This window comes from Vombatus ursinus, unplaced genomic scaffold (genome assembly GCF_900497805.2).
Source record: "Vombatus ursinus unplaced genomic scaffold, bare-nosed wombat genome assembly UNPS02014832.1, whole genome shotgun sequence".
Lineage (NCBI taxonomy): Eukaryota > Metazoa > Chordata > Mammalia > Diprotodontia > Vombatidae > Vombatus > Vombatus ursinus.
The window spans coordinates 16,863,025-17,007,203 of NW_020954610.1; the positions used below are offsets into that span (position 1 = coordinate 16,863,025).

The window sequence follows — 144,179 nt, forward strand, 5'->3', positions numbered from 1 at the left end:
CGGACCTTAAATTGTATTATAAAGCAGTGATCATCAAAATTACTTGGTACTGGCTAAGAAATAGAGTAGTGGTCAGTGGAATAGGTTAGGTATGCAAGACACAACAGTCAATGACTACTGTAATCTACTATTTGATAAATCCAAAGACTCCAGCTTCTGGGATAAGAACTCACTATTTAACAAAAACTGCTTGAGAAAACTAGAAAATAGTGTGACAGAAACTAGGCACAGATGAACATCTTATACCACAAACCAAAATAAAGTCAAAATAGGTACATGATTTAGATATAAAGACTGATACTATAAGCTAAGTAGGAGAGGAAGGAATAGTTTACCTGTCAGATTTATGGTGAAGAGAAGAATTTATGACCAAACATTAGAGAACATTATGAAATGCAAAATGGATGACTTTGATTACATTAAGTTAAAAAGATTTTGCACGAACAAAACCAATGCAACCAAGATTAGAAGGGAGGAAGAAAGCTGGGAAACAATTTTTTATAGCCAGTGTCTCTGATAAAGGCCTCATTTCTAAAATATATAGAGAATTGAGTTGAATGTATAGGAATACAAGTCATTCCCCAATTGATAAATGGTCAAAGGATATGAATTGGCTAACATAACAAAACAGGAAAATGATAAATGTTAGAGAAGATGTGGAAAAATTGAAACACTAATGCATGTGTTGGTAGAGTCATGAACTGATCCAACCATTCTGGAGAGCAATTTGGAACTATGCCCAAAGGGCTATAAAACTGTGCATACACTTTGACTCAGCAGTACTACTTCTAGAGCTGTATCCCAAAGAGATTATAAAAATGGGAAAAGGACTCACATGTACAAAAATATTTATAGCCACTCTTTTTGTGGTGGCCAAGAATTGGAAATTGAGGGGATGCCCATCAATTGGGGAATGGCTGAACAAGCTGTGGCGTGAATATAATGGAATATTATTGTGCTATAAGAAATGATGAGCAGGGGGGTTTCAAAAAAACCTGGAAAGTTCTACTCATTTTTGATACTGGTAATTTCTTTCCTTTTTTAATCAGATTAACCAAAGGTTCATCTATTTTATTGTTTTTTTTCTCTTTCATGAAACCATCTCTTAGTTTTATTTATTAGTTCAATAGTTCTCTTAATTTCAATTTTGTTAATCTCTTCTTTGGTTTTCAGAATTTCTAATTTGGTATTTAATTTGGGGATTTTTAATTTGTTCTTTTTTAACTTTTTTACTTGCATGCCCAATTCATTGATCTCCTCTTTCTCTATTTTACTCCAGTAAGCATTTCGAAATATAAAATTTCCCCTAAGACCCACTTTCGATGAATCCTGTAAGTTTTGGTATGTTTTGTCATTATTGTCATTCTCTTGGATGAAGTTATTTATTGTTTCTATGATTTGTTGTTTAGCCCACTCATTCTTTAGGATTAGATTATTTAGTTTCCAATTAATTTTTAATTTATCATTCCATGGCCCTTTTTGACACATAATTTTTATTTCATCATGACCTGAAAAGGATGAATTTAATATTTCTGCCTTTCTCTATTAGATTGTGAGGTTTTTATGCTCTCATGGTTAATTTTTGTGTAGGTGCCATTTACCACAGAGAAAAGGTATATTCCTTTCTCTCCCCAGTCAGTTCTCTCCAGAGTTTTCTCCCCCACTAGTATAGTTTTGTTGTCTATTTCTTTTTTTTTAAACTTTATTTATTTGTTTTTAGTTTTCAACATTAACTTCTATAAGATTTTGAGTTCTAAACTTTCTCCCTGTCCCTTTGTTTCTCCTTCCCATGACAGCATACAATATGATAGAGGCTATGCATGTACAATCATATTAAACATATTCTCACACTAGTTATGTTGTAAAGAATAATTTTGCTGTCTATTTCTTCCTGTAACTCACTTAACTTCTCCTTTCAGAATCGGGATGCTACACCACTTGGTGCATATATGTTTAGTATTGATCTTACTTCATTGTCTATGGTACCTTTTAGGAAGATGTAATTTCCATCGTTATGTCCTTTAATTAGATCTATTTTTGCTTTTGCTTTTTCTGAGATCAATTTTTCTACCCCTGCTTTTTTTTTTTACTCCAGCTGAAGCATAATATATTTTGCTTCAGTCTTTCACTTTTTCTCTGTGTGTATCTCTGCTTCACAAGTGTTTCTTGTAAACAATGTATTGTAGGATTATGGTTTTTAATCCACTTGGCTATCCACTTCTGTTTTATGGAGCAGTTCATCCCATTCACATTTACAGTTGTGATTACTAACTATGATTGTCTCCCCTCCATCTTTTAAGAATCAATTATATTCCTTCAAAATACTACATATACTTCAATTTCCATATTTCAGTGACTAATCACTGTAATGTGTCAGAGATAGCTATTAGGTTGAATTTTCTCCCTTGGATTAAGATCATCAGTTCTTTTAAGTCACAGATTTGTGTAACAGTATACCTTAAAAGGTCCTCTGAGACACTGGCCTGGCTATATCTGAATATAAATATGCAAGGACCTTGTTTAGGCAGGTAGGTAGATGAGACAGTAAACTTGTCCCCTGGACTTGTCTCTCTGTCTTCTCCAACCACTCTTCTACATGGAAGAAAAGAAGAGACAGAGTTTGAAAGCTGGAGAACCTTAAATCCCAGAGTTGTTTGGAAGTTGTTAGGCAAATAACTATTTATAGTTTAGCCTTCAGAGATTAAAATTTGGCATGCATGTGAAATGCTCACCATAAGCTAGGATGAAGTTCCTGATAGAGGCTCTCCAGATTCCCTGGAATAAGAAGGAGATTTCAAAGAAAACACCATAGATGAAGGCATTAGTTACCTGGCCCTGATCTTTGCCCTAAACAGCTTGGCATCTTGACCTGAGAATCTCCTGTTAGGTAGATGACAGGCTTCAACAGGCAAGATTCTGAAGGAACAAGACAGATCAGAAGGGAGGTGAGGTAGGGACTTTTTGTTGGTCCTAGGCAAAGGTTTATACCTTTTTTTCAAAAGAGCTAGAAAAAAACCTATGGGCTTTAAGTTGCAAGATCAGGGTGGTACCCATTCTTCCTTTGAAGAGATAGCTAAGGATTTTAGCTGAGCACAAAGTGGGAGATTCTAGGTCTAGCCAAGCATCATCTGGCAGGGCAGGGGTTATATCTCCTTCTGAGCAATGTCCAGTAGAATAGTGAATACAGGCCAATATAATTCAGCAGAGACTATGGGACCAGCATGGAGCAGGCCTGGTATGAGTTGTGTGTGGATGTTACTTGAAGACATAAGAAGCCCTGAAGCATCAGAGGTATGAGTGACCTTTTTCTGAATGTTCCCTGATCTCATGTGTTCCTATATGTATGCTTCTCCATGTTAGCTCCTTGACTGTATGTGTTTCTTGTCTATGCAACTATCCAGGTGTGTTCCCTCCATGTGTATACTCTTCCCATTGATATAATACTGATTTATGGGAGAGTGTACTCCAACTTCTTGGAAGATATATTTTGTTGCTGCTTTTCTTACTATGCCATTTCATTAAATACCTTTGTTTTGAATAAACTATGTTCTCAAACTGATTCTTAAAAGTGAATATGGGGGCGGCTAGGTGGCACAGTGGATAGAGCACTGGCCCTGGAGCCAGGAGGACCTGAGTTCAATTACCTCACCAAAAAAAAAAAAGTGAATATAAAAAGAAAAAAAAGTAAATGCATTGACGGAAACTTGTGAACTATAGTTTTAGGGAATGTGGACCCACAGAGCATAATAAATCTGGGAATAGCCATTCCCTGGGTGTCCTGAGTGCTCCTGAGCACTATATTGGCATATGGGAACTCCATATGAGGGTTGTGAGTTTTATTGCTGCTCTTCTTCTTGCCTCCTATGAATCACAAGTTCTCCCCCCTATATTCTTCTTTCTATATCATACCTTCTGTTTCTTTCTCAAATGTGTTTTTGCTATTTGCTCTTCTGATAATATGTAACAATCACTTTATCATTGAACTATTACTCCTTTCCTGGATATGTAGTCAGCTTTCTTCCCTCTTCTTCAGTCCACGTTTTTAAGCCTATCCTCCATAAACCCTCAGCATTTCATCTGTACTATTGCAATAACTTCTTGTCAGACTTCACTACTTCCAGGCTCCCCCCACTCAGAAGCATCTAACATTCTGCTGCCACACTAATTTTTTCTTAGTTTATCAACTTTCATCATATCCCTTACTCAAATCCTTCAGTGATTCCCAGTTTTTTGTTAGGGCAAATCCAAGCTTCCCTGCTTGGCTTTCAAGGCCTCTATTATCTTGCCCCACTCAATTAATTCACATGTATTTCATACTGTAAGCCTTCTGCTTTGGCCAAGCTGGTCTCCATACTGTTCCATAAATTTATTTTGTATATTTGGTCATGATATCCTTTTCTGCTTGCCCTGTTCAAATTTCACATTTGAATTGATGTATTCAGTTCTGGTTTCCACAGTCTAGGAATAACACTGATGACTTGAAGAACTATTCAAAGAAAGGAGAAAAATATGATGGGGACATTTAAATTTGTTTCACTCTGCACAAAAGAGATGTAACGGTGGAGTAACAAGAGGAAATTGAACAGAGGCAGATTCCAGTTCAACATAAAGAAAAATTTCCTAAAAGTTAAAGATATGCAAAGGTAGAAATGTCCAACACCAGCAGCAGCAGCAACCATTTTAAAGTTTACAAAACACTTTACAAATATTATCTCATTTGATTCTCACAGCAATCCTGGGAGGTAGGTGCTATTATTATCCCCACTTTGTAGATGCAGAAACTGAGACAGAGAAAGGTTAAGGAACTTGAGGAAGTAGGTTCCCTTTCCCTGGAGGTCTTTAAACAGAAACTGAAGGACCACTTTTAGGGAGTTGGAGAGGTATCCATCTTTCTGGTGTGATTTGGGTCGTGTAGTCTCTTCCAGTCCTAAGATTCCTCTACATCTACCCATTCTTTCAGGCTCAGCTCAAGTCCCAATTCTACATTAATTCAACTGCCATCCGTTAAGTTCCTAATGAGCAAGAATCTTGGACTCATCAAAAAATTGCTTCAATACTCCCAGACCAGAGTGATCTCTCCACTTTCCTAGTTCCTTCAGGACTTAGAATCTTTCTTGTTCTTGAAAGTTCAACTCAAATGCTGCCTCCTTCAGGATACCTTCCCTGTTCTCTCACTCAGAACTGTCCCTACTCTCAACCCTCATAGAGCACTTTTTTGCATTAGGTGTTGGTGCTACAAAGACAAAAATCAAAGAATCCTTGACTACTATCTTACATTGGTTGTACATATATAAGTGTAATATGAAGAAAATCAAGGAGGGAGAAATCATAACAATCAGGGTATCAGAAAAAAGTTTCACAGAGTAGGTGGTACTTCAGCTGAGTACTGAAAGAAGACAAGGATTCTAAAGGGCAGAGATGAAGAGGAAGCACATTCCAGGCATGAGGAATGGTTTGTGCTAACCATGGACATGAAGAAGGAATTCAAGTTCAAGGAATAGTTTGTAATCCAGTTTGGTTAAAACAGAGTTTTATGAAAGGGGATACATAGTATGAAATAGGGCTAAAAAGGCAGGTAGGAACCAGATTTTGGAGCATCTTAAATAATAGGTAGAGGCAGAGTAGCATAATATATAGAGAGCTGTCCCCAGAGTTACGAGGACTGAAATAAAGCCACTAGTTTAAGATTTAGCTGTTACAAAATTATTAATCTTTGTGAGATTTGGTTCAGTATAGTGGTGGGATCAGAAGCCAAATTTCAATACATTGAGAAGTAAATGAGTAGGAGTCTGATAGCGAAGGGGAAGAAAGATATTAGACAATAACTTGAAGGAGTGGTAGGTTTTTTAAAAGAATGGGATATTGCTGACCATTTTTGTAGATATCAGAAGAAAGAGTAAGATTGGGAAAGACAAAAGATGAAGGAGAGGGGGAATGATTGATAGTATGAGTTCCAGGAGGAGATAAGAGGTTTTAGAATGAGGTCACAAATATGGCAGTGGTTGGTCTTGGTGAGTTGAATGGCCATATCTTCCTTAAAAACTAGAGTAAAAAGAAGAGAAATGAGCAAATCCAGAATGGTTTTGAGGTATAATGTAGGAAATAATCTAACTCTATCACAGCATTTTACATACAACATCTGCTGGGAGATATGTGATATAGAGGATTAAGCATTATATGTGAAGTCAGGAAGACCTGAGTTCAAATTCTGTCTCTGACTCTTTCTTGCTCTTGGATTTTTAGCTCTTTCTTGTCCTTGGTAAGTCATTTAATCTTTCTCAGCTTTGGTTTCCCTATTTGTAAAATGGGGATAGTAATATTACCTACCTCATAATGTTATGAGAATCAAATGAGCTAATATATCCAAAGCACATCAATGTGCTACATCAATGCTAACTATTACTATTAATTAATTATAATTAATAATAAAAATATATTATTAATTAATAATTAACTAATATAATTAATTGACTACTATACTTTTAACACTCGAATATATACTATCCTATGTTATTTTTTTCAAATGTTTGGTTTGTTGATTTGCTGTTGTTATTGTTTCCTGGATGAGTAATTTCAAAACTATGTGAACTTCTGGTGAGAAAGCTCCCTCTACCATACAAATCAGCAACTATTCTGCAACTTAGAACTCTTAAAGTATTATTTATAGAAGTGAGAGGTTAAGTGATTTGCCTAAAGTCACATTGTCAGTATACATCAGAGATGGGACTTGAATTTCACATATAGAATGGTATTGGGACTGTCAAAGTTGACTGATGTTTAGTTTTGCTGAACTCTTCTCTCTTCCCCAATTCCCTTCTTTTGTCTTTTTTTCTTCATTATAAGGAATAGCTTACTGGGTAGAAAATTAGGAAGTAGACATTTGGAAATGAAGGTGGTATAAAGCAAAAGATATCAGTTACTTTTAAAAAATGAAATGTAGGGACAGCTAGGTGGCACAGTGGATAGAGCACTGGCCCTGGAGTCAGGAGGACCTGAGTTCAAATTTGGCCTCAGACACATAACACTTACTAGCTGTGTGACCCTGGGCAAGTTACTTAATCCCATTGCCTAGCCCCCCAAAAAAAAGAAATGTAAAGAAAAAAGAATGGTGAGGGTAATGTGGAATGAAGCTCTCTTTAATTCATTGGGGTGATATTTTCCTTATCTGTTGTTGCCATTGTCTGTCCTTTATTTTCTAAGAGGACCAATGACATCATGAGGTGCTGTCTTGACTTGCTCATGAATTGGATGTAAGTGAGGCAGAGTTGAACAAAGTCATAAGCCTCACTCTGTCTTCCAAAGTCATTGAAGTCCAGGGGCAAGACAAAAGTCAGGACAATTGGTAATGGCCCAGGATACAGCGGATGAATGTCTGACCATGCCCTAAACACTTTAGTTGCTTTCAAGACCAATGGAACAAATTGTTCTTATCCTCCCTTTCTTTGCATGCTTGGGGTAGATATCCCCCTAACTCACTGATGGGTTTGAGGCCAGCTGGTTACTCTCAACATAGTTTAGTTCTTCTGCTGAGATGGTTTTACTGAGGTGTGTCCTCTGTGCATGCTACAGCTTCTTGCAGTCACAGGTTGAATGCCAGGTGGCCACCAAAAGTGGAAAGGGCTGTGAAAAGGGCTTAGCAAGCCCTCACACCAGAGGTGCTAGTCCTCCCTGTACACCCCATATACCCCTTCCTTATCTGTATACCAGAAAATAGTAGATACACTGAAATCAGCTTTAATTGCCTTATGACCAAGCAAACTGTGAGCTGTCCATTTTGGCTTTTGCTTTAATAAAGATTTCCAGAAAACTGAAAAAAAATGTAAAATTCCAGAAAATTTTTAAAAAGTGTTGTGAAGCTTTTCAGACAATATCATAAATGGAAATCAATTGATGCCACCCACAGACTTATGGAGTACCCTTCTACAAACAATTTATCTCCTCCAACACACTGGAATGTAATAGATCTTGGTGGGTGGCTTTGGTTTCAACTGTCAGGAAGCAGCATTGTAGAAAGGAATGTTGGATCTGAAATCAGAGGAAGTGGGTTTAAATCCTGCTTTTGCTATTTACTACCTGTGTGACTTTGGATAAGTCACCTCATCTTTCTGGGCCTCAGTTCATTTTCTATAAAATGAGGGGTATGATAGGATTAATATTTAGCTGTATTTCTCTGACTCAACGTCTTTCCCTTGTAACATGGGGAAGCCCAGGCTTCTCCTGTTCCTCTAAATGTTCAGGAATTAGCTTTCTCTAAAAGAAGACAAAGCTGTCCAGGGCCTGATTGGCCCTGACTTCCCTGATACAATTCTTTGTGACTTAAACGCATAAAATCTTCCAACCACCAGCCAATTGAAGCCTCTCAAACTTGATGGACTTCTGAAGACCACAGAAAACACTATATATCCTGTGCTGATGACCAGATGAATTTCTATATGGAGACTAGGGTGAGGACTGTAGCCAGAAAAGCTAAGAGCCACTGTATCCTTGTTACATATCCTTGCTGTGTTAGGGAAAAGTAACCCCCTTTTGTTGGTCACAGCTAGGTGGCTCAGGGGATAGAGTGCTAGGCTGGGAGCCTCAAACACTTACTAGCTGTATGACCCTGGACAAGTCATTTAACATCTGTTTGCCTTAATCCACTGGAGAAGGAAATGGCAAACCACTGCAGTATATTTGCCAGGAAAACCACATGGACAACATTGTATGCTATGGTCCACAGGTCATAAAGAGTCAGACACAACTAAACAACAACAAAACCCCCTTTTGTTAACTGTTCAATGACTTTAAATGCCACATTTTATTCCAACATAGAACCTGAACTAAGAGTCTTGGTGTTAGATCTGCCTCCAATTAGGAGGTTGGACTATGTAGTCTCTGAGGTTTCTTCTAGTTCTAAATCTGTAATTCTATAGTTTTTGGGATACTGCTGCCTGTGCTATGGCTTATGGAAGGGTTTATTAAGGCATAAATCTCCTTTGATGAGTAGATACATTTTATTATTTAAACATTTTATTAAATTAGACTCTCCTGACTATTCTCTCCATATGTTGTAGATCCCAGTTGTTAATCAGTAATCCCTTCTTCACAAAAGTATCTTGATTCATAGAATCATAGAAGCTCAGATTTAGAAGGAACCTTAGAAATCATTTATCCAGCCTGTATATAAAGAGAAATCCCCTCTGGAACATCTTCAACAAGGTATCATTTAGGCTGTACTTATGGAATTGTATCACCACTGGAGGCAATCCATTTCACTTTCTGGCAAAGCTGTTAGGCAGTTTTTCCTTGTACTGAGCCCAATTTTCTTCACAACTTCCTCTCACTGATTGAAGATTATTCTCTTGGAGCCAAGCAAAACAAAATCTAATTCTTCTTCCTTATGACAGCCCTTCAAATTCTTGAAGCCAGCTATCATGGGTCCCACTCAAGTTATCTTCAGACTGGCCCATACAAGCCTCTCCCAATGCATGGGAACAATAAGCACCACAGTGGGACATATCTAAGCTAGAACCTCAATAAAGGGCTTTAGGAGAATCAGTTTGAGTCCTACAAAGAGTCAGTTAGAAGACATTACCTATAGCTTGCTCTCAAATTCAATGCTGAACTCCCTGGCTTGAATGTTCTCTGTTGTATCCAGTTTCCTTATTTTTTTTTTTTCATTTTCTGAAGAAACCCTCATTCTGACCTATCTACACTTCTGCTTTTCACTCACTTGGATCTTGATTTGGACATTATCTCTCTCTTTTTCAGGCGAATGATGCCTCCATTTCCTCCAAATGATCTAATGACTGACATATGATAACCTCCCCTATGGTCAATGCTACAGTATTACATAAGGAGTTTGTCTGAGGAGTGGCCTTAAACAAATTACTTGTTGCTGAAAGCACTGCAATTCACCAGCAGGGTTCCAGGGATGACAGAGAAAGAAGCTACTGAAAATTCTTAAGTAAGAGAGTGCCATTGTCATACTTATATCTCAAAAATATTAATTTGGCAACTGTGTGAAGAATGGATTGGAGAGGGGAAAGATGGAAAGCAGGGAGCCAATTAGAAGGGAATTATAATAGTTTGGGTAATAGCACATGAGGAGTTGATTAGGGTAAGGCCTATGTGAGTGGAGAGGTAATAGATATGAGAGATGTTTTAGAGGTAAAATTGCCAAGACTTGGTAAATGGCTAAATGTGGCAGAAGTAAGGGAGTGAGGTTTTTTTGTGAGGTTTGCTTATGATCCCAGTCAATTACTTGAGTTATATACTCTTTGTTAAGGTAGGAGTCTATTTCCAGTGTGGAGAATGTACTGTCCCAAGCTTCAGGGGTTTTGTGCACCTGTTTTCAGAGATACTTCTAGGGACCTGTAAATTTTCAGTTCTTCCAAGGTGCTGTGATCAAGGGCGAGGTGTTTACTCCTTTCCTGGCCTGTGCTCTGGTCTATGAGTACTCTTTTCTGTCTTGGTACTGTGAGGAGGTTTTCCTCTCCACAACCACTACAAGCTCCACCACACCAGCACTCCTCTTTGCCACAGGACCGCCACCCAGAACTCTGACCCAGATCCAAGCACAGGCAAAGCAAGAGATTCCTGACTCAGCACAGGCAAAGAGATCCCTGCAATCCCCCTCTGATCAGCCACTCAATTCCCACTCAGTCTGTGGGCCAGAAGCTCAGGAGGCTGAGACCTAGCTTCCCTCTAACCACGGTCACAGACTTTTCCCACTGACCTTCCAAGTTGTCTTTGGCATTTGTGGGTTGAGAAGTCTGGAAACTGCCACAGCTGCCTGCAATTCAGTCCTCTGAGGCCTGCTCCAGGTTTGCTGAGGCCTGCATGCCCATGTTGAACTTTGTTCCTCTCCCTGCCCAATGTGATATACCTTTCTGATCAACCATCCAAGATGTCTTTGGCTGGAAATGTGTTTCACTCTGTCTTTTTGTGGTTCTGCTGCTTTAGAATTTGTTTAGAGCCATTTTTTTATAGGTATTTGGAGGAGTTTGGGGGAGATCTCAAGCAAGTCACTGCTTTTACTCCGCCATCTTGGCTCTGTTCCCCCCCCCCCCCACCCTGGACAGTATGTTCTCCACACTGGAAGCAGACCCCTACCTTAACAAAGAGTTTTTAACTCAAGTAATTGACTGGGATCATAAGCAAACCTCACAAAAAAAGTCGGACCATAGAATCTTACTTTGGTGACAAAGAAGATCAAAACATACAACCAGAAGAAGACCACAAAGCCAAAGCTCCTACATCCAAAGCCTCCAAGAAAAATATGAATTGGTCCCAGGCCATGGAAGAGCTCAAAAAGGATTTTAAGAAGCAAGTAACAGAAGTAGAAGAAAAACTGAGAGTGATGCTAAAGGAGACCCAAAACAACACTGAAGAAAATAATACCTTAAAAAATAGCCTAACCCACATGGCAAAAGAGGTCCAAAAAAAGCCAATGAGGAGAAGAATGCCCTAAAAAGCAAAATTGGCCAAATGGAAAAGGAAGTCCAAAAGCTTACTGAAGAAAATACTTCCTTAAAAACTAGAATGGAGAAATTGGAAGCTAGTGACAATTTGAGAAATCAAGGCACTGTAACACTAATCAAAAGGAATGAAAAAACAGAAGAGAATGTGAAATATCTCATTGGAAAAACAACTGACCTGGAAAATAGATCCAGGAGAGAGAACTTAAAAATTATTGGACTATCTGAAAGCCATAATTAAAAAAAAAGAGCCTAGAGATCATCTTTCAAGAAATGATCAAGGAAAACTGCCCTGATATTTTAGAACCAGAGGGCAAAATAAAAATGGAAAGAATCCACCAATCACCTCCTGAAAGAGATCCCCAAAGGAAAACTCCTAGGAATATTGTAGCCAAATTCCAGAATCCCCAGGTCAAGGAGAAAATATTGCAAGTAGCCAGAAAGAAACAATTCAAGTATTGTGGATAACACAGGATAACACAAGATTTAGCAACTTTTACATTAAGGGAGCATAGGGCTTGGAATATAATATTCTGGAGGGCAAAGGAGATAGGATTACAACCAAGAGTCACCTACCCAGCAAAACTGAGTATAATCCTTCAGGGGGAAAATGGCCATTCAGCGAAATAGAGGACTTGCAAGCACTCTTGATGAAAAGACCAGAGCTGAAGAGAAAATTTGACTTTCAAATACAAGACTCAAGAGAAACATGAAGAGGTAAACAGGAAAGAGAAATCATAAGTGACTTATTAAGGTTGAACTGTTTACATTCCTGCAGGGAAAGATGATATTTGTAACTCATGAGACCTTTGTCAGTATTAGGGTAGTTGGAGGGAAAAAATTGTACATAGAGATAGATAGATAGATAAATAGAGGGCACAGTTGAAGATGAAGGGGGTGATATCTGGAGAATAAAATTAAGGGGTGAGAGAGAATTATACTGGGAGAAGGAGAAAGGGAGAGGTAGAATGGGGTAAATTATCTCATATAAAACAGACAAGAAAAGGCTTTTAGAGTGTAGGGGAAATGGGGGGAGGTGAGAGGGAATGAGTGAATCTTATTCTCATCAGATTTGGCTTAAGGAGGGAATAACACTCAATTGGGTATGGAAATCTATCGTACCCTACAGGAAAATATGGGGAGAACAGGAGAAGAGCACAGGGAGATGATAGAGGGAAGGGCAGACTGGGGGAAGGGGTAATCAGAAATAAACATTTATGAGGAGGGACAGGGTCAAAAGAGAGAATAGAATAAATGGGGGGGCGGGATAGGATGAACGGAAATATACTTAGTTTTTCATAACATGACTACTGTGGAAGTGTTTTGTATGACTACACATATATAACCTGTATCACTTTGCTTACCTCCTCAATGAAGGTGGGTGGGGAGGGAGGAAGGGAGAAAATGTAGAACCCAAAGTTTTAAAAACAAATGTTAAAAAAATTGTTTTCACATGCAACTGGGAAATAAGATATATAGGAAATGGGGTACAGAAATCTATACCGCCCTACAAGAAAATTGAAGGGGAAGGGGATAAGAGAAGGGTGGGAGATATAGAAGGGAGGGCAGATTCGGGGAAGGGGTATTCAGAATGCATGCTATCTTGGGGTGGGGAGAGGGACAAGATGGGCAGAAAATTTGGAACTCAAAATCTCGTGGAAGTGAATGTTGAAAACAAAAAATAAAGAAATTAATAAAAAAGAAAAGAAAAGAAAAGAAAAGAAAGAGGTCAGTGGGCTAAATAAGTTTGGGAACCTCTGCTCTAGCCTGTAAGAGTTTAAATGACAGAAAAAATTATTAATTCATTTACCCATTCATGAAATTAAGCATATAATAATAACAGTCACTTGAGAATCTTTCATTCAATCTGATCCAGTTCAAGAAAGAAATATCAAGTGGCTACTGTGTGCAAGGCCCTAAGGTAGAGGATATGAAGACAAAATAGGAAATGGTCCCTGCCCTGAACATTCTACTGTGGGTTTGTAATACATGCACATATAAGTAAATACAAAGTATATATAAATGATATAAAGTAATAATAGGCATAAAATGATAGTAAAGGGGAGAAACAATCAGGAAAATTTTCTTGTAGGAGATGGTACTTCATTGAGTTCTATTTTGAAGGGAACTAGGAATTCTACAAGGTAGAGGAGGGAGTATACTCCATTTGGGGAATGGACTCCTTGAACAAAGACAAGATGGCAAAAGATAGAATGTCATATATGGGGAAAGCAAGTTGAACAGTTTGCCTGGAATGGATAGTATGAAAAGGGGATTAACATAAGGTAATAGAGTAGACGGAAGCCAAACTGCGGGGCATAGCTTGTGACCCTTGGTAATTTACTTCTCAACTTCAGGCTCTTCATCTCTAAAATGTGTGTATATTAGTACCTACCTCTTAAGGTTGTAGTGAGGACCAAATGAGATATGTAAAACACTTTGCAAACCTTAAAGCAGTACCAAAATATGAGCTATTGGTCCCCCATAGCAGTACCAATGCTAAGGAAACAGGCTCAGAGTAGCTGAGTTGCCTTACTTAGTCACCTCAAAGGGTTACATAGCTAGTAAATATAGACTTGGTATTTAAAACAAGCACCTTCTTTCTCCATTTTGCCATACTACTAATTCAGAGCTAGACAAATAAGTACTTAGCACCTCAGATTCTTTTTGAGTTTGGATATTACCTGTTTAGATAAATGTTACAACATTTTTGAGGGAGAGGTCACCTCTGAGGAATAAAAATGCTTCACTTTTTAGAAGAGAACTATAATCTAAAAACAAAGCAAAAAACTTCTACCTGTCAGCATATTTGCTGCTGTATTTTATGCTGTTCAATTTATCTAACACAGGGGGGAGTATTTTCTACAATATTCACCATCTAAAGGGGAAGGTTGTTGTTCAATATACTTTATTTGTGCTTGAAAGTCTCCAAGTCTAAATATTTCTCTACTGTTACTCTTTGATTACATAGCATTTATTTTGAACACCCTGGATTTTTTTTTTCCCACACAGAGAAATGACTGAAATTCTTTGACATCCCCTCCCCCTCTCCTCAATGTGATTATTTTCCCTCTATGGTCCAGACAAGAACCTATTTGCCACTAGAATGTTCAGTAGATAAGTCAAAAAAGAGAGAAGGCAGAACAAGGTGTTCTAGATTCTTTTAAAAGGGAGTTTTGATAAGGATTTGTTTTGGACCATGACAATAATCTACTATAAAAAAATTTAAGGTTTTATGAGTCTGAGTCTGGTTAAGGAAACAATGATCTTGTCTTTGTATGCGGAAAGTAGAAGAGGCAGTAATGGGACAGAGCACAGAGGAAGAGATTTTAATTAAATTGTAGAAAGTAAAATTCTGAAGGAACAACAGATATTAGGCAAGGTCATTTTCATAAATGACGGGTTTTGCTCTGGTGTTCTAAAATGACAACTCAAACAACTGAGACTCAGAGCATAAGTTGTCCTTTGATTCTATTGCTTCTGATTTTAAATAACTTTAAATTTTCATAGATTCACTTTATATTTTCAAGGCTGAAGAAACAAACTTGAAAAGGAAAAAAAAAACCAATAACTGTAATTGATTTTAAAAAGAATCTTAATACTGGGTTGTTGGCGGGGGGCAGGGAATTTAAAGAGAAACCACATGGATTTCAACAGTATTTTCTTGTTTTTCTTTTGTTATTGTTTAGTCATTTTTTCAATCATGTCCAACTCTTTGTGACCCCATTTGGGGCTTTCTTGGCAGAGATACTAGAGTGGTTTGCCATTTCTTTCTCTAGCTCATTTTTACAGATGAGGAGACTGAGGCAAACATGGTTAAGTGACTTGCCGGGGGTCACACAGCTAATGTATCTAAGGCCAAATTTAAACTCAGGTCTTCCTAACTCTAGCCCTGGAGCTCTCTCTATCAGGTATCACCTACCTGCCCTTGAATTTCTTTACAATAGAGAAAAATGTGATAAGAAAAAAAATCTTCCTTTTCATTTTCTCAACTTAGTCTATTCTCGATGAATAGTTTTCATGTAGTGTCTCATTTCATGGGATTTCACTGAAATGAAGTAAAATAAGTGATGCAAAGCCAAGCATGAGCAAGATATTTTGGTTAAACGTGGCTATTTCTTAGCAACACAGAAAAAAAAAGTAATCAAAGAAATGATGCCTTTCTGTTTAATATAAATTTTGGCGTCAATCACTCAACATGTATTAAGCACCTATTATATGCCAGGCACTATGCTAACTACTGGAGATATAAAAAGAGGCAAAAGACAGGTCCTGCCCTTATGGATCTTACAATCTATGGGGGAGATAACATGTAAACAAATATATACAAAGCAAGCTATATACAGAATAAATAAGAATTTTTTTTTTTTTGCCCCATGGGAAAAGAAACTGAGACAGAATACTGTTTATATAACTTTCAATACTGATGTTAATTTGTTCAATAAGGACAACCAAACAACAATTCCAGCCAAAAATCCTTTTGGAGTTCTGAATTTTGCTGACCTATCTATAATAGATTCATCAAATTAATAAAATATGTACCATACCCTTATCTGAGCTTCCACTATGATAGAAGATAGTAAAGAGTCAGTCAAAAAGTATTTATTAAGCACTTACTATGTGCCAGGCACTGTGCTAAGCCCTTGGGATAACAAATATAAGCAAAAAGAAAGCTAATCCCTGACCTCAAGAATCTTACATTTTACTGAGGGTAAGAGAGCAAATGAAAAGAAGCTGACAAGTAGGGGAAGGGGAAGTAGTACAGACAGGCAGAAGCAGAGATGACAGAGAAATAAAAGATGATTGGCCCAGGTACTTCCTCAAAATGAAAGTGTCAGGAGGAACTTGCCAGTGGGATAAGAGACCTACAGGGACTAAAGGATGTTCCAGGGTGAGAAGGAAAAACTTTCTAATAAATAGAATGGAATGAACTGGGCAGTGAGGTTGTGGGTTCCCCCTTCTTGTAGGTCTTCATGGAAGGCAGAGTATGTTATAATTAGGATTCCTTTGATCTAAGGGTTGGATAACATGGCTACTGAGATTCCTTCCGACTCTTAAATTCTATGATCCTGTGACTCTGTGATTGCAAGTTGAATACTCTTACTACCAGATGTGACCTCTCTGGGCCTTAATTCCTTCATCTGTAAAATTAAAGGATTAGACTAAATGATCTACCTTTCAATTCTAAATTCCTTTGAACTTATATGAACACAGTTAAGTGACTTCTATTTTTCTTTTAGTGACTCATTTTAGTGGAAAATAACATCATGATTGAAGCATGATTAACAGGCCTTAAAAGTAGCAGAAGATGGTTTAAATTACATAAAAATATTCAGAAAATTTGGAATTATGCAAATGAAGTGGCTAAAATGTCTATACCTTCTTACCCTGAGATTCTACTGCTAGACTTATACTCCAATGAGACCATTGATAAGAAGAAAGTCCCTATATTTATGAAAATAAATTAGGAACAAAGCAAATGTCCATTGATTGAGGAATAGCTAAGAAAAAATATGGGGGTATATAAATGCAATGGAGTATTATTGTGCTATAAGAAATGACAAATATGATGAATACAGAGAAGCATGGAAAGATCTCAGTGAAGTGATTCAGAATGAAGTAGCCAGAGTCAAGAAAACAATATACACAATGACTACAATAATGTAAACAGAATGAACCCTCCTCCCCCAAATAAAACAAGAATGCAGCAAAATTACAAAGAACAAAAATAACTCCAAAGAAGAGGTATGAGAAGATAAGGCCCACCGCTAGGCACACCAGGAGAGGTCCAAGAGCATGGTGCACTGAACATGTTTTTAGACTTTTTCAATATAGTGGCTAATTTTCAATCAGTCAATCAATCAAACAGTTATTAAGCACCTACCCTGTGTGAGGCATTGTGCTAAATGCTAGGGATATAAAAAGAGGCAAAAAAAAATGCCCTGCCCTTGAGGAGCTTACAGTCAAATGGAAAAGACAACACACAAACCAATACATACAAAGCAAGGAATGTGCAGGGCAAATAGAAAATAACAGAGAGAATGCTGATTTTCCCCCCTTTTTATGTCTTTGAAAAATATTATTTGTGATGGCTGTGTGGGAGGAGGAGGATACTGGGATTAATCATGATGATTAAAAAAAAACAAAAGGCATCAATGAAAACATATTTTAAAAATACTCAGCAGGGGCAGCTAGGTAGTGCAATGAATACAGCACAGGCCCTGAAGTCAGGAGGACCTAAGTTCAAATTCAGCCTCAGACAAACACTTGACACTTACTAGCTGTGTGACCCTGGGCAAGTCACTTAACCCCAGTTGACTAAAAATAATAATAAAAAAAAACTCACCAAAAGAAATTTCAGAAAGAATTTAAAAGAGATAGAAAGGAATTTACATAAGACGTATTTTCAAGTCTTTTCCCAACTGAACTTCCTTTAAGAAAGCTGGTGCTTCATCATAGCAAAATCCAGAATATCTAAAATAAGTTACAGGTCACACATGAAACATGAAAAATGAGCAATGTGTTAGAGCACAGAGTGAATAATTTGAAAATGAGTTAACAAAACACCTGTGAATAATATGAACTCTAGTGATCTATAGCATTTCCCTTTACCACACCCACACAAACACACACGAAACTATCCAGTAAGTTATCATCAGTCATTGAAATGGCAATTTACGAAGAGCTATTTCATCATCTCAACAAAAAGTCATTGTAAGAGAATATCTTAGTAAGATCACAGTAGTATCTTAGTATCTGAAAGCTTTAGTCTTTTACAAAGTTACCTTCTGACAAAGCAACAAAGACAGTGTTATTTGTTGCAAATAGATTCATCATTCATTCTTTTGCCTGCGCTAAACAGTACCTTTAACTCTGGGAGAAATAATCAAATCAATAATCAGTGCCACCAATTACATATGAAAAGCATGCTTCAGACCAGCTTTTATATACTTTCTTTTAAGAATTTATATCCACTCAGTGCATTTTTGACCAATCTTGGGATATTTTTTGTTTGATTTCCTATAATACAGAAAAATAATCATCAATCTATCTTAAAAATAACTTAATAGAATCATAATAATACTTGAACATGAAAATAAAAATGAAACAATATCTGCCCTAGAATACTCATGGAGATCTGTATTGGGATTTCTTAGCATATTCAGAAAATCTTTAACAGTAACAATAATAACAATAATTTAAAAAAAAATAAGTGTCCAGTCATTCATATATCCCTTCTGCATTTTAAGAGAGCAGGCATTCATTAACTTAAAAAAAAATTTAAGCTGTCAATTATGTTATGGATCTACTGTCAGTACCTTATCTGATTTTAATTAGTCTCACATTAGTAGCCCTGAGGTATATCACTCTCCTTTGCTGATTCCCCCTTGTGACCAATGATGCTTCGGCAGTATGATACCAAGGAGTTCACTGCAGGGGAGGTAGTGACTATAGGTTCCTATGCTAAAAGAAAAAATTCAAACTAATGTGTCCAGTCTACATAAGCAAGGGGAATTTGAAAGTTGAATACTTTTCTAGTTAATAGACTATCAGATTTATTCAGCCCTCCACAAAACAATTTTTCTATCAGTAATGTAACTTAAACTTGAATTTTAAAAAAGTTACTCACCTGACCTCTTTGTTTCTTCCCCCCCTTCTTGAAGAATTCTATTTTCAAAAAATTCTTAACAACAAAGCACAAAATAAAATACAAAATTTTTAGTGAATGTATTTCCAACATAAAATACCAAATACTTTCACTCTAAAACAATTGAATCTGTTAAGGTGTCAAGTTGCCAAAGTTTAATTAAATTGCTTCTCTGTGGTAACTCATGCAGCTGTTTCCTCAGTCTCATGCTTACTTTTCCTTTCCTAACTCTATGACAAGGAAATTAAACCAATAAATTTTCCATTTGTTTCAGTTCAGGTTCAGCCATAACTAAATTTTTATGGTTCAATTTTGATTTGACCCAATATGTTCTATGTCTTTGGTCTGAGCTCCAATACAGGAAGAATATTATCTGTCTGTCTATCTATCTATCTATCTATCTATCTATCTATCTATCTATCTATCTATCTATCTATCTATCCATCTATCTATCAACTATCTATCATTTGACAAAAGAAAAGCAGTTAAGCATTGTTATGATTGTTTTCTATTTTGAGAGTGGAAGAGGGGAATAATCAGAGAAGTAGAAACTTAAAGCAAGCACTCTTGCATGTGTATGTGTGTGACAGCACAGTAACTAGAGAGCATAGTGAATAGAGAGATGACTTTGGAATCAAGAAGACCTGTGTTCAAGTCTTGTCTCTATTACATACTGGCTGTTGGGCCTGGACGAGTCACTTAGTTTCTCAGTGGCCAAGGCAATTCTCTAAAAATATAACTTGCAGAACTTTATTTATAAGGGAAGTTTCCTCACCAGATCCTCCCTATACCAATAGCATCAGAGGTTTAGTCTCTAAACCTCTGCACACACACACACACACACACAGATGTATATTGGTAAGGTTTAACAAAGCCTAAAAAATAAATAAATGAGTTTCAATAATTCAGAAACAAAATAACTGAACTCTTAAATAACCTTAGAGATCTAGTACAACCCTCTCATCCTGTAGAATAGGAAACTGAGGACCAGTGAAGTTAGATGATTCTTTTAAGGTCTCACAGCTAGTTAGTGATAGAATAGGAACTAGAACCTAGGTCTCTTGACTTCCACTCTAGCTCTTTCTTCCTCTACTATACCAAATTTCTTCCTATCTATTTTCAATGGTTTAATTGTATTTAGTTGCTCTCATAGTGTTTTTGCCTTAAAACAAAATGTATACTTCAGCACATAAAGATGTGGTTTTTATCATCTTGGACATCTCCTTATATTTGTGAATGTTTTTCATGAGTTGTTTTTGCCCCCTAAAGATCATTACTTGACCAACCCACTATCAATAATTCTTTGCACATACAAAGCTAAAATGGTCCTGGTTAGTCTTCCTAGAACAGGCTTGCATCCTTTCCAGATTAGTAAGATCTGCCAGAGCTTTTGTTCCGTTAATGCAATCTTTGAAAACCACCAGTCACTTTCAAGCCACAAAATGACTTTGGAGTGTGATTCTAGTGGGAAGAAGAAGGGAAAGAAATAAGCAAATATCTCATTTGTCCCCTAAAACAACCCTGTGAGATAGGCAATATTATCCTCATTTTACATTTGAGGAAACTGAGGCAAACAGAGATTAAGTGACTTGTTCAGAGTCACATAGTTAGTAAATGTCTGAGCCTGGATTTGACCTTCAGTCTTGCTGATTCCAGGTCCAGTCCTCTATCTACTGCACCATCAGCAGTATATAGGGGAAGAATCAATGAACAAAATTTACTTTTTTCCAGTAATAACTTTAGTTGAAGTATTTTATCACTCCATAGTATACACATAGAAGAATGGTTTCTAATCTTTTCTTGAATTGTACTATTTTTAGTTTTCTTTCTTAATCTTTCTCCTGACCAAAGTGCTAGTTGAAATAGGGATAGGAACTGGACCCATTATTTCATTGATATAGGGGAACTTAGAGTTGCCTAGAAAGGTTAAGTGACTTGATCAGCTAGTATGTGTCAGATGCAGAATTTGAACGCAAGGCTACACTTGAACGTAGGTCTTCTTGTTTTCAAGACCAGCTCTCCATTCATTCACTACAGCCTCTATTGGTTGGCATGTATGTTTATAAAGATATGTATATATCACACACATGTATAGCACATATTATATATATATGCATATTTAAATTTTTGATATCTTTATCATACCCCTTGAGATCATTTGGGATACTCCTTCTTCCCATCCCCACCTATGGTTAAATTTCTAATAAAAATATATCTTTTTGATATAAATATTAACTGATGGCTTCTTATATTCTAAAAGTGATTATATTTCATTAGCAAAGTGATATCACACAATCTGAATTTAGTATTATATTAAACTTATCACTAAGTAATTGTTACTTTAACTTTCTCCAAAACAATAGTTCCCATGACAATACCACTCTAATTTTAAAGACAGAGCCCATTTGGTCACATAGTTAGTTGGATTGAGAATAGAATTTAGGGTCTTAATTCTTAGTATTTTATTATATTTTTGGCACATTTTATTTATTCATATTGCCAAATTCCTTGGGTAACATTTACTGTAGTAGGTACTATAGAAATATTTGGGCATTCTTCTAGATGGTCATTATGTCTTCAGTTGTTAGCATTCTCTTCTTCAAATTATCTTGTATTTGCTTATCTGTTTACATGTTGTATCCTCCAGTAGGTTTTTTTTTTGTTTGTATATTCCTAGAATCCAGCAAATCTTTAATAGAAATGCTTATTGGGTTAAAGTGTTTTATTAAAATCACATGGCACCATTTATTGACAGGTCATTGGTTCAAAACAAATCAAGGTGTATTTTTTTTTAGTGAGGCGATTGGGGTTAAGTGATTTGCCCAGAGTCACACAGCTCAGTATTATGTGTCTGAGGCTGGATTTGAACTCAGGTGCTCTTGACTCCAGGGCCAGTACTCTGTTCACTGCACCACCCAGCTGCCCCCAAGGTGTATTTTGATAAGTTACAGTCATTTGAAACACTATAAGATGTGAAGCAATGGTCAAAGATTTCCTAGAATTGAGAAAGTCTCCCCATAAAAACTGCTTAGAATAGCAGGAGAAACCCTTGATAGTAACCTCTGTGAGTACAACAGGTCTTAAAATTGTTTCTGAGTGCGTCACACACACACACACACAGGTTTATGTGCGTGTACAGACACACACACACACACACACACACACACACACACACAGAGTTTTAAACCTGCCACCAGGTTTAAAATGATTTAGAAAGCATTCTATAAGTTTACATCTGAAAGCTCTTCTCCCCATCCCTCCCCCCCGAAAAACCAAAACAAAAAAACTGACCAAATCCTGGCCTTCTGGAGATGGATACCTCCAACTGCTACAGCCCGTGGTTTCTGATAAACCCAGACTTTGAGAAATATCTTCCCTAAAGTCAGTTTTTCAGTCATAAGTCTTTAGCAACACCCCTCTGCTCTATTAGAGAAACACTTTCCCCTCAAATCCCAAGATGCCATTTCCCCTGGTAGATTTCCTTACACCTGGCCTAGTCTGTGCCCAATACCCCATCCTCAGGTGCTTCAGTAAATTCAAGGTAAGAAGAAGAGGGAAAGAAGAGCATTATATCTTGCAGAAAACCAGTTTAGGTGATATGTTAATAGAATAACAGGATCTTAGATTTAAACTTATGATCTAATTGAGAGATGTAAGAGCTCTCTGAACCCTTCATTTTACAATTGTGGAAACTAAGGCTCAGAAAGGTCAAGTGACTTGCCCAGGGTTGGATATACCTAATAAGTGTCTTAGGTGGGATTTGAACTCAAGTTTTCCTGACTCCTAGTACAGAACTCTTTTTTACTACTATGTGGAAATGCTTTACAACTCTTCTACCTTCAATAAATCAAGCAAGCATTTATTATGTACCTACTATGTGCCAGGCCCTGTGCTAAGTGTGGGACATACAGTGAAAAGCAAAAGACAAGACCTCGCTCTCAAGGTGCTCACAAGTCAAATGGGGGAGACAACATGAAAACACTCATGTTCAAAGATGATATACATATATATTTACATATGTGAATACACACATATGTGCATATCACCACATATATGTATATGCACAGTGCATATCTCCACTCATAGGTATATATGTATATACATATTCACAATATGCATGCATCTTCACACATATGTATAGATCTTCACATATATATGTGTGTGGAGATAGATGATATCTAGCTAGTCAGTTAAATATAAAGGATAAATTGGAAATAATCAACAAAGGAAAGGCACTAGCATCCAGGAGGATGCAGGAAATGCTTTCTGTGGAAGGTAGGATTTTAGCTGGGATTTGAAGGAAGCTAGGGAAGCCAGGAGGCAGAGGAAGGAGAGTTCCTTCAGAAAATATGCAATAATATGTCTAGTTTCTCTTTTTTTTCCTAAATGGTCTCATTCATCGCTCCACACCCCGCCTACCTTTTTGTGGAGGAGGAATAAAAAGAGAGAGAAATTTTTTTTTTAATCGTCTCTTCTTTTCGGGAGGGGGGAGATACCGCGGCTCTGCCCTCCCTTCCTCGGGCTAGCTGGCCGGCGAGCATCCCAGAGCAAAAGCGACCTCAGTCTGGCCCCGGGGCTCCAGCCTCGGGGGAGGGGCGGCCTCGGGGCGTTGGCACCGCCCCCTTTCGGCGGTGACGGGTGACGTCACGCGGTCGGGTGGCAGGAGTGGGGGCTGTCGGGGCGGCGCCGGGGAGGGCCTGCGATGCGGGGTTGGGCAAGAGCGGGAGAGGGAGGTGAGAAGGGAGTAGGAGGAGGCGGGGCGCCCCGGGTTCTCTGCGGCGCGAGCTGACGCTTTCGGTTAGTGTGCGAAGCGACTGAGGGGAAGCCGGGAGAGGTTCCGCGTAACGCTGAATTGGGCGGCAGATAACCGGAGGAGGAGGAAGAGGAGGCAGGAGAAGGAGAAGAAGCCGGAGCCGAGCGCGCAGCCTTTAGCTGGGGGCGGGGTGGGAACGAAAAGGCCCGAGACGTCCGCGCAGCCGCTCCGGCTCCAGCCGCGGCGCCGGGGCTGGAGGCATCCCGAGCTCGCTGAGCGGCGCGCAGGCTCCCTGCCCCTGGCCGCCTGACCGCCAGCGCTCGGCTGGCTCCCTCGGCCGGGCCGGCCCCGGCCCCCTCCCCCCCCCGCCCCCCATCCTTCCCCCCCTCCCCTCCCGGACCAAGCTCCTCCCCCGCGCCCCCAGCGCGCGCTAGCCGGGCTCGGGGCTGCGCGAGCCGCCGTCCGAGGCTGTGGCTGCGGCGGCGGCTGCGGCGACGACGACGACGAAGACGACGACGCGGGGAGAAGGGGAGTCGGCGGGCGCCGGAACGGTGGCCCGTGCCGGGCGGTCCCGGTGATGGCGGTGCTGGACCTGGCCCAAGAGGGAATGGCCGTTTTTGGGTTCACCCTCTTCGTGGTGCTGTGGCTCATGCATTTCATGTCCATTATCTACACGTGAGTCGAGGCTACCGGCGAGAGGTGGGGGGTGGGGAGGGAGGGTCGCCGGGGGCTGTGACGGAGGCCTGGATCCAGCCTGAGCTGTCGGTGGAGGTGGGGAGGGGGCGGGGAGGTGCGGCGTGCCCTGGAGACCCTCAGCAGAGGGGACCTAGAGGGAGGAACTGCTGTATGGGGTGGGGGCTCTCGGGCCTGGGGAGCTGTTGTCTCTGCGGCCTACTGGTGGCACTGATTGGGGAGTACTCCCCTAAAGGGGCCAGAGGATGGTGGTTTTGAGAAGCAGCGGGAACTATGGGGGAAATAGTATGTGAGTGGGGGTGGGGAAGTAGATCGAGGTTTTATTTATTTAATTTTTGGTGTGTGTGTATGTATGTAAGAATGATTAGTGGGGTAAGGAGGTTTGTCTTTGTGTGGATGCTGGACTGCAACGGCAGTTGAGTGCAGAGCAGAAGGGTGCCTGCTAACCATGGCTGGGGAAGTCCAAGGGTGACTGCCATTAGGGATAAGGAAAGGGAGAATGTGGCTTGCTTTATTATGTAGGTGGCTGTCAGAATCAACTAGGGTAAATTGTGAGTTAGGGATTGGGTGCTCTTTGGAACAAAAATTGTTGTATGGTGGATTTTTTTTTTCACTTGGCATTGTTCACATTTCTTTTGAGGGGATGATCGTTTCCTCTGGGAGTTGCATACAGCCACCTGCTGGTCACCCTATTGATTTCTCTCTTCCTGTAAGAGTAATCTGTTTACCTAGGTGTAGCCCCTGTCTACCTTGAAAAATGCCCAGCACAGGTTTTCTGAGCTGTCTAGGATATGTCAAGTCAACTGAGAGTTTTCTTCTTTTTCTTGAGTTCAGTTGACCCAATGTGGAAGTAATTTAAAACCCTGGTGAGAATAATTCTTTTCTCAAAAATCAAACCTCTCCTCTCCTCTTAAAAAGTAGACTTAGTTTAGAGAGATTAAAATTTTTTTTTATATAGTTGTTGTCTTATTATAAGGATAGGAAATATGAGCAAAATTTTGTGTCTAATTTGGAAGTCTTGTTTTCATCTTTCTCTATAGTTGCTGTTCAGTCCTTTCAGTCCTGTCCAACTATTTATGACCCCTTCTGGGTTTTTCTTGGCAAAGATACTGAAGTGGTTTCCTGTTTCCTTCGCCAGCTCATTTTACAAATTAGGAGACTGAGGCAAACAGGGTTAAGTGACTTGCCTAGGGTCACACAGCTAGTAAGTGTCTAAGGCTGATTTGAACTGGATTTGAAAAAATGAGTTTTCCTGACCCCAGACAGGGCACTCTATCCTCTGTGCCACTTAGCTGCCTATATATAGTAAAATATAGTTCTGTGGAGAAAAGAAAGATGCTTAAGGATTTTTTTTTTTCAATTCCTCCTTTCTATGGAGGAGGAAAAAAACCCACTTTCTACTAGGTGCCTAGGACTGCCACCACAATCCTGTGTTGTTACTAGTAGTTACTGCTGTCTACCCATGCTTAGGTAAGAAAAAAGCTTATTCAATTTCAGGTTTTTCTTTTACTTTTTGCCCCCACTCCAATAAAATCAGACTTGTCCCCTGTCCATTGTTAGTGTATTGCAACATTTGTTAGTACTAAAGAAAGGTGATGCAATTCCTGATACTTTCTAAAACATAAAGGAACATATTCCACACCAGTAGCAGTGGTGATTTTCCTGAATCAGTGAAGGAACTTGAGGGTCAGTCTTCTAGGTTTTTGAGTTAGTGGTTAGTTGAATTGCAGATAACATGAATTTAGTTGCTCCTTGATAAATAAACTTAAAAGTAGTATTGCTAACAAATCGTAGCTCAGTTCTGTTAATAATAATAATGATAACATGTATTGTGTCCTAATTTTTCCACATGAAGGCATTTTTTTATGAGCCTTAAAACTGTGAGTTTAAACACTGACAGGATTAAAATTGATTTAGCTGTGGTTTTAAGTATTATCAAACTGCATTTGCTTAATGATTCCCCATTAGGCTACATCAAACAAGCTAGTATTTGTTAAATGCCTATTAAATGCCAAGTATTGTGCTAGATAGACAAAGAAAAAAAATGAAAGTCTTTGTTCTCAAGGAGCTTACAGTCTAACAGGAGAAACATGTACAGAAATAGGTATATACTAGAAATGCTTTTTTAAATTTTGAAAAAAAAAGTACTTAACTGAGAAACTTTAAAATAGAGCCTCCTTCCCCATTAAGTTTATGAATTTGGCTTTTTGTACTGGTATACTTGTATATATGATAGGTATGTTTTTGAAAAGTTATATTTCTAATGTTAAATCAAGGTATATTTAGAAGCATAATAGGAAATTGATAAATCATCATGAATACTTTTTTGGGGGGGTGGGAGGGAAGAATTCTTTTGTAAAGCAAATAACCACTACCTAAATTTAAGCTTTGTTTAAATTCTTAAAATACAAGGGCAATATTTTACACTGGCTTCACTTTTGTGTTTGTGATTCCTTTTTCACTGAAATAGAAAGTTCTTGAATGTTTGAGACATGCCCTTAAGCAGGGAGCTTCTCTTCCTTTTTTTTTTTTAAACTGTAGTTGATGTTTAAATGGTTTTATTTAATTGTCAGAATTTTCACAAGGAAAGATATGTATAAAAATGTAGTTAAAGCAATAGCAGATAGTTTAAACTAAAGTTTTGTATTAAAACAGTATACTAATTTGTAATTACATGATTTCTTATTTAATAATGAAGTGTCATTTCATATAGTGTAGTCTAGAACTCTGGACTGGGATTCGAAAGCCTTCCTTTTTCCTCCTCTTTGCAATCCTGAGTCTACCTCTTATCAGAGTTGGGCCTTTTTTTTTTAATTGATAATATATTGATAATTGATAAGATCTGAGGATTGGACAAAATGCTTTCTAAGTCCTTTGTATTTCTAATATTTTCTTAATCTTTGAATATGCTGCTTTACATTCATAATGTTAGAGCATTTCATTATCTGAGAGGTTTTTATCTTGTTTGCATTTTTTAAACTTTGTTATTAGCTTAAATGTAATAAATCAAAAGCATATGTTCACTGAAAGTATTCATGGGACTGACAAAATTAAGATCTGTTCTTTGAGAAAAATTTTAAATCTCTATTCAAATGTCTGACTTTTCATATTCTATAACATAAATGACATTTTCTGATTACCCAGTCTTAAAATTCTTTTTAATATTTTGAGGGTGAAAAGTTCAAAAACTGCATAAAATTGTGAAAAGATTAAGGATTTCTTCCCTTTAAAACAACTAATCACTTTTCATTAATAAATTTTAAACAAGGAGTTTGTAATGGCTCAGTAATTTAAGTAACTTTGCTAAAATCTTTTAGATACAGACAGAAAAATAGGGGCTGGAATTTTGTCTATAATATGAAAAAAAGAGATGATTTAGATCATTATGGCCCATGAAACCATGTCTTTTTTTCCTCTGATATTGGGTATGATATTTGTGATCTGATGAGACATTGACAAAATGTTAGCACACTTATAGGGCTATATAAAATGCTTCCACCTTTCATCCTAGCTTTTTTTTTTTTAGCATGCTAACTTAGAGACTAGTTTGAATGCATGTCGTCCCTCTGATTTTATCAGAAAGTTAAAAAGAAATACTAATAAATGTATTTGTGTGTTGGTTATTAGTGTTACGGTTGAAAAAGTTTTCTCAATAATCATTACCCATCTCTACATAGTTCTGCCTCATTACCTTAACAGTTGTGCCTTTGGCTGTGCCTTTGGGAGGTTCTACTAAGCTGGAAAGGTTTTGAGTGTGATCTTGGAAATAGATGATGTCTCCAATTCTAAAGCCTAGCTGAGCTTATCACAAGCATATTTGCCAGTAGGTGATGAATGAATTCTTTGACCATCATGAATCATGGAAAAAATTAAACTTAAAATGATCCTCAGTATTCTGTGACCCCTTTACATTTCTCCAATGATAGTTGCACAGTCATAAAAAGAGGGGGGGAGGAAAGAAAGTAAGAATTACATTGTTTTTAGGTTGCTTAAAAACATTAACTTAACGGTATATGTGAAATTTGTTCAATGACCTCTAAGCTGAAATGTTACTGAGGAACTGACCCAAATCTGTAGAAATGCTTCATAGGTACATAACCAGAAGACATAGTGAAGTTGCAGCTAAATGTAAGGATGACCAGCAGGAAAGAAGTTGGTGCAGTTGTTTTTCTCATACACCCAGAGACCACAGAAAATAGTTTGTGGAACACTTGGTCATTTCACCTTGGCAGTCAGTACTCATGATGCCTGTAAGCAAACAGAGCAATGTGAAGGTAACTGCAGTTAATGCCAACAGCTATTTCAGAACCTCATTTGTAAAACATTTATGGAGGAGGTGAAAGATTATGAGTAGTTTCATCTCAGAAACGATAGACAAACTTTGGATAGGAAAGTGAATCTATAGAAATCTTGGCATTAGAGTCTTTGGCTTACCCTGGGAGACTTTTTAGATGAAAATGGAAGGAGGACAACAAGAAGTTAAATTCTATGTAGAACCTGACAAATAACCACTGATGTGAAGAAGGTAAAAGAACCCTAGAACTATCTCAGTTTGATCTCCTTGTCTACTAGAGTGATATGACAGCCAAGGGCAAACACTAATTTAGAATGCAACCCAAATCTGTGATCCTATGAACCTATTTGTAAAACACTTACGGAGGAGGTGAAAGATTATGAGTAGTTTCATCTCAGAAAAGATAATAAAGCTGTGGACAGGAAAGTGAATCTATAGACATCTTGGCATCAAATCTTTTAATCTAGCTTATCCTGAAAGACTTTTTAGATGAAACTGGAACAGGACAACAAATAGACATGAAATGGAACAGATTTTCAAGATTTCTATAGAGATCCATTTTCATCATCAGTGACAGTAGAACTGCAGCATTTGGGCTCTACATATAATCAGTAAGAAAGTGGAAATGGCACTCAAGATAGGAAGAAAAATTCTTATACCTGATCAAATACACACCGGACAAATCTGTGCCAAAGATGACACATTTTTAAAGCATTCAGGGATCCATTTTCAGAATATCTCAGAGGATAGAATAAAAAAAAAGTAGAATGGATCATGGACAGTATTACAGATAAAAAAAGGAGAGGAAATGAACAACTTTCAACTAATATATAATATAATGTAATAATAAGTATGTAATCAAATATAACAATATCACAATACTTTTCCCCCATCTCTACAAAAACTTTATGAAAATTGCCTCTATTGATGAAAACATGAAACTATAATAAACTTTCACAAATGATTTTCTTTTGAAGAAAATTTTTTCATAGTAAATTAAACTGAGAGGTTTATGCCTTTGCATTGGAACAAAATTATCATTAAAGGTTCTCTTCATCCAAGATGTAACTTATGTTTATTAAGATCATGTATTTTACAAGATAAATATGAACTTTATACAACCATCCTCTTGATTGTCAGGATAAAAAAAAAACAACATTAAGCCAGGCTTGCCAAAGATGTTGGTCTACATTATGGATAAAGTTTTCCGTAAAGTTTAAACACGAGATGGCTTTTTTATATACAGTGAAGTTTTTCAGAAATTCCTGTTTGTGAATATCATTGTGCTGATTATTAAGATCTAAAACACTATAACACTTCCTAAATTAAATCTATGACAACTCAATATATTGGCCTAGCAATTTACAGAGGAAAATCCAAGTGGATGAGAGTACACAATGCCTGGATTATGGGTGTATGCCCATTAAGATAGTCTGTCATCTATCTTGAACATGTAACTGTCAAATATTTTATTTGATCCGCCCCCGCCAAAAAAAGAGCAAACAAACTTCAAAACTTATAGTTAGGGGAGTAATGGTTAGAAAATAATTTGTCTGAAAAAGATCTGAACATTATGGTAGTTAGCAGGCTCAATGTAAGTGTGATAGAGCAGCTGGAAATGGTAATGTGCACTTGGGCTGCACATAGAGAGGCATCTCTTCCAAGAAATAAGGAGGTAATAGTTTGTAATCTGTTCTAGTCAGATGACATCTAGAATGTTGTGTTCAACTTTGGACACCACAATTTAAGAAGGATGTTGATAAACTAGAGAGCATCCAGAGGAGGGCAAGTAGAGTTATGAAAGGCTTGAGTCCCTGTTGAAAGAACTGGGAATGTTGCTAGAGAAAATAGAGAAAAAAGCTAAGGTCACAGGAAAGAGGGAGAAACTTGTTCTGTTTGATCCAGAGGGCAGAACAGCAGAAACAGTGAAAGGAAGTTGCAAAGAAGCAAATTTAGGCTTGATATGAGGGGGATAAACAAACAAATTTCCTAATAATGAGACCTGTGCAAAAGTGGAATGGGATACCTCAAGAAGTGAAGGGATTAAAAAAAAAAATCTGATAGGTTTTCCCTCATTGGAGATCTTCAGGCAGAGTATGAATGACCACTTATCAGGTATATTACTGTGAAAATTTTATTCCTGGTATGGGTTGGACTGGAGGTTCAGGTGCCTTCTAATTCTAGTTTCTATGAATCTGTGACAGGGACAAAGATACACAGTGAAATGGGCTAAGAATTGAATAGGAAGAGATTGGGTTGGGTTTTATTGGGGAAATTGTGTAGCACTTTCAATGATGCAAAGCTACTCCCTGCTACAAAAATGTGTCTCTGTTCTTCTTGCTCCTCCTCCTTCTACTTTTTCTCCTTCCCCTCCCCCTCTTCCCCACCATATATTATAGAGTTGTGTGCCATGGAAAAGCCACATGATCTCAAAATGGTCAGAATTTGAGGTGACTTAAAGAGTGTTAGATAACACATGGGATAATAGCATATCACTAAAAATGACTTGAACATAAGCAAAATAAAAACATCAGGGAACATATGCATGGAATTTTGGCTGAGATACCTTACTTCTCTGATGGTCACTTTTCTCTTCTGCAAAAGAAAGGAATCTGAACTAATGACCTCTAAAGTCCTTTTGATCTCTCAATATTGTGATGCCATGTGTAACTAGAAAACAATGTAACCTGGTCAACTATTGAGATTGAGAGATAGGAGATGAACAGTATGAGTGTCACACTGATAGCTACAAAATATTTTAAAGATAGATTTTGAAATTTACTTCTTTTGTTTTTACATAACTTAACACTTCCCCTTTTATCCCTCCACCTCCCCCTGCCAGAGAGCCTTATAAAAACATTTTTTTAACAGAGAAAATAGTTGGGAAAAAATCAGTAAAATCTCCACAAAATATTAAAAGAAAGTCTCCATCATGTTGGAGAGGACTTTACAAGTATTATTAAAGAATAAAGACAAGAACCACATTAGAGGAATAGTCTAGTATTAGAGTCACTATAATGAATGGAATACTGTAGTAGTGAAATCCTTAACTTATCAAAGAATTGTACGGTTGCGAGTCAAAAAAGTGTCCTTTACATATCTCATGACACATCTGTAGGATGAAGATAAAGGATGTCTGTCTCCCATGTGAGAAATGTAATCTTCTCTTCACCTCGCTTCTTTCAGCCATGGCTTCCTTCAAAGCTCAGTACAAGTGCAACTACATACATAAGGCCTTTCCTAGTGTTCTTCAGCTGATACTGTTTCCCTCAAAAAAAAAACCAAACAAACAAACCAACAACTCATATTTACTTTGTATGTACTTATATGTGTAAATCTCCCTTTCCTATCCCACTCCCATAAAAAGTAATCTCAACACTAGATAACAATGTTTGTCTTTGTATCATCAGGACCTAGCACTGTGGCTTGGCCTGTAGTAGATACATGTTAGTTGATTGTTGATTAAGTGCTACTTGTGACAGCCTTTGAATACTGATAATCAATTTTCATGAATGAATTTTATTTATCTAAAATAGTACTTCGCACATTCCTTTTTTTTTTTCTTGGCTAGGCTAGTGACTTGCCCAGGTCACACAGCTAGTAAGTGTCAAGCGTCCTGAGCGGATTTGAACTCAGGTCCTCCTAACTCCAGGGCCTAACTCTATCCACTGTGCCACCTCACTGCCCTGGTAACATTCCTTTTTTTTATGAGTAAGTTTTGAAACACTCAAGCCACACAGGTCATCACTGTTTATTGTTGTGTTCACCAAGAGCCTATAACTGGTGGAAAGAGTTCTGAATTTGGAGTCAGAAGACCACTCTGCTACTTACTAACCTATGTGACCATAGTTAACTTCCTTCACCTCTCTGAACCTCGATTTTCTCTTTTGTGAAGTAAAGCATGTTGAGTGTTAGATTAAATGCTTTCTTTGGGCTCTTCCAGTTCTAATTTGTACTTCTCTGAAGTTTGGTAAAATTTAAATGATCAAGATGGAAATATGCAGACAAACTGGTATTAGGTTAAAGCAAATATTTCCAATGATAAAATGTTTGCAGGTTTTTTTTTTTAATGCAAAAGTTACCATTTCCTTTGGACAATTTGTCTGGAGAACTTTTTATGCAATATTTTTAATCCTGCTAAAAAGAAATATAAGGATTAAGTTTTACTCGGTTGTTTGATATTTTTTGAATCACAAAATAGATCTAAAACTAGTGTAACTCCAGAATTTTAAGACCAGGTTGCAACAAACAGCAGTGATGCTATGACAATCAAAAGTTAGTGAAAAGGAGTGAATCTTTATTACATTTTGTTACATTAGGACAATTGTTAGAACTTGATTTCTTCCCAGAAGGGATTGTACTAATCTGCTATCCTTCTGTTTCTCATATTCAAGACCATTTTAGTGAGAGAATAGAATTTCAAAGAATACTCTGTCTTTTCTCCTTTTCTAGTATTGAAACCCCTCTGCTCTATAGTCTGACCTTATGCTTAATGCTAGTTTTAATCACTTAGGTTTTTTTTTTGCTTGCCAATTGTAACTTTTGTAACTGTATTACCTTATGTTTTCTATTAGAATTCTTAACTATGAGTTAAGTAGTTAAGTATCATTTATCTTAGATGAGGAAGCTGAAGCTCTGAGTGACTTATCCAAGATGACTTGCTTATAAGAAGCAAAGCCGGAATTAAAACCCAATTAGTAGATACAAATTCTGTATTTTTTCTCTTATATAGTATTTTTTCTTTCTTTCCTGGTATTAAAAAACAAAGAAACAACTATGCCTTTTATTTTTATTTTCAACTTTTTTTATTATAGCAATTTTTTAAAACCCAACTGATTCAACATTTGAATTTTAAAACCTGTGTCTCATCTTATGTGGAACTTAATGTCGTGGATGGTTATAATAGAACCCATGTAGAAAAGTCATGAGTAGTTGTGAATTTTGGTAATTAGAAAATTACTTTGTAAAAATTGCTTGAAATTCTACTTACAGGATTCAAAATATATTTTATTTGTGAGTCTTATAAGTTCAACTGAGAACATATTTTCTTAAATAAAAAAAAAAAATCACCCAAAGCACAACCCTTGGATACTATTAGATTAGATCTCAAGGGAATAAAGAGCACTGGAACTTTTTAAATGTTGCATTTTCGGCATTTAGGAGTACCTTTTAATGAAGTCTTTCAGTATTTCAGATATATACCCTCAGATGAAATACATGATCAACATAACTTATGGCATATTTAACTTTAGTAAATAGGGTTAAAGTGAGGAGCAACTAAGTGTTACAGTTTAGGAACGCTAAGAATTATAAAGTGGGGTGGGATTTTTTTGGTTGTTTTTTTTTTTTTGGTACAGATCCTAATATTTAGAGATAACTTTATTGACATTTTTTGTGACTTTCTCCCCCATCCCCAAAATTCAGTTACCAAGCCCTGCCGGTTCTGCTTCCCTAGGGTTTTTTGCATCTGTCTCATCTTCCATATAGCTGTAAAGCTTTTCACATAGCTGTGAAAACAATCTTCCTAACACATAATGATTATATTACTCTCTCCTTTCAATAGTTTCCTTTGCTCAAAGGATAAATACAGCCTGGAAGTTAAGTCACGTTATGCGGTAGCTTCAGTCTACCTTTAGTTTTATTTCATTCTACATGAAGTATCATGGGGCAGGAGCAAGATTTTTAGACTTCTAGTCAGGCATGCTCTGAGTTTGAATCCTGTTCTGACACTAGGTCAACTATGAGCAAGTAATTTAATCTCAATTTCCTTATCTGTAAAAGGATATACTAATATCTTTAGTATCTACCTCAAAGCATTGTTTTAGGGACCAAATGAGATCCAATAAAGTTCTTTAAAACATAAAGAACTATATAAATGCAATTTGTTGCTACTATTATTATTCACATTATATTTTAGCCAGACTGTGCTACCAGCTTTCCCCTGATTTGGCCCTGCCCTACTTTGAGAATATCCCATATCTAGAATGTACTCTTTCCACATCTCTCTCTGTGGACATTCTTTTCTTTCTTTAAGGAAATCTTTCCTGACTCCCCCAGATAAAAGTGGTTTTTCTCCCTTCTCATATTTCTTATAACACTTTGTCTTTCACATTCTGCTTTGTATGTAGTAGGTAAATACTAATAGTAAGTTAGTTGAACTTTTCTTTGATCATCCCTTCTTGTTTGGATTTTCACTAACCATCCAGAAATCAAATTTTCAAGGTCACTGACCTGTGATTTCAGACTCTACCTTCTGCCCTGTTTTTGGAAACTGGGACATTTTTCAATCCTGTAACAGCTCTTCCATTCTCCCTGATTTTTCAAAGATAACCTACAGTACTGTAGCCATCACATATGCCAGTTCTTTGACTACCCTAGAATGATTTTCTTTTGGTCCTGGTAGCTTGAACTCATCAAGAGTAACTAGGTGCTTTCTTATTATCTCCCTACTTATCTTGAGTTTTACCAGATCATTAACTATTTTTTGTTGCATCCTTTTCAGTTCATAGATCCTTCTCCTTGGCAAAGAAGACAGAAGCACAATGGAGTTGAACAACTGGGATTTCTCTCATCCATTATTGTAGTCCAGTCTATGATATAGTCCAGTCCTGACTCTTATTCATCCTTTTGCCCAGTCAAAGTTAATACAAAACAACTCCTCAGACCCATTTTTTTTTTATATTCCTTGCCAGCCTTAACTGATTTTGATATCTGTCAGTAAGCATTTATTAAATGACTACAATATGCCAAACCCTGTGCCTGGTGGTACAGATACAAAATTAGGCAGTCCCTCCCCCAAGGACTTACTTTTCTGAGGGTGCAGCAGTTCTGCAGATAGTACATAAAGGATATATACAACCTACCCAGTGATCTGTGGTGGGGGAGGGCACTACAAATTGGGAGAATCAGAAGAGGTCTCTTAGAGGAAGTGGTAATTGGGCTGACTCTTGAAGGGAGCTAGAGGTTTCAAGATTTTGAGGTAGGGAGAACATTCCAGCAGTGGGGGGGGGGGGAAGAGAAGAAGGGATATTCTGTGCAGAGATAGGAGATGGAATGGCTTCTATAAGGAACAGCAAGTATGGCTAAAGTGAATGAGGAGCTAAGTATGATCAGTTTGAAGAGAGAGAGAGACAGAGAGAGAGGGGCCTACAACCATATTGTGAAAAATTTTAAATGCTAAAACACAGAGATGTTTGTCTTTTATCCTAAAGCAGACCTGCACAAGTTGGTAGTAGGTAGCGGCCAAAATTAAAATAGGACTAATAATAAACTTCTTCGGGCTGCAGATAGGTTTTTAGCAGCTCACTTTCCAAGTAAAGGCATAGTTAATGATTAATCTATTTTGCAAATAAACCATGTTTTAAAAAAGAAATTTCAATTAATATCAATTAATTACACTTATTACTTAAAATTTTTATCATGAAATCCCATTAATGTTAAAAATTACTTTGCTAAGCAGTACAAGTTTTAATACTTTTTTCAGGTTTTTTTTTAATTAATTTATTTTTAGTTTACAACAATCACTTCCATACGCTTTTGAGTTTTAAATTTTTCTCCCCTTCCTTCCCCTGCCTCCCTCCTCAAGACAATTTGCAATCTGATATAAGTGCTACATAGACATTCTTATTAAACATATTTTCACATTAGTCATGTTGTAAGGAAGAATTAGAACCAATGGAACCACAAGAAAGAGGAAACAAAACAAAATGGAAGGAAAAAAAAGAGCAAATAGTGTGCTTCAATTTGCATTCAAACTGCACAGTTCTTTCTTTGGATGTGGATAGCATTTTCCATCACACCACCTCTGGAGATGTCTTAGATCCTTGTATTGCCAGGAAGGGTTAAGTTTATCAATATGAGTCATCACACAATGTGGCTGTTACTGTGTACAACATTCTTCTGGTTCTACTCACTTCACTCAGCATCATTCCATACAAGACTTTCCAGGTTTTTCTGAAGTCCACCTGCTCATCATTTCTTATAGCATAATAGTACTGTTGCATTCATATACCACAACTTGTGCAGTTCCCCAATTGATGGGCATGTCAGGTTTTCTTACTGTTTATATTTAATAATGACCAAAAATACAGAGAAAAGATACAACTCTCACTCCTCTCAGACTAGAGACAAACTGGCATTAGTTAGTTGCCGCAGATCACGTAACAAACAGGAGAGAGTTTGCAGTGGCAACCCACCCTCCAAGTTACATGGTGTGCACAATAGTGACTAGTGGAAGGTGGGTTAAGCCAGGCACAGACAAAGCCACTCATTATATCTTTACTCTCTTTAACATCCCCTACATTTTTCGCGGCTACCTGAAATCCTTTGGCTGGCTGCAAGCGGTCCATAGGCTGTATGTTGTGCAACCCTGTCCTAAGGGCAATGAAGAACCATTGAAGCTTCTTGAGCAGGGTAGTAATATTCAGAGCTATGCTTTAGGAATATCAATTTGGCAGCTGTTTGGAGCATGGATTGGGGAAAAGAGAATTTGGATATAGAGAGAACAATAGAGGTGACAAAAGCCTGGACTAGGGTGATTGCTGTGAGTTAGAAGGGGATGGACGTGAGAAATGTTTGTAGGATCATGGGATAATAAATGTAGAGCTGGAAGAGACCTCAGAATCCATCTAATCAAACCCAGTAGCCTTAAAGAAGAGGAAACTGAGGCTTCAGAGGGGTTAAGTGACTTGGCTGACGTCATAGAGGTAGTAAATATGTTGAGATGGAGTAAAAGAAAACAAAACAATAACTTAGCAATTGGTTATAGGGTGAGAATACAAAGAATTAAAAACATGGATTCCTAGGAGAATGGTAGTGTTATCAAAAGAAATAGGAAAGTTAGGAAGGAGGGTTCAGGGCCAAAGATGATGGATTTTATTTTGAACATGTTGAATTTGAGATGAGCTTGGGACATCTAGGTGGAGCAGTCAAGCATGAAGTTGGAGAGGTACCTGGAGCTTAAGTGAGAAATGAGAGGGACGTAAATATGAAGGTAGCTCTTAGAGATATGAAAGCACTCTGGAGGAAAAAAAAGGAACCTAACTTTTTAAAGTTTTCAGTGTTTGTGCCATAGAATAATTGCTACCAATATTTGACATAGAAAACAATTAACTTTTGACATGCCATTGGACTTAAGTCATAGTAGTTGAAAAATTCTATTGTTGATGTAAGGTAAATTCACTTTTAATTAGGAGATTAACTTTTTTGGCTTGTGCCTGTCCAAATAATTTTTGAATTGGAGATGTACAGTATATATACCTGTTGATTTTTAAAAAATAAATTTTTATTGATGTCTTCTGTTTTTAAGTCACAGTTATCCTCAGTATCCTTTCTCCTTCCCCTACCAAAGAGTCATCCCATATAGGAAATACTATTTTTTTAAAAAGGAAAAAAGAACAACATAACTGATCAATAAAAAGTCTAGCATATGCAATGTGAATTGCATGAATGCAATGTTCACACCTGTGAACTTACTACTTCCACAGAAGTGTGAGTTGGGGGTGTCTCCTCATATCTCTTCATTAAAATCAAGTTTGATATAAATTTGTTATCTTCACTTTTGATTTTTTGAGTGTGGTTCTTTTCATTTACATTGTTACAGTTATTGTGTATTTTGTTTTCTTGGCTCTGCTTACTTCATTGTGCAACAGTTGTAGATCTTTCCATACTTTTCTGTATTCATCATATATATCATTTCTTAAATCACAGTAATATTCCATTACATTTATATACCACAGTTTGTTTAGCCATTCCTCAATCAGTGGATGTTCTTGTTTCCAATTCTTATCTATCACAAAAAGTACTTCTCTAAATATTTTGGTATATATGGGAACTTTTCTTCTTATCTGTAGACAATTGTGAGGTGGAACCTCAGAGTTGGTTTGATTGCTTTTAGTGATTTTGAGCATTCTTTCATGTGATTGTGAATACTTTGCAGTTGTTTGTTTGTTTGTTTTTGAGGACTGTTTGTTTTTATCCTTTGACCACTTATATATTGGGGAATATCTATTAGTTTTAAATATTTGTTCATTGCTTATATATCTTGAATACCAAACCCTTATCAGAGAAATTTGATTTTTTTCCCATTTGATCACTTCCTTTCTTATTGTAGGTGCATTAATTTTTTTCTGTATAGAAGACTTTTCAGTTTCATGTCATCAAAGTTATCTGTTTTATCATTTGTAATTGCCTCTATGTTTTGTTTGGTTAAGAATACATTTCCTGTCCATGGCTATGGAATATATATGATCTGCTTCTCTTCTAATTTTTTATAGCATTATTTTTAATATTAAAGATGTTTATGTATATTTAGATGCTTGTAGAATTTTAAAGACAACAATGAGACTGAATCTGATTTTTTTCTAGTAGTTTATATTTCATAGATACTGCAGTTACCAAAGTACTTTCATATGTGCTTTCACCTTGAGTGGAGCAGAGATTTACTATTACCTTTTACAAGTGAGAAAACTGAGGCCTAGATAAATTATGTGGCCAAGGGCTAACAGCTAACAAGTAGCAGAAGCAGGATTAGAATCCAGGTCTTTGAACTTTAGTGCCATACACTTTCCCTACCCTGGTAAAGCTACCAGAGAGTGGAAGAAGCCTAGTAGAAAGCTACTTATAGAAGGAAATTACAATTTATTTGTGAGGGGGATACCCTAAAGAATGTTAATTGTCTCTATTATAGGTTATAATGAAAGTAGATTGGGGCCAGAACATTTTTTTTTCATATTATTCTACTCCTAATTTAGAGATTGATCTGGACCTTACATCCTGTGAGAGAGACAGCATGGTGGATATTGGTTAGAGAAGCAGCCGCAGAGTCAGTAAGACCTAGATATAAATTCAATATCTGACACTTTGGCTGTGTAACCTTGGGGAATTTGCTTAACTTTGTAGTGCCCTAAGCAACTCTCCAAGGAGACACAGGTCTGTGTGTATACACACACACACACACACACACACACTCTCTCTCTCTCTCTCTCTTTCTGTCTTATTTATTTGCAGAACAGTTTCCAGTTTGCCTCAGTAGAGGGACTTTGTTTACTAAGAATTCTGCCTGCCAATGAAATCATAGGTTTAGAGATTAACAGGTTAAGTGGTATTACTTGACAAAGCCCTTATTAAAGCCCTACTCTTATTCCTTGTCATGGAATAAAGGTAATTCTCAATTCTTAAAGGACATCCCAGTAGAATTTAAACAGTTAGGTTTTACCAAACTGGAAAGGCTTTGAGTATGCCCAAAGATAAGCCTAACTAAATTCATGCAAGTGCATCACCACCACTTTGGCCACCAGATTTTATACACACAATATAGAAATAGCTATCTATGAAATTCTATATGAATTTTACTAAAGTATAGAGGGGATGGCATCTGTTTTAGTGGAAGTAACACTCACACCAATGAAATAATAGTCTCTGGAATAGTAAAATACTTATTAGAAAAGTTGGTGTAAATGTTGAAAAGTCACATAATTGACTTCAGGTAGCATCAGGTAAAGACTAAATGATTTCTGAAGTGCTGTGACTTGGGTCATTTGCCTGTGGTTTGCACTTTTGGAGTTTCTCATGCTACCAAGGCAGTGTGGCATAGTCTAAAAAAAAACAAAGTTGATTTGGGCTTAAAAAACCTGGATTCAAATTTTAGTTCTTTCAGTTTTTATCTGTGTGACTTTGGGCAAGTCAACCTCTTAGGAACATGTCTCATCTGTAAAATAAGGGAGTTGGATTTGATGACCTTTGAGGTTCTTCTAGTTCTAAATCTGTGATCCTATAAAGGAAGGAAGGAAACAAACACACTATTGCTAAGTACTTTACAGATACTCTCATTAGAGCCTCACGATAATCCTTGAAGGTAAGTGCTATTATCCCTATTTTGCGAATGAGGAAACTGAGGTAGACAAAGGTTAAATGATTTGCCTAGATATTAATAAGTGTCGGAGGCTGGATTTGAACTCAGTTCTTCCTCACTCCAGGCCCAGCACTCTATTGTACCATTTAGCTTGCTTATGATCTTGGAATCAGGAGCTGTAAAGTGATAAGAAGAAAGTAGTGATAAATATAGATGTGAAAAAAAAGAACAGAGATGAAAAGTGCTCATACAGTGAACATCACCATGTTACTCCTCCTTCTTTTTCCTTCCCCAGCACCTAGCATCCCTTCTTTTTTTTTTCCTTTTTTTGGCTAGGCAATGGGGGTAAGTGACTTGCCCGGGGTCACACAACTAGTAAGTGTTATGTGTCTGAGGCCAGGTTTGAACTCAGGTCCTCCTGACTCCAGGGCCAGTGCTCTATCCACTGCATCATCTAGCTGCCCTGTGGCATCCTTTCTTATGTTCATCACAGAGTTGACTTTTTCTGGATCCCATTAGTCTACTTTTTCCAGTATCTTTGAGTCTTCTCTACTGGACACAGGAATGAAGGAAGGGAATTCTGTTTTTGATATGCCAATTATCACCTTTTCCAGTATTTAGCTTCTGCAAACTCTTTTCCAGGTATCCTTAAACTCTCTTCATTGCATTTCTCTCATTTCCTTCTAGTATTTCTGGCTTGCTTAAATGATGATTTCATCCTTCAAAATGTGGAACCAATGAAGTTCAATTTTGTAAGTTGCATTTTAAGAAGAACATTTATAAACTGAAGGAGTACAAAGTACAAAGAAGTACAAAGAAGGGCAACCAGAGTAATGAAGGGACTTGAGTTCATGCCATATGTGAATCAGTAGAAGAAATGAAATGTTTATTGTGTAGAAGAGAAGACTTGGGGACATGATAGCTGTCTTCAAGTATTTGAAGGCTTTTGGCACCTACCTGTTCAGGGTGGATGGGATGATAATGACAGAGAAGGTAAGGTTAGTCAACTTTTATTTTGCTTCTGTTTTCAGTGCCAAGGAGAAAACTTTTGTACTAGCAGGGACACGACAGGAATGGCTAATAGTGAATTGAAACTCAAGATAATTGTAAAAGAGCACCCAGTTACACTTGATTGAGTTCAAGTCACCAGACTCGAAGTACATATAAGGATACTAAAAGAACAAATGGATGTGGTCCCTGAGTCAGGGATCTTTGAAAATAATAGGGGAGGGGGTGTAGAATAAGAGAGGTATGTTACATATCTGGAGAAGGGAAAAGTGTTGTCCTAATTTTTTTTTAAAAAGGGAAGAACGTATAGTTCCCAAAATGTAGGTCAGTGAGCTTGACAACAATTCCTGGCAAAATTGTAGAACATGTTTATTACTAATTCTTTCAGTAATACCTGGAAAAGGACGGAAAGCCATGTTAGACTAATAGTCCTCCCTTATTCTTCCCCTTTTTTGTAACAAGGTCACTAGACTGATGGACCAGAGAGCTTCTATAAATGAAGTTTACCAAGATTTTAACAAAACATTTAATAAAGTTTCTTGGTATGCTTTTGTAAAAGGTAGACTTATGTAAAATGCTAATAATATAGTTAGGTATATTCAGAACTGGTCAAATGGCCAGATCCACAGAGTAATCATTAATAATTTCATATCAGTTTAGAAGAAAGTCAATAGTGGAATGTCTCAGGAATCTGTGCCTTTCATTTATTTAAGAGTAGGGCTAAAAGAACTCTGATTGTAAAGTATGCATGTGAATATCATTTTTAGGAATTCTAAATGTTTTGGTTTAGGAGTTCTTAATGTTTAGATTGGAGGAGGTGCTAGCTGTCCTGTGGAAGAGTCATTGGAATTTTCTTTTGGTGGGCTGGGGTAAGAAAACAGTGCATGGAAGTTGCAAAGGTGAAATTGGGTTCAATATGAGGAAAAACTTCCTAACTAATTATTCTATCCATAAAGTGGTATGAACTGGGTATGATGAAGGAACAAATTGGTAAACAATTTTGTTCTATTTATATACATGGTATCATGGATACAAAGCAATGAGACTATTCATGGGATTCACTTGGAATTATAACCATATGACCCAGCCCTAATCCATATTTTATATCTCTGTCTGTTTGGCCTATTAAATACTTGCAGTAGATGACCATTTCATAGAATCAGAGAGACTTAAAAATACTGGAATGAACAATTCAAGAAATAAGTATTTTACTTGGCAAGGTCTCTTGTCCACTTAAAATTTGTGAGTGTCATCTATTGTATGGAACATGATTTAAAAATTGTTGTAATAAAGACAACCCCATTTTAAAAGAGGTAAGGAAAGGGGTGAGAAATATATAATTTAATTGATAGGGCACCCCCAGATAAGGAAATTCTCCCTACCCTTGCAGGTCATCACCTTCTCTGCGTTTTATAGTCTTAAGAGAGTTTTCTGGGGGCACTAAGATGTTAATTGACTTACTCAGGTCACAAAGTCACTATATTTTAGAGGTATGACTGAGGTCTTTCTGACTGATTTTGATCTCTCTGTCCACTACACCAGGTGCCTCTCCATAGTTCTAGCTTCATTTTAAAGATATAATCATCCTGTATTGTTATTATTTACAGTAACAGCTCTTATTTACTAGAAATTCTAATAATGCCATTGGTGAAGCTATTAAAGTGAGTCGATGGCACATCCATTTACAGTTTGAGAATACTGTCCCTAGAATTTCAATCATAAGAAATGGTGAAAAGAGCACTTGGGAAAAGAGCAGGAGATTTGGGGTCTGTATCCTTACTTTGCCACACCTGTGTGACCTCAGACAAGTTGCTTAGCTTCTCTGGGGCCTTGGTTTCCTTACATACAAAAATGGAAACTTTTTAGCTATGATCTATGATTCTGTGATATATATACATATATACATGTGCATGTGTTTTTATTTTATACACACACACAGGCAGAGAGGCTAATGGCCTGCTCATTCCAATGTTTTGGTTTTTTTTTTGGATAGTGGCATCAAGGAAATTTTTCTAAGAAATTATGGTTTCTCTATGAATCGTAGAATCAGAACTTAAAAGTAATTATAAAAGCCTTCAAGTTAATTATCCCATCAAATTTAGGAAACTCTTTTCTGAAACATCCCTGACACGACTGAGAAATAACTGAACAACAATAAATGGCATGACTTATTCTTAGTGACCCCATTCTAATCCCTGCCGATTTCTTTTCTAAGCACTTACAAGCTGTTTAATAAATCATTACAGAGTTTTGATGGAGATTTACAATATCAGTACTGCTGTTATTTCCTTTTTCTTTTTTTTGAAAACTAAGAACATGTACTTGTATCTAATCTTTTGATATCTTTGTTTTCCGCAATTCCTTAAGTTATGGACAACAATTATTGAAAGATACCATCAAATTCTTCATACTATTTGAGATAATTTATCTGGTCCTGGCTTCTTGACCTTATTTAAAGCAATGAAATTATTTTATTATTCTTACTTATATTAGTGTTTAATTCCATAATCTTAACCAATGAATTTTATAGGTTTATTGGCTAGCATAGAACAGCAGAGTATCCTCCCCTCTCCTCCCCCCAATATGCAATAAAGCTATCTTTTTCAAGCTTTTTTTTTTTTTCCTTACTGTTGCCCCTTATTTCCAGAATTCTCTGATTTGGTGACCAAGGCTATATTCACTCTATCCACACTTAGTGACTTAAGGTACTTTTATCATTGACTTTTTAGATTAAGGAGTCTTTTTTAAATAAAGAAGTTTCTTTTCATGTACAAGATCCTCCTTTCCTTTGTTCATTTTAGTTACTTTTCTTTGATCCTTTTCTCTCCTGTAATGTTTTTCTTGAGGTCTGGTGGCTGAACTGCAAAGTTACCCTGCTTGATAGTAGCCAGCATTTTGTTGGGGTATTTTGACCTTTGTACAATAGACTGATTATTTTCAGTGAATAGTCCCCAGGAACTGATAGTTAAAATTAATAGCTAGCCATTTATATGGCACTTTAAGATTTGCAAAATACTTTACATATGTTATCTTCATCTGATTCTCACAACAACCTTGTGAGAAAAGAGCTTTTTTCATCCCCATTTTACAAATGAGGAAACTGAGGTTTTATTACTTGGCTAGGTTCATCTAGTGATTGAGTGCCTGAGGCAGGATTCAAACCTAAGTCTTCCTGATTTCAAGTCCAATGCTATACACTGAACCAGATCTTTCATGAGTTGTAAATGAACCCCAGAACCTATTAGTTTCTGAGTATAGTTTGATTAAATTTTTCCCAATTCCATTACTTTGAATTTGCCCAATTTGAAGCTCATCAGCTACTCTTAAAATTTCTCAGTCTTGTGAAAATTTCCTGCGGCTTATCTCTTTGGCTTTGCATCTTATTATCAATAAGAACTTAGGTAGAACTTGGAATCTTCAGACTTGAAAATTTAAGTCTACACTATTGTTCAGTCATTTTTCAGTGTCCTACTCTTCTTGACCCTATTTGGAGTTTTCTTGGCAAAGAACTGAACATAACACTCCAGATAATGGCATGTCCATAGTGGAGGGCAACAGAACTATCTCCTCCTTAGAGGAGATATTTATCAATCTTTTTTTTGTTTGTTTTTTTAATTAATAAATTTATTTATTTTTAGATTTCAACATTTATTTCCACAAGATTTTGAGTTCCAAATTTTCATCCCATCTTGCCCCTCCCCCCACCCCAAGATAGCATGCATTCTAATACCCCTTCCCCTTCAATTTTCCTGTAGGGCAGGATAGATTTCTGTACCCCATTTCCTGTATTTCTTATTTCTCAGTTGCATGTGAAAACATTTTTTTTAAACATGTGTTTTTAAAACTTTGGGTTCCAAATTTTCTGCCTTCCTCCCTCCCTACCCACCCTCATTGAAAAGGCAAGCAACTCAATATAGGTTATACATGTGCAGGTATGCAAAAACACTTCCATAGTAGACATGCTGTGAAAAAGTATTTAACTTAATCCTATCCTGCCCCCCCATTTATTCTATTCTTTCTTTTGACCTTGTCCCTCCTCAGAAGTATTTGTTTCTGATTACCCGCTTTCACAATTTGCCCTCCTCTCTATCATCCCCCTACTCTCTTGTCCCCTTCCTGTAGGGTAAGACAGATTTCCATACCCAATTGAGTGTGTATGTTATTCCCTCCTTAAGTCAAATGCTATGAGAATAAGATTCACTCATTCCCTCTCACCTTCCCCCATGTCCCCTCCACTGTAAGAGCCTTTTCTTTTTTGTTTTTTGTGAGATAATTTACCCCATTCTACCTCTCCCTTTCTCCTTCTCCTAGTATAATCCTCTCTCACCTCTTAATTTTATTCTCCAGATATGACCCCTTCATCTTCAACTCACCCTGTGCCCTCTATCTATCTATCTATATCTATCTTTCTATCTATCTATCTATATATACATACATATAATTTTTTCCCTCCAACTAACCTAATACTGACAAAGGTCTCATGAGTTACAAGTATCATCTTTCCATGCAGGAATGTAAACAGTTCAACCTTACTAAGTCTCTTATGATTTCTCTTTCCTATTTACCTCTTCAGGTTCCACTTGAGTCTTGTATTTCAAAGTCAGATTTTCTATTCAGCTCTGGTCTTTTCAACAAGAATGTTTGAAAGTCCTCTATTTCACTGAATGACCATTTTTTCCCCTGAAGGATTATACTCAATTTTGCTAGGTAGGTGATTCTTGGTTGTAATCCTATCTCTTTTGCCCTCTGGAATATTATATTTCTTACCCTGTGGTCCCTTAATGTAGAAACTGCTAAATCTTATGTTATCCTAATTGTGTTTCTACAATACTTGAATTGTTTCTTTCTGGCTGCTTGGATTATTTTCTCTTTGACCTGGGAACTCTGGAATTTGTCTACAATATTCTTAGGAGTTTTCCTTTGGAGATCTCTTTCAGGAGGTGGTTGGTGGATTCTTTCAATTTCTATTTTGCCCTCTGGTTCTAAAATATCAGGGCAGTTTTCCTTGATCATTTCTTGAAAGATGATGTCTAGGCTCTTTTTTTGATCATGGCTTTCAGATAGTCCAATAATTTTTAAATTCTCTCCCCTGGATCTATTTTCCAGGTCAGTTGTTTTTCCAATGAGATATTTCACATTTGTTTTCTAATTTTTCATTCTTTTGGATTTGTTTTACAGTGTCTTGATTTCTCATAAAATCCCTCGCTTCCAATTGCTCTATTCTAATTTTTAAGGAAGTATTTTCTTCAGCAATCTTTTGGACTTCCTTTTCCATTTGGCCAGTTTTGCTTTTTTAGGGCATTCTTCTCATTGGCTTTTTGGACCTCTTTTGCCATTTGGGTTAGGCTATTTTTTAAGGTGTTATTTTCTTCAGTATCTTTTTGGGTCTCCTTTAGCAAGGTGTTGACTTGTTTTTCATGATTTTCTTGCATCACTTTCATTTCTCTTGCCAGTTTTTCCTCTATTTCTTTTACTTGCTTCTCAAAATCCCTTTTGAGCTCTTCCAAGGCCTGGGACTGATTCATATTTGTCTTGGAGGCTTTGGATGTAGGAGCTTTGACTTTGTGGTCTTCTTGTGGTTGTTTATTTTAATCTTCTTTGTCACCAAAGTAAGATAATGTAGTCTGACTCTTTTTGCACTGCTTACTTATGATCCGGGCCAATTACTTGAGTTTTAAACTCTGTTAAGGTAAGAGTTCTGCTTCCAATGTAGAGAATGTACTATCTCAAGCTTCGGGGGTTTGTACAGCTGTTTTCAGAGATACTTCTAGGGACCTGTAAATTTTCAGTTCTTCCAAGGTGGTATGATAAGGGCAAGATGTTTCTGCTCCACCACACCAGCACTTCTCCTCACCCCAGGACCCTGCTGGGGGTCTGTGACCCAAATCCAAGCACAAGCAAAGCAAGAGATTCCTATCTCAGCACTGGCAAAGAGATCCCTGCAATCCCCCTCTGATCAGCCCCTTGATTCCTCATCAGTCTGTGGGCCGGAAGCTCAGGAGGCAGCCGCCACCCCGGGGCCGCACTCGGGCCTTGTGACTGAGACCTACCTTCTCTCTCACCATGGTCACAGACTTTTCCCACCGACCTTCCAAGTTGTCTTTGGCATTCATGGGTTGAAAAGTCTGGAAACCACCACAGCTGCCTGTGATTCAGCCCTCTGAGGCCTGCTCCAGGTCGCTGCGGCTTGCATGCCCATGCCAAACGGCGCTCTTCTCCCTGCCCAGCGCCATATACCTTTCTGATCAACCATCCAGGTTGTCTGGGGCTGGAAATTTCTTTCATTTTGTCTTTTTTTGGGTTCTGCTGCTTTAGAATTTGTTTAGAGCCATTTTTTTTTACAGATATTTGGAGGGGTTTGGGGGAGAGCTCAAGCAAGTCACTGCTTTCACTCCACCATCTTGGCTCCACCGCGATTTATCGATCTTTTAATGTCATGTAAGATCATTTTAATTATTTTTATATTTTACTGTTGACAAATACTGAGTGTGGATTTAGGGATTCTAAATCCACTAAAATCCCTGGGCCATTTTTCAGATAAGTTGTTTTCTAGCCATCTTTTACTTGTGGGAGGCCTTACATTTATTTATCCCTATTACATTCCTTTGTAGATTTGACAATATTCCAGGCTATCAAGATCTTTCTGTTTTTTGCCTATCATTTAATATTTAACCTGCCTTTTCTAGTTTTGGTTATCTGCAAATTTAATAAAGATGCCAACTTATATTTAACCCATTCTTTGATAAAAATATGTTTAAAAGCACATGGCAAAACACTCCACCGTTGGCCTTCGAATTGACGTTGAACACTTAGTGACTATTCTTTGGGCCTGGCCTTTCAGTCAGTTTTGAATTCACCTGGCCTTCATCTTTACTTGTTTTTGACAAGCATATCATAAAAGATTTTGTTACATACTCAGCTAAAATCTAGGTAAACCTAGGTAAACTATCTACTGTGATTCTCTTGATCTACCAATTCGGCATGACCTGTTCTTATTAAAGCCATGTTGGCTTTTTCTGCTTATTGCTTTCTTTTCTATCTATTTTGTTAGCTATGCCATTAATACTGTATCCCCAAATTTTTCCAGGAATCAAAGTCTGCCTTATGCCCTGTAAAGTCCAGACTCATTTTTTGAAAATTGGGAAATCATCTGCCCTTCTTTAATCCTATGGTATCTCTGTCAGAGATAATTGAAGGCCTCACTAGTGATAGTTGCAAGTTTCTTTAGCACCCTAGGGTGTAATTTATCTAGACTTGGTGACTTAAACTCATCCAAAGGTTGAAATCTAGACTCTTTCCACTTTGCCATTAATTGGCCCTATGACCTTGGGCCAATGATTTAACCTCTGCTCCTTAGTTTCTTCACTAATAAAATGAAGAGATTGGGCTAGAATTTGTGTTTTCCAACCAATAGTTCATGGCAAATTTTTATTGGGGTATAAAATATTTACTAACAAATGTCCTGAAAACCTATGAACTTTCAAAACTTACTTTTTTTCCCTTTTTCTGTGACTCTGCCTCCTTGCTTTAACTTGGCTCCTACCCCTGGACCTGATATCTTGAGCTACCATGAAAACCAAATTATAGATAACAGAGCTGTCTGAAGTAGAGAATTTGGCTGTTATCTAGGGTTTGAGTTGGGAATCACTGTTTTTCTCCCAAGTTTTTTCTCGAAGTTAAAATTTTTCTCCAATATCTATTTGTAGGCTAAAAGTCTATGAGAAGCCCTTAGCCTCACAGTAGGAACTATACTGCTGACTGATAGAGGGCACTTCATCCTGTTTATGTTTTCTACTGCTTGTGGTTCTATATTAATCTGGAACTAGCAAGGCATATAATGCATAGCAATCAATCCTATTCACATATTAGAAAGTGATGACTTATATTTTGTGCAACCACAGCCAAGTGTAATACCAAAATCAGTTCAAAAATCAAGTATCTGAATTTTTATCAAGCATCAGCAAGATGCTTAATGGTCAAGAAAACATTTGTTGAAATGTTTAAATCTCTTATTCTAAACCCTAGAGGGATGGTGACATGATTGACCAGGCTGACAAACGTGAAACAGCTAAGTGCTGCAGAATGCCAAAGGCCTTTTGACATCCACTGTGTTTTAAGGGATTTTATGGTCATATGGTCATATGAATCTAATTTCTGCTCTTCATAATTTGAAGACAATACCCCTATTGATTACTATACTATCTGTATGTGAGGCTGTGGCTAGAGATTTATGCAGTACTTGTCATACTGAATGCTTGCAAAGGTTGCAAAAATTGCTTCTAGTGAAGAGAGCTAGAGTGATAAAAGTGATAATCAATTCAGCAGGTAATTTTGTTATTGCATGATTAATCTTTAAATAAATGACCAACTCCTGGCATTTTAAAGTTCTTTACACTGTTATGCCTGGCACATAGTAAGTGCTTAATGAATCCTTGTTCAATGACTTTTTATAGTACATGGTACTTTTCTTTATTAAATACCACATTCTACTTTATGCCATACTTCTTCTACCCTACCTCTCCTCCTACCCCCATTAGACTTGATGTTTTTCTTTTTTGAGAGCTTTAGTATTGCACAAATAGTAAGTGCTTAATATGTTTGCTGAATTGAAATATTTCTAGATTTGGGCTGTATTCCAAATGACCTGGGTACCTAGAAGTCTGATTTTCCTTGATGGATTCAGTTTATCAACTAAAAGCTCTCTAATGATTGACTTCACAGATTATTGCATTTATTAATTTATCTAATTTCCAATGTTATTTATTAAATTCATTATGCCAGTGATATGACTCATTAGGAAATTTCCATCATAAGTTCTTTAATAACAGAATTGAATAATACTGAAATATAATGATAGATAACGAATGCTATTAGTACTCCAATGGACCTATGACCTTGATGTGTAGGTACTTCTTTTAATAGTATAAAACTATATTCCATTCACACAGGCATTTGCTGGAGATAGCTTGAACCAGGAGAATAGATTGTTAAATTTTTAATGTGAGCATTTATACTTCAGACGTTGGCAAACATTACAAATCAGGCCATGATTTATTATTTTGTTGATGGCCTAGGCTTCAGAAAGTGATAAAATGTTAATAATGAAGATTAAACTTAATATGTCACTGGTGCACATTTCCCCCTCCCTCTGAGTGTGATGTTAGACATTTACCAGTATACCACAGCTTCTCAACCCATACAACTCTTATTCATGCCCTTCTGTAAATTCTGCATGAGGATTTACTCAATATCTTGGGTCCATTTTCCTCGGCCTCTTGGTAGTAACAATGTTTATGATTTTCTAATCAGATTCTTTCCTTCTTTCTAATATCTGAAGAAACATAGGATCATTAGATTATAGAAATTAAATAATTCATTTCTTTTTAAAAATTTTTTATTAATTTATTTTGATTTATCAACAATCATTTCCATAAGCTTTTGAGTTTTAAATGTTTCTCTTTCTCTTCACTTCCCTCCCCAAGATGGCACACAATCTGATATAGGCTATACGTATACATTCCTATTAAACATATTTTCACATTAGTCCTGTTGAGTAATTCATTTCTTTTAATTTTAATTTAATTTAATTTTAATTTTTAGTCTTCAATTTTGGTGGTAATTTTGATCTTTGTTTTAACAAGACAGGAATGAGGCTTCTATATAGTCTACAAGATTGGCCATCTTTTGTTTCTTGATCCTAAACTGTACTATCCAACATAATCCTTTTGCATGCTCTTGTTTGCATCTTGATGGTCTAGTATTAATGTGTATGTTGTTGAGTTAATTTGGAATATTTTATTTAGTACTTTATAGAATTTCTGTATCTTAACCTTTGAAAAAAATGTCAGACTGTGGTAATTTTGATGATATTTTTGATTATGCTCAGTTTGAGCATTACAAGGCAAAATGATTAAGTACTCCATGAAGTAATGTTTGTTGCCTTTGTATGAACAGTAAAACCAAGTCTATCACCATTTTTTATTTGCTCTTAAGAAGAATATGTAAGACATTCTTTTTTTTTTTTAAGACATTCTTTTCTTTATCTACAACTTGTTTGCCTTCTCTTTTCATTTATGGCGATGTCAACACCAATATGATTCAGTTCCTCTAGCACTGTGTCAGTTTCTTGAGGCATTAAATAAGAATATCACATTTAGAATATAATAGTTAATATTTATAGTTGGTCTAAAATCTGATTTTGAGCATCCTCTATCCCTTTTCTGCCATTTTTTATTGTCCTTGGAACAAGGACATCTTGGTATCTAGTGAGATTAGTCCTCAGAAGCAGAAATAATCTGATGTCAGGATAATATCCTTTTCAGCATGGTACAACTTTCCTCAATACTTGCTTTCCTCTCCTATAGCTTTTTGAGAACCCAAGAGTTACTATCTTCATATCATGAAAGGTATCAGAGTAGTGTTTTTACAGATTAATAATACTATTAAACCTTGCTCCCAAATATTAATACTAGTAGTCAATGTTTTTTAATTTATGCAGTAAAAATCTTATATCTCTATCTAAATTTTTTTGGGTCTCAGCTTTGAAAATAGATATTTTTTTCTTTAAAGACCGAACTTTTTGAAGTGCATTGTAGTGCAGATTTGCATTATTGCTCATTTAATTGACTCTTGCAACCATACTTAAGATGAAGCCAGCAAATAGGGCTCTAGTTGGTTTGGGGAGGGGGGTAATTTGATATAGGGGAAAAGAGTATTATATTTAAAACTTAGTTTATTTCTTTCATTTTTATTTGTTAGGTGTGTGATACAACAGCAATAATGTAGAATTTAGAGTCAAAAGACCTGGGTTTGAATTCTAGCTTTTGCCATTTACTATCTATGTGCCCTTGGGCAAGTCACTTAAATTGTTGGTCCTTATTTTCTTCTTCTGTAAAATGAGGGGCTTAGATTAGATTATGTTTTTTTTTTTCCTCATGGGACCATAGGGTCATAGATTTATAGCTTAGAGCACTTCAGAAACCTATTTCCTCATTTTACAGATGAGGAAACTCTGAAGTCTCTTTCTGCTCTAGATCTATGATTTTTATCTGTGAGCCAATGATTATATACTGTGTATTTTTGGGACCTGACTGTTGAGATTAATAATATAACCACCAATATAAATTCTAGAGTTTTGCCTAGAATTTGTTAATTATTAAGTTCACTGGCTTCTACTATTGCAGACTCTAGTCTCTTTTATAAAAATAAAGACTTCTGCTTATCTTCATTCTTTTCTCATTTGTATCATCCTATCCACTATGCGGCACTTGTCTTTTTCTTCCTCTCTTTTTCTTAAATATAACTTTTAAAAATGGAAATAAATCTTTTGTGGCCTTTTTCATTCATTGTCATCCTCCTTGTGCATCAGCACACTTTACTACTACTGGTAGTTTTATAGGATTTGCCACCTTTCCTTAATCATTCTTTAAATCCCTTCATTTTCATCTTTTTTATAGATATTCTTTAAAAATTAGGTTGATGTATTTCTTCTGCATTTCCATTAGTTTCCTTATACAACTCCCCATTTATTTCCTAAGTATAGTTTGTTTCCCATTATTCCCGGGCTGGCTTTCCCTATAGAATTTTAGTTGTTGAAATCCTGATTGGGTGTTGTCCTTCATTCTCAAAGAGGACCAAAATGACATCACTATGTCAGGGTCAATGTACAGTATGTCCAGCTGTGGCTGATCAGACCAGTATGAGCTCAGAAGACTCTACGACATGTCAGGCACAAATAGTCCATATGAACATTTTGAGTGGAGATGTCTCTAAATTTGTGCATCTCATGTCTCTTTTGAGCTACTGCAATTCTGCTTTGATGTGGGCACACCATGCTGGGCAGTCCTATGCCAGTGTCTCCCATGTCTGACAATCAATCCCAGAGTTCTTCACAGAAACCTTGAGGTCTCTCTCACTCTTAAACATTCTCTGAACCCTTCAAAAATCTGTTGTCTCTGCTTGTCAAACTATGCTTACATTCTCTCTTTTCTCTATCATAAACTTAAGATAGAGCAGTGACTTTCTCCAAAGTTACCATCATTTTTGCTTAAGCAACTGATTTTTTGAATGATGAAATTATCATCAAAACAAATCATGAAATTATTAGCTTTTTTGATTTTTTTAAATGATACATACACGAGTGATCTTCTTGGAAGAGAACCTTGAAAGCTACATTTTATCATAATCAATCACAAATTTTAAGAAAAATTGATAAATAGCAGTGTTAACTTCATGTCTCCATACCAGTCTTGGGATCTGGTTCTTAGAATGATCAGTTTTCTTCTGTCTAGATATTTTGTAGAAATACTCACCAAGGAGATGTAAAATGATCTAACCATGTGGGAGAGCAATTTGGAACTAAGACCAAAAAGCTGTAAAAATGTGCATATCCTTTGACCCAAAAATAGCACTTCTAGAAAGAGATGATAAAAATGGGAAAAGGACCCACATGTACAAAAATATTTATAGCAGCTCTTTTTGTAGCAGCAACGAATTGGAAATTGAGGGAATGCCCATCAATTGGGGGATGGCTGAACAAGTTGTGGTATATGAATATAATGGAATACTATTGTGCTATAAGAAATGATGAGCAGGCAGACTTCAGAAAAACCTAGAAAGACTTGTATGGACTAATGCTGAATGAAGTAAGCAGAACCAGGAAAACGTTGTACACAGTAACAGTCATGTCATGCGATGACTAACTTTGATAGACTTAGCCCTTCTCAGCAATGCAAGGATCTAAGACATCTCCAAAGGTCTCATGATGAAAATTGCTATCCACATCCAAAGAAATAACTATGGAGTTTGACTGCAGATTGAAGCATACTATTTGCTATTTTTTTCCTTCTGTTTTGTTTCCTCTTTCTTGTACTTTCCCCGTTTTGGTTCTAATTCTTCCTTACAACATGACTAATGTGAAAATATGTTTAATAGGAAGGTATATGTAGAGCCTATATCAGATTGCATGTCGTCCTCCAGAGGGAGGGGGAGAAAAATTTAAAACTAAGAAGCTTATGGAAGTGATTGTTGATCAATCAAAATAAATTAATAAAAAAAATAAAAAAAAAAGAAATACTCACCAAAATGCCATTCTCCTCCATGCTTGTATCGAGATTCCAGAATTTCTTTTCTTTCTTTAAATACAGTGCTTACTCTATTGTGTAATACTCTACTCCTTTTGAATAAGAAATAACCTTTCAGAACTAATAGGATAGTGATTTTGAAGTTTGGGAAATTTTACCAATTAAAAACCCTCAAATTCTCCCCGCCCCCCCCATTCTCTTTTTCCTTTTTGTTCCTCAGTCAGCTAAGCACAATAATCTTTAGTGTGAATGAGGATGATGTTGATAAAGGAGGTAGATAGCTCTTTTAAAGTGAACTGTTAATATAAAGTATTTACCATATAGGTGAAGAAAAGGAACTCTTTGGGTACCAGGCCTAAGCCAAATTGATCTGGAATTGATAGAACAAGGTTATTTGGGTATTGTTTATTATTAAGATCATGATGGTGGTCAGGGAAATTTTGTGTGGAATATTCTTGTATAAAAAAAACTTTTTTGTTTCTAAAGGAATTAATTCTAGGCATTGACAAGGTCACAGGGAGATTTTTTTTTTTTTTGATGGGCGAAACAGGATAACCTAGAATCCATTCTGCCTTAGCACAGATTTTATTTTGCCTGCTCCTTTCCCTACAGGTCTCCTTCTCTTTTTAGTTCCCTGGGTATAGGTCCCCTACTTCTTCTAATGGTTTCTCTATCTCCACCAGAACTCCCAGATAATTTATGCTTTTAGGATATATTTGATTTAAAAAAAACTTTTGATACCCTCTTCCCTATTAATCTGAGATCCTGGAAAATGAGTCCAAAAATCACAAAAGATACCCTCTATTTGTTATGTTGTACTCACAGCCTCTCTTTGACTCAACTCTTTTGACACCAGAAAGGATGGGGTGAGAGGAGGAAGCCTTCATACCTCCAACAAACTTGACAACATCAACATAAAAACAAAAAAGTAATCCCCAAATTTGATTTACTACATCACCAGTTATTTAATGAAACTAGAGATAATTAACTAGCCATGATGTTCTTAAGGAATAATTTAGAGTAATAGCAAGGGAGATGTATTGTAAATGATAGTAAAACACAGAATGATAGAATTTTGTGGCTGAAAGGAATCTTAGAGATGAAGTACAGTCTACCATTTTGCCAATGAAGAAATTGCCTTGGGTGATGAAAATATTTGTACTTATTGAAGTAGCTTGAGTGAATAGAATTTTAATTTAACCAAACCTCCACAACTTGTGATAACACCAGTCATTGATCAGGTAGTATAAGGGAAAACTTTATTTTGGTCTAAAGAAAGCTACACTAAGCTTTTTCTCTCTATTAATATATTGTACTTTTAATACATTTCTTGGGAAATCAATAAAAGCAAGCTAACAATTTTATTCTACCAGTGATGAGGTAGAAAGGCTCAAAGACTAAATTGGATAGACCCTTTCCTCTGGTCTTGCAAATTGACATTTTTTGGTCTTCTTTTCTCACTAGTATATCTTTTAAAATTTTCCTTCACTTTCTAATATTTCTCTGACTTATTTCTCAGAATAGGTGAGAGAATTATAAAAAGTAAGTTTAAAGTCAGTAAAACATTTGTATCAAATATAATTTAGTGCCTCATGCCATGATATATTGTAAAAGTTACTCACATTCAAAAAGGTAAGAGGCTTACTTTTAAAAATAGGGTTGGGTCTTTGTGACCTTTGAAGTCTCTATAACTCCTTTTAATTAGTACTAAAGGCAAAATGTGGGATATAGTTGAAGCTATCATTTTAGTTGCTAATAGTCTTCAGTTTCAAAAAGTGATGTGAACTTTGAGAATAATACTCAGGAAATGGGGTGCTTAATTTATAAACAGTTTTGGTCCTATAATTCATTTCTGTCATTCTTTCTCAGCTTCTTAATCCTGTTATTGAACAATACTTAAGAATCTCCATAAGCTCATCCCTTTATTTTCAATCGGCCTCTACAACTCAGAAGAACAGGTATATTAACTTCTGTCTCTGTCTTTAGTTGGGAACAAACCACACACTTCTCAGTTGCTTAACATTCTATCCATTAACTTCCTTATCTCCCATTTAATAAGAGTATTCTTCCAGTTACCTGTTGCCAATAACCAGTATAGTTTATTAGGGAATACAAACAACAGAAGATTTTATTTACCCCCTTTTCATTTAAAACAAGTAAAGAAGGATTTTAAGAAGGAGAAAAAAAAACGTAACTACTAGACATCAGTTGGAATATTCACCAGGTACTTGAATCTCTGATTTTCCTATGATTGTCTCCATTGTGATGTCAGATTTTTGTTTCCTGATAGAAAGTTAAATAAAAGTGAATAGAACATGTGTACAACTCAGGTTGACTTGACTGGGAGGCATAGTCAAATGACTTTCAGTAATATAGACTATAGTCCTTACCTTAAAAATGTAAAGGTTAGAAATGCACTTAGGCTAAGATTTGAGATTGGGTATAGGGGTGTCTATTGGATACTTTTTACAAGTGACTGACATGAACCTTTTGGATATAACAAACAAATTTGAAGCAGATTGTTTTATTTATTAACATTTCACAAGTATTTGAATGTCTGTTTTGTACACAGCATTATATACATCAATGAACTTGAGTTTAAGATAATACATTAATTTTGAAATGGCTGTAAAATTGAACTTAGTCACCCAGATCCTCAACTTTATTGATATCAACAACTGCCATCTCATATAACCAATTGATGTCCAAATCTTTTAGTTATATTTTATACTATCTCTTGTCTGTCTTCTCAATTCAGACATCCACTACTTTAGTTCATAATCTTTATCACTGCTTGCCTGGACAATTACAAGAGCCTTCTAACTGTTCTCCCTTCCTCATGTCTTTTCCCACTCCAATCCATTCTCCATACAACTGCTAAAGAAATTCTTTCCAAAGTTCAGGTCTGACCCTATCCTTTCTTTACCTAATAAACTCTAGTGACTCCCTATTACTAATCCAAATCCCTTTGTTTGCATTTAAAGCCCTTCACAATATGGCCTACTACTTCAGCCTTATTATTCACTATTCCTCTTCATATGCCCTATGGTCTAGCCAAAATGATGTTATTGTTTTTCATACATAGTGCCCAATCTCCACTTTCTGTGACCTTTGTACTGGCTGTCATGTCTGAAATGCACTCCTTCCTCACCTTCTCTTCTAAGAATCCCTAGTTTCCTTCATGATTCAGATCAGACATCACCTTCTAAATCAATGCATCTCAAATGTGTATTTGTTGACATGAATTTCAGTAAACTGAATGTTTCAATCGACAATATTCAAGACTTGTACATGCAGTATTTTCTTTCTATAAGAGTAGACTTTGTTGAATTCATGTTTTGAGGCTAGTTTTTATGTGTAATAGGCAAGTTTTGTTTATTTTGTGAATTCAATACTAACCATATTATGAATGGATAAGTAAAATTTATATTAAATAAAATATTTATAAACTTTCTTATATCTGCAGTAATGTTTAGCTTCCAAATTTTTAGGGTGCTTGTGAAACTCACTGCATACTCTTTCAGAACCACTGTTCTTTTTTTTTTAATTAATTAATTTATTTAAAAAAATTTTTTCAACCTTCATTTTTATAAGATTTTGAGTTCCAAATTTTTTTCTCCATCCCCCCTCCCCAAGACAGCAAGTAATCTGATATAAGTTATGCATGTACCATCATATTAAACACATTTCCACATTAGTCATGTTGTGAAAGAAGAATCAGAACAAAAGGGAAAAACCACAAGAAAGAAAAAAAGAAGGCAAAAGTAGTATGCTTCAATCTATATTCAGACTCCATAGTTCTTTCTTTGGATGTAGACAGCATTTTCCATCATGATCTTTTGGAATTGTCTTTGCATACAATCTGTCATTGTATTGCTAAGAAGAGCCAAGTCTATCAAAGTTGATCATCTCACAATGTTACTGTCACTGTGTACAATGTTCTCCTGGTTCTGCTCACTTTACTCAGCATCAGTTCATGTAAGTCTTTCCAGGTGTTTCTGAAGTCTGCCTACTCATCATTTCTTATGGAACAATAATATCGCAGTGAATAACTTGTTCAGCAATTCCCCATTTGATGGACATCCCCTCAATTTCCGATTCTTGGCCACTACAAAAAGAGCTGCGATAAATATTTTTGTATATGTGGGTCCCTTTCCCATTTTTATGATCTTTTTGGAATGCAGACCTAGTAGTACAGAACCACTGTTCTATGCAGTGCTCCCTCCTTTCCTCCTTCACCTTGTATCTGTTATGTATGTATTTTGTATCTACATTATGTCTCCCTTGGATAGATTACAAGCTCTATGTGAGCAGGGATTCTTTCACATTTGTCTTTGCGTCCTCAGGACCTAACATAGTGTGTGGCTTATAAGAGTTACTTAATAATAATTTTTAAAAAAGCTTAATAATAGTGTTTAATATAAATACTTGTTTTATTTAATGTAATATACGGGTCAATAGGAAAATTTCCACATTTGTAACATATATTTGTTTATTAATTTTGTGTGTGTGGACATATAAGGAATGGAAGAAGCATTGAGATTCTGGTTTTTGTGGCCAGAAACAGCAAAAATGCTACTAACTTCTATGACTAGCTTTCCTTCCACAAATAGTAACATTAAAACATTTACTTGTAACTCAAATTTAATAATTTATTGGCAAGTTTTGACATTTCTTATTGTTTAATCATCAATGTTCACTTGTCTCGTAGAACCTTTATAATATATATTAAATATCTATATTTATATTTTGTCTTTTACAGACGTTTACATCTCAACAAGAAGGCAACAGACAAACAGCCATATAGCAAACTCCCTGGCATTACACTTCTGAAACCATTGAAAGGTGTGGATCCTAACTTAATCAACAATTTAGAAACATTTTTTGAATTGGATTATCCCAAAGTAAGTACACTGTTATAGTTTTTTTAAATCAGGTTGGGGATGGAACATATTCTTTTTTTCCTCCTTAGAGAACACAAGGAGAGGATACTTTGACAATAACAAACATAGTGGTAGCTATAGGTCTTGGGGCATCTAGGTGGTGCAATAGTTGGCCAGACCAAATGCATGGCGATAGGAGATGGGAGATGTAGCATTGTGTAAGGAAGGCCAGTTTTGCTGCATCACAGACTGTGAGCAGGAGTAATGAGGCTTGAAATATAGGCTGGGGCAACATTGTGAAAGTCTTGAAAAGTTAACAGAGCAGTGTGATCCTAGGAACAATAGTTATTTTGGTTCACTGAATTAGGAGTAATATGTTTGTATCTTTGGTTAAAGAAAATTAGTTTGGTAGCAGTGTGCTGAAGTGGTGAGAAGCTTGAGTTTAGGAGACCATTCTGAAGTCTGTTGTAATAATATAAATGAGAGTTGATGAGTATATGAACTAAGATGATAATATGTAAATAGAGAGAAAAGAGATTGATGCAAAAGATGTGTAGTAGAAATGGCAAAATATGGCAACTGATTAACATGTAAGGTGAGGGAGTAATATTTGAGGATAACACTAAGGTAGTGAACCTGGAAAACTAGAGGATAGTGGTACCTTTGACAGAAATAAGGAAATTTAGAAGAGAGGTAGATTTGGGGAGTGAGATAGAGTTCTGTTTTGGACATGTTGAGTTTGAGATTTGCAATAGGATATTCTTGATGTGAAGAGGAATTGAAAGACTCAGCAAAAGGGAAATTCCAGACATGGGGGTAATGTGGTCAAACCTATACATTTGAAAGATTATTTTGGCAGTTTTGTGAAGGGTGAATTAGAAATGAGAAAGAGTAGATGCTTGGAAACTAGTTAGTAGGATAGGTGAAAGGAAAATACTAGGTTAAATTTGGTTTGTTGCAGTGTGAACAGGGAGAAGGGAGCAAAAATGGCAGATTTCATGCCTGAATATGTGTGTTGAAAAGAAGGGAGCAGGCAAAGATGCTTCTATGATTTTGATCCTGGGTAACTGGGAGGATGGTAATGCTATCAATAGAAATAGGAAAGTTGGTAGAAGAAGTTGATTTAGGGAGGATTATAATGAGTCCTGTTTCGGACATATCGAAAAAGAGGTGAATTCCAGGAATGGGATGGCCTATGTGATTACACAGAGATGAGAGATGGCATTTTGAGTTTAAGGAACAATTGGTAGACCAGTTTGGCTGAAACACAGAGTTTATTAAGGGAAGTGATGTTAAATAAGGCTGGAAAGTTAGCTTGGAGCCAAATTGTAGAGGGTCTTTTTAATACCAGGTAAGGAAAAGGGTCTATGTATTTTTTCTAGCATTATAGAGTTACAGAAAGTTTTTGAACAGTGGAGTGATTGATTCGTAAGTCCTGTGCCTTGGGAAGACTATTTTGTCAGCTATGTGAAGGAAGAATTAGGGAAAGATGAAAGCCTAGAGAAAGAATAAAAGGTCAATCAGGAGACTTTTGAGCTAGTACAGGAGAGTGGTGAAAAGAAGAAAATCTTTTTAATTTCTTTCTTTGAATTAATTTAGTATTTTTATTTATATGTTTTGGTATTGTATTGAATTTTTTTTTAAAACAAGGACCAACATATTTAGCTTTTATCATTAAGTTAAGGTGATTGAGGTAGTCATTTAAGTTGGTACATGAAATCTTCATCAGAGGATGAACTATAGGCTCTAAGGAGAATTTTAATGTACTTATGAATCTTAACACTTGGGTGCTTGGTCTCTAGAAGGTGCTTACATGTAGAGCAATACACTAAAAACAAAAGTCTCCATTAAATCACTATTTTGATAATATTTAGATTTGAAGCGATCATCCAAGCCTCTCATTTTTCAGGTGAGGAAACTAAGGTTCAGAGAAGTCTGGTGACTACAGAGCCAGGATTCATACCCATGTTCTCTGACTCCAAATATAGTGCTCTTTCCAATAGGTTGGTAAGCATTTATTAAGTGTTTGTGCCTAGTTTATACCAGGCCTCGTGCTAAACACTGAGGATACAAAAAGAGGCAAAAGAGAGTCCTTGCCTTCAAGGACCTCACAATTTAATGGAAGAGACAATAAGTAAACAAACATGTTACAAACAAATGAAAAACAATGTGGTTTGGCTCAAGTTTAATAACTAGCTAATGCCAAACATTAGCAAAATGCAAAATAATTTTTTTCCTTTTGATTTATGATGAGACGACAGATAGTCTTGAAATTAAACATGCATATTTTAAGTTAAAGTTTTCTAATATCTTGACAGTGACCTTATCAAAAAGTGTTTTATAAGTCTTAAAATTCTGTGCAAGTGTTCATTTCCTTTTTTCACTTAATCCATGCTATATATGATCTTTTAAAAAAGATAGATATAGTACTTTGTTTAAAAAAAAATCCAAAAAACAAAAAAACTTAATGGGGTTTCTGGTATTATAAAAATTATTTGCCATTAATGCAACTTTGTCTTATTTTTTACATTAGAGAAATTCTGCTATGTGACATTAAAATTAGAATTTGAGAGCAAATTTTCTGTGCTAGTTAAATCCTTTGTAGAATTCAGGTCTCATATAATAGAGACTGAATTTTGAGTCTGAGGTCTTACCTTGAAGATTCAGATCTTCACTCTGTTAGTTTCTGTGTGACCTTGAACAACCCAGTTGACTACTCTGATCCTGTTTTCTCATCTATGAAATGAGAAGATTGGATTATATGACCTAAAAAATCCCTTCCAACTCTAAGTTTCTGATTCCATCATCCCTGATGGTTTATGTGCCAAAATGAAGTATGAATGTTTTCGTGACTAAAAATTGCTGGGGTGGTTTTTTTTGTTTTGTTTTGTTTTTGTTTTTGAGGAAGGTGACAGTGGACTTAGGGATAAAGGAATAGGGGGAGCTGTTTTGTAGGGAAATGAAAAAGTGAAGATAGCCAGTGGTGTTATGCCCTCATAATATTGAAAGTAAAAAGTATTAAAACAAGTGAATCTAGTATAAAAAATAAAATTAATGTTAAAATGCAGCCAATGTTTGTTAAAAGACAAAAAAAATCTCCATGGCCCTAAAACTTTGCAAACAATTCCAAATTTACATTGTTTTCTTATAAGAATTAAATTTTGAAATTCATAGCATCTAAAAATTAGGTTAAAGAATTGGGCAAGTAAATTACCTTCTTCATGCATTCACTATTACTTGTTTAAACCCTTTATTAGGAGCAGAACTGTTGTACTCATTCTGCTTCCTGTATTCTGTTTTTATTGGAAAGTTGGGACAAATCCAAATTTAACAAAAACTTTCTATGTAAACGGAATATGTTTTTACAAATTGGACATTTATACAGAAGCAGAAATATGCTAATTTAATATGTAATGTGATTGGGTAGTGTATTTTTAAAAGATTTTAATTTTTTATTAATGGAAAAACCATTTCACTTGTAAAATTGTTTGCCAATTCATATAGAGTTGAATTAATGGGGTTTTCTTGTGAATATAACCTTACTCTCATGCTAAAATCTAATTTCATGGACTTTTTAAAATGTTTTATGTCTTCATAATATCTTTTTAAAATTATGTATGAATTATGTATTAGGAAATCAAAATATAATTTGAAATATTACATTCTTAAATATCAAGAAGTTATTTTTTAAAAAACAAATTCATCAATTATCAAGTCCTCCTCCCTTGTACTTTAAACATTTTGGTAATTTCGTCGTTCATTTCTCCCTCTCTTAGAGAGTAGGAAGGGGAGAGAAAAAAGGAATAGAGATATTTAAATAAGTTTATTGGCAATTCTGGTAAAAGTATAATTCAAGTTAAACTCCATTACTAAAAAGACTAACTTTAGAAAGCTACGTATTCACTTATTCATATTTTCCCAATTAGGCAAGACAGTTGAGAAATTATCTCATGATTTTTTTTCTTGCAGCATTATGATGTTAAAGGTCTTAAACATTTTTGTAAAAGTTGAATTTTTTCTAATAAATGCTACATGTTAAAGCATTTCTAATTCTATTAATAGCAAACAATTACGTATCTGAAGAGTTTTTGTACTATCATAATCAGACTTTAATTGATCTACTATCCTATTTATTGCCAGTGATTAAATATTATAGTACAGTAATAAAGTACTATCAAACTGTAAAGACAAAAAGGTGATTGATTGTCACCGTTGAAAACTGAAGATGCTTGTTTCAACCCCACTTCTTTAGAACCTACTTGAAATGCCACCTTCATTTTGGTATCATTTTTAAATGTCAGAAACATAACTGAACTGAAGTGATGTTAAATATTAAAATTATTTAGTCATGCCAACCTAAATTTCAATTGTAATCTGAGGTGTCAGAAGGTATTGATACTTGTTTTGCTTTCAAAAGTAGGCCAAAGAAGTTGTAGTTACTGAAAAGAGTATTTAAAAACCTTTGCTTCTACAAAGCTCCTAGTATTTTATATCCTCAAGTATTTTTGGTAGAGAGATTAGTGGCACTGTATTGCTGTCATTAAAAAGTAGCTTTTGGGGGGGGGTTATGCTGCTAAATTATCTGCTTTGTAAATATTCTTGCTGTTTGGTAATTGCAGAGCTAAATGGCATAATAACGTAACATAATAAATATATTTATATATATTTATATTCATAGATAAATATTATTTATATGTATATATTATTGATATATAATATATAAATATTTTAGTGTAAATATATTTATTTTTATGTATACCTATAAATAATATAACAATAAATAGCAGGTATCACAGTAACTTTTGAATCTTTTTAAATAGTATATTTGTGAAATTTTTTATAACTTTTTAGAGTATTATAGTTGAACAACTTAATTTGACTATAAGGATCTTAATGATTTTAGTTTCTTCTGAGGAAAGATTCTTAACTTTTCTATGAATTCTTCATATACTTTGTGCCTCACTAATGTTTTGTAATTATAATGACCCAAGTTTAGACCAAAAAAAGAGGGTTGAGAAAATGTACTTCCCTTGCTTGTAGAGGTTGGGGGCTTTAGTTATGGATTTAGTTATAGATTGTCAGACTTGTTTGATATGTTGGTTAATTTTACTGAACTACTTTTCTTTTTTCTTTTAATTCTTATAAGGGATGGCTCACTGGGTGTGGGAGGAAGGATATGTTGGGAAAGAATTTAATGTGAAAACAAAAGATCAATACAAATTGTATTTATTTATTTATTTTTGATGAGGTGATTGGGGTTGAATGACTTGCCCAGAGTCACACAGCTAGTGAGTGTTATGTGTCTGAGGCTGGATTTGAACTCAGGTTCTTCCTGACTCTAGGGCTGGTGCTCTATCCACTGCGCCACCTAGCTGCCCCTACAGATTTTTTTTAAAAAGAAAGTTAAAGGTGAGTCTAGTTACACATTATTGCTGATACTTCTGTTGACCTAGACAGCCCATAAATTCCAAGAAATTATAGAGATTGTTGTCATATAGATATCTTTTTTTCCATTCTCAGATTTTTGTTAGCTTTCTGAACATCAGAATAGTTAATATAGTTCTCATGTGGACGACGAATCCTAATCATAACCTTTAACTACTAATAAAGTAAAACGGAGTGGTTGTAAGACATAGGTAATAAAAATTACATTAAGTATTAAGCATTAGGCAAGGAAAATTCTTTGCAGTCTCTTAATAAGTAAGATTATGTTGGGTTTTTTTTTTGTTGTTGTTGTTGTTTTGGTGAGGCAGTCGGGATTAAGTGACTTGCCCAGGGTCACACAGCTAGTAAGTGTTATGTTTCTGAGGCCAGATTTGAACTCAGGTCCTCCTGACTCCAAGGCTGGTGCTTTATCCACTGCGCCCCTTAGCTGCCCCAAGATTATATACTTCTAATCCTACACACACTCAACATAGTTTTGTGGTCACAGCCATCTTCCCCACTCCTTGAAACAGGTCATGTATGTATGACATTGATTACATAGGAGCCTGAGACTGTGGATAGATTAGTGTAAACTTATTACCAGTTTTGGGAAATAAAAACTCCAAAGTGTTGTATAATGCTCCAACATTTTGTCAGTAGCATTATCTTCATACATGAAGGTAAAAAACTTTTTAAAAAAATTTAGTAAGGTACTAAATGATAACTTTGTAGTTTAGTAGATTTAAGTACTGGTCAGATTATAGTTGTAGATGTCTTCACAATTATTATGTTGAATACATTTTATGAATATTTTTATAGTGAAGAATATTGTATATATCAAATTTCACTAGTGAAAGTCCTCATAAAATATGGGTTTCAGCCCCGCTTTCTACAAATGTCACTTAACAATCAGTATTTGGTACAATAAAATCATTAATAGTCTCCTGAAATTAATTGTAGCAGGACTTGACCTCTATTTCATCTTCAATAAAAAATACTAGTTTTAAAATTCTAAGCTTCTACAAGATAGAGGTTTTACTGTTTAGCTTACTTTGTATATTGTTTATTATAAAACTTAACTTAAATCTTTATTATAAATCTTATTATTTATTGTAAATCTTATTGTTGTTCAAAAGAACTTAGGTGACAATGAAGGAAATGGAAATTTTGGGGGTTTAATTTAAGGTCTCTGGCTGGCATATGTAGAAATGACAAGCTTTAAGTATCTCGGGTCTTGTCTGCCCATTTCTTTTCATTTTCTACTTGGACATTAGCCAAATTCTGAAGAAGGGCATACTTTTGTTCAATTGTATTCATATGCTGCTTCTGTTACTAGTGTTGATTTCTTAACTTTTAACATATATAATTGTTTTCCATATGTTTTGATCAATTAGCAATACTAGATATAAGATGCTTGATTTTTAAAGTTTGCTAGTTAACTTGCAATAATTTCTTTCAATAGTATGAAGTACTGCTTTGTGTACAAGATCATGATGATCCAGCCATTGATGTATGTAAAAAGCTTCTTGGCAAATACCCAAATGTGGATGCTAGATTGTTTATAGGTAAGTAACAGTAATTCTTTGATTCATTTGTTTTAATGTTCTTTGTACTGTACTGTAAAATACCTATAGTATCATATAGTTTTATATAGTATGAATTGTATTTAAGTTACAGATACCAACTTATTTAATCTCTGAAGGAGATTTGGAGTCTTGTTACTCCAAATCAAAACCTTTTGACTCCACCATTATGTTCCTTGTTAAAATACACAGCCTCAGTTATTTGAATTATAATGTGTAAACTTCTTAAAGAAACTTAAACTATGAAAGTAAGATTATCTCATGTGGGATGGTCTTGTCATTTAAAGAAAATGTTTGCCTATCATTTTAAAATTTTTCTTTATATGTGAAAGGTTTTTTTTTTAACCTTTCTTTATCTCCCTGATTGACTTAGAATAACCAAGAGTTAAATTGGGAGTCAAGTAGGGAAGCATACATTTTCATTCAGTGGAACAAAGACAAGCTTCTGAAACCCAACTTTAGCCCCTAAATTCATAGCTATGATAGTTGGAATTAATATTTAATGTACTCAGGGAGCCATTCAAATTGAATCACATTTTAAAGCACCTACTGTGTACATAGGGAGCAGTGTGATAAAAGCTGTTATAGAGTTCAGTCTTTAGGAGACTAAGCCAAACAGATAAATATATTATAGAATAAACAGGAAGTCTTTATTTAATTTGATTTTTACTGGATGGATAGGAATTCAGCTAATGAAAGGAGAACAGGGCAGTGAGTTTAGAACTGTCAACCTGATGCCACAAAATTTGCAAAGGTCAAAAGACATGAAATTTCTTCTTCCTATATCATTAGATTTTTTTTTTTATCCTGAAAAAAATAAGATAAAATTTTTTTATTAAGTTTATATATTTATTTATTTTTAGTTTTCAACATTCACTTTTATACGATTTTGAGTTGTAAATTTTTCCTTCCTCTCTCCCTTCCCCCCTGCCAAGACACAGCATGCGATCTGATATAGGCTATACATGTACAATCATATTAAACATTTCTACTTTAGTCATGTTGTAAAAGAAGAATCAGAACAAAAGGGAAAAACCACGAGAAAGAAAAAACAAGAAAAAAAGTGAAAATAGTATGCTTCCATCTGCATTCAGACTCCATAGTTCTTTCTCTGAATGTGAATAGCATTTTTCATCATAAGTCTTTTGGAATTGGCTTAGATTGTTGCATTGCTGAGAAGAGCTAAGTCTATCAAAGTCGATCATCACACACTGTTGCTGTTACTGTGTACAATATTTTCCTGCTCTTTTCACTCAGCATCAATTCATGCAAGTCTTTCCAGCTTTTTCTGAAATCTGCCTGCACACCATTTCTTATGGAACAATAGAATTCCATTACATTCATATACCACAACTTGTTCAGCCATTCCCCAATTGAAGGGCATCCTCAATTCCCGATTCTTGGCCGCCACAAAAGGAGCTACTATAAATATTTTTGTACATGTAGGTTCTTTTCCCTTTTTTATGATCTCTTTGGGATATAGATGTAGTATGCAAAGGGTATGCACAGTTTTACAGCCCTTTGGGCATAGTTCCAAATTGCTCTCCAGAATGGTTAGATCAGTTCACAACTCTACCAACAATGCATTAGTGTTCCAATTTTCCAACATTTTCTCCAACATTTATCCTGTTTCTGTTTTGTTACGTTAGCCAATCTGATAGGATGGTGTGGTACCTCAGAGTTGTTTTAATTTGCTTTTGTCTGATCAATAGTTATTTAGAGCATTTTTCATGTGACTATAGATATCTTTAATTTCTTCATCTAAAAACTGCCTGTTCATATCCTTGGACCATTTATCAGCTGGGGAATGACTTGTATTCTTATAAATTCTGTTCTGTATATATTTTAGGAAATGAAGCCTTGATTAGAGACACTGGCTGTAAAAATTGTTTCCCAGCTTTCTGCTTCACTTCTAATCTTGGTTGCATTGGCTTTGTACAAAAACTTTTTAATTTAATGTAATCAAAATTATCCATTTTGCATTTCATAATGTTATCTATCTCTTGTTTGCTCATAAATTCTTCCCTTCTCCATAAATCTGACAAGTAAACTATTCCTTGCTCTCCTAATTTGCTTATAGTTTCAACCTTTTATGTCTCAATCACATAAGATAAAATTAATGTTAAGTATTTCAGTGTTTACTTTTATTTTTTTTTTAATTTTTTTTTTTAGTTTTTAGGTAATTGGGGTTAAGTGACTTGCCCAGGGTCACACAGCTAGTAAGTATCAAGTGTTTGGTCTGAGGCTGGATTTGAACTGAGGTCCTCCTAACTTCAGGGCTGGTGCTCTATCCACTGTGCCACATAGCTGCCCCTTACTTTTATTTTATAACTAAGTCACCTTTTAAATATATTTTGAAAAGTGTGTCATAGAGTTGTCTGTGGTGTCTTTTTCTCCCATTCTGTGATCTAAACTCTAGAAGTGAGTATATAATATCATGTGATCCCTTTCATTTTTGTATTTTTAAATTTTTAGGTGGCAAGAAGGTTGGGATTAATCCCAAAATTAATAATTTAATGCCAGGATATGAAGTTGCAAAATATGACCTCATATGGATTTGTGATAGTGGAATTAAAGGTAAGGATTTTTCCCTTTGTCTAATAAATTTATTTGTTCATAAGTAATTGAACTATAATTTACTGCAAGCTCCTCTTTCTTGACTTGGAAAAGTTATTTTGTTATGTGATGGCATAGAGGTGGCAAGGAGGTTCACCTTTTAAAAAGATGTGTAAATTACATTGCAATTCTTTATTTTTAATATCTAATATCTTTAATAACAGTATCTTTAATGTTGCATATTAGAACTTGTCTTAAAATGTTCTTGAGTACAAAAAGACTACTATGTAACCTAGTAACTTTTGCATGTGTAGATCTTCTTTATGTTTTCCTCTGTTTATTCTTTCATTTTATTCTTTATTTAAAGAATAATTTGTGTACACAGAGATTAAGAACAATAGGTACATTTCTTATTGGAACTTTTTTGGGTGTGTGTGTTGTGGTCTGGACCTCTAATATCATTAGTGTACGGAACCCTTTTTGAGAAGACTCTTATTTATGAAAATTGGCAAATATTTTGCAACTTAGGTGTTGCACTTAGTTGTTAAGTGATTTGTCCAGAGTGGCCCAGCCAGTATTTATCAATTGGAACCTCCTTACTCTCAGGCTATTTTTCTGTCAAGTATGCCATGTTGATTTTTTTTTATTAGAATGTATACATACACATATACATGTAAATGATTTAACGAAGTACCTGCTGATAATAGTGAAATTTGAAACTTAATTATTGCATTGAAAGAGACCGTGTGTTACTTGGTCAAGGTACAGTGATTCAGCAATAATTTAAAATTTTCCTAAATCCCGTTTTTTCCTCCATTTGCGAACAGGTTATAATATATTTTGCATTGGCTTTGAAGGAAATATGTTATCTTCTCAGTATCTCTGTCTTATGCTAAGTGCTCATTTTTAATTTAAAAATATAGGTGTCCTCCCATTTTACAGAAAATATCTGTCTTTCAAGTTGCTTATAAATTAACATTTAAAAATTCAGATCCTTTTGAATATGATTGGGAAGCTTACTGTTTTCAGAAATGCTATTGTGAGTTTTTTTTTTAATAGAGCAAAAACTTTGTTTTCTAAGTTTTCATAGGCTACTTTTCTTAAAGTAGGGGCACAGATCTGCACATTTTATCATCACTGCTTTAAATCCCATCTAATAATAATTCTCAGTATAATCTCCCAATTAGTGGCATTCATTAAATATATGTTGATGTGAACTCTGCTCCACTGTTACTACTAAATTTTAATTGTAAATGTTGAGGTTTGTTCTATGTCTTAATATTTTTTTTAATAAATTTATTTATTTTTAGTTTTCAACATTTACTTCCACAAGATTTTGAGTTCCAAATTTTCACCCCATCTCACCCCTCCCCCACCCCAAGATGGCATGCATTCTAAATACCCCTTCCCCTAGTCTTCCTTCCCTTCTGTCTCTCCTCACCTTCTCTTATCCCCTTCCCCTTCTGTTTTCCTGTAGGGCAGGATAGATTTCTGTACCCCATTTCCTGTATTTCTTATTTCTCAATTGCATGTGAAAACTTTTTTTTTTAAACATGTGTTTTTAAAACTTTAGGTTCCAAGTTTTCTCCCTTCCTCCCTCCCCACCCACCCTCATTGAAAAGGCAAGCAACTCAATATAGGCTATACATGTGCAGTTATGCAAAACACTTCCATAGTAGACATGCTGTGAAAAACTAACTCTATTTCCCTTAATCTATCCTGCCCCCCCCAATTATTCTATTCTTTCTTTTGACCTTGTCCCTCCTCAGAAGTATTTGTTTCTGATTACCCCCTTTCCCAATCTTCTCTCCTCTCTATCATCCCCTTACTCTCTTGTCCCCTTTCCCCCCTATTTTCCTGTAGGGTAAGGCAGATTTCTGTACCCAATTGAGTGTGTATGTTATTCCCTCCTTAAGTCAAATCCTGTGAGAATAAGAATCATTCATTCCCTCTCACCTTCCCCTGTTTCCCCTCTACTGTAAGAGCCTTTTCTTTTGGTTTTTTTTTGTGAGATAATTTACCCCATTCTACCTCTCCCTTTCTCCTTCTCCTAGTATAATCCTCTCTCACCCCTTAATTTTATTCTCCAGATCAACTCACCCTTTGCCCTCTATCTATCTATCTACCTGTCTACCTATCTATCTATCTGTCTATCTATATATATATACATATAATTTTTTCCCTCCAACTACCCTAATACTGACAAAGGTCTCCTGAGTTACAAATATCATCTTTCCACACAGGAATGTAAACAGTTCAACCTTAATAAGTCCCTTATGATTTCTCTTTCCTGTTTACCTTTTCATGTTCCACTTGAGTCTTGTATTTCAAAGTCAAATTTTCTATTCAGCTCTGGTCTTTTCAACAAGAATGTTTGAAAGTCCTCTAATTCACTGAATGACCATTTTTTCCCCTGACGGATTATGCTCATTTTTTCTGGGTAGGTGATTCTTGGTTGTAATCCTATGTCCTTTGCCCTCCAGAATATTATATTCCATGCCCTGCGGTCCCTTAATGTAGAAGCTGGTAAATCTTGTGTTATCCTGATTGTGTTTCCACAATACTTGAATTGTTTCTTTCTGGCTGCTTGTAATCTTTTCTTCTTGACCTGGGAACTCTGGAATTTGGCTACAATATTCCTAGGAGTTTTCCTTTGGAGATCTCTTTCAGGAGGAGATCAGTGGATTCTTTCAATTTCTATTTTGCCCTCTGGTTCTAAAATATCAGGACAGTTTTCCTTGATCATTTCTTGAAAGATGATGTCTAGGCTCTTTTTTTGATCATGGCTTTCAGAAAGTCCAGTAATTTTTAAATTCTCTCTCATGGATCTATTTTCCAGGTCAGTTGTTTTTCCAATGAGATATTTCACATTGTTTTCTAATTTTTCATTCTTTTGGATTTGTTTTACAGTGTCTTGATTTCTCATAAAATCCCTCACTTCCAATTGCTCTATTCTAATTTTTAAGGAAGTATTTTCTTCAGCAATCTTTTGGACTTCCTTTTCCATTTGGCCAGTTTTGCTTTTTAGGGCGTTCTTCTCCTCATTGGCTTTTTGGACCTCTTTTGCCATTTGGGTTAGACTATTTTTTAAGGTGTTATTTTCTTCAGTATTTTTTTGGGTCTCCTTTAGCAAGCTCTTGACTTGTTTTTCATGATTTTCTTGCATCAGTCTCAGTTTTTCCTCTACTTCTTTTACTTGCTTCTCAAAATCCCTTTTGAGCTCTTCCAAGGCCTGGGACTGATTCATATTTTTCTTGGAGGCTTTGGATGTAGGAGCTTTGACTTTGTTGTCTTCTTCTGGTTGTATGTTTTGATCTTCTTTGTCACCAAAGTAAGATAATATAGTCTGACTCTTTTTGCGCTGCTTACTCGTGATTTTGGCCAATTACTTGAGTTTTAAACTCTTTGTTAATGTAAGAGTCTGCTTCCAATGTGGAGAATGTACTGTCCTACGCTTCGGGGGTTTATACAGCCATTTTCAGAGATACTTCTAGGGACCTATAAATTTTCAGTTCTTCCAAGGTGGTATGATAAGGGCAAGGTGTTTCCTCTCCACAGCCACAACAAGCTCCACCATGGCAGGGCTCCTCCTCGCCCCAGGAACACCCCTCAGAACTGTGACCCAGATCCAGGCACGGGTAAAGCAAGAGATTCCTGCCTTAGCACTGGCAAAGAGATCCCTGAAGTCCCCCTCTGATCAGCCCCTTGATTCCCATTCAGTCTGTGGGCAGGAAGCTCAGGAGGCATCTGCTGCCCTGGGGGTGGCTGAGACCTAGCTTCTACCTCTCACCACAGTCACAGACTTTTCCCACTGACCTTCTAAGTTGTCTTTGGCTTTCATGGGTTGAAAAGTCTGGAAACCACCACAGCTGCCTGCGATTCAGTCCTCTGAGGCCTGCTCCAGGGTCGCTGAGGCCTGAGCGCCCACGCCACACTTCACTCCTATCCCTGCCCGGCGCGATATACCTTTCTGATAAACCATCCAGGTTGTCTTTGGCTGGAAATTTGTTTCACTCTGTCTTTTTGTGGGTTCTGCTGCTTTAGAATTTGTTTAAAGCCATTTTTTTATAGGTATTTGGAGGGGTTTGGGGGAGAGCTCAAGCAAGTCACTGCTTTCACTCCGCCATCTTCAATACTTTTTTTGGTGGGGGGGGGAATTTGGCACATAGCCTAGAATTGTTATTTGATAGTTGCATTTATATTTACTTAAATACAAATGCAATCATGTTTTATATTTATAGTATGATTCATAAAGATAATTTTAGTGTCTTTGGCATTTAATTAAAGAAAACTAATCCCCCATTCCTTTTTTCTAGTAATTCCAGACACATTAACTGACATGGTTAATCAAATGACAGAAAAAGTGGGCTTGGTTCATGGTCTACCCTATGTTGCAGACAGACAGGGTTTTGCTGCTACATTAGAACAGGTGAGTGTGGTATTTATGAATGCCATTATGTTGCCAGGTCCACAATCCTTTAAAATACTTTAGAGCTGTTCTAGGGGTATGAGTTAGAATTAGGGTGAACCTAGGAAACCTGAATCTTCCCCTGATATTTGATATGTCTGGAAAATACCTTAACTTAAAGGACAATTGATATAAAGCAGATTCATCCAGCTAGAGAAAGGATGAGACTGTATCATCCTAGGAGTTACTAGGATTTGTATTTGTTTCTAGGCTCCCTTGCTTCTCTCCTGGAACCCATTAGATAAGTACTATGGATTGCCCCTTCTGACTATTTAAAGATAACCCAGGCCTTGATACCCGGAAAGAGTCTCTAAAATCTGTCCTGTATTCCCTGGTTGATTTGATGATTTCATAAACTACCTGAGGGATTTGGAATGCAGCTTGAGATAAAACTAGAATTAAAAGGTTCACCCATAATTGTTGACAGTCCCAATCTCTTGGCAGACTGTTATGTTTATGAACTAAAGGTGTAAAATGAACTCTACCTCTCCAATTTTTTCTACTCAAATCACATTTTTTTTTAAAATTTCAAAACTTTGGTGAATCTTCGTTCTTCTTGTCAGATAAATGCATTTCATTTCTCTTTGCTCCTTGCTTGTTGGTTCCAGTATTAAGAATAAATAGAATGTTAGAAGGAAGATTATAGGATGCAGTACGTTCTTATGACAAAGGAAAGCTTTTCATGCATATATCCTTTGAGTTTTTTCCAGCCAAACAAACTCTTTCATGCCTGCCCATTCTGTGTGACTCTTAACCCGCATCTTCCCATGAGTTTGCCACAGCTCTGCCCAACATGGTGGAAGCCTGCCTTAATTTTTTCTGACATATATTAATAAGTAGAAACTCTGACAAATCCTTTTGAGTTTATAGGTAGTATTTCAGCTAACAAACTTAAATTTCTGTGTTAAATAGGAAGTAAATTTGGTTTGATAGTCTTCCAATTATAACTGTTCTTTTAAATGTAGCAGTTAAATTCCTCAGAATTATTTTATTTTATTTTGGTTTTTGGTTGGACAATGGGAGTTAAGTGACTTGCCCAGGGTCACACCGCTAGTAAGTGTTACGTGTCTGAGGCCGGATTTGAACTCAGGTCCTTCTGAATCCAGGGCCGGTGCTCTATCCACTGCACCACCTAGCTGCCCCCAGAATTATTTTAAATAACTGTTCTGAAGAAGATATAAATTCATTTTAAAAAATGGTTGAGACCTATGGTTTCATCTCATTAGTGTAGAAAATTTCCAGTGATAAATTCTCTCTATAACACAGCCATAATTATTCTGAAATTTAGATCCTTAGAAGTGCCTGGGGGCACTAAGAGGTTAAGTGACTTGCCCAGAACTTGTAGTCATGGGGCAGAGGCAAGACTTTACCTAGGTCTTCTGGATCCGAAGACTGGAGATGTAGATAGAAATTTACTCTGTCATGTTTTTATTTTGACTTTGGAATATTTGGACCATGACACTTAATATAGAATGGCAACATTTTTCCCCCCACAGCAAGAAATTATACGGTAGCCATTTTAAAAGTATTGTGGTTTTTGTTTAGTAAAATAGTCTTGAAGAACTGTTGTAAAATTAGATACTTCATATCCTTATGTACCATACAAATTTTCCTATTTTTTGAAATTACAAAATGAATGTGCCTACCATGTGTTATTGTCATTCTAAGGTAGACTTTTAAAATTTCTGTTGTTTCTAAGACTGTCAGTGCTTTCCATGTGGTCTACAAGGTTCCTCGTGGATATTGAGGTGAATGTTATCCCTAAGTCGCCAGAGATCCCTTTATGAGTCTTTATTAAAACTTAGGCAGGCTTAGAGAATTATCTTTTGTTGTGCTTGGTTCATAAACTACTCTTTGTAGCAGCCTGAGTTGTTTAATATATTGTCAAACCTGTCAGTTGAGTTCAGGTCAGACCCAACCCTTGGGATTCTTTGTTTTATAAGGGGTAGAAGAAGGTTTGAATTCATCCTATTTCCATTTACAAAAATTTCAGAACTATGGAAGGTTGTTTTCTTTTCTGAGAAAATCTGTTGTCTACTCATTTGAGTAAATAATGATAAGTACATCATCTCAAATGGGATTAAGAGTAAAAGGCTTTATATTTCATCTTTCCCCTTTTGACACTAACTGAACAACCCAAATGTTTTATGGCCTGTATAATACAGTTTTTGGAGATGGAGAGGAACCAATATGGGTTATAGAAACTCTGTGTCTATGTTAAGTTTCATGCTGTATTTTTTGTACAAGAAAGATAAAGATAAAAATTTATTTATTTATTTATTTTTGTGAGGCAGTTGAGGTTAAGTGACTTGCCCAGAATCACATATGCTATGTGAGTGGCAAGTGGAAGTAGAACTCATTGATTATGTCGAGTGAGGGAAAATGGGTACCCAGGAGTGATTCAAGGTTGGGAACTTGCTTGATTGGAAGTATTGTGGTATCCTCAACAGAAATAGGGAAGTTTATAAGAGGGGTAGATTTTGGGGAAAAGATAATAAAATCTGTTTCAGGTATGTTAATCTTGATAACCTTGTTAACACCCAGGACATCAAATTCATAAGCTGTAATAACTAGTTCGGAACGTGTGACTAGAGCTCAGGAGAGAGACATGGGCTGGCCATAAAGATTTAGGAGTCATCATTATAGATATGATAATTGAACCAGATAAGATCATAGAACGGGTATTGAGAGAGACCAAAAAAAGGTGTCAAGGATAGAGCATTAGGATGTAACCACTTTTTGAGGGGGTAGGATGGATTATAATGGATTATAATCCAGCTAGGGAGATAGAGAAGTTTTGACTAGGTAGATAGGAGGAGAATCAAGACAGAGGAGTATCGTGAATATCCAGAGAGAAAAAAGTTGTCCAGGAGAAAGTTGGTCAGCTGTGTCAGATACTGCATAAAGATCAGGAAGGATGAAGATTGAGTAAATGTTTAAATGCCCATGTGTTCCATTTTGAGTCTAAATATTTGCCTGCAAAAAATGATAGAATGTATGTTTAAAGATAATTTATTTGGAAAATTGTTTACACTTCCTGTTTCAGTACCATAAAACATTAATTTTGATTTCTATTTTGGCAGGTATATTTTGGAACTTCACATCCAAGGTCCTATATCTCAGCTAATGTTACTGGGTTCAAATGTGTGACAGGAATGTCGTGTTTGATGAGGAAGGATGTATTAGATCAAGCAGGAGGGCTTATAGCTTTTGCCCAATACATTGCTGAAGATTACTTTATGGCTAAAGCAATAGCTGACCGGTAAGATAACTAATTTAAATCAGGATGTTTTTAGTAGTAGCACAAAGTAATATGTGTATGTGAAGTACAAAAGAAATTTTTTAAAAAGATTATAAATGAGTACGTAAATTTTTTCCCACTAGAACTGACTCGGATGCTTCATTGTTGCACAGATGTATTCCTGGATTCTTAAAGGGTGTTCTAGTAGGACACAAGCTCTGGCAAGGCCTAGCAAAGCTGGAAAGGCTTTGAGAAAAGTTCCAGTGAGGGACTTTGTGCTTATTGTCCAAGGACTAGTCTAGTTTAATTTAGTGAGGCTTCTCAGCACAAGGTTGGCCACCAGGGACTGAACTGCATTTGTGGCAGTTCATGTTGGAGAGATGTATTAGTGGAGAGAATGCCCATGCTAACAAAATCAGGGATCTTTCAGAGTGTTGAAGTGAATAAATAAACAGGTCTTCTAAAAAAATTTTTTTTTGTGCCTTATATTAGGGAACCACAGGAGATGGCTTTTCATTTTTTTTTTAAATGGGAAACAATTTTAAATGCTAAATTAATTTGTCTACTATGGAAGTTGAGCTTCTGGGTTCTTTTTTCATCAAGCCCTAGAATATGCTACTCCTCTCATGGCAAGTCTTAAGTCTAACTCTCATGGCAAGACTTAAAAGTTGTAAAACAATTTTATAACTATGCATGAAAAGCGGTCTTATTGCCATATACATTATTTAAGCTATTTTTTATGTTACATGTACTCTCTCCTACTTCATTATCTTCTTTAAAAAAAGCATAGGTTCAGTTACTAGTGTATTTGAAAGAATATTTGTAACATTAACTGTAACTTTTTTTTTTTACTGGTGAACATACATAGCTTATAAGAATTATGAAACAATGAAAAAGCAAAATTTATTTATGATTCATAACTATATCCTAATGAAGGAAATAAATGCCTAGATGCTTCAATTTTTTTTTCAAATTTAACAATATGATTTGGAGTCATTTAAAGGGGTTGCATATGTGATGTTAATGATTTTTTTCATTGGAAGAGGTGTGAATTTCTGTATTTGGAAAAAGCACAATGTTTTATTGTGATTCAAGATAGCCTTAATGTTTTGACCTTTTAGAATTTAGATGAAAATGCATAGAGTGTGATTTCAGAATTGATCCATAGTTGCTTTTATTTTTTAAAAGTTAGGTGAAGATTTTTTGTAGCTGACCTCAAATTTTTATGCTATAAGGTACTGTTTATTAATAGTGTATCATTGTAAGATTTGCAAAATACTTTACAAATATCTCATTTTATCCTCACCACAATTCTGGGGCTGAGGCAGGGGGACATGCTATTATTATAATACCCATTTTGCAGATAAAGAAAACCAACAACTTGCCTAGGACAACATAGCTAGTAACTGTCTTAGGCCAAATTTGAACTTAGGTCTTCCTGTCTTCAGGTGTAGTACTTGATCCACTGTGCCACCTAGCTGCCTCTAATTTTGCTAGAGAAATTAATGTGTTGTCTTTTTCTTCAAACCTGGTGCCAAAAGTGTATTGGAAACAAAAAATCCCCAAACCTCTATGTATAATATTCATAGGCTGAAATGTTAACTTAGTTTCAATTTCTAGTTAAACAGCACAGTGGAAAGAACACTGCATTTGGAATCAGATCACTTGGGTTTGAATCCCAGGTCTACCACTTTCCTAGTTGTGTGACTATAGGCAAATCAAATTGCCTTTTGTGGCCTTAATTTCTTCATCTGTAAAACTGAGAGGAATTGGACTAGGTGATTTCTGAGGTCTCATCTAGCTTTATGTCCTAAAAGTCCAAATTGTCGTGTGTGTGTGTGTGTGTGTATGTATGTATGTAGCTTATTGTACTTACATAACTGTAGTTTATATGTCACATGCTAAATTAAGTACAGATAACAGAAAAATTGTTTAACTAAAACAATTTATAGATATGCTATATCTCAATTAGGTCATTCTTTCTGGTTTGCTAGTTTTATCTTCTTCAATATCAGTTTTACAAAAGATTTCCAAACTACAACTGATATCAAATTATTGTGGATAAATATGTAACCAATTATATTTTAATGCAGCGAGCTGTAAGCTCCCTATATTATAATCTATATCTCACTTATAAGCTATATCTCATTTAATAATTATATTAATTTCCAGAGGTTGGAGGTTTGCAATGGCCACTCAAGTTGCAATGCAAAATTCTGGTTCCTATTCAATTTCTCAGTTTCAGTCCAGAATGATCAGGTAAATAAAACCACCTTGTTCCTTCTGTGCTTATTTTTCTACACTGTGATTTAGTGAAATAAATTTTGCCAAATATATTGTTTAGTGCCTATTGAGAGGGGTGGAGATATATATGCACACACACATATATATATATTTCACTTAAAAAAGCTTTATTTAAATTTTATAATTTGTATTATTTGTCAGAATGTGGACCATTACAATTAATCTAGTCTTTTTGCTTTTAGTTTTGTTTTGCTATATAATATGAGAGAAAAATCTTGAAATTTTAAAAGGAGTAGTCTTCCAAAAAGTAGTCTGACCAGACATTAAACTGATTAGATTTGAATCTGAGCTGTTGCTTATTTTTTAAAGAAATCTTTTTTTCTTTTAGGTGGACCAAACTACGAATCAATATGCTGCCTGCAACAATAATTTGTGAACCAATTTCTGAATGCTTTGTTGCCAGTTTAATTATTGGATGGGCAGCTCACCATGTATTTCGATGGGATATCATGGTATTTTTCATGTGTCATTGCCTGGCCTGGTTTATATTTGACTATATTCAACTCAGGGGTGTCCAGGTATGTGGGTAAGCATGTAGAGCTTGGCAGTTGATTAAGCAAAACAGTTTTGTTTTTTTTTAAGCTTAAGGAGTTGAACAGATTCTCTACCCTTTAGTCAGAAGTGCTCATCAGTTTTCTGCTGAGTCTTGGCATTAGATTTGAACAATATTTTCTGTTAGTGGGGTGTTGAGTTTAGAATTATTTCAATTCCTTGTAAATGAAACATAGGCTGTGGGAAATACATTGTAGTATATACTTACTATTTGATAGACAGAAGAACCAATGACAGTTACTTCAATATTCCATGATTTTCTTTTGTAGTTAATTTTTTTTGAATTTTAGAAGCCATTACTAGATATGAGAAATTTATATTTAAAAATTTTAATTACATAAGGAATTAAATTACACCTTAAAGTACACTTGGAATGATAAAAGCAGAGATTTGTTTCTAAAATAATTCTTGATATGGAATGCAATAAAGAAAGAAAATATTAAATGTTAATTTTTGTAATTCCTAGGGTGGCGCTCTATGTTTTTCAAAACTTGATTATGCAGTAGCTTGGTTCATCCGAGAATCCATGACAATATACATTTTCCTATCAGCATTGTGGGACCCTACTATAAGCTGGAGAACAGGACGCTACAGATTACGCTGTGGTGGCACGGCAGAGGAAATCCTTGACGTATAACCACAGCTTTGTGACTGTATTAAAGAAAATAAAAAGAAAAAAAGAGAGAGAAGTATTATAAATTATGTTTATATAAATGCTTTAAAAATCTACCTTCAATAGTTTTATTACTTGTATGTTTTGGTATCTGTTCTTTAATTTATTTTGCATGGCACTTGCATCTGTGAAAAAGAAAAAAAATAGATGTGTCATCTTGGCCAACTGGTACCTTGTTTTATACAAAAGAGAATCAAGAGAACTGGTTCCAGGACCCTTAAAAAAAGAAAAGGACATATAATTGCTCTGCAGCAAACACTATGACAGTATCCTTCAGTAAAGAAAATTTCAGATTTGGCAATAGGCTAGTCTAGTAAATTTATGGGATAAAATTATCTTTGGCCCACTGGCTAGCAAGGACTAGATAGTAATTTTATGCCTATATGGAGTGTCTAATATCATTATGCTGACTGTGGGGGACTAGTAGAGAAACTTTTTCATGCTTTATGACTACCTCTTGTAGTTGCTGCAGAGCAAATATAAATTGTATTAAGTAACTAGGCCTTGCAAAAAAAAACAAACCAGGAAAAAAAAAACTTTTAAAAGAAGAGCTGGAGTCTTGTATTTATATGTATATATGAGAGAGGTTTGTTTTTGTTTTTGGTTTTTTTTTTTGTTTGTTTGTTTTTTGGTCTCACTGCAATGAACCAAAAGTGGAAGTTTGGTTTTTAATGGTAGCCATGTATTGAAGGCATCTTTTTGGCCAACTCTTGTTGGTTCTGTCTTGAACCATTGTTAATCACTGTGCTGTAATTAGTGTAGCTTAACCCTTCCTTCCCAGCACCCCTAATCCTTATTCTACTTTTCCTTAACTTTTTTCAGGGGGGTTGGTTTTGTTTTAGTGTGAGTGAATGTTTTGATAGTTGTGAGAAAAAAATGCATTTCAGAAACATTTCACACATGACCTATTTTCTTACACAGTATGTCTTATTGTTAATAAGAATGTAATTTCATGATGCAGGTATTTGATATCTTTTTTTAAGTGAGCAAATATTCTAGTCATCAATAAATTAAAACTGCAGTAGAGTATTAAGAAGGGCAGGATGACTTTATTGTTAAATTTAATCAGTATCAAACTAAGTCTACTGTTAGCTTTTCTTTTGTGCCTATTACAGTTAGTCTAGTCTTATTTAAATTGAATTTTTGTATAACTAAATAGACTAGATTAATGTAAGTTGTAAATGCATGCTGTACTTCACCCTTCCCTTCCCATCACACCCTTAAACTTGCCTTTGACACTTGTCAGGCTATTGTTAACTTATGGTGAACTGGACTTTTTTTTTAATTGGCAAAATTTAAGGGACGGTGCATAAGCCTTTTGTTTTTATAATGATATTTGTGCTTCTTTTTCTTCACAATTAGATGGCGTGTCACAATGAATGTCTACTGGCTAATTGCAGGGCTAGCAATGACGATATGGCAGCTTTAATTTCCAAGTTATTACAGTTTCTTTGTCAAGGTGTAATGTGTAGCATATTAGCAATAATTACATGTATTTATAGCAAATGGATACTTTTTTCACCTCACTGAGCCAATCCATTTAATTGTCTAATGATGAATATACACACAGTTCAAAATGTACTATTTGTGTGTGTATCTTATGTATAAACTATATATAAGCATTTCTCTGGGCCAAATTGCTTCACTTTGTTTAATATTCTATTGCCTTATGATATCACTGAATTTGTTTGAAGGGCATTTTCTACATGAACAAAGGCTTTGATGCGTGTTCCATTTCTTAGGTGAATCAGGTAGTGATGTTTCCTGAGGAGAGTTGCACAATGAAAACCAGTCTAGTTGTGACCCACTAAGTGTTTCTTTTTTCATCACTATTACACAGCTTAATTTTGCTGACCGTGTTTATATTTGGTTTGTGTTTAATGAAGTTTGGTTGATGCCATTCATTGCACTGCTAAAGTGAAGCCTTGCTTAAATTTAGCTTTCTGCTGATTTCAGTGTGGGCAATGTAACAAAACCAAAAAAGGCTGAACAGACTTCTTATGTTTTGTAGATATGGAAAATTATTCTTCTGTATGTGTGCTTTTTGCAGTAGTGGAGTCTAGCTCACAAAAGTGAAGCTTCACTTAGGTTGATTCTTTGTTTAGGAAGTATGGGTTGATTATGAAATGAAAAGAATTAAAACAAGTGCTGTAGAGAGCATCACAACAGAACTGCAGGAGTCCAAATTTAATAAGCTATCTTTAAAGATACCAACAAATGTCTAAAATAGACTTTACCATGTTTTATTATTTAAAATCATTGTCTTGAGTTTTTTGTTGAAAAAAATAAAAATTTGAATACAATCAAAACTTATCTCTAAGACTTTTTTTTTTAAATTATTGCCTGTCTTTGTTTCTTTTCATTTTACATACAGTTTAGTATGAAATCCAGTATGTTAGTCTACAAAAATCTTGTTAGGACAGCTAGATGGCTCAGTAGATAGAACCTGGAGTCAGAAAGACCTGAGTTCAAGTCTGGCCACAGACATTTACTAGCTATGTGTGATTTTGTGTGATGTGTGTCATCAACCTTTGCATGTCTCAGTTTTCTCATCTGTAAAATGAGGATGTTATGCTCTTACCTCCTCAGTTGAGGATAAAAGGAGATTTGTATCCCCAGTGCTTAGCATAGTGCCTGGCACATAGTAGGTACTTAAAAATTAGTTGACTTTTGTAAATTTTGAAACACTGTTAGCTCTTATTATAATTTATTAGTTATTATGTATTAGAAATCAGAATATAATAATGAATTAAGCTTCAAAGCCTAAATTTTAAAGCACTTATAAATTTAGTTTAAGGGAGTTATATACATATATATGTACTTATATACATAAATATGTACATGCACATATGTATTTTACAGATACTGAATGTAATAAATTTCCATGACTTTCCTATTCTTTGTTTGCCTCCTAGATCATACTTCCTTACCACACATGCAGTTTCATGTTCATAAAACTTATATTTAATATTTATTAAGAGTCTGTATGCATTTGGCACTAAAGAAAGCCCAAAATAATTTTGTTCAAAGATGGTTAGAACTGGAAGGGAACTGAGAGATCATCTGACCTAAAGAGAAACTGAGACCCATAGATGATAAGTAAGTGGCAAATGCCCAAGACTCATAGCTTGTTAACAAGCAGAACAAGGGTCAGCAGCCCGATGTTCTTTGTACTCACTATTATACCACATTGCTTTCTTTCAGTAGTAGGTGTAAAGTTCTATTTCATTACATCTTCCGAAATTTTAGATGATACTAGGTTGTAAAATATTTAACACAGTCTGAATCCTTATTTATTGTAGCTCTTAAAAGTCAATTTCTAGATTGGTTTAAAAATTAGATTCAAACCCACTGAGCAGAGACTGTAAATTATACCAGTTTTAAATGTTAGAGTTCAATTGATAGAGAAAAGTAGTGCTTCTTAGAGTAATATATCAGAATAGTGATAATACGTTTCCTCTTTAGTTAAATTAATTTACTGATATACAGTACTTCAGTCAATCCATGGTCTCTTTGATGTGGATACTACCTCCTGCAGTGCAGATTTCAACCCACTGAGGCTTTCTTACCCTACTGGATTAATCTATATTTTCCTATAGATTCTCCTCCATAAGGGGACCACCAAGGCACTAAGGCTGTTTCTCTAGATCTTTTTTTTTACAGCACTAACGTAGGTGTCACTATAGAATTGGCCTACTGATAACCTTACTGCACAACCATCCTACATCCTTTTTCCCTGGTATATATATCTCATGGATAACATACATATGCCACTAAGGTCAGAATTAGTAACATGTTTCCATTTATACACCATTTATCCTCTTCATTATCTTTTGAGTCATTCACAATTTTGATTGTTTTAGAAATTGTATTTTATGATTTACAACTAACATTACCAGAAGAATATTGGTATTAAGAAGATTGGGTTTTGTTTCTGGGAGTAGCTTGGAATCCTTGAAAACATTTCGTATTTTCTCAACTGTAATCCATGTCATGGAGCAGCTAAATGGTGCAGTGGATAGAATCCTGGGCCTGGAGTCAGGAAGACTCTTCCTGAATTCAGATCAGGCCTCAGACACTTAGTAATTGTGTGACCCCGGGCAAGTCCCTTAACCCTGTTTGCCTCAGTTAAAATAAAAATGAGCTGGAGAAGGAAATGACAAACCACTACAGTGTCTTTGCCAAGAAAACCTCAGTTGGGGTCATAAAGAGTTGGAAACAACTGACATGACTAAACAACAAAAATCCATGTCACACTTTTTGGGTATAGGTTGGGCTAGGTTGAGGACCTTTTTTATGTCATGGGTCCCTTTTGCAATTTGAAGTTTATGGACCCCTCCTCAAAACAATTTTTTAAATGCATAAAATTTTAAAAATGGGATCACAAAGGAAACCAATTATATTGAAATAGTAATTATAAAAGTATTGAAGGTCCCAAATTATCAAACCCCTTGAAATCTTTCCACGGACCCCAGGGTAATAACCTCTGGACTAGATAGTTGTTAAGGTCCCCTCCAACTATCAAATTTTGTCATTTTCTTCCTTTTTAATTCTGAGCACAGAATACTATCTACCTGCAGTGTCTATCCAAGTTATATGTACTGGTAGACAAGTTCAGTTCACTGTCTAACACTACTACATATTATAGTGTGGACAGTAGCTGTTCTTTATCTTTTTTTTTTCCCGTGTGGATCACTTGGCTAAGCTCTTGAGTGTTTGTGTATATCATTAAGGAAAATGTAATGTTTTAGGGCTTGGTGCAATCAACACAAGATCATCAGCAGAGGAACATCTGGAGCACCTTATTTAAAGGGAATCCCTTTTTTCCATTTTGACTGCACTGGACATCCTTCATGATTGTGAAAACACATTTGGTGAGTACACTTTTTCTTGTTTTATAACTTGTTTTATACTGATAATCAGAGCATCACACAAAGTTTATCTCTGTTAATCTATCTTTCAGAGAATCTTATATGGTCTCAACATATACGCAGGCTACATTTTGCTCTGCTAAATCAGATGCCCTTTAAAAAATTATAAATGAAATCTTGTATTCATAGTACTTTTTAGTCATTTCTGTGAATGAATATGTGGTTTGCTATAGAAAATGATTTGTGAAAGCCTGCCTGTTTCTCATTTTCATCAAGGAGACTTTCAAGATATGTGTAGCTCATACTCTCTGAGATAGGGAAAGGCAAGTTACTGGGAAATGTAGGTAATTAAAAACAAAAGATCAATAAATTTATTTTAAAGAAAAAAAGTTAATTCTACTAGTACACTAATAAATTAGACAAATGTTAAAACTGGATTGTAGTTTGCCTTTCTTTTAATCTTTAATTATTTGTATAGTTGATATTTATTTCTAATCTGCTAGGCTTCAGATAGTTTCTCCATGATTTTGGTAAAGTATAGATGTGACCATATTACCCTTCCTGCTCAACTCAGCTTCAGTGGCTCCTTTATACTTCCAGGATCAAATATAAACTCCTGGGCATTTATTTGATAACCAGGCTATGTGTTGTCACCTTCATTAGAATGGAGTTTCTTTTAGTGCCTTTCTTTATATCCCTAAGCACTTAGCACAGTGCCTGGCACATAGTAAGCACTTAATAAATGTTTATTGATTCACTGCATCTCTATCTCAATCACTCTCTCAAAAACTCATCATGTTTTTAGTTATTACATCAGGGTGAACTTTTTAAAATTTCATTGCTTTTTCCTTTATATTCAACCCTTTCAGTGCTGTCCCTCACCCTTTATAAACCTTCCTCAATGAGTAACCCTCTTTCTTCTTTTGTTCTTAGACAGAAGTAGAAACAAACTTGAGACTGCCTACTACTGCCCCAAGTTTCCCCTGCCTGAATGAAGTAAGTAAGGGTTCTGGGAAGAAGGAACTCCAGCCATAGATCCTAAGCTGTAAGCAAAAAAGAAATAAACAATGAATGGTGAGAAGCACCCATGTGACCATAGCAGAATTGGAAGGTGTTTGAGCTAATATGAGATTCTTTTCCCTTCAATTTCAGTAGGCATACTTGGGAATATAACTGTAGGTATTCTTGTGAACAATCTCAATATAAGAACCAAGTCTTCTCATACAGCCACCACCCTAGTTCTCATCTTCTCCTCTTACCTGGATTATGGCAGTAGCCTCAGGTATTTGCCTTTTCTGTTGTCTACTCAGCTGATAAATTCATATCCCTAAATCACAGATATGACATCACTTCTCTTCTCAAAAAAGCTTCATATTTTCTCTAGAATAAGATAAAAATTTCTCTCATGTTTAATGCCCTTCATCATCTGGCTCCAGCCTATGATTTCATGTATTCTATATATTCTTTTTTTTTCCCCCAATTCATAGGCAGTTGGGGTTAAGTGACTTGCCCAGGGTCACACAGCTAGTAAGTGTCAAGTGTTTGGTCTGAGGCCATATTTGAACTCAGGTCCTCCTGACTTCAGGGCCGGTGCTCTAACCACTGCGCCACCTACCTGCCTCCCTTTCTAAGTTTTTCTGAAGTCCACCTGCTCTTCATTTCTTTTACCACAATAGTATTCCATTACATTTGTGTACTACAACTTGTTCAGCCATTCCCCAATTGATGGACATCCCCTCAATTTCCAGTTCTTTGCCACTACAGAAAGAAGTGCTACTTCTTTTACAAAGCCTTTCTTCATCATGAATTTGGACAGACTTCAAGAGATAATAGAGGATAGAAGGCCCTGGTGTGCTATTGTCCATGGGGTCACAAAGAGTCAGACACAATGAAATAACAACAATAACAATTATTAGCACCACCTACCTGCCCCTGCCAAAAGTACTTTGTATTTGATATACGTGTATATATGGATATACAGATACACATATACACACACATAGAGAGAGAGAGAGAGACATGCCTATATCTAAATTACTATTTAATATTATATGTATATCAATATCTATAAAATATATGTATGTACAACATTTGAGTGTGTTTACCCCCAGTAGAGTGTTAGTTACTTGGAAGCAGTGACTGTTTTAATTTTTAGTTTTGTGTGCCTAGGCCAGTGCCTCAAATTTAGTAGCTGCTTTAACAAATGCTTTTTTAATTGAATGGAATTAAATGAGGTTATTTCATTCAAAAATTTATTTTGTTATAGAGAAATAATTTTACTTTTCTTTTAAAATCTTAAAATTTAAATGTTTTTAAAAATGATGTACAAGTGTTATTTGAATTTGTAACTCCAAGCCCTTTAAAGGAAGCAATTTTTATAAAGGGAAGTATGTGATCCTCTTAGTTGCTAAGAGCTCATTAAATGCTATCTAATTAGTAAAAGTATAGCAGATAAATATGTAATAAATAGTGAAACTACTGAAAGAGGCAATCAGAATTTTCAAACAGACAAGCAGTATTATAGTCATTTATAGCCTGTATAACTTCTTTTTGTCTGCCTTGCTCCAAGATTAAAGATAAGGGGCAGAAATGCTACAGAGATCAAATGAATTTACTGCTTACTAAGTATAATATTTTCAGCTATGGTAGAAGGTCAAAGGCTAGAAGAAAGTCACCTTCAAGGGCTTTTATTGTCAAGGCATCCTAAACCTGCAAAGTTACCCCTGTAAACCATGAATACATGAGATTTATTGAACCCAAGTTAATAGATTCACATGAGTTAATTCTATTCATGCCTATTCAAGTGGGGGGAGAGGGGGAACAGGGTGGGGACTAAAAATTAACTGATACAGGGGTGGTTCAATATTTAGGAAAATCAAATATCACAGATCATAGTAATCACAAAACCAAAAATCATGATTATATCAATGCATTTTGACAAAATCCATTTCTGTTAACACTAAAAATAATTGGAATAAATGGATCTTTTCTTAATATGATAAGCAATTGCTATTTGACCCAAGAGCCAGCATGATATAGAATGGAGATAAACCAGAGGCCTTTCCATATTAAGAGCATGGGTAAAGCAAGGCTCTCCATTATCAAAAGTAATATTTGATATAGTGCTAGAAATGCTATGTGTAGCTATAAGACAAGGAAAAGACATTGAGAGAATAAGCATAGATAAAGAAGAAAGAAAATTGTCACTTTTTGCTGATGATATATGGTAATTTACTTTACCGTGGAGTTAACTAAAAAGTTAATTAAAACAACTTCGGCAGTTCCAGGATATAAAATAAATCAACATAAATAATTTTATTTATTTGCAACAAAAACCTAATAGTAAAGGAGAAATCCCATTTAAAATAACTATGTAATTTATAATATACTTGGGAATCTACCTACCAAGACACACACAGGAACTAGATGAATACAACTACATAGTAGATAATTTTAATTATATAAAATTTTTAAAGTTTTTGTGCAAATAAAACCAATTCAGCTAAAATTAGAAGGGAAACAGTTAATTGGGGAGAAAATCTTTACAATAAGGTTTCCTGATTAAAAAAAGTCTTATTTCAATATATATGGAACTAATTTAGGTTTATAACACCTGTTTCCCCAATTGCTTGTTCATATCCTTTGAACAGTCAGTTTATATCCAACCTATCAAGAACCATATGAAAAAAATGCTTTTTAGAGCTCTTTAATTAGAGAAATGCAAATTAAAGCAATTCCAAACTTTTACCTCACACCCAGCAAAGTCTATAAAAAAAGGAAAATGACATGTTGGAAGGATTATGCATAAACAGGCCTAGTAATGAACTATTGGAGTTATGAACTGGTCTGGCCATTCTAGAAAGCAATTTGTAACTGTGATCCCAAAGCTGCTGAACTATGCATACCCTTTGACCCAGTTCTACAGCTACTAAGCCTATACCCCAGAGAAGTCAAAGGAAGAGGAAAAGGAACCATGTGTACCAACATATTTTAGTACTTCTTTTTAAATTGGCAAAGAACTGGAAACTAAAGGGGTTTCAACCATCAGAGGGGGAATGGATGAACAAATAATACTATATGAATATAATGGAATTATATTACACCATAAGAAATGATGAAAGAGATGGCTTCAGAAAAACCAAAGACTTCTAAGAACTGATGCAGAATGAAGTGAGCAAAACCTGGAGAATAATGTATACAAAAACAACAACATTGTAAAGACATTTTTGAAAGACTGATCTATCTTGGTTCGAGAACACCATTGATGAAGTGTAGTAACCATTTCCTGAAATAGAGGTGATAGACTCGAGATTCAGAATGAGATAAATTTTTGAACATGGCCAGTGTAGGAATTTGTATTATTTTACTGTGCATATTTGTTACAAGGGTTTTGTTTTTCTTTGGAGGCAGGAGCTGGGTGAAGTGCTAGAGTTAGGAGGTGAGAGGGAAAGAATAAATGATTGTTAATTTAAAAGATAGAAGCAAAAAAGAGGAGGTAATTGATAACAATAGGAGATAAGTGGGGAAAGATGCTAGTTCTATTTTTTTGAATCTCATTCTGTTATGTATGTTATAATTTATTATATAATGTATATTATACATAGTATATATTGTTATATAATATTATTAAATTCTAGCAATTAGCAACATGTTCCTCCCCTACTAATTGAAAGTAACACTATAAAAGGGGAAATTTTCAAGCAGATAAATTTTGAAAAAATTTAAAAATCCATAGGTACGGGGTAAGATGCAAGAAAAAAATATTTTGTGATAGATAATGGTTAAGTACACTATTGATTAAAATGTGAGATCACACTATTGAATGAAAGCTTAATATTGATTTGTGCCTGGTCATTTCTGAAAAGAATTAGTTAAGGGGAATATGAGAAACAATCTTTGCTAGTTACGAGGAGAATACGTACCTGGACTTCTATGGAGTGCCAACATTGCCCATCTGGCCCTGAGACCGTGGGTTCAAATTTGGTGAGCTTTCACTGTACATTGCTACCACTCTTCTTTTAACTAGTTCTAAATCATGCTGCCTGCTCCAAGAGAGCAGGGAATGTCTTGCTTGCTTGTTTTTATGTTCCCCATGCTTATCACAGTGCCTGGCACATAGTAAATTAAGCACTTAATAATTTTTATATTAGTTCATTAATATAAATAAATTCAGCTGATAAGACAAGCATCAAAAATAATTTTTTCCTTTATTTTATGAGCACTTAAGGAAGACTGGGAAATATTTCAGTGGTGAAAACTATAATATACAGGATAGATAAATATCTATCTCCACCAACTGCAGTGTGTTTTTCTTACAAATGTTGGTGCACAACATGCTATCTGAGGAGGTCTTTAAGAAGTCCATGGGAATTTGTACAATATTTTTTCAGTGGATTGTATTGATTGTCCTCAACATGATCTAGATGGTAATAGAACACTATTTTAAAACTTATGAAGAATTAATTCTGAGTTGAAGAAGGGAAAAACAGTGACAAAATGATGAAGCTTGTTGCATATGATTTTTTTTTTAATGTAGGACAGTTGCTGAAGAAGGATGAGCCAAGGATCTTTCCCCTCCTTATTCCTTTTTTTTTTTTTGTCTGATTGAGGAAAGAGGTTGCTTTAGGAATGTCCATTTTTAGTTTTTAAAATGACTAGCTCCATGATCTTAATTAAAATGTTGCCCTCAGGGAATCTGTTCCTCCAGGCTAATTGTAAATAACTGCTAATTATTCATTTGTATACTCTGTGCTGCAAAGTGTTAGACTTTTTTGACTCTATGGTCCAAAAATCCTCTGGCTAAGAAGGCAATACCTCAGGTCAAATAAGTTGTTTAGTTTTTATTTTAGCTAATGTGCACTTATCGCTGTCTTCTCTAAAGAACATCACCTATATGTGGATGGAAAGTGAGCATATTGAGAGTACTCTGAGATTATTCTCCCTTAATTATGAAATAGCCATACCAGTTTGAGAACATAAACTGTGACCAAAAGCAGTTTCTTTAGTTTCACATGGCCTGATACGTGGGAGCACTTTGGTAACTAAAGATGATAATGTGATGTCAATGTTCCACATTTCTGTAGAAAAAAGACTTATAATTTTCAATAGGAAAGAAAGTATAAGAAATGGATTAGTTAGCTGGATATCATGGCTGCACACTTATAATCCCTGTCACTGGAGGAGGCTGAGGCTTGAATTCTGAATTCTGAGCTTCAGTAGAGCTAAAGTGAGTTGAGTGTCCATACTAATTCCAGAATCAATATGGTGAGCTCTGGGGAGCAAAGGGCCAGGCTGCCCAAAGAGAGTTCAGAAAAGAAAGAAGGGAACAACCTGGGAGAAATAGCCAGACCCGGTCTCAAAAACAAAACAAAACAAAACAAAAAACAATTCACAGATAAGTTTAACCAAATTGTTGAGAGGGCTTTGTATGGTAGCACCAAAGTGATTAAAAATGATGATGTTATTTTAAAAAAAGTTGTAAGTCCTCTTGGATGCAGATTTGTGTACCATCTATGGTAGGCCTATATATACATTACAAGGAAGGAGGCAGGCCTTGAGGAGCAAATGGAATTTTGAGGGAGAGTCCTCAAGATGAGTTGTTGGGTTATGGTATGGATATTGTTTCCAGCTACATTGTTTCAGTTATGAAAAGGCATTGCCCCAGTGACATGATGCTAGCAGTCCTACAAACACATGAAAACACCCAGTGTGGGGGACACAGGACTTCTCAGACCTGTTAGTTTTCCCATATTGGGCCCCCTTATTCCATGGGAATAAGGAAGACAAGGAAGGTCGGCATAAACCAGAATCAGCACTAGGATGATGACACATATCCTTGCTCTCTGTGTTCAACAACTGTATTCTTATAAGCGAAGCAAACCTACTCTTAATATCCCTTGCTTATGTTGGGTTAGCCATTTATGGCATTCTGATACCTAAATTTAGGATATCTTCCTTGGCTTCATAAAGTGATTGGAATAGTCAGCTAGATGGTAGAAATGGTTACTTGGTTGAAGAAAGGGAAGAGCAATGATTTCTCTCTGCCTTCCCCACCTTCAGGGGTGGCCCAGTGGTACCCACAGCACCTACAGACACAACAGACAGTAAAAAAAAAAGTCTACAAGTGGGATAAAGTGGGGTGCCTCACTGTTCCTGATAGGGCAGTAGATGGATGAGTACTGAATGAGAAGAAAAGAGGGATAGATGGACTTAAGAGATTGTCTTATGGCTATTCCTTCACTAGAAGGGGTTTTCAGTGAAGTAGAAAGCAGGAGGACAGGAAATACCTCAGGTAACAGCCCAAATGAAGGGGGCACCAATAACTGAAGGTAGAACTAGGATCTGGGTCAAAGACCAATTTTAACACCTTAAAAATCATGGTTGTTAAAAGAAGAGATTAATGCGGATAGGTATACCCAGAATAGGTCAGCTGATGGAAGTTGAATGGAGAAGTAACTATCTCCCAATGGGGAGATATAAAAAGGGGAACTGAGATTCAGGCTAGTTGGGGAAGATGTGGGTTAATGCATTTAAACAAACCTCAACCATTGTAGATTTCTGGCCAGGAGAACTGTGGTGCACTATGAGATTGTTCAACAGGAAAGGACCATTTGGTATTGGTTCTAGTAGGGTTCTAGGTTTGTACTGAGGCAAAGGATTAACATAATAATGAAGGCAGGTTATACAAATCCACAGTAAAGAGTAATTGAAAGACCCCCAAAATGGGAAATTTTAAACTTCTGAGTCTTATCAGTTCTTAGCTAAGGAAAAACTAAAAGAATTCTTGTAGTCTTTGGAAAGAAATTTAGGAGAATCTATCTCCTAAGCAAAATATTTTTTGGGTAATGAAAGATGTCCTTAAGGACCAAGCATCTTTTTAAAAAAATATATAATCTATTATTTCCTACTAGTCAAGCCACAACAATATAAGCTGCTTACACAAGTTCATTCATTTTATTCCAGAGTAACTGAATGATCTTCCTGATTAAATGCTTTATGGTATGGTTGATTTCACTTTCCGTTTTACATTAAGCTGATCAAAGCATGATTCTGTTTTACATTAAGCTGATCAAAGCGTGATTCTGAGTTCTTTCCCTTTCCTTCCCCATCTCATCTACAGAATTGGGTTGAGTGGTAAAGAGGGCTGCTAATACCACCCATTTAGTCTTATTTAAAACTTAACTGACCTACAATGTATCCCTGTTCAGACTAATTTCAGAAGCTGGGATAGGTTCTTTTTTATGTATCTTATTTTGTCAGGTAGAACTAATGGTTGTTACGTAAGAAGGCTGACTACATGATGTATGTCTGTGTGTGTGTATAAAATTCATGTATACTTTTTAATGTATTAGCATAGCTATTCAGTGAAGGAATTTTTCCCTTCCCTGAGCAACTTTTTATTTTTTTAATTTTTTTTTAAGAAAACAAGCATTTATTAAGCGCCTGCTAATGTGTCAGGCACTGTGGTAAGCATTAACAATCTTGAATAATAGTTGTTATATTTATCCCTATTTTACAATTGAGAAAACTGAGACAGGCAGAGGTTAAGTGACTAGCCCAGGCCACCCAGTTACTAAGTATGTGAGGCCAAATTTGAACTCAGGTCTATTCTGTCTTCAGGCCCAGTACTCTATCCACTGTACCACCTGCCTGCCTCCAATAAAGAGAGATCTATTTTGATGTTAGCTATGTTTTCGCCAGTGCGCTTTAATCAACTTAAAATTACTTGGTAAGGGCTTTTTCCTCCCTCTTAGTAAATTGGCAAAGATGACCAAAAAATGGAAAATGTTAAAGAAACTGTAGGAACATAGTTATGCCCATACATTGTTGGTGGAACTGTGAACAAGTTTTTGTCTCTTCTAGAAAATAATTTAGAGTTATGCTAGAAAAAATGAATAAAACATTTATACCCTTTGAGTAAGAAATCCCATTTCTAGGTATATACTTCAAGTCTTATATATATCAAAACATTAATAGGAGCACTTTTTGTGGTGACTAAGAACTGGAAACAAAGCAGATATACACTGAATGGAGTTGTCATTGTTGAGTTGTTTTCAGTTGTGTCTGATTCTCTGTGACCCCATTTGGGGTTTTCTTGGCAAAAATACTGGAGTGGTTTGTCATTTCCTTCTGTAGCTCATTTTATAGTGAAAAAACTGAAGCAAACAGGTGACTTGCCCAGGGTCACACAAGTAGTAAGTGTCTAAGGCCAGACCTGAATTCAGGGAGATGAGTCTTCTTGACTCTGGGGCCAGTGCTCTATGCACTGAACCACCTAGCTCTCCCTATTGGATGGGTCAGGGGGAAGGCTAAACAAATTATGGTACATGAATATAATGGAATATTGCTATGCCATAAGAAATGATGAATATACAGAGTTCAGAGAAACATGGAACAACTTATAGGAACAAATATAGAACAAAGGAAACAGAAACAGGAAAACAATATACATAATTATAATGTAAGAAAAACCCCAGTCTGAATGCAGTGTAATTATATTGCATAAACTTGGCACCTGAGAAGAGCTGAGAAAATTCATTTTCTTACTTCATTGCCAGGGTTGGGGGACTATAGGAGTGGAATACAGTATACACTATGTCAAAGCTAATCAATGTATTGGTTGATTTTTACCGAACTATTTATTTTTTCTTTTAAAATCTTTGTTATGAGGGGAGGCTTGCCGAGCAGGGGAGGGAGAAAGGAGTATATTTAGTAATTAATGTAATGTAAAAAACCAGAAGCATTAGAAAAGAAATTCCCTCAGTGGTCATAGCTCCTATTCTCTGAGCAACTTTTTAGCAAGTGACTGCTAATACAAAAAAGATTCAAAAAAGATATACAAAGGCTTTTAAAAAATTCAATATTATGTTATACTTGCAACATAAATTATAAATTATCTGCATAACACAACTTGGTATAATGATAAGAACACTGAACTTGGATAAATATATGTCCTAATGTTAAGCTTTTAAAAAAATTAATATATATATTTATAAATGAGAGAATTGAGGGTTTGTAGCTAGTTAGATCCGATACCTAATTTCTAGACTGTTTAGCCTTAGACTGTACCTTTAAGCTATAAGTATTGGTGAACTGAGATCTCAAAAGTTCCTAGGAGAATAATCTTTGCATGCTTTACAGCCTGTACAGAATATATTTCTTCCCAAATATTATTTCAAATATTTATTTGAATATACTTATTAAAACATTCTAAGTAATCTCTATTTCTAAGACCCAGAATACTGAAAAATTTTATCCTATGAAATGAGCTTTGTTTGCTGCCTGTTCTGATGATGAAGAACATTATGATGGATAGTGAAAGAAAAAGGCAAGCCTTAGCCAAAAACCACTGAGAAGGAAATAAACTTTGTATGGTCATTTTGTGAACTACCGACTTAGTAAGTGCATAAGGGCCAGAACTCAACTGCACATTTTCAACCAATGTAAAAAGCCAAAGACTTTATTGCAGGGGGGAAACTGGTTACTGAAAAGGCTCCTCTCTCCTCAACCCAATTAGAAAGCCATAGAATCTCTGAGGTAGAAGAGACCTCAGTGGTCATCTAGTTCAAGTAATACCTGAATGTGTTATCTTCCTTGACTCACACTATAGCAAAACATGTCTGCTTGCTGTACCTCTATAAGTGTCTCCTACTTCTGTGAAGGCTGTCTTCCATTCCTGGAATTTCTCTTTTTCTGGGTCTTTGAACTCGTCTTCCTATGGATTATAAGATTCTTTCCGCATTAGTATGGTGATGCTTTTGTCTTTGTATAGACAATACAGCTCTGCAAAAATTGCAACATTGGGGCAGCTAGGTGGTGCAGTGGATAGAGTACTGGCCCTGGATTCAGGAGGACCTGAGTTCAAATCCAGCCTCAAGGACATAACACTTACTAGCTGTGTGACCCTGAGCAAGTCACTTAACCCCATTGCCTAGCCAAAAAAAAAAAAAATTTGCAACATGTAACCCTTTCGTGTTGAAAGCTCCTCCTCCTCCTCCCCCTGCCTTTTGCCCTCCCTAACTTCCTTCAAGACTCAAATGCCACCTTCTTTAAGAGGTCATTCCTACTTCCTTCAGTTGTACATATCATCTCTCCCCAATTACTTTCTATTTATGTTGTATGTATCTTGTATTTACTTCTTCATATTCTACACCTAGTAAAGTACCTGCCATGTAGTAGACTCACATATACTTATTAACTGAACACATATCCTGCCAGTAGAACATAAGCTTTCTGAGGATGAGGATTACATTACCTTTGTGTTTGTATCTCCAAAGTTTAGCACAGTGCTTGGCATATTCTTAATAATGGCTTGTTTTTTGGTTTTGGGTTTTTTTTTTTTTTTTGGTTTGTTGAACAGGAATTCTCTACAATATCCCTGGCAAGGGATCATTTAGTCATCACTTGAAAACTTCCAGTGATAGGGAACTCACTAGCTCCCAAGTGAGCCCATTCCCCCTTTGGTGAGCTCTGATAACTAGAAAGATTTTTCTAATGTCAAGCCAAAATCTCTCTCTCTGCAGATTCTTCTGTTCCACGTTTTGCCTAGTGAGGCCAAAAAGAACAATTTTAATCCCTTTTCTGACTGATAATCCTTCAAATACTGTTGATGAAAATCATATCCCTCCACCTCAGATTCCTTCTTCTCCAGGCTAAATATACTAATTTCCTTCAAATAAACTTTATATGTTAAGTTTTCAGTCCTCTTTCTGTCATCCATATCAGTTATCCCTCTTTGTTGTCATCTGCAAATTTGACTGCTATGCTATCTATGCCTTCATCCATGTCACTGGTAAAAATGTCCAAGTAGATTATTACTATATGTATTTATACAGTACTATTTATATAATATATATAGTGCTTTAGGGTTTGCAAAGCACTATACATGTATTATCTCATTTGATCCTCACAACAACCCTGTGTTAGTTACTATTATTATCATCCCCATTACACTAATGTAGAGGGATGCTATTATTGATATTACTGTGTGGTATTAGAATTAGAATCTCATTTGGTTCAGTAAAAGTGTTAGGGAGATTCCTGGTCATTGCAGTGGACAACTCTATCCAGATTGACATCAGTTCATCAGTTGAAACTCTCTGGGTCTGGTCATTTCCTTACTTCTGAATCTATTTAATCATATTATCATCCAGCCCATAGCTCTCCATTTTGTCCCCAAAGCTATCACAAAAAACTGTGTCAAATGCCTTCCTAAAATCCAGCCATAGCATATTGTATATCTATAGCATCCCTAATCTACCAGTCTAAAAAAGCAATGAAGTTAATCTGGTACAATCTGTTCTTAAGGAACCCATACTGGTTTTATTGATGAATTCTTTTAAAAGCCAAGATAACATCTGTTCATCTCATGAACATTGCTTTATTTTTTAGATAATGTTCTTGCAGACCCATAGGGCTATCGTCAACTGCTGACCAAAATTCACAAGATCTTCCAGGGAGATGTATCAGGAGCCTTAGAGCACCATGTAGGAGGCAGCAAAGGTGGAAAGGATTAAGGAGAAATGTACATGTGTGGATGTGTTTATAGATATATGTAAAAGAGTAATGCATATGGCTAATTCTTAAGTGTTACTTTCACAATGTCTGGATCAAACCTTTTCTTTCCTGAGCTATAACAGTCTTACACAACATTTTTGTCCTTTTAAACCCACAGTGAACATTAATCTGGAAACTGAAGTCAGGAAGTTGAAGTTGAAGTCATGTTGATATGCAACATGTAGAAACAAATAAACATAGTAGCTTAATGGTCAATAAACCTAAGAACTCCTCTTACTGGGGAAAGGACTCACTATTCAACAAAACTGTTGGGAATTCTGGAAATCAGTATGGAAGAAATTATTTTTTAGACCAAAATCTCACATTATATGCCACAATAAACTCCAAATGAATACAGGATAGAGACATAAATAGGCTAAATCATAAAAAAAAAAGAGAAGGGAGAGACCCTTTTTGTTGCAACTAGTTTATTTAGTTTATTGTTGTTTAGTCATTTAGTTCAACTCTATAACAATGAACAGGATCATAGTGGATAAAATGAAATTTTTTATTAAATAAAAATGAAAAGGTTTTTTATGACAAAATCAATGCTGTTAAAGTCAGAAGGGAAACAGTTAATTGAGGGGGGTGCTATGCAGCAAGTTTCTCCTATAAAAGTTTTATGTAAAGATATGTAGGGAATTGATTCAACTATATAAGAATAAGAGTCATTCTCCAACAGAGAAATGGTCAAATGATATGAACAGGCAGTTCACAAAAGGAAAAAAAAACCAACTGCTATATCTCTGAACCTATAGCTTCCACCTTATACTCATCAGATTGGCAAGGATGACCAAAAAAGGAAAATGACAACAGTTGGAGGGAATGTGGGAGGACAGGCACACTAATGCTTTTAGTTGCATGAATCTATCACAGTGGGTCAAGGGAGGTGTTGGTATTAGTAAATTGACATTAAGTTGATTGAGTGGATAGGATGATTACCTTTGCATATGTCATTTACCATTAAAATTATTACTACAATTACCTTTGATTATAGTAAGCTACAACAGTTTCAGTGAAGTTTGTAGCTAATTATTGGGTACTAAAGCTGGGAGGCAGTCCAACTACTAGACTTTCCTGGTGCAGGATGGGTATGAAAGTTTCTAACAAAACACGTGCTGCTTAGTTTTAGAATAAAAGAATGAAAGAAACATTGAGCTGTAATTTGTGAAGCAATGTACAAATTCCTACTGATGTCAAACAACTTTTTATCAAACTCATAGTCAATAGAAAGCTGATGGGGAACTATAGGAAGGAAGTTCCCAGGCTCAGAATGTTAGGTAATTTACACAAAGAAGTAGAATTTCTCTGAATTCAAATGTCAATAGCATGCTTAATATCTTTTTTTTCACTTGATTAGGAATATTTCATTTTTGTTTCTATTCTTAAGAATAGAAACCCTTGAGCTAGTAGATATACCGTTAATTGTCCTCTTCTAGCATATTCTAATATAATTCTATTTTTGTACCCTATAGGGCCAGGAATCCTTGGAAGGACTCACAAGAAGCTCTGATAGATGAAGAAACTAAAGCCATCTATAGTCATATGAAAAAATGCTCTAAATCGCTATTGATTAGAGAAATGAAAATCAAAACACCTTTGAGGTACCACATCACACCTATCAGACTGGCCAACATGATAAAACAGGAAAATGATAAATGTTGGAGAAGATGTGGGAAAATTGGAACATAATGCATTGTTGGTGGAGTTGCGAAATGATCCAACCATTTTGGAGAGCAATTTGAAACTATGCCCAAAGGGCTGTAAAAATGTGCATACCCTTTGACCCAGCAATACCACTTCTGTGGCTGTACCCCAAGGAGATCATAAAAATGGGGAAAGGACCCACATATACAAAAATATTTATAGCAGCTCTTTTTGTGGTGGCCAAGAATTGGAAATTGAGGGGATGCCCATCAATTGGGAAATGGCTGAACAAGTTGTGGTATATGTATGTAATGGAATACTATTTTGCTGTAAGAAATGATGAGCAAGCAGACTTATAAAAACTTGGAAAGACTTGTATGGACGGATGCTTAGTGAAGTGAGCAGAACCAGAACATTGTACACAGTAATAGTCATGTTGTGCAATGACTAACTTTGATAGACTTAACCCTTCTCAGCAATGCAAGGATCGAAGATCCAAGGGTCTCCAGGATGGAAAATGCTATCCACATCCAGAGAAACTATGGAGTTTGAATGTAGATCAAAGCATACTATTTGCTTTTTTTTCCTTCTGTTTTGTTTTGTTTCCTTTCTTGTGGTTCTTTCTATTGGTTTTAATTCTTCCTTAAAACATGACTAATGTGAAAATATGTTTAATAGGAATGTAGGAATAGCCTATATCAGATTGTGTACTGTCTTGAGAAGGGAGGGGGGGGGAATTTAAAACTCAAAAGCTTATGGAATTGATTGTTGATAAATCAAAATAAATTAATGGAAAAAAAAAAAGCTCTGATAATTTGTCTCATTACCACCCTGTGAAATCAGACCTCTTTCATCAGGGAGGTACATTGTCAGGGGAAAAGGTAAATCCCTCACTCTTTGTAATGATATTCTGCCCACGCTATGGGACTATCTTTTAATTAAACCCTATTCCAGTGTTGTTCAGGCCTTTGAGAATTGGGATGAGATCTAACAAGGGCCTCTTCTACACTTCATAGCAAACAATGTTTAAGTGAAGTTTCTATACATGTATTTTGTCTAACCACCTAAATAACTTCAAGTTTGTAGTTGTAAAATAGCTCAAGTAAATATTCATTGAAAAACTATGAGCAAATTGTTTTCCCCAGTAATCCAAAGCCTTGTTATAGTCAAAAAGGGCAGATGATATAATTTTTAGTAGTTTACAACTTTTGGAAACAATATGAATGAAAAAACCTCTATTATCCAGCAACCTTTACATTTTGGTCTTGAATCCTTTCTCTCTGTTTCTACAAAAAGGCCAATGAAATCCTGTTTTGTATTACAGGGCATAGACTAAAAGGCAAATAATTCCTATTGAATATGTCTGGAGCATTTAAAATAACTGTAGACAATATAAAATACTTGAGAATCTACTTGAACAAATTATGTCTTCACACAAAGACAGATCGAAACAAACTGAAGAAATATTAGTTCATAAATAGACTGAGCCTAAAATCACAATACTATCTAAATTAATTTATGTATTCAGTGCCCTCGTCACATGAAAAAATGCTCCAAATCTCTATTGATTAGAGAAATGCAAAGTAAAACCACTCTTGAGGTATCACTTCACATTCATCAAATTGGCTAAGATGTCAGAAACAGAAAATGAGAAATTCTGGAGGGGATGTGGGAAAATATGTCCACTAATGCACTCTTACTGTAGGTGAAAACTAGTCTCACCATTTTGGAGAACAATTTTGAACTATGCTGATAGGGCTGTAAAGTCTTTGACCAAACAAGATCACTATTAGAACCAAAGAGAGATTAAAGAAAAAGGACCCATATGTGCAAAAATATTTATAGCAGCTTTTTTGGTTGTGGCAAAGAATTAGAAATGGAGATGCCCATCATTTGGGGAATAGCTGAAGAAGTTATGGTATATGATTGTAATGAAATACAATTATGCTGTAAGAAATGATGAAGGGGATTGTTTTAGGAAAACTTGGGAAGACTTCTCTGAACTGATGTGAAATGAAGTGAGCAGAATGATGAAACAATGTACACAGTAATAGCAATAGTGTAATGATAATCAACTGTGAAAAATCAATTTTTGATCAATTTTGATCAATTCAGTGATCCATGACAATTTCACAGGACTCGTGATGAAAAATGCTATCCACCTAGGGATAGGGATAAGGAATTGATGGACTCTGAGAACAGATTGAAGCATATTTATTTTTCTTGCTTTTTTCCTCTTTGCAACATGGCTAATATGGAAATTGGTTTTGCATGACTTCATGTGTATAGTGGATATCATATTCCTTGCTCAATGGGTAAGGAAGAAGATGAAGGAGGGAGAAGATTTGGAACTGAAAATAAAATTTTTTTAAAAAGAACTCTGATCAAGACAATGATCAGTCATGATTCCAAAGGACTGATGATAAACAGTAACCATCTCCTGAGAGGAGGTGATGGACTAATAATATGTAGAATTACACACACACATGTGTGTGTATGTGTGTGTGTGTATGTATGTATTCATCCATCTGTCTATTTGGACTGGATAATACAGGAATTTATTTTGCTTATTTGTTGCAAGGATTTTGTTTTTCTTTTTGAGGGGCAGAGGAGAGAGGGGATTGGGACAATTGAAAAAATAAAATTTAATGAAAAAATGTGTTTGGTGAAAATGAAATCTTTGGAAGTGTGAATATTGTCTCTGGCATTTTGATGTGTACTTCTGCCATAGAATGTTTTAAGTCCACTATTTTTCTGTGTAACCTCTTACACTTTGATTTGCAGAGGCAGTATTTATCTGTAATTATAGGCTATACCTCTTGTATATGACCTGTATTTCTCCCTTTAAAAAAAAACAAAATAGCCCTTTGATTTGTTGGAGAGTCAAATAAACTGAAACCTCTGTAGACTAAATAATTATTGTTCCCTTAAATAGTCTCTTTGAAGTGCCCACGTTAGAAATCCTAGGTAGGTCACATTAGTCCTACCATGTGTGTATGTGTGTGTGTGTGTGTGTATTTAAATCAGGTGACTCATTGGCACTGGAAAACAACATGGCCATCCTCTCTTGTGACCTCTAAAGGTAGGAGTGTTAAATAAAACCCCATAATCAAAATAGGTGTATGTTAGGCAAGTTGGTGGGCTAAGTAGATAAAAGGAGTAACAATCCACTTTGGGAACCAATTGCCACAGCTGCTTTTTAAGTATCCTCTTCAAGCATTTTGCATAAGGTGTACCTTCTCTGAATGTTTAAGGTAGGAGGGTCAATCTTTGATACCCAACCAAATGTAGATACATGGAAAACTTCAAGAGTGTGCTTGTGGGCAGAGTAGAGAGTGTGTTTTTTTGTTTGTTTTTGGTTTTGGTTTTTTATTTTCATTTTGTTTTGCTCTGGAGTTTTTCTTATTAAAGCTAAGATTAAGTGAGTATTTGAGGGATTGTATGTAAAAATAGAAGGCCTAGGAGGTTTGACTGAAGGAAATTGATTCTTACTGACTTGGAAGTTGGCCTTTAAGCTATATCTGTGTCCAGTTTTTCCATTATTACACCAATCAATCTGTCAATCAGTATTCATTAAGTACATTTTACCAGGAATTGTGCTAGGCACTGGAGATACAAATACAATGAGTTAAAAAAATCCCTGCCCACTAAGGAACTGATATTTGATACAAAGACATATATAGGTATTTACAGAATGAATTACAAAGTGAATAAATACAATGTAGCTAAATATAAGGTAGTTTGGGGGGAGGGCACTAGCCATTGAGGGGATCAGAAAAGGTTTCATGTAGAAGGTGATGTTTGAGGGCCAACCTGAAGGAAAAGAGAGGATTCTATCGGCTTTTCAAATTAAAAAATTGATCATCTACTTTTCCCCAAGCCACACTTCCCCCATGCAAGTACACAAATAGAAAAAATTATTCATATGATTATTGGTCTACTATTTAGGGGTAAATCATTACTTAGCTCGCACCAAGCACCAACTGGTCCCTCAATGCTGCTCCATACAATGAAACAGGGGAATGGGAATTGCTAAAAACTGGAAATTCTTTTGGTAATGTCAACAACTTACTCAACTTGGGTTTGTTTGTTTTTCTCTCCTAACCACTAGAATAAAGGCCCTTTATTTAAATCAAAGCTGCTTGCTGATGGCTGCCAGATGTTTGGGGACCTATGAACAAAACTGAGTTCTTATTCTGAGACTGATTCACTACCCCTAAAGAATCCATTAAACCCTAGAGAAGGAAGGACTGAATTATTTTCTAACCCTTGCTATGGTAGGTCTTAAGGACAGTATGGCTCTTTGTTGTGGGAAAAGTCTTGTCCGTTAATGTCCAGACTGGCCTACTCATGTAGCTTTGCACGATTTAGTGGAAAGAGCCTTGGACTGACAGTCTTGAGATCTGGGCTCAAGTCTTTCCTCTGTCATTAATTTGCTGTATGATTTCGAGTCTCTTTGGGTCTTGGTGTAGTTGACCTACTTCCTTCACCATCACTGTAAGAATCAAGCAAGGAAATGAATTTGAAAGGTCTTTTAAAAAATCTGACATTCTATAATGGCACAAAGTGGAGGCTTCTCCTGGCATGTTTTGTATGCTACTGAACAGTACCTCAGCTTCTCCATTGGTTGTCAGGGATGGTGATTGACCTCTCCGTTAGTCTGAAATATGACTTTGCAGTGACACTACTTGTGGAACAGATCAATTGGCCTCTCTGCGCCTCAATTTTCTTATCTGTAAAATGGGGATAATGTTACTAGTTGTACTACTGTCTTTGAGGGTTGTTGAAAGGAAAGTGTTTTGTAAACCTTAAAGCCCTAGGTAAATGTCCTGGATAACTTGGTGGGGAGGGGGTGGGGAGAAGAAGGAAGTTCTTCATAGCTTTTTGTTGACATCACAGTGCTTTTCTGCTCCCATCCCCTCAGGTATAAATACAGTGAGTTTGGAACAGAGCTTCTCTGTCTTATGGCTAGCCCACAATCAGGCTTTTGTTGAAATTCCACTTTTGGTAGGGGAGAGGGAACCTACCTACTTTCCAAGCACTTCAAGACTCAGCATTATTTTTACCCAGCATTATTGATGAGACATTAATGAGCCCCATTCACCCCTACTGTGCCTCCCCTATATCCTTAAGTTCTAGGCCTTTGTCCTGTCCCAATAAATTCCCTAATTGTCTAATTCCCTAAGTCTTACTTTTATTAGGAAAAACTTTCTACTTTTTTTTTCAACTTTCCACTTTTTAAAAGACCACTTTTACTGTCAAGTTTGGATTATTTTTAAAAGTTGTTATTATTACTTCTATTTTAAGATTTCTTCTAACATCAACTATGGCCCTCTGATGGGCCCTTAATGAACTTTTTAAAACTGTTTCACAACTGGGCTATTAACCCAGCCCAACTACTGCAGCTTTCTTGGCTAATCCTCAATTTTTTCAGCTTTATTATATATAACTCTTCTTCTGGAATTCTACAATCAAAATGACCTTCTTGACAAGTTCCTCACATACTATGCGGTATCTCCTATCTCTATGCCTTTGCATGGGCTATCTCTCATAATTGAAATGCAATCCCCTAATCACCGTTGCTTAGAATCTCTTGGTTCTTTTAAAACTAAGCTCAAGCATTACTTTCTGCATGAAGCCTTTCCTGATCCCATCTGCCCCCCACCCCAAACTACCTTATATGTCTACTCTTCTATCTATCCACAGCTATGCACATTTATGTATTTATGTATTTTACTTTCTCTGATAGAACATTAAACTCCTTGAGGATAAGAATTATTTCATTTTTGTTTTTACATCTCCAGCATTGAATGCACATAGTAGGCATGGAGGATAGTACAAGGGCACAGAGATGGCCTGTCTTATGTGTGGAACAATGAGGAGGTCAGCAAAGATGAACTAAATTGCTCAAGGAGAAGACTGGATCCTATGGTGGGTTTGTTGGATTAGATGACATTTAACATCTCCAGTTTTAAATCTTTTTTAAAATTTTTATTTCTATGCATATTTTTTTACATTTGGAAGAAATCATTTTTTAAAAACCAGTCGTTTCTCAGTACTTTCAGTGATTCTCAGGTGTTTCTTGCTGCAAAACTTGAATCTTCTCCTGGTGATGCTGTGTGGCCACCAATCATGGAACATATGACCTCTGGAGAGTCATAATTACAGATGATCCAAAGGGCAATAGAAAATTGCATGGTACCTGTAACCAGGCTGCAGTATTTTACTCAAAATGACTTGCGCAAGAGAAGTGGAGCAAAAGATTTCCTAAAGGACAAGTATAACTAGAAAAAAAGCTGGGGAATTCACATGGCACTAATGATGTCTGACATTTATAGAATGTTACTTTCATAAATATGTAAAACACTTTAAATCTTGCAAAGCATTTTGTAGACATGACTGTATTTGGCAATGCAAAAGTAAGAGGGCAGATGGGCAGGCAGTGTGAGGGTTGCACTGGTATTTACAAAAGAATGAAGGAACCAAAGAATAATCTGTGGTATGTTAGGTGTACCCTCTTGTATGGTGAATTTTCAAAATGACATAGACAAGAATCATTCAGGATGAAGGAGCCTGGATTGGTTTGTGGCCTATGCTTGTGGAGGCAGAATTTGTGCTTATGAGATGATGGACCCATTGGCATAGTAGGATTTGGTTTTAAGACCTGATTATTCTTTCTTTAAAAATTAATTTATTTTTAGTTTTCAACATTCACTTCCATAACATTTTGAGTTTTAAATTTTCTCCTCCCCAAGATGGTGTGCAATAGGCTCTACATATACATTCATATTAAACATTTTCACATTAGTCCTGTTGTAAAGAAGAATTAGAACCAATGGGAGGAACCATGAGAAAGAAGAAACAAAACAAAATAAAACAAAACAAAAAGAGAGAGCAAATAGTATGCTTTGATCTGTATTCAAACTTCATAGTTCTTTCTCTGGATGTGGATAGCATTTTCCATCATGAATCTTTTGGAGTTGTCTTAGATCCTTGCATTGCTGAGAAGAGCTAAGTCTATAAAAGTAAGTCATTGCGTAATGTGGCTGTTACTGTGTACTATGTTCTCTTGGTTCTGCTCATTTCACTCAGCATCAGTTCATATATGTCTTTCCAGGTTTTTCTGAAGCCCACCTGCTCATCATTTCTTATAGCACAATAGTATTCCATGACAGTTTTATACCACAACTTGTTCAGCCATTCCCCAATTGATGGGCATCCCCTCAATTTCCAATTCTTGGCCACCACAAAAAGAGCTATTATAACTATTTTTGTTCATGTGGGTCCTTTTCCCTTTTTTATGATCTCTGTGAGATACAGACCTAGAAGTCTTATTCCTAGGTCAAAGGATATACAAAGTTTTTAGCCATTTAGGCATAATTCCAAATTGCTCTCCAGTATGGTTAGATCAGTTCACAACTCCACAAACAATGCATTAGTGTTCCAATTTTCCCACATCTTCTCCAACATTTATCCTTTTCCTGTTTTTGTCATGTTAGCCAATCTGATAGGTGTGATGTGGTACCTAAGTGTTGTTTAGATTTTCATTTCTTTAATCAATAGTGATTTAAAGAATTTTTTCATATGACTATAGATAGTTAAATTTCTTCATCTGAAAACTGCCTGTTCATATCCTTTGACAATTTATCAAATAGGGAATGACTTGTATTCTTATAAATTTGACTCATTTCTCAATAATTTTAGAAATGTGACCTTTATCAGAGATACTGGCTGGAAAAATTGGTTGCATTGGCTTTGTGCAAAATCTTTTTGATTTAATGTAATCAAAATTATCCATTTTGCATTTCATAATGTTCTCTATCTCTTGTTTGGTCATAAATTCTTCCGTTCTCCATAAATCTGACACATAAACTATTCTTTGCTCTCCTACTTTGCTTATAGTGTCAACCTTTATGTCTAAATCATGTATCCATTTTGACTTTATCATGGTATACAGTGTAAGATGTTAGTCTATGCCCAGTTTCTGCCATACTGTTTTCCAGTTTTCCCAGCAGTTTTTGTTAGTGAGTTCTTATCCCAGAAGCTGGAGTCTTTGGATTTATCCAATAGTAGATTACTATAGTCATTGACTACTGTATTTTGTGTACCTAACTTATTCCACTGTTCCACCGCTCTATTTCTTAGCCAGTACCAAGTAGTTCTGATGATCGCTGCTTTATAATACAATTTAAGATCTGGTATGGCTAGGCCACCTCTCCCTGCATTTCTTTTCATTAATTCTGTTGATATTCTGGACCTTTTGTTCTTCCAGATGAATTTTGTTATTATTTTTTCTAGAGCTTGGCCTACCTATGAGCAACTAATATTTTTCCAATTATTTAGATCTGACTGTATTTGTTTGAAAAGTGTTTCCTAAGTTGTGTTTCCTGAATTTGTTTTAGTATATAGACTCCCAAATATTTTATAATGTCTACAGTTACTTTAAATGGAATTTCTCTTTCTACCTCTTGCTGTTGGGCTTTATTAGTAATATATAGAAATGCCAATTATTTATGTGGGTTTATTTTATATCCTGCAACTTTGCTAAAATCTGTTTATTATTTCAAGTAGTTTTTTTACTTGATTCTTTAAGTATAACATCATATTATCTGCAAAAAGTGATAGTTTTGTTTCTTCTTTGCCTGTTCTAATTCCTTCAATTGCTTTTTCTTCTCTAGTAACTAAAGCTAACATTTCTAGTATAATATTGAATAACAGTGGTGATAATGGACATCTTAAGACCTGATTATTCTTTACTATTTGATTTACTTACCTTTCAAATGTGTTACTTAACTGTAGTCTGTTGGGCCTTCTCAGTCAGTAGTCTCTCTAACAGTGGAAACATTTTTGGTCCTTTTTTTATATCATAACTGAAGACAAAATTTAATAAAAGCCAAATTGAGCTGTGATAATGTTGCCAGACTGTGGAGTCTGGGACTGGGGGTGGGGGACAGTAGGCAGAAAGGTTTATTTGAAAATGAGGGTACTGTGACTGTTGAGACTTGGAAATGTTGTTGTTGTTGTTGTTGTTTTGTCTATTAGTTTATGCAAGAAATCTTTCCCAGGGAGGAAAGCACTCTGAATGTAGCTACAGGGATCTAGTAACTGTGAATTATGTTGCAAATTGGTGGGCACAGATTGATTTGCAAAATGCCTATTATTGGATCTAAGAGGGAAATACCAGGTGCTATAATAGTTCAAAGAGCAGTAGTCCAAGACTCTGAATTTCCACTAGACATGTGACACATGATGAGGCATGTGACACAATGCTGCCTGATATCAACAATGCCAAAGGTAGAATTGTCTTTTCCAGCCTGGTGCCGTTTTCACTTCTCACGTCACTTTTAGTTTCTCTGCCTTAGATTTGGTCTAGGGTGAATTCTTCTTAATCTGGGGTCCATGAAATTGTAAGATTTAATGTTCTGATAACTATTGCTATATAACAATATTAATAACTAGAACTCATATAGTATCTACTATGTGCCAGGTACTGTGCTAAACCCTTTACAAATGTTATCTCATTTGATCTTCACAACAGCCCTGACAGAAAGGTGCTATACTTATCCTCATTATACAGATGGGGAAAGTGAGGCAGACAGAGGTTAAGTGACTTGCCCAGGGTCACACAGCTAGTAAGTGTCCAAGACTGGACTTGAAATCAGGTCTTCCTGACTCCAGGCCCAGTGCTACCTAGCAACTTTAATATAATTGGATTCCTTTTTGATCTTATGAACTTTATTTTATGCATTTAAGAAGCATTATTCTTATGTTAAATATAATTATACATGTATAGCCTATATCAGATTGCATGCCATCTTAGAGAGGGGGAAAGGGAGGGGAAGTAGGGGGAAAATTTAAAACTCAAAATCTTGTGAAAGTGAATGCTGAAAACTAAAAATAAATAAATATTAAAAAAAAGAAGAAAAAAAAAGAATGAAGGAGATGGATGGTGGCAGTAATCTAAGGTTGGGGCTTGGTAAATCAACACTGGCAATAGGACCAAAGGGCAAGAGAATCAAAGATAGATGGAGTATTGAGCTGAGTTGGCTTACCAAGGGGTCAAGAAAGGGAAGAAAAGTGCAGGGATACAAGTCTGGTCCTCATCAAAAGAAAATAAAGTGAAATCCTTCTTTGCCCTTGTTTATCAAATCAATACTATGACTTGGGAGGGTGGGATGTTAACTAACCAACACCTACCATCTACATAATAATAGTGCATTGTACTTGAAAGGGTTCTGTAATAAAAAAAAAAGCACTTTGTAAGCCTCAAAGTACTACATAAATAAAATTAATGCTATTATTATTGTATGGCTGAGTTTAATTAGTATTAAATTGACTCGGATGTTTGATTAAAAATTTTTTTTAAATTAAAAGTGTTATTCTGAGAAGGGGCTTCACCAGATTATCAAAGTGGTCCATGACACAAAAAAGGTTAAGAACTTCTTATAGGGAATGATCACTGATAGGGCAGGTGACAATGGGGGGCAGGATTGGATGGGAGAGGGAGAAGATAGTTTAATAAAGTTTCTTTGGAGGAGGTGACATTTGAACTTGGTCTTAAAACATGAGTAGAATTTCGTATGGCAAAATACCAATCAAGATGTGGATAATGGCATAAATAAAGGCAGAAAAATGGAAAAACATTTGTCAGAGACAATAAATAGTCCAGGGCATTGAATATGTAAAAGGGAGTAGCATGAATAAAGGCTAGAAATCAAAGCTGATTACAGATTCTGAAGATCTTTGAATGTCAAGCTAGGGAATTTGGACTTTATTCAGTCCAGGTGGTGATATTGGGATAAAGACTTAAAAGTTTTTTGTAATACAGTAGTGAGAAATAATGAAGGTTGGAGTGGTGGCTGTGAGGTAGGTCAAGAAGGGATAGATGGGAGAAATTTTGGGAGGTAGAAAAGTCAGGACTTAGTGGTTGATTGACTTTGGGGGACAAGAGAAAGAAGAGGAAGTCAAAGACGACTCTTGGGGTTATGAGCATGAGTGATCAAGAGAATGGAAATATCACTGACAAACACAGGGAAGGCAGGAAGAAGGGTGAGCTTTGGGTAAAAGTTACAAGTTTGATAACCTGTTGTCCCATATGCAGATGTGAAACTCTTCACATGTGACAGCCTGGTCCCCAGTGAATGGGAAAACTTGACCAGATGTGTATTTTTGTATCCTTTGGCAAAGGAGCTATCATATCTCCTACCAGTCACAAAGGAGAGAGAAAAGAATAGGTCTCTTTGCAAATTCTATTGAAAGGGTTACTTGATCCAGTGCGCTAACCTGTAATTTACTGGTGATCCTGCCCATTGCTTTCTATCTAGATGTAGCAAAGTCTATATTTACCTAACCACCTGATTATTTAGGCAATGTTGTTAAAGGGGTGGGGGGATTAAATTTAACTTGGCAAAGGCTAAATTAGGTTGCTGGGGCCATTTGAAAACTGCTGAGGCTGCCAATCCAATACTGATCCAGAATGTTGCAAAATAAATGGCATAGAGGATGACTCTAGCAGTTCCTGACAAATAATTGCTGAGAGGTCAAGACCTTAAAGCACTCTAAGCCACATTGTACAGTCTGACTAAAACATTTAGCTGGGTGCACAGAGTAGTTAGCAGGCTTACAAAGCATACAGTCTCAAGAGTCAAGCTACACACATGTTGTGTGATCTGATGAAATGTCCTGGGGAATGTATAAGGTGGGGAAGGGGAATAAAGGTATTCTTTTTTTGTAAATTTGACTTTATTTTTTCAATGAAAAATCTATTTTCTCTCCCTCCTACTCCATGCCCTGTCCTCCATTAGAAAAAAAAAGAAAGAAAGAAAAGAAAAACAAAACATTAACAAATATGTACATTTAAAACAAGTTCCAAAAAAGACTTGTTGGCCAATTCCAAAAAATATATGTCCCAATTTGCACTTTAAGTCCATCACGTGTTTGTCAGGTGCTAGGTAGCCTATTTCATCACTGGTCCTTTGGAATTGTGGTTGGTCACTCTGTTGATTAGAATCCTTAAATCTTTTAAAGTTGTTTGTCTTTACAATGTTGTTATTGTATAAATTGTTCTCTTGGTTCTGCTCACTTTATATCAATTCACACAAGGCTTCCCAGGTTTCTCTGAAATCATCCCTTTCATCTTTTTTTTTTTTTTGGCACAATAGTATTCCATTAAATTTATATGGGTAATATGTTCAGCCATTTACCATTTGATAGGCATTCCATTTAGTTTCCAGTTTTTGTCATCACAAAAAGAGCTACAATAAATATTTTGTATATATGGACCCTTTTCAATAAAGGTATGCTTTACAAGTTTGTTTGTTTTTGTTTTTGGGTTTTTTTTTTTGAGCACTCTCCAATTGTAGCAAACTTATTCATGAAAGATAAAATATCTTAGCTTTTTATGTGGGGATACAAGGATTAGATGAGACACAGTTCTTGCTCTATTGAAGCTTTAGAAGCTCATAGAGGTATTTGACACATGCAAAGATTAACAATTCAAAATAATACATAAGTATTAAGGGACAGAGTGGTGACATGGATGAAAGATTGGTCTTGGAATCAGGAAACCCCAATTTCAATTCCTTTCTCTGAAAAGATACCCATATAACTATAGTGTTCTTTTGAATCTCATCCCTCTATAACTGTCCACTTCCTATCACCTTGCCATGAGATAAAAATTGTAAAGCACTGAGCACAGTGCCTAGTGCTTACTCTAGTGCTACATCAATGTTAGCTATTATTGTTAAATGTTGGCTATTACTCATTGAATATATGTGCTGTTTTTTCCATCCGTTTCCTTTTACGCACACTTGGAAGAATCTGTCTTTGCCTCCTAAGTCTTACTCCTCCTTCCAGACTGAACACAAATATTATCTCTTCTATTAGATATTTGCTTATTCCAGTTCATTGTAACTTAATTCAGTACAAGGACAATTTCATTTTTCTTTGTCTATTCCCATCTTAGAATGTAGAAAATACTTAATAAATGTTTATTGAATTGAACCACTGTCTCAGAGAGTTCTCTGAAGGATTTAAGATTTCTCAAATGCCATTAACTCAAGTGCCCACTGGTTGTGATTCCCCCATATTTAGGTTCCAGTGACTAACTAGTGACCCAGCTCCATTTAAACACTAATTTCAATTAGCCTTTAAAAAGAAGTATTTCCTTCAAAGATATAACAATAACAAAAATATGAACATTTCCCCCCAACACTTGAGGGATTACTCCCCCATATGACCTCAATTTTGGGGGAGAGTAGACTCATGCTCAGCACAGTTTCTATATGACATCAAGTTCATGTCCAGTTGTGGCATGAATGACAGATGAATACATGTCTCAGCTACCACTAGTCTGGTTCCAAAAGTTACTCTTGAAGGTCACTCCTTGCTTCTTGGGGCATTGATATTGGGCTGACTGCATTCACACTCACAGATTGCTGGAGACTTGCTCTATAGACCTTTCAAAACTCATAAAGTCAAAGCCTCTGGATTAATCTCTTTCACCTAAAATTAAAATACTTGCCTAATCTAATTTGTGTTATCTTGAAAAAGTCAATATAGGTAACTCGGTGGTGCAATGACCAGAGTGCTGGACCTGTAGTCAAGAAGACCTGAGTTAAAATCTGACCCTGGACAAGGATCACCACAAAAAAGGTCAAATAGCCTTTCTGCCTTAGGTTCCTCATCTGCAAAATAAGAATAATAATAGTAGCTAGCTCCCAGGGTTGTTATGAGATTAACATAAGATATTTGCAAAGCATTCTACAAACCTTAAAGCACTATGTAAGTGCTAGCTATTATTATTTAGTTATTCAACACCTCCTTGGCTCAGTTTCCTCTTCTGTAAAAGGGCAAGGACTGGATTAGATAGCCTCTAAATTCCCTTCCTTTGCTAATATCAGATTTCTATGGTTTCTGATTGCATAAGTAGGTACATGCAAAGTGCTATGGTGAAGTGGGAGGGAATAATCAGGGTGGGCTTCATGGAAGAGGGAGTGTTTGAACTTGGTTTTAAGTGATGGGTAGGTTTCCAATGTGTAGGGAAGGGTTGGGTAAAGAGATGGTGTTTTATGCATAGGAAATTACATGAGCAAAGGTCTGCAGGTGGGAGAATGAGTTTTGTCCAAGTGGCATGACATGTCAGCTCAATTTGGCCAGAAAGCAGAAAACATAGAGGGTGATTGGATAAGATAAGACTAGAAGGGGGACAGAGCCAAGATGGTGGAATAAAAGCAGGGACTCACCTGAGCTGTCCCCTAAACCTCTCCATATAACTTTAAAAAGTGACTCTAAGCAAATTCTAGAGCAGCAGAACCTACAAAAAGATGGAGTAAAGCAAATTTCCAGCCTAAGACAACTTGAAAGGTTGGCAGGTTGGAAGGAAACCGAGCCTTAGTAAGCTGAATCGCTCACAGCAGGGGTGGTTTCCAAATCTCTCATCCCACCGATGCCAAAGACAACTTAAAAGGTCAGCAGAAAAGGTCTGTCAAACCAGGGTGAGAGTGGAGCGTAGTCTACACAGACTTCGGTGGCCCAGCCCCAATCCCAGCAAACCAGGGGTAGGCCTTGGGAGTGACTGAATTAGCAGTGGCAGCAACAGCAACAGCAGCTGCTTCCAGAGGTCTCACACCCCAAGTAAGGGGGTCGAACAACTAGTCAAAAGGAGATCACAGGGGTCTTTTGCTTGCACTGAGGTAGGACTCTGTTGCTTTGCCCATACTCGGATCCAGGTCCTGGGTGGCAGTGCCAGGGTGAGGAGGAGCACTAGTGTAGCAGAGCTTGTAGCCACAGTGGAGGGGGGACCCTCCTCACAGTTCCAGGGCAGAAAAGAGTACTTGTGGTCTCTCACAGACCAGAGCACAGAGGAGTTAAACACCTCTCCTTAATCATACCACCTTGGAAGAACTCAAAACTTACAGGTCCCTGGAAGTATCTCTGAAAATAGCTGTACAAAACCCTTGAAACTTGGGACAGTGTGCCTTTCACCCTGGAAGCAGAGCCCTACTTTAACAAAGACTTAAAAGTCAACTAATAAATTGGGAAAATGAACAAACAATGGGAAAAAAAACTTTGACTATGGAAAGTTATTATGGTGACAAGAAAGATCAAAACACACATTCAGAAGAAGATAAAGTCAAAGCTCCAAAGCTTTCCATTGAAAGCCTCGGAGAAAAATATTAATTGGTCTCAAGCCATGGAAGAACTCAAAAAGGATTTTGAAAATCAAGTAAGAGAGGTAAAGGAAAAATTGGGAAGAGAAATGAGAGTAATGCAAGAAAATAATGAAAAATGGGTCAACAGAAGACACAAAAAAATGCTGAAGAAAATAACACCTTAAAAAACAGACTAGGCTGAATGGTAAAAGAGGTCCAAGAAGCCAATGAGGAGAAGAATATCTTAAAAAGCAGAATTAGACAAATGGAAAAGACGGTCATTGAAGAAAATAATTTCTTAAAAATTAGAATGGAACAAATAGAACCTAATGACTTTATGAGAGATCAAGAAACAAATAAAACCAAAAGAATGAAAAAATAGAAGACAATGTGAAATATCTCATTGGAAAAACAACTGACCTGGAAAATAGACCCAGGAGAGCTCATTTAAAAATTATTGGACTACCTGAAAGCCATGATCAAAAAAATTGCCTAGACATCATCTTTCAAGAAATTATCAAGGAAAACTGCCCTGATATTCTAGAACCAGAGGGTAAAATAGAAATTGAAAGAATCCACTGATCACCTCCTGAAAGAGATCCCAAAATGAAAACTGCCAAAAATATTGTAGCCAAATTCCAGAGTTCCCAGGTCAAGGAGAAAATATTGCAAGCAGCCAGAAAGAAACAATTTAAGTATAGTGGATCCACAGTTGGGATAACACAAGATTTAGCAGCTTCTACATTAAAGGATTGAAGGGCTTGGAATATGACATTCCAGAGGGCATAGTAGCCAGAATTACAACCAAAAATCAACCACCCAGCAAAACTAAATATAATCCTTCAGGGGAAAAAATGGAAATTCAATGAAATAGAAGATTTTCAAGCATTCTTGATGAAGAGGTCAGAGCTGAATAGAAAATTTGATTTTCAGATACAAGACTCAAGAGAAGCATAAAAAGGTAAACAGGAAAGGGAAATCATAAGAGACTTAATAAGTTTAAACTGTTCACATTCCTACAGGGGAAGATGATATTTGTAACTCATAAGACCTTTCTCATTATTAGGGTAGTTAGTTAGAAGAAGCATATATAGACATAGGGCACAGGTATGAGTTGAATATGAAGGGATGATATCTAAAAAATAAAATTAAGGGGTGAGAGAGAGGAATGTACCAGGAAAAAAAGAGAAAAGGAGAGGTAGAATGGGGTAAATTACCTCACATAAGAGAGGCAAGAAAAAGCTTTTGTAGTGGGGGGAAAGATGGGGGAGCTGAGGGGGAGTAGGTGAACTTTACTCTCATCAGAATTGGTTCAAAGAGGGAATAATATACATACCCAATTGATTATAGAAATCTATCTTACTTAACCAACAGAAAAGCAGGAGAGGAAGGGGATAAGAGAAGATTAAGGCTGGGGTGGGGTGGGTTGTTAGAAGGGAGGGCAGATTGGGGAAAGGAGTAGTCAGAAGCAGAACACTTTGGAGGAGGGACAGGATGAAAGGAGAGAGAGAATAGAATAAATGGGAGGGGGTGGATGGAGGGAAATATAGTTAGCAATAGTAACTGTGAAAAAAATTGTGATGCAAGTTTCTCTGATAAAGGCCTAATTTCTCAAACATATAGAGAATTGAGTCAAATTTCTAAAAATAAGAGCCATTCTCAAACTGATAAATGATCAAAAGATGTGATCTCATATATTTCAGATGAAGTAATCAAAGTTACCTATAGCCATATGAAAAAATACTCTAACTCACTTGATTAGAGAAATGCAAATTAAAACAATTCTGAAGTACTACCTCATATCTATTAGATTGGCTAATAGGACAGAAAAGGTAAATGACAAACGTTGGAGGGAACATGGGAAAAATGAGACTTTAATGTACTGTTGATGGAGTTGTGAATTGATTCAACCATTCTGTAGAGTAATTTGGAACCATACCCAAAGGGCTATAAAACCATGATACCCTTTGACCTAGCAATTCCACCACTAGGTCTATATCCCAAAAAAGATAAAAAACAAAAAGGAAAAGGGCCTATATGTACAAAAATATTTATAACAGCTCTTTTCTGGGGGTAAAGAATTAGAAATTGAGGGGATGCTCATCAATTAGGGAATGGCTGAACAAATTGTAGTATGTGATTATGATGGAATACTATTGTACTATAAGAAATGACGAGCAGGATGTGCTCAGAAAAAACCTGCAAAGACTTGCATGAACTGGTGCAAAGTGAAATGTACTGTGTATAAAGTAACAGTAATATCGTAAGATGATCAGCCATGAATGACTTAGCTATTCTGAGCAATATAATGCTCCAAGACAACTCTGAAGGACTTATGATGAAAAATGCTATCCATCCCCAGAGAAAAACTGTTGGTATCTGAATACAGATTGGCGCATACTTCTTTTTTTACTTTTTAAATTTTTCTTGAGTTTTTCTCTTGTCTATAGTTTTTCCCATAACATTGCTATAATGAATATGTTTTGCAAGACTACCCATGTATAACCTATATGGAATAGCTTGCCTTCTCAATGGGGGGGCAGGGGTAAGAGAGAGGAAAGGAAAGACTTTGGAACTCAAAATTTTAAAAACAAATGTTAAAAATTGTTTTTACATGTCACTGGGGAAAAAATAAAATACTAAATAAAAGCTTAAAAAAATACAAGACTAGAAAGATAAGGTGGTACCAGATTGTAGAGGGCCTCAAGGATCAGAGTGAGGGATTATTACTTTATGCAGTAGACAAAAAGGAGCTCTTGAAGCGTTTTGAAGAGAGAAATGACAGCTAGACCCATGCGTAAGAAATGTTAAGCTAGTAGTGGTTAGGGAGAAGAGAATGGGGGTAGAAATACTTGAGGCCTTGCAATAATCCAGGCCAGGGAGAATGAGGTTTTGTGCTAGTTTGGTAGCAGGGGAATAAAAAGAAAGAAACATTTATTAAGGGCCTACTATGTGTAAGGCACCATGCTAAGCACTGGGGATACAAAGAAAGTAAAAAAAATAGACCCTGCTCTTAAAGAGTTCGTCGTCTAGGAGGGGGTGGGGAGACAGCATGCAAAGAACCATGCACAAATGATGTGCACACACATATGTATGTGTGGTGTATGTATGTGTATGTATACACATACATATATAGTATACTTAATATAGTATAGTATATTCTATATAGCATATGTGTATACATATACACACATATATTATGGGGAGAAAACATACAAACAACCATGCATAAACTATACATATATCAAGTATATATATTATATATAAAATATTATATATACTTAATATATAGGTATATATTATATAAGTATATAAAACACTATCTCTAATATTAGTATGTACTTTACATAAGGATATATAATACATGGTATATGTGCTTAATATATAGTGTGTACTATATATATGTGTACAAATTATATTAGGATATATAGTATATGCCTTGTATATTATATATATGTATATATACATACACATATATATCAGATAAGTACATATTATTTAGGCATATAAGTATACTTTATATATAATATATATAGCTTATATAGCATATGTGCCATATAGAAGATATTAGATAAGTACTATATAACATATATACTTCATCTAATCTATAGAATATAAACTTCCATATATACTTGTATAAGTATATAATTTATATTAAGTATATACATTTATATAGTTTATGCATAGTTGTTTGCATGTTATCTCCTCAGTTATATATACATGTGTACACACTCACATACTTGCTATATTTAGAATCTATCTATCTAATAAACTGGAGACAATCAGCTGAGGAAAGACGCTAGACTTAAAAGAGATAGGGAAAGACTTCTTGTAGAAGGTAGAATTTTAGCTAGGACTTGAAGAAGGACACCCGGGAAGCCAGGAGGCCAACATGAGGAGAAAGCATTCCAGACTTAGGAGACAGCTAATGAAAATGACCAGAGTCAGAAGAGGCAGGTGGAGAGAGATTGCAGAAGTAGAATAAAAACTTGGTAACTAAAAATAGGAAGGAAGAGAAAGAATCAATGATAATTCTGGATCAAGGGTGGCACCACTTATAGAAATCATAAAGAGCTAGATTTTTAAGAAAACATAAGTCACTTCTTGTTTGAGGTTTAGTATTAACAAATTTAGAGCTAGATGGGATCCTCAGAGAGGGTTACTCTTTACAACTTTCCAGTAACTAAATCTATCATCCTATGTTCTATGACTTTACAGACAAGGAAACTGAGTCCAAGAACTTTAGAACTGGTATTTGAGCTCAGGTCTTTTGACTTGAATTCACCCTTTATCAAGCCCCTACATTGTGCTAGTCATTAAGTTATGCACTCAAGAAACACAGAAAAAAATAGTTCCTCCCTTCAAGGATTCAAGGATTCAACAATTCCAAATCCAGTGCTGTTTCCATTATGCCATAGGTGATTAAGATGCAGGTACCGATGGGACATCCAAGTGGAGTAAACTAGAAGAAACTGTAGTTACAGGCACTGGGCTAGGAAGAATAAGTCAAAGATTTAGAGATAAAGACTTTCAGTAAATGAATTACAGAATGTTGTAGTTGGAAGGGACCTCCAGTTCAAGCTGTTTGTGTATTTATCTGTCTTATCATCCCTACAAGCTCATAAACGGCTTGAGTAGAGGGATCTTTGTGTTTCTCCTACGACCTAGCACAATGATTTACACATAGTATTGTTGAATCCTGAGAACATGTGAAAAATAAACATCAGCAGTACTCTGAGGAGAGATAGACAAAGACAAAGTGGGGAGTATATATTCCTTGAATCTCTGGAGTTATGGGCCATGGCAGAAATGTGGCAATAATGATTGGATGCCTTAGGTCAGGATTAGCATTGAGAAGGAGAAGAAGAATGTGGGAGTAGTTCTTTTTAGAAGTTCTTCTTGCCCAGGATGATGAAAGGGAATGGTCAGAGTTGATAAGGTGAATTTAGACTCTAAATTCCAGCTTCCTTGGGGCTGTTTCCTCCTTTCTCTCCCTCCCCTACTCAAACTCCATGAAAAGCAGGCTTGGGGAAGGGAGAGGTTTAGGCATTCTTGGCTTCACCAGTAAAAATCTGGGGAAAGAAGGCTTTCTTATTTTTGCAAGCCTGCCTCTTTCCCTGTGACTCATTTTAATTCTGGACTTCTAAGATTGCTTTTCAAAAAGGACAATCTACCTAACCAATCCCTTGTTAATTGCAAAAGAAACTTGGTTTAGTGGGTTCCCCTGCATTGCAGAGGCTTCTTGAGCCTCTTGACATTTATAATAATGTACTTCTAAACTCACAGCATTTTACTCTCATCATTGGTGATTCCCTAGACTAAACCACCATGGCAACAGCTATATTTCCTTTACCTCCAGTTCAGCTCCCTCTCTGTATTTCTTCTGCTTCCTCCATAGAAGTTTTCTCCTCCCACTTCCCCTTTCTTTAAACTTTCCCTCACTGGACTATTAGTTCCTTGAAGATAGGGGTTATCTTATTTGCTTGTACTTGTATACCCAACCTTTAGTATAGTGTCTGTCACATAGAAGCATTTAATAAGTGCTATATGTGTGCATGTATGTGTGTATATGTGTATATGTATGTATGTATATATGTATCTATCTATCTAGACCAGAATCATCTAGTACAACTCTCTGATTTTATAGAGAACAAAATACTCACAGAGGTGAAATGACATTCCAAGGTCACAAAGCTACAGAACCCAGGCCTCCTGACTCCCTAAGTAGTGTTTTTCCTCTTTGCCTACCTACTTCCTTTGTGTATATATCCCCAAGAATTAGGGCAGGTGCTGTCATCATTTTATATATGGAAAAACTAAGACTGAAGGAAGTTAAATCATATTGGAAACACTGGTAGAACTAAGACTATATGCCAGGTCTCTTCACAATTATGTCTTTTTTTTTGTTGTTATTTCATGCTGACTTTCCCCAGGAGCTGACTTTCCTAAGTAGTGTGGATTGTGAAGACAGTTATATCAAGTAAGCAGCAAATATTTATTAGGCATGTACTATATGCCTAGTCACTGTGCTAGATTCTGGGGAAACAAGTAAAAAGAATGAAATGATCTCTACTTATAAAGAAGTAACATTCTAATAGAGAAGACAAGAAGTGTGTGTGTGTGTGTGTGTGTGTGTGTATGTGTGTATGTATGTATGGCAAATATATATACACACAATGCATACATATATGTATGTGTATCATAAATATTAATATTTGAAAAGTAGTTAAATTCAAGGTAGCTGGTAGGGAGGGCACTTAACGGTTGAGGGCATTAAGAAAGGCTTCGTGTAGAAGGTGGTGGTTGAACTGCATCTTAAAAGAAAAAAGTGACTGTCTGAGGTGAAGGTAAGGATGGAGTGAATTTTAGGCATGGGTGATGGCCAAAAAAAAGGCATGGAGATGGGATATGAATATATCTACACGGGATACATACATGGGCAAAAACAGAGGGAAAAATTTATCCCCAGTACTTTGCAAATAGTAAGTAAAAGGGTTTCATTTCTTCTTTGGTGGTGTAGTAGTAGAAAGAACCTTAGACTGAGAGTTAGGAGACCTTAGCCTAAGTTCTGACGCAGCCACTAATCTGTGTGGCTTTTGGCAAGTCAGGTAATTTCACTCACCTGGCCTCAGTTTCCACATCTGTAAAATGAGTCCTGTTGAATCCTTTGCTGCTCTAATTCTATATGACTTTGAAATCCTGTAGCCTTTCGAGAGAAGGAACATCCTCCAGGGCAGTGGGGGAAGATATAGGCTCTGTCCAAACCATTCCTCTTGGTTGACTGGGACAGAAGAATGAACTGGCCCTCCCTCACCAGCTGATGCCTCTCTGGGGTAGCCTTAATCTAATTTAGGCATGACAGAGGGAAAGATCAGTTTTCTGGCTTTGGCCAGATCTCATGTCTCAACCTGCCCTGAATGGATTCCTAGGGTGTGGTAGAGCTCTGTGCCTCTGGCTTTTGAAAAGGGCTCATCCAGACATAGTGTGAGGCAATGAGGTTCTTTCATACTTGAGAAATTGGACCTAATTCTGTCAGTGATTGAGGGTTCCATTTCTCAAAATTTAGAGGTACGTTAGTGGTGCAATGGATAGAGCACTGGGCATGGAGTCAGAAAGACCTGAGTTCAAATCCAGCCTGAGACACTTAATAGCTGTGTGACCCTGGGCAAGTCACTTAACCCTGTTTGCCTCATCTATAAAATGAACTGGAGAAGATATGCCAAACCATTCCAGTATCTTTGCCACAAAAACCCCAAATGGGGTCACGGAGACAACTGAACAACAACAGCAAAGCATGGGCATACCTGTTTGCTTGCCGTTCCAGCCTATAAGGCGCATACCCAGGAGTTGCATAAGCACCAAGCTACCATCCCAGATAATATAGGCAGGAGAAATTGTAGTACCCTGCAAAGGCATCTTCGTGCCTCAGCTGAGCATATTGGATGGCTTTGGCTGAAAAGCCACAGCAGGTCCTAGCCCTGATAGACCACACATAAGTCTTTGCGCATCAATAAGCAGACACATGCATTTGGAACATCTACAGTTTTCTTTTTGTACCTTAAATCTTTTCCGCTTTGAAAAGTTCATATTTGGGATTTGTTAGTTAACTTTCAATATGTTCTCAATTGCCAAAGTCAATTCTTTCCATTTAAGAACTTTCTTGAACATGATCCTTTACCAGAAATCATTGGATAGTTGAGCTGAGCAACTAAAGAGGGGGTCACCTTGTCCATCCCCCTTGCCTGCGGTGAGAATGGCATTCTAGAAAGAGAATGCAAAGAAAGGCCTTTTTGGGTAGTTTTAGTTTTACCCATCTAGGGTGTGGGAACTTTGTGTGTTTTATGAGTTAAGTAGGGGCATATCATTGGATATTTTTTCTAGTATCAGAGAGTATACAGTAAAGTTACTATATTCTCCTTGTAATGCCCTAAAATCTCAAAAGAATGACAATTACAGGGCAGTTAAATGGCACAGTGCCAGAGCACTGGCCCTGGAGTCAGGAGACCCCAAGTTCAAATCTGACCTCAGATACATACTAGCTGTGTGATCCTGGGCAAATCACTTAACCCAATGGCCTCCACAAAAAAAAAAAAAAGAATTATAATTACAAAAAAATTCTTAAGAGGCTATGAAAGGTTCCTGGTAGAATTCCTGGGGGTATATATGTATATGTATGTGTATGTGTATGTTTACATATATGTATGTATATATGTATACATACTTATGTATATATAGAACTGTATATATTACTATACATATATATATATACACACACACACATATATATATATACACACACATATATACACACACAGAAAAAATATACAAGGTAGCTTGCGTGGGTGAAAGCGGGTTGCTTTTGTTATTAGTTTAGCTTGGATACAAGAAGTATGTCACCAAAAGATATTCTTGAGGATAGGTGGGACCAGAAAAGAAGGTGGGTAAGTCATGTAGCATCAATGAGACAACATGTCAGCAACCTCAGTGGTAGGTCTGTAAGTAGTAAGTAGTAGTAACTGCCCCCAGTCATTAGCATATTCTCCCTCTTGAAATGACTTTTTACTATTTTGTATGTACCTAGATATTTTATATTTATTTGTACAGGTGTTGCCCCCATCTTCAGTTGTATATAAATTCCTTGAGGTCAGGAACAGGATTTTTTTTTTTTTTTTTTAGTCTACTACAGTGCCTTGCACATATAACCATAGGGATTAGACTTGTGATTTCATTGGTACATGGAATTTCTGGATGAAGAAACTCATTGTGCCTGTGTGCAGGTCAGCACCTTTTCTATAGCATTGAGCTCCTCAAATAGAAACAGATCTCTGCTACCCTAGAAAAACTGTAAAATTGGGGTAATAATAGAACAGAATAGAATAGAATAGAATTTGTGAGGATCAAATGAGATAATAATTATAAAGAACAGCCTGGATAGCTTTGGGGAAATTGCAGTATTACAATGAACATTATCAGTGTGATATTGAATTTTTTTTATTTTGTTAAATAATTCTCAATTACATTTTAATCTTGTTCAGCCCAAACTCAGAAGTTTTGTGATTTGGACACCTCTGACTTAGACCATTGAGTGGTTAAATAACTTATCAAGGCACACACAACTAGTATGTGTCACTTCAATACAGATTTTCCTGGCTTTGAGGACAGTTGTTTAGTCCCTAAACCATGCTGTTTCTTAGTTCCATGATTTGCACATAGTAGGTGATTAATAAATGTTTGTCAAGTTGGATTAAAGAAATGTGTAACACATAACTGATTATCATAGGACAGTACCAGCCACAGAGCATAAAATTATGCCAGTAATCCCCCTACTGCTTTAGAAGTTCAGAGAAAAGAAACAATAAAGGCTGGACTTTACAGAATCAGATTTAAAATTGGAAAAGAGTAAAAGATGTATTTGCTCTAATGACCTCATTTTACAGATGAAGAAACTGGAGCTCAGAGAGCTTCAGTGATTTAGCCAGAGTCAAATCGCTTCTAAGTGTCAGAGGTGGGATGTGACCCTAAGTCTTTCATTCCAAAGCCAACATTCTCTCCACAGCTGTTTCTAAGTTGTCAGGGGAAGGCTTCTTGTATTGCCTACTATCTTTGCTTATTATTAATCTACTAACTTTGCTGTCTGTCCAGAAGTTGTACAAAATTAGAACATCTGTCCAGTTGAATCCAATGCTGCTTCTGTATGGATTTCAGCTTGTCTTTACTCATTTTTAAGTTTTCTTTGTTTCAAAGTGCTCAAATTGTACTTCTGTAAGGATAGTCCCTGGAGAATGAGCCCTTATTTGGATGATTAAATTGGGTAATTCAGGCTTCAGTGATGGATACTGGTGGGAATCTCAGGCAAGTCCTGAGTCATCTCAGGTCTAGAATAATAATAACAAAAACCAATAACAATAATAATGAATCCATAATAATAAGAATAACAATATTTATATAGTGCTTACTATGTGCCAAGTACTGTGCTGTTATTATTTGAAATTCCTTATTTGTTACATTTTTCAGCAGGCACACACCTATCATATGCCCTTCCATCATCCTCTCTGAGACGCTCATCTTGAATTCTTCTAGGGGCAGACATCAGATTTTATTGTCATATGGCAATGCTGGTAAAATGTTTGTGTCTAAAAGACGGGCCTTTGATGCTACGGGAAGGTTGGGGTCAGAAAAAATACCTTGCAATTTCCCCAAAGCAATCCAGCACATTCTCCTCCTCCTTTTTATCTCTGTTTCTTTATCCATTTGGTATTTCCTATGTGGACAGGCCAAATTCCTTTGATGATTACAGAGTTCTTATAGAAGACTGCAATGTCTTGAGGCTTGATGCAATCATGTACAAACAAGAATATGTGGAGGACATCAGGATTGCCAGGGAATCCCTCCTTGACCTGGACTCTGCGCTGGATCTCCTCCCTCACACTGAGGAATACTTTTGGGGAGCACTTATCTCTATGATTTATGTTTTACCTGATGTTTATTATCAGAGTTGGTGAACAGGGTTACTTCTGTTATTACATCTTCTAAGTAATCTATATCTCATGAAGCTATTTGGCGTCACTTTGTTCTGTTGAATTGAAAACTTTTTTGCATAATCCACAAAATATAAGCATAATAGGTTCTTACATATTCTTCATCTTTCAAACAATTGTGAGGTGGTAAAAATGTGGTTCCTCATTGAAGATTGCTGGCAAAAACCTGCTTTTCCCCTACCAATTCTCTGTTTTCTAATTTAATTAGTCAAATTAATGTTTAACTAATTTCCCTGTTCCCTACTAATCCTTTTATTAAGGATGCTCCCAATTTTGGTATGGATTACCTTCATAAAGTTTTTGTATAGCTAAGATAGGTAGGTATATATGTTGAAAGTTGTTTTTTTAGTCACTTTTTAAAATCAATTAGGTCTACATATTTTCACATGCCTTTGATAGCTTCCCCTCCCCCCGCTTTAGATACCTTGGAAACTGGTCTCTCAGTGTGCTCACAATTATATTGCCTCCAATACCTATCTCCTCTATACATACTTGATTCAATTTATTGCTTTTCCAAAATTTGCCTCCATTTAGTGACATTTCTACTCCCATTGAGAGTACTTCAGACACTGTGATTGGGGCTATGGTTCCACTATCTTTGATAAACAGTTCGTTGTGATAATTTTTATGAATCTTTTCCATTTTTCTTCTGTCAGTTTCTCTTTTCATTCATGAATGAACTCTCCTGGATGGCTTTGCATATTGTATATCTTGCCAGTCTTTATTTAGACTAGGTTTTGCCCACCACTGCTCTCCACCTTATGAGTCAATACTGCTCGTAATCATCCATCATCTTCTCAAGATTTTACAAAAGAGGTCAAGATTTTACAGATGAAACCTTAGGATTTATCAGATATTTAAGATAACCTAAGACCCACTGCCCTCAAACCCAGGGTTTCTCATCAGCCCAGCTTCTACCCCTCAGCTCTCCTCTGTCTTCTCCCCGCTGGAGTCCTATGCATTGTTCTCCCATTTCCTTTCTCCAGTTCATTTTCTGAGGCATGGGGGGACAAGGCTCAGATGCTGTGTTTTATTCTGCACATTTCCCAGGAGACTATGGTTGGGAAGAGCGTTTCTCATTGATACTGTTGTGCAGCCCTGATCTAGAGGGAGCCTAGGATAGGAGTTAGGATAGAGCTAATCTTTAGCAAAGTTATTTGCCTCTTTTCCCATTCCTGCCCCAGGCATTCCCTCATCTGGAACTTGGCTATCCTGACAATTTCTCCTGGGGCATTCCTACACTAACCATCTGGGACTTGTTGCCATCATCTTCTATTCCTTCAGGAAAATCTAACTGTCCTAAATCTTTGGATTTGAAGGCAGACGAGTGGGATTTGACTCCCTGTAATCCTACTTAATAGTATTTACTTACCTCTCTGAGTATTTACTTACCCCTCTGGACTTCAGTTTTCTCTTCTGTACAACTGGGAGAGTTGAACTAAATGAACTCCTGAGGCCCTTTCTGTGCCGAAATTATACAGTTAAAAGAGCCTGGGGATTTCAAGTCAGAGAAAAGCTTTCAGTTGTTGTTCAGTCATGTCCAATTCTTTGTGACCCCATTTGGGGTTTTCTTAGCAAGATACTGGAGTGTTTTGCCATTTCCTTTTCAAGCTCATTTTACAGAGGAGGAAACTGAGGCAATCAGGGTTAAGTGACTTGTCCAGGGTCACACAGCTAGTAAGTGTCTGAGGCCAGATTTGAACTCACAAAGAGTCTTCTTGACTTCAGGCCCATCACTCTGTACACTATGGTTCCACGTAGCTGCTGTGAGGACAGCTTGGTGTCATGTAAAGAATATTGGGTCTGAAGTTGGAGGGCTAGAGTTAAAATCCTACCTCTGTTGATTACTGACCTCAAACAAGTCACTTGACTTCCTTGGGCCTCCATTTCCTTTTTTTTTTTTTTTCTATGAAGGGGTTGAAAAAATGGTCTGTGAGGTCCCTTCTAACTCCAGAAGTATGATTTCTGAAGGCCCCAGTTCTGCCTCCTGCTACTGATGTTACCTTAAGCAAATCACTTACCCTCTCTGGAGCCTGTCTCTTCATCTGTAAAATGATGAGGTTGGACTTAATGATCTCTAAAATCCATCTAAATCTCTTAGCTGAAAGTTATCTCTCTTCTCCTAAAGCTAGATGAATGGTTAAACATGTAACAGATTACTCAAAATACTCTGATCTCTCCCTCAGTGTAAACCAGGCTCTTTGAGGCTGCCAAGGCTGACAGTGGACTCATCTGATACACTCCAAGCTCATAAGGGAAGGAGCCAGAAAAGATGCTCTTCTCCCTCCCCTCCTGGAGAACATGTCCTCTAATCAAAAGAAGGTCCACTGATGACCCAGTGTAGGGGAAAGCAGTATCCCAATAGCCCAATAGGGCTGGCATTTCAGAGGCAGGCAAGGCTTCTTACTATCTCATAAATCAGGACACAGAGCTCCCAAACCATGGATCACAATGTACTTTGGATAGACTGATCAGGTATACCATTCAGCTGCTATTCTGATTTCTGATTTTGCCTCATTTAATTCCTTTATTTATTTCCAGGCTAGACCAAAACTTCTTAAACTTTTTCCACTCTCAATCCCTTCAGTGTTTCTTAAACGGTTTAAGAAGCACTGGGCTAGACAGTTAGCATTTCACTACCTCTGTAAGATGAAAGCTAAAGGCTATACTAGAGCAGCTAAATTCCCTCCCTTTGGACAGTGCCAGTCAGAGAGCCAGCAGATTTGGGGCAGAAGAGGGGAGTCTCATGCTGGAGGAGGGCTTGTCTAAGCCTGCAGACCCTGAGCATGCCAGCAATGTCCTCTTCTCTGAAGAATATAGTTCTATCAGCTTTTTTCAGTGAGGGGTGGGGTTGAGGGTGAGCAGAGATTCCCTGTCTACTCCTCATTGTTCTCTCACAGAAGCTGACCCAAAGAAGGGCTATGAAAAGAAGTGCTTGTCCCTATTCCTTAATTGCCTTGTCTATATCACCAGCAGTGTCCCTTATGCAGATATGGTATCATCCCACTTCAGACTGGAGGTGGTTCAAGGATAATAGATGTAAGGATTGATTGAGTTCTTGCAAAGGACTTTGAAGATTAAAAGTGTTAACTATGCACTGAAGTAGATCTGTGTTGAAAATAAGCAATTTCAACATTTCCCATTAGGGTAGATTTCCCACCTCCCTTTCTTCTTTTTCTCAAAAAAGATGTTCAACACTTTGGGGAGGAGGGGAATGAGTGAATGAAAGGTACTACCTGTTCCAGGGGTGTATAGATGTGTAGGGGAGGAGGAAAAGAGAGAGAGAGCTGTCTTTTCCCCCCTTTTATTGTATTATTTATTTACTTCTAACATTCTTTTCTTTTTAATTTTGAGTTCCAACTCTCTCTCCCTCCTACCTCTCTCCCACCCACTGAGAAGGCAAGCAATACTGTATCAATTATACATGTGAAATCATATAAAACATATTTCCATATTAGCTGTATCACAAAAAAAGTGAGAAAATTATACTTCAATTTGTACTCAGAGTTCATCAGTTTTCTCTCTGGAAGTAGATAGCATTTTTTTCATCATCAGTCTTTTGGAACTGTCTTGGACTAGTGTAGACAAGTCTTTCACAGCTTAGAACATCTTTAGAACATTGCTGTAACTATGCACAATGCTCTCCCAGTTCTTTTCACTTCACTTTGCATCAATTCATATAGGTCTTGCCTCCCTTGTCATGTCTTATCACACAATAGTACTCTATCACTTAGAGAAGGAAATGGTAAATCACTCCAGTATTTTTGCCAATAAAACCCCAAATGGAGTTAGGAACAATTGGACGTGACTTGAAGGGACTGAACAACTCTGTCACAATCATATATCACAGCTTATTCAGCTATTCCCCCAACTGATGAGCATCCCCTCAATTTCCAGTTCTTTGCTATCACAAAAAGAGCTACTATAGTTATTTTAGGACCTATTCCTTTTTCTTTGATCTCTTTGGGATACAGATGTTGTAGTGGTTGTTGTTTGTCCTTAGTTCCAAAAGAGGACCAATGACATCATGAAGATGATGTCTTAACTTTTGAGTGAATTGGATATAAGTGAGGCAGAGCTATGCAAAGGCATCAGCCTCACTCCCTCCTCCAGAGTCATCAGAGTCCAGTGGCGAGACCAAAGTCAAGATGACTGGTGATGGCCCAGCCATTGTGGTATTACTGGGTCAAAAGATATACACAACTTTATAGGTCTTTGGGAATGGTTCCAAATTGTTCTCCAGGTCGGTTAGACCATCAACAGTTTATTAGTGTATTGATTTTCCCTTATTTGTCATTTCTGATAGGTATGAGGTGATACCTCCAAGTTGTCTTAATTTGTATTTCTCTAATCAATAGTGATTTAGAGCATTTATGACTAGAAAGCTTTGATTTCTTCTTCTGAAAAATACCTGTTCATATCCTTTGACTATCATTTGGGGAATGGCTCTTATTTTTATGAATTTAACTCAGTTCTCAATGTTAAATAGAGCCTTCTGAAAACAATGTCATAACTCAGACCCAGTAGTAGGCCTCTATGGGAGATTTTTTTTTTGGAGGGGGAGCAGGTAGAGTCCTACTGGTGTCCCTCAAATCACGTTATCTTGTCCTATTGTGTGTACCAGTAAGATGGAGATACTGTTCACCCACAACTAGAACAAATACTTCAAAAAGTTTGATAAGTCTTTTTGTATTTGAAAAAATGCCCCCTCAGCCTTTTTTACTTACATTTATAGGTTTGCAAAGTGCCTTATTTTTGTTATCTCATTGGATCCCCCCAACAATCCAGGGAGCTAGGTGCCATTATTATCCCATTTTTACAGTTGAGGAAATTAAGGCTGAGTGAAGTTAAGTGCCTTGTCCAGGATCATACAACTAGCAAGTGTCTAAGGTCACATTTGAATTTAGATCTTTCTGATTCCAGGCCTAGAGCTTTATCTACTGCACCACCTAGCTGCCTCATTTCTTGTGTATTACTTTGTGTCCACCAAGGGCTTTAAAACTTCACTTTAATACAGGTGACTTGATTTATAATAGGAGAGCAACCTCTATGTCACAGAGAGCAGATTTTTATGGCATGAAGAACATATGCATTTATAAATATTAAAACTGAAAAGTGTCTCACGTTGAATCCCACTCCTTATGTTTACCAACCACCAATAATTGACCCCTCAAACTACTTCCTCTTTTGGTATCCCTCTTATCACAGTTGATCATGGGGCTAAGAGACATCAGACAAGGTTACAAATCAGATTTGTACAAATTACAGATTAGGTTACAAACCAAGACACTGAATTAAATGTAAATCATGGCTCAGGGACACATCTTTCTTCAGGCCATCCATTTCTACAGCCAACCAATGTATTACAAGGTGCAGAACTATAGTCTGGACTGGAGAAGATCTGAGGGTTGATTAAAAGAAAAAAGTATAATCTTGTAGGTATATTTTTCACCTGAACATTGTTGTCTTTTCTCAGTTCTTGTTCCCACAGATCCATCCTGCCAATATAGATTTCACCCTCGTTGTTCAGAACTAGTTTTAATTCTGCAGGCAAAAGATGCCTGTCATGAAGAAGTAATAAGGTAAAGAAAGTCTATTCCTTTTCAACTCAAAATTCAAAATTCGCACACACCTGTCCTCAGAAAATAAAGCCAAGTTTATTTGGTTTATGCAATTCTGTGGTTTCTACATATGCTTCCAAGCTGCCCTTGAGGCTATGAGTCCTTTGTTACGTTTGGCTGGGATGCTGCTTTCTAGGGAATGTCTGCCATTACTCCACACTGTTTTCTAGACCACAAGGCTTTAATGAGACAACCCTTGGATCAAATTCCAAAATCAACACTGATCTCAGAGGCTTTCTTTAATTATAATAGCAGCTCATTTCTACTGGTGAAATTCAAATCAGGATAGTTACTGCTTTCCAAATAATTCTTTCTTTTCAGTGTATCCTGTGATCTCCATCAAGACATTATGGCCACAACCTCTGTCTGCCACATTAGCCAAAGCCCACATTGCCCAATTCTCAATTCAATAAGATAAAGCTGGGAAGAAAGTAGGGAGTTTCCAAGACTTTTCAAATACTTCCTCTTTCTAACTGGAACATAGAGATAAAGCTAAGAAGCCATATTCTTGTGATAGCCATGATAATGATAACAGCTTGCATGCTTATAGCACTTACAGGTCTACTCAATCTGTAATTTTTGTCTTCAGTTGAAAGAAAAATGAAACAAAATAGTTGTTTTGCAGAATGAATGATGCTGGGTAGACTTGTAGAAATTTGTTCAATGGTTTCTCCACAGACCTTGTTAAGGAAGAGAAGCTGCTAATTAAACTGTCAGTCAACAAGGATTTATGTATCAAGCTGGACAAGGAACATACAATTACATTATGTATGAGGAAGCACTTTATATTTATTTACAAGGCTTCCTGTAAAAAAGTTTGGCTTAAAGTCCATAATAAAAATATTGTCCTTTGGTTCTGAAGTTGTTCTTGTGAACAGGAGGAGAGGTGATATGAATTGCCTTTCCAGATGTAAGATGGGTTTGTGCTAATTCATTTTTATGCTTACCCTAGCCATGGAACAAACCAAACCTCACTGAACATTTCAGGGTTCTCATGTATGCCCTTGTCCTCATTAACACCATGTTCTAACCACCTGATTATAGTTGCTTTGTATATATTTGTTTGCAACTTGCCTCCCCCCCATTAGATTATAAGCTCCATAAGAGCAGAGATTGTCTTTTGCCTCTTTTTGTATCCCCAGTGCTTAGCACAGTGCCTGGCACATAGTAGGTAGTTGATAAATGTTTATTGAATTGAAGCAATTAACTGCCCCGTGACCTGCTGAAGTTGGACATAAGGAAGAGGCAAAGTGCTCAGTACAAGACAGGATAAGTCTGATGCCCTGATCAGATCATATCTGACATACCACATTCAAGTTGTGAGAACTGCATTTTAGGGATGCATATTGGCAAACTGGCTTATGTCCAGAGGAACATAAGGAACATAAGAGGAACATAGAGGACAATGAGGGGACTCAAGATCATGAGAGGACTAGATGAAGAAACTGGGGATATTTAGCAGGAAAAAAGAAATTGGGAGAGGGTGGGCAGGATAACTATTTTTATGTATTTGGAGGGCTGTCATATAGAGGGATAAAACTTGTACAACTAGGAACACGGAGTGATAGTTGCACAGGTCACTTTGGGCTTTATATAGAGAGTCCCAAAAGTTTTAGTGCATCTTAAAGGTATTAAAGCTTAATAGCTACTAAAAACTTTTAAAGTTTAAAACTGCACTAAAACTTTCAGGACACACTGTAAGAGGTGTGGGGATGGGGGACTCCTGACCCATTATAGCTGTCCCCCAAATAACATGAGTTTCTTTTGGAAGATTGAGTTCAACATCACTTGACATCTTCAAGGGGAAGCTGGATGACCTCTTGTCAGGAATGTTGTAGAGAGGATTTCCTGTTCAGGTACAGATCAGATAACCTCTGAGGTTCCTTCTAATGCTAAGATTCTGTGATGCTCTGATTGGAATAAAGGACTGGAGTCCTTTCACATTTCTTCAAAAATGCTTTCTTCTTCCCTTCAATCAAACCTCCTTTGTCTTTCCACCCTGGCTGAAAATATAGAGCTGAGTTCTGGTCCTCACTCACCAAGTTGGCAACTCATGAAATGACCACAAAAAAAGCCCTTTTCTTCTCACTAGCTCTTGGTTTGGGCTAGGGTTTTCCTTCTCCCTTTTTCAGCATCAGCAGAATAGTCAGCAGACAACATTCTGTTCACTGGATCAAAGTTTTAAATTCTCTGGGCTCATTCAGAAGAAATGATCTCAGTACTAGCTAAAAACACCCCAAGGAACTTTGAGGTCTGAGCTACCCACTGTTGTACCTAAGTGGTACTTGATATGACGGTAAACTTCCCAATAGTACTATCCACAAGTAGAAGAGGCTGCCTCACGAGGTTGTGAGTTCCCTATTACCCCAAATGTTGGGGTTTTGGGGGGTTTGTTTTGTTTTTGTTTTTTTGGCTAGGCAATGGGGTTAAGTGACTTGCCCAGGGTCACACAGCTAATGAGTATTACCCCAAATGTTTAAGTGAACTTTTATGATTATTTGTTTAAGCTCTTTGAAGGTAGGGACTATTTCATTTTTGTCTTTGTAACCTCACTATCTGGCAGAGTACTTGGCACATAAATAAGGATAATAGCTAACATTTATATATTATCTACTCTGTGCCAGACACTGTGAGAAGCACTTTACAAATATTATCTCATTTGATCATACTATTATTATCCCCAGATGAGGAAACTGAGGCAAACAGAGGTTAAGTGACTTGCTCAAGGTCACACAGAAAGTGTCTGAGACCAAGTTCAAACTCGGGTCTTCCTGACTCCAGCCTATCTGCTCTCTCCTCTATCCCACCTAGCTGTTGTATGTGCTTATTGATTGATAGAGATTAAAGAGGTAATTCCTCTCAGATATGGGTTAAACTAGATGTCTTCCTTTGTCCCTTTCAACTCTGTGATTTATATGAAGGAAATTTTTTCTTGCCCTGACCCATAGAACTGATTATATGGATTCTTATATAAAGGTGGCACAATATCTTATGATAATAATAATAACAATGACAACAATAAAAATAACTCTAAATAATAAATTTATGCATCACTTTAATAGTTTATATACATTATTTCATTTGACCTTCACAACCAGGTAAGAGCTATTATTATCATCCCTATTTTAATAATTAGGAAACTGAGTCTCAGAGAAGTTAAGTGACTTGACCAAGGTCATATGGCTAGTGTGTGTCTGAGGTGGAATTTAAACTCAGATCTCCCTGACTCCACTACCAGTGCTCTATCCATTATGAAACTACTTTCTCTCCAAGAAACTATGACTAAAACATCAATTTCAGTTAAATAGATGCTTGTGCCAAATAATCTTATGCTGTCCAAAGTATTGTTTATGTTGTCTATGGTGGGAGAAGTAGAATTTTTCTGCAGACTCATCTCACTTGTTCTTCCCTTCTGCTAGAGGGAGAGGGTGCTTGCCCACTTTTGGGAAAAGGCCATGGGCAGGGAACAGGAGTAAATTGACTGAACAAAGGCAAGGGGTGAGTGGATGTATGCAGAAGTACTGTGGTGCAGAGCTATCTATGCAGGGTGTCAAGGACTAAGGCTCTTGAGAAGTAGAAGCAACTGAACCTCCTACCTCATTTCTCCTAAGATCCATGGGAAGGAAGATGCAACAAGATGAGGGCCAGTTGCAAAGCTGAGGCTAAGGAAGGGCAAGTTGCTACTTAGGGCAGAAACACTCCAAGGAGTAGGTTGGTGGAGCACCATGACAAAAGACATTGGATTACTTTGTATAAATGTACATGTAACTCATGGCCCAGAGTCCTCCAAGGCTCTCAAGTTGCCTGGGTCCAAACCTTGAGGGTCTGATCCAAGATGGTAAGTTTCTCTCTTTAGCTCATTCTCCTTACACCTGAAGTACTCCAGGAAAATCTCTAAATGTACTCATGTGTTAACTTGTTTCTAGGTTTCCCCAGTTGTGAGTAAAAAGATCTTCAACTTTCACATAGATGCTTAAGGTGTAAACACATATCAGGTAGGGACAGTCTTGATTTCACCCCTATAGAAAATGTATAAGATACAAAGGATTCACAGGAGTTCATGAGTATCTTACATAAAGAACTTCTACTGTGCCCAAGTCAGTGGGTCCCACACCTTTAACACTATACGGGGCCCCTTCAATCTGGATCCAAACAAGCAATCTACACCAGGTTCAGTTCTGGGGAGCCTGACCTTTACTGAAAGGGATTAGATTTCTTTGTTACCCTACCACTCTAGGGACATTTACTTATAGCTTGTAGCTCACATCTAAGGTTTCCCCAAAGCAGGGAAATTGAAAGATACTCAATATATCATTTCACAATGATTGCCCTGAGTCTCAGGCCTTCCCAACATGGCTAAAAATAGCAAAGCCCCCACCTTCAACTTTTTTATTGGCCTTTATTGGTCTTTCTGACTATGAAGACATGAATGTCTTTTTATGTAGGGGGGAGGGAGGATATGTTTCTATTGTAACATTGAGTAAGGCACACACACACAGATGGTTTCCTTATATTCTTTAGTCTTCCCATTCTTGAGTCAGTTCCTACAGAGCCCTCTATTTCCATAGGACTGAATTTCCTTGCCTATGTGTTCTATTTCATTCATTCATCATATTGATAAATTTGGTTTCAACAAAGCAAACTTTTAACAAACAACTAAACCTCTCTACAAAGTACAATCCTTGAACACAGTTAAGCAAAACAGCATAAGAGGGTTGTTCCAATGGGTAGTACAGGAAACCTTTTACATTAGCAGTTTGCCATGTTTAAAGGGTGTGGGGGTAGGCAGCTAGTTGGCACAGAATATGGGCCCTGAAGTCAGAAATACCTAAGTTCAAATCTGACCTCAAACACTTACTAGCTACGTGACCCTGGACAAGTTACTTCACCCTTTTTGCCTCAGTTCCTCATCTGTAAAATGAGTTGGAGAAGGAAATGGCAAACCACTTCAAATTTTTGCCAAGAAAACCCCAAACTGGGTCACATAGAGTTGGACATGAATGAAATTACTCAACAACATATTCAAAGGGTCCATGGTTTGAGTGAACCAATTCAAATGACTAAAAATGAATAGACTAGCCAGTTTTTTGACTGTACTTTTCCTAAAGTTTCCATTCTATTTATTAAGCATACATACACATATGTATATACATATGTGTGTATGTATGTGTGCATATATAAAAAGTAGGTACATACATAGTAGGTATATATATGCATATATATAGTAGGTACATATATAGTAGGTATATATGTATATATATGCATTTGTATTTATGTGAGTATACATACATATGTGTGTATGTGTATACACACATATACATATATTTGTTAGGAACAATGGTGGTTAGGAAGAAGAATGAAACAGCCCTTGCTTTCATGGAGATTTTTCTCTTGGTCAGAAAACAAAAGTCAAATTAGCTTTTAATAATGGGGGTGAGGGAGATCATTCCATGCCACTCCCCGTATTGGAAACAACAAAAACAATCCTAATTATATCTGTATAGCACTTTGTTATCTCATCGATTCTCACTGCAGTGGTATGTAGTAGGAAGAAGAGTTTTATCTCTATTTACAAGTGAGGCAGTTTGGAAATAGAGAGCTGAAATGACAGCCTTTCAAGATTGCTGTGATAGACAGTGGCAGAACTCATGGCTGCTCCAATTGATTTCAAAGCAGTAGGGATACTATGGTCAACTGAAGGGATATACCCAGAGTTCACTGAGTGAATGGGGATGGGGGAGGGAATTGATGACTATAATAACATCACTGTGTAAAGAAGTATTTATATATTTTTCTAGATGCAATAGTAGAGTAGAGAAGAAGAAAAGGATGGATTATAGAGCAGATATTCTTAGCCTTTTTTTCAGTCTTCACACTCTATGGCTCTATGGTAGATCAGGTGATCTACTAGCCTCAGCCTACCACCCCTACCCTCTGCAACAGGGATTATAGGTGTGTATCACTGTAATGTAACTTTGGTATTTAGTCTGGGTTTCAAGCCTGAAGCATGTTGGTTAAGACTTGAAGAGAATGATGATTGTTTGCCTTCATATGACTTAAGAGTTTTGGAAAGGAGAAACAAGGATGAAGCATGTCTCTCCTCTCCAAAGCTTTTGAACCAATTCTGCAGGGATGCAGTTTTAAGTCATCGTTCTCTCAATCAGAAGAGTCTTGGGCAAAATACTTGACTCCTAGGTTTTATTCCGTAGATATAAAATCCTCCTCTGATGTCAGGTGATAGTGCAAAAGTGACACTGGGTTCTTGAAGGCCATGCTAGTGGCTGGCAATTCCTATCAGCTTTATTTTTTTTTTCAAATCCTGACTGGCCATTAAGCAGTTTGCATAAATTGGGGCAGGTGGGACTAGATTCTCTGAGTTTTCTATATCCTGAACGTTTAAGAATCCCTATTTGGGTAAAATCAAATCTTCCATACTCAAAAGACCTCAAAATTAACTACTTAACTGATAGATACAAACATTCAATTGAAAAATTGTTTATAAAGCAGCTGCTATGAGTCAGGCATTATTTTGGGTCCTGGAGGTACAAAGACAAAAACAAAGAAGTCCCTGCCCTCAAGGAGCTTACTTTCTACTGGGGAAACAATAGACTGACACCTAAGTAGACACAAAATATACTTAAGTAAACCCAATGTTGTTTGGGGTAGATGAAACACTAACAAGTGGAGACATCAGAAAATTAAGTTCTCTCTTGAGCTGAGCCTTGAAAAGAGCTAGGGGTTCCAAGAGGCAGAGGTGAAATAGAGTATTCCAGGCATGAAGGACAAATCATGCAAAGGAATAGAGGCAAAAATTGGAATGTTGTTTGCAGTCCATAAATTCCAAGTCAATAATTCAAAGTTTGTTGTTGGATTAAAGCACCCCTAAGCAATCCATATAGGCTATAATTTCTTTAGAATCTCTTGAGATGATTGCTAGATTTTAACTCATAAATGCTGTGAAGATATCTATCATAGTCTGCCCTTTTAAAAAAGGGAGATGGGGAGTTGGGACCCTATAAGAAAGAAGAGTTCTAGCACCAGTTGATCACATGTATGTGATTTTAAGTGCTAGAGTCAAATTTTAATTTCAGTCTTGGTCTGTGCTTTATATGGTACTTCAGAAGCTCAAACCACTCTGTATTCTTTCTTCTCTCCCTGGTGTGTGAGAGGAACAAAGATTGTGACCACATGTTATTTCAGGGAGGCATTGGGGTAGAGTTTTCATTGGCTGTCCCTACACCTCTAGTACTTTCTTTCCTTGTCTCCAACTCCTGGCTTCCCTGATTTTCCTTCAAGTCTCAGTTAAAATCCCATATTCTGCAAGGAACCTTCCCCATCTGCCTTAACTTTAGTGTTTTCCCTCTGACACTGCCCCCAATTTATCTTGTAAAAATCTTGCTTGTACAGTCTTCTCCATTAGACTGAGAGCTGCTTGAGGGAGGGTTGGGACTGTTTTTTGCCTTTGTATCTCTAGCTTTTAGCTAAAGTGCCTGGCACATAATAGGTACTTAAACACTAGTTGACTATGTATAGTGAACAGAGCTTTGAACTGGGAGTTAGAACACCTGGGTTCTAGTCTCTGAGCTGAACTAGACCCCTTGTAAAAGTCCCTTCTAGCTCTAACCTTTTATGACTCCCTCAATTTACGGACTCGGCAAGAGTAGGGTAGTGATTAGAACAGGATAACCTGAGAGTCTGAATGCCAGAACATTAGAAGGATAGTTCTGGTTCAGATGTATAGCTCTGAAGTGATATACAGGATTGGCCCTTTTATAATTAATTAGAAGCTTAAAGGAGGTATGCACACATTAGAGACCAGGGATTCTTAACTGGTGTGTGTGTGTGTGTGTGTGTGTGTGTGTGTGTATGAGAAATAGAGAGAGAGAGAGAGAGAGAGAGAGAGACCATTTTGGCAGTTTGGTGAAGCCTGAGTATCCCTTCTCAGAACAATGGCTTGATGCCTACATTTCTAATGAAAAGAAATACTAAATTTTAGTTTGAGGTTAGTGAAAATTAAGATGTGATTCCCCCCCCCATTCAATTTCACTGAACCCCTGAAATCTTAACATGGACCTCTTAAGGGTTCATTTGTCCTAGATTCAGACTTTCTATATCAGAAGCTAATTAGGTTGAGATCTCAAATTTAGAGCCATAAGGGACCCCAGAGGCCAACTTCCTCATTTTACAGTTGAGGAAACTGAGGACTAGGGAGTTTTGATGATGTACTCCAAGTCCCATAGGAAGTCAGTATCAGAGGTTGAATTTGAACCCACGTCCTCTGTCCAGAGCTTGCATTTTTTGCTTGAAGTCTTTCCTGACCCCTCCCCAATTGCTAGTGTACACCCTCCCAAATTACCTTGTATTTAATTACTTTGTATTTATTTTTATACTGTGCATATTTAAATAAGTTCTTGTCATCTTCCCCATTAGAATGTGAGCTGAATGTGAGTAGTCATTGTTTGTACTAAGAGCAGCTAGGTGACACAGTAGATAGAGTGCCAGGCCTGGAGTCAGGAAGACCAGACACTTACTAGTTGTATGACCCTTGGCAAGTTACTTAACCCTGTTTGCCTCAGTTCTTCATCCATAAAATGAACTGGAGAAGGAAATGGCAAACCATTCAAGTGTCTTTGCCAAGAAAACCCCAAATGGGGCCAAGAAGAGTTGGACACAACTGAAACGGCAGAGCAACAACATCTAGCATAATGCCTGGCACATAAGAAGCATTTAATAAATGCATCTCCTCTGTAGTTGCTTTTGGCCTGTAGCATTCAGTAACAGCTTTGGATTGCATTCTTGTGAAAACAAAGACCCCAGGGCAAGAGACAAGCCAAAGAAGAGAAGACCCTAGAGAGATTCATGAGAGTTGCCCAGGGTGGCACTCCAGCTCACAGCCCAATTCTCACATTGGCACTATGTGAGCAGATGAGAACAATGGTAAGTAGGGAAATCTAATATCTACATAGCTTATTAAAAAGTGGGCAAGGTTCTGATTTCATCAGAGTTGCCTAGGCTTTTTACAGTGTCTCAGAAGCCAAACAGGTGAGATATTGGAGCAGTGAGGTAGAGGTGTGGCTTTTGGTTAAAAGCAATGTGAACACCTGAGATCCAAAGGACTGATTAACTTGTGCAATGGATGGGTGAGCCAAAGATGACACCTCCAAGATTGCTAGGTATTTCAGCTATGGGCTAGAACTCACTCTAGGTTCTCATTGACTAAATTCTTTGAGGGATGAACTGGCCAAGTTACTGGGGTCTTGGTTTCTAAAACTCTCTTGAAATTGGCCATGAGACAAAAAACAAAGAATAGACAGTGCACACCACTGTCCTGTGTTCCATTGATCTGTAAGGTTAAAATCTTCCCCCTGACCTAGCTTATTACTTTTCAGTGGATTAATTCCACTGTCCCTCAATACCTAGAAAGACTACGCTTTTTGTAGAAACTTGTGAGTGTGTATGTATATGTGTGTTTGCATGTATGTGCACATGCACATATGTATGGTGAATAAATAAATGCAGACATCTTCTGTTTTTCTCTATTGCATGGTATTGTCATGGTCAAAGCAAATAGTAAGTGACAGACATTGTGATTTGTGGCTAGAGCCCTGGGCTTAGAGTCAGGAAAACATGGGTTTGAATCCACCTCAGGTACTTAGCTGTATGACTCTGTACCAGTCACTTCCTCTCTATGGGGCTCAATTCTCTCATCTACAAAATGGAGGGGTTACATTCAGTAGCCTTCTAAGGTCCCTTCCAACTTTAAATCCAAGGTCATGTTGGAGCTAGCTTGTACTGGCTAACAAGAGCTGATTTCAAAATTTGGAGCCTTGGAAATCAGCAAACAGCTTCAAATAGGGGCTTGATTTATTGTTTTATTGCTTATCTTAAGACTTAAGAAAGTGATGGAGAAAATGTTAATAGTGCAAATGAAACTTGAAAGTGTGTTGAGCATTTTCAGGGAGCTGGTTACCAACTAAATAGTTACCAACATACCCCTGTTGAAAGCTATAATCCTGTGAGGCAAGGAGCCTGAATTCTGGGCTATGAGTTCTAAAACATCCAAAGTGTCTTTAACTTTAATTTCCTCAACTCTAGTGATGCTCAACTACCTCATGCATGAGGCACAGTGCAAAAAAAAACATACTGGTGTGAGTCTGAATCTGAGTTCAAATCCCATATCTGACACTGTGTGATCTTTGCTTGGCCTCCCTGGGCCTCAGTTTCTTCATGAATAAAATGAGGAGGTCAGACTAGAAGGCCTCTGAGGGCTTTTACAATTCTAGTTCTAGGATCTGCTAATGTTACAGATTAATTTGATGTAAAAGACAATAAGGGAGAAAGTAATACTTGCACTACTTCCTTCACAAGTTGTTGCAAGAATATGATAGAATGTAAGAACATTGATAACTGTAGAGTGATGTGTGTGTTTGCACCAATTTATATAGATTTATATTATTGTAACAGTGCCCCTTTGCTGTCCTATAATGGCAGGGGATGAGGCCCATGTTTACTATCATTATGTACTAGAGTCAGGAAGACCTTAGTTCATATATGGCCTCATGAACTTACTAGCTATATGACCCTGAGCAAATCTCTTAACCTCTGTCTGCCTCAATTTTCTCATTTGCAAAATGGGGATAACAAGAGCGCCTACCTCCTGGGTGTTATTGTGAGGATCAAATGAGATATTTGTAAAATGCTTAGCACAGTGCCTGACACGTAGCAGGTATATGCAAAGGCTTGTTCCCTTCCCTTCTGTACATGCAGTTGTCCCTTGAAAAGGCAGTTGGGCTTGACTGTGGTTGAAGGTGTCACAACTCCAGGGTCTGGGTGACCCACTGCCTCTTACTTAGGTGGCAGCTGACAAGAGATGGTACTTTGGTTTTTTGTGGCAGCAAAAACAAACAAACAAACAAAAACAAACCAGGAAACAAAGAGAAGCAGGGATTGAGGAACAATTGAAGGAACTGGGCTATATGGATCTAATGGAATATTATTGCAATGTGTGAAATGATGGATATGAGTTCAGTGAAACATAGGAAGATTTCTATAAACAGATGCGGAGTAAAAAAGATAGAACCAGAACAACATATACTATAACTAGACTAAAGTAAATGAAAACAACCTTAAAAGGCAAAGTTGAGCTCAATTAAATGCGAGATTCATATCGGTCCAAGAGAACAGATGATGAAACAGCACACCTTGGTCCTCTCAGTAGAAAGCTGGGGGATTATAGGCAGAGAAAGTTGTGTATCCTGGAAGATGCAATTACAGTGTCAGTTGGTTTGGTTTAACCGGTTGGTTTTTTTTGGTTACCAGGGAAGCTTTATGGAGGGTGTGGCACCTGAGCTTGGCCTCAGAGTAGGAGGAAATAGAAATGTGGCTAGAGTAGACAAATGTACAGAAATAAGAAAAGACAGGAACAGAATAGAGGATAGCTTGTAGTTCAGTTGGCTTGGAATGTGAAGTGTAGCATGAAATAAGACTGGAAAGGTAGTTTGGAGTCTGATTATGGAGGGCTGTAACTGCTGGGCTAATGAATTTGTATTCAATTCTATAAGCAATGGGGGCCACTGAAAGGGAAAGGGAAAGGGAAGGGAATAAGCATTTTTATGGCACATCCTATGTGGTAGGTACTGTACTAAGTGTTTTATAAATATTATATCATTTGATCTTCACAACAGCCCTGTGAAGTGGGCGCTATTATTGTCCTCATTTTATAGTTGATGAAACTGAAGCAAATAGAGATTAAATGACTTGCCCAGGGTTATACAGCTAACAGTGGGTGAGGTGGGATTTGAATGTAGGTCTTGTTGACTCTTGGCCCAGCAAGAGTTTATCTACTGTGCTGCAGCTGCCTCCGAACATGGGAGTGATGTGCATTAGGAATTATTAATCAATAAACATTTATTAAGCACCTGGTACGTACCATGTGCTGTGCCAAGTGCTAGAAGATTATTTGGAAGCCACAGGAGGGAGTATTTGAGAGATGAAAGGCTGAACAGAAAGACCAGTTAGAAGCTATTGTTACAGAATGCAGACCAGAGATAATAAGAGCTTGAACTAAGGTGATTACAATGTGAGGGGAGATGGACAGGTGAGAGAGATTGAGAAGGCAGAATTGATCTAACTTTGTCCTAATTGAAAGTGGGGGATGAGAAACAGAGAAGAATCGAAGGTGACTTAGAAATTTTGAGCCTGGGTAACAGGGAGAATGGTGGTATTTTTAATTCAGCTTTGGAGATGGCTGATTAGATATATCTGCCAAAGTGACAACATTCACGAAGCCTAGTTTTAGTCAGGGATTGGACTTGGAGTCAGGAAGACCTGAGTTTGAATCTCAGTAACAATCTCAATGCAGCCTCAGCTTCCTCATCTGTAAAAAAAGGAGATGATAATAGTATTCACATCCCAGGACTGTTGCAGGTAACAAATGAGTTAATATGTGAAGTACCTTGCAAACTTCAAAACATTTTATAAATTATCCTTTGGTCTCAAGTGTTCATGATTGTAAAGAGAATCGAGACATGAAGATTGAGAGCTATCTCTGTTAATAACTGACCTGCCAAGCATTAGGTATTTTACTCTAGATGTGCAGCTAAACACTTCTTATCCAAGTTTTTAAGCCTCTAATTTAGGAAAAGCTATGAGAGAAACTAGATTGGGACATTTCTGCCAGGGTAGAGAGAGTTCTGGGAAGTAAAATGAGTTTTTTGGGAGAAGACACTTCAAGACTCCAGCGGATCTTTGGCCTCATGGATGCGGGTGTTCCCTCTAATTACACAGATTGAGATCCAAACTATATCTGCCCATCCTGTGTGATATATGTTGTCACATAAACCCACCACCATGGCACAGGGGGCTGGGTTCCTGCCTCACATTCTCTTAACAGTGTGTGGACACAAATGGAATAATCAACAAGTCATTCCTTACATTTGCCACATGACCATGTCTTTCTTTCTTCTCATCTGTTATCCTACAAGCACTTTGTAATTTCTTGCTTATAAACCTCAACAGAATGTATGCATCTTGGAGGCAAGAATTATTTCACTTGAGTCTTTTGCATTCCTGGCACTTAGCAGGATGCCTGGCACATAATAGGCATTCAGTACATACTTATTTATTGAGTTTGCTGCAACAACATTTATTCCTACAATATGCTTCTCAATTGCCCATTAGCTGATGATCAACTTCAAATCTTCAGAGTAGCCCAGGAGCTAAAATCATGTAATATCATGAGAAGAACATTGATTTTGAAAAAGACTGGGTTTTGTGAGGAGCTCAGAATAATTTAATTAAGTTTGTAATTTATCAAAGTAAATT

At 36.4% G+C, this 144,179-nt stretch overlaps 1 protein-coding gene and 1 long non-coding RNA gene across 2 annotated transcripts; both read left to right on the forward strand.

Annotated features, from left to right (window-relative positions):
- Positions 1-24,383: 24,383 nt before the first annotated feature.
- Positions 24,384-82,781, forward strand: UGCG (UDP-glucose ceramide glucosyltransferase). The gene is made up of 9 exons (XM_027839536.1): positions 24,384-24,535; positions 59,551-59,692; positions 66,558-66,660; positions 69,154-69,255; positions 73,551-73,663; positions 76,786-76,964; positions 79,116-79,202; positions 79,576-79,765; positions 80,266-82,781. Exons 1-9 carry the CDS (start codon positions 24,438-24,440, stop codon positions 80,434-80,436), a joined length of 1,185 nt encoding a protein of 394 aa, XP_027695337.1. The 5' UTR covers positions 24,384-24,437; the 3' UTR covers positions 80,437-82,781.
- Positions 82,782-85,140: 2,359 nt separating this feature from the next.
- Positions 85,141-99,471, forward strand: LOC114025967. The gene is made up of 3 exons (XR_003567073.1): positions 85,141-85,346; positions 86,277-86,339; positions 99,374-99,471. It is a non-coding gene; the product is annotated as an uncharacterized LOC114025967 (long non-coding RNA).
- The last annotated feature ends 44,708 nt before the right edge of the window (positions 99,472-144,179 follow it).

Bases quoted from the DNA above. Each gene is read 5' to 3' on its own strand.
- UGCG (XM_027839536.1), top strand. From the start codon at position 24,438: ATGGCGGTGCTGGACCTGGCCCAAGAGGGAATGGCCGTTTTTGGGTTC. The intron at 66,661-69,153 runs GTAAGTAACAGT...TTAAATTTTTAG, and splicing joins GGATGCTAGATTGTTTATAG to GTGGCAAGAAGGTTGGGATT. The intron at 79,766-80,265 runs GTATGTGGGTAA...TGTAATTCCTAG, and splicing joins TTCAACTCAGGGGTGTCCAG to GGTGGCGCTCTATGTTTTTC.